Source organism: Mytilus trossulus, chromosome 1 (assembly GCF_036588685.1).
Source record: "Mytilus trossulus isolate FHL-02 chromosome 1, PNRI_Mtr1.1.1.hap1, whole genome shotgun sequence".
NCBI lineage: Eukaryota > Metazoa > Mollusca > Bivalvia > Mytilida > Mytilidae > Mytilus > Mytilus trossulus.
In genome coordinates this window covers 14,883,876-15,004,869 of record NC_086373.1, presented here as the reverse complement: position 1 = coordinate 15,004,869, position 120,994 = coordinate 14,883,876, and the positions used below count along the sequence as shown (strand labels likewise).

Here is a 120,994-nt window from a genome sequence, read left to right as displayed (position 1 = left end):
GAATACCACAAAACACCGCAACAACAAAAATATATCACAGAACTATTCAAATTACAATTATACGATTCTTATACCACAGAACATTAAAATCAACGTATAAAATTCAATCTAATAATCCAGAAATAAAGTATCACTTTACATATATATGTTACAGTGTATTTGTATAATCAGTGATTATGTTGAATCCCTGAAATTTTCAGGGATTATGTAGAATCACTGGCTAGTTTAGTGATTATGTAGAATCCCTGAAATTTTCAGAGATTATGTATAAGCACTAGAAAAAAACGTCAGGGTTTCTACATAATAACTGAAATGAAGAAATAGTTGTATTTGTAAAGAAAGTTAAAAAAAATTTAATAATTTATTCTATAAAATCACATAAAAACATCATAATAAAGTAACAAAAATTGTTACAATATATCAAAATGATAAACCCATTTCTTTAAAAAGTTAGGCACACTATATTAAAATGTTAAACACAATATATCAATATAATATGCTTCACATCTGTTTTTACCACAATATCCACATTTTAAAAATCCTTTTCCTGCACATATCGAATCAGATTTTAACAACACGCCTAAGAGAAATAAAAAGTTCAGTAAAAGCATACGAAGGTACACTCCCTCCCCCACAAAAAAAAAATGGGAATTTGCAACCTTGAACTGGTTCGAACAAGAAAGATAAAGATACCATTGTTTTGTGGTCAGGCAATATCCTTTTTTAATTATTTTTTTTAAGAATTACCATTATATTTTTTGGGTTTCCCTTTTCTCTTTTATCCTGTCGAATTAGTATGAGAATATGCGAGCTTCCTCTTAAAGTTTTGTTCTATTTGTCAATCCCAAGTTCTGCCTGTTCTTCTATACATTTAAATGCTATATAAGTTCTCACAGTTTGAATTTCTTGCAAATTGTTCTTTGAACACAAACAAAACACACAAAACAGTTGTTCCATAATCTACTTCACCATTTGCTTTACATGTATCACAAATAACATACTTGTGGATTTACAAATAGAGCATGAATATTCATTTGACGATGGCTTTTAATAAACAACCTTTAGAAGTAGTAAATAAGCAGCCTGGTGAATCGCATTCAAAGTTTGTACGATCACGGAAAATAATTGAATTAAATTGGATTAAAAAATTACAGACAGTTTACCCTCTCGGTCTAAATGATAATATCATGGGAATTGGTAATATATCTAGAACCAATTCCGTTAACATTTTGGATATAGTTTCTAAAACTGTTCGTAAAAACCGTTCTCACGGTCGTAGAACAAATCGCAATCAAAGAAAATTTCGGGCCAATCATACCAATATTTCAGACCTAATTCTATTTCAAAAAACAACGGCAGACATTATCTGTTAACAAAACTCTGTTCGTTACCGGTTAATAAGTTAAATAAAATTTTGGAGGATTGCAACACAATTTCATATAGCAGTCCTAAGTATGAAATTGTTCAAATTATTATGGCATATTGTTATTCTAAATTATTTCCCAAAATTGATCGCCCTGAAGATCATAAAAAACATTTTATCAAAATTAAGTATGTCAATAAAGGCTTTGATTTTGTAAATATTGCCGGTATATTTAACGACCATTCAGTTAAAGAACAAATTCCTGGATATTTTGACAATACTGAGCTACCTCTTATTTGTTATATTTACAAGAAATCTACCCGGAAATTTGTGTTTAATTATAGTCAATTGTGTAAAGATGTCAGTATCAGTGAAAATACACCTACTTCATGTAATTGCAGTAATTCCGAATATATTTATGGACCAATTTCCCATGTTATAACAGGAGATCTTAACATCGTTCAAGACCGAGAGTTAAAATCATTCCTCAGTAAAGGACCTAAATATCGTCCCCCGTCAATTATTAATAGCATCCACGACTCACTCCATACTTACTGTATGAAATGGATAAAACGGGAAAAAGCTGACAAAAAATCTTTGGACTCTTTTTTTAATTCAGTAATGAAGATAGTTGATATACGTATTCAACATTTTAAAGAACATTTTACTATTAACAATAACCACAATAAACCTATTTCTCGTATCAAACATAAACTAAAAGAACTAGCCAAGGAATTTGTTTTCGTCCCGGCCGATAAAGCTGCTAATAATATTATTATTGTTTGACGTAAATTTTACATTGAGGTTCTGAAAAAGGAAATCACCAAATCACCAACATTCCAACTGACTCCATTTTCAGAAAACGAAATCTGTAACAAACATAAACTTTTAGCCACCGCTTTACAAGCAGAGCCAAATACAATAAAAGTCCCAACTATGTATTGGCTTCCGAAGCTACACAAAACCCCTTACAAATATAGATTTATTTCGTCTTCAAGCCATTGTTCAACTACTAAATTGTCTATTCTTCTTACCAGCACACTTGGTACAATTAAAAACCTTATAATAAATTGTTCAAATAAGGCCTTCGAAAATAGTGGAATAAATTACTTTTGGAGTGTCAAGAACTCGTTGAAAGTACTTGATAAATTGCATGCTTATATTGGTGATTTTGAATCTGTTCAAAGTTTTGATTTTTCTACCCTGTATACCACATTGCCTCACATTCATATTAAGAAAAAATTCACACACCTAATTAAATGGGCATTCAAAAAATCAGAATATGAATATATATGTTCAAACTCTTTTAGGTCATTTTTTAGTAGCAATGAACAAACAAGCATTTTGCGCCTGTCCCAAGTCAGGAGCATCTGGCCCTTGTTAGTCTTGTATTATTTTAATTTTAGTTTCTTGTGTACAATTTGGAAATTAGTATGGCGTTCATTATCACTGAACTAGTATATATTTGTTTAGGGGCCAGCTGAAGGACGCCTCCGGGTGCGGGAATTTCTCGCTACATTGAAGACCTGTTGGTGACCTTCTGCTGTTGTTTTTTTATTAGGTCGGGTTGTTGTCTCTTTGACACATTCCCCATTTCCATTCTCAATTTTATTGCATGTAAAGCTGTCGTTATGAAGGGAAGTTTAAGATTTTAAATTTTGAAGTCTTCAACTATACCTCGAAACCTTGTGTTGGTTATATGAACTTATATCTTTTAGATCATCCGCTGTGTTTAAAAGCAAAATTATTTCATCTGGCAAGGAACATGAAAAAAACTTAAAATTATAATTTGTCTATATTAATTTTGTTTATCAAAGAAAGGACCATTTAATTATTCATAATCCCTGAAATCATATTAGGGAATTTGTAGAATAAATATTAAAATGTTCAGTGATTATGTAAAATCACTGGTCATTTTCAGCTGGGATTATATATAATTACTAATGATTTTAGTGATTCTACATATTCCCTGATAAATCAGGGATTCTACATAATCCCTGATAATACAAATTTACTGTAACATATACTGATATGACATGATGAATGACTGGATCATAACTTTTTTTTTGTAAATTACAGTCATAGTACCGACCGTGCAAGGTATGTATAGCCAGTCAAGGTCGTTAAAACTTTCATTTGCTGTTATCATCATGGCCGACACTTGGCTAACCCAGAGATAGGTCGGTTAATCTATATTGAGTATGCGGCTATATCGGCGGTGGATCTGTTAATCGGGTTGGCTAAAGTCTGTTAAGAGTAAAACTCACAATTTAATGTTGAACTCTGTTAAATATACAGATTTTTTGGCATATTATGAAAATCACATAAAAAAAAGAAAAGTGTCTGACAAAATGATATCTATCATAGAACATTTTCCACCATTAAAAAAATGCATAGCCTGCGCAATTTTAAGTAAAACGAAAAGGCGTCGCGCAAGTATTTGTTTTTATGCTTGTACGCATAGCAATATTTTAGATAAAAGGCCAAAAAAACATTTTTAGATATGATTTAAAGGACACAAAGTAGTACTTTGGTTCTAAAAAAATCAGTTGTCGTTGATAAATATTTCATAATTGTTATATAAGGTGAGTTTATATACCACATTTTAATGAATATTAGGGGAATACAGTCTGTTAATGGGTTGGATAATTTAAATCGTGTGGTTATTTAGCCACGACGATAGTCTTACTACCTTGAGTTTATATTTTCACATTGAAAAAAATGAGATGTACTTGTGACGAAAAAATTACAATATGGTGCAACAGTATCCTTATAGAAAGAGCACTTTAATTTTTTTTTTCTGCATTTCATTAAAAGGGTGTGTCACTTCAAATTAGCGTTATATGGACTGATTGGCCGCTCGAATTCGCATGAATTTATTATTTACGCCAAGTTATCAATCAGCCTTATTTTTTTGTCTGTTCAAAATCTGTAACATCGATCTATGAATCTGTCATGTGTTTCAATGCAGCTGGTTAAATTCCATGCGTTTTCTTTCGAATACTAAGGCGTTTCTACCTCAGGAATAAAATACCTTATGCCGGCGTCACACATTGGAGGATAGACCGCCATGCACCAAACGTACAGAAAAAAACTGACAAAGTCGGTATACGTTAGTTGCACGCCATAAGAACGCTTAGCAATCGTTTGAAGAGCGTTGCATAAGTTTGAGGTACGTCGAAAAACAAAGGTAAAATTGAGAAAGGAAATTGGGAATGTGTCAAAGCGACAACAACCCGACCATAGAACAAAGGCCACCAATGGGTCTTCAATGTTGAGAAAAACTCAAGCACCCGTAGGCGTCCTTCAGCTGGTCCCTTAAAAATATGTATAATAGTACAGTGATAATGGACGTCATAATAAACTAAGAATTATACACAAGAAACTAAAATTAAAAATCATATAAGACTAACAAAGGCCAGAGGCTCCTGACTTGGGACAGGCGCAAAATTGCGGAGGGGATAAACATGTTTATCATATGTTTTATAGTAGTAAATACAGTAGTTTTACATGTTTGATAAATAGCCTGCTGTTTAATCCATATCGCGCAACTTTGGTGCGCACCCTGTATCGCATACCCTTTAACACACCCTTACCCTTTATCGCATACCCTTTATCACACCTCTACTTTTTTTTTACGCAGTCAGTTTTGGTTGTTTTTTTGCTTATGATAATTTTTTCCTCAACTTTTTTTTAATGACGTCATTGTTTGGTATGTGACGTCACGAACGTCGTTTTCATGTTGTATGTGACGTTATGAACGTCAAGTTTTCACATTTTTTGGCAAACTAATTGCAACGTTAAAAAATACAAAAATAAACAAAATATTTTTAAAACAACAGCACGCAAATTGTAAGGTAACCAAGGTGCTTCGGATTAGTAATTGAGCAGTTCTTTAAGGCCTTTGAAACAAGACAAAAGTAGAACTGAAGTTAACCCAGTGCTATGGATCAGAAAACATTTCATATAATACTCTTCTGTTGAAACATATGATAAAGCGTATAATACATGGCAAAATCCGTATCACATGCCGTATCACTCTCGACCAATATCATCCTTCGGGCCTAAAGGCCCTTGGGCTGATATTGATGTCTCGGGATGATACGACATATGATACGGATTTTGCCATGTATTATTCTCTATTTATGAGATATCAACCCTCCCCCTATACCTCTAGCCACTGAAGGAAAGTAAATACGCTTGATAAACGCTACAACCCGAGGAAATTTTTATGCAGCATAAAAAACACACAGCATATCCAACATACGTTTCTTGAACGCTGGATAAACGCTTAGCTTTAGGTACGCTTCTAGTACGCCAATGAATGATTTTTAACACGCCGGAGCTATACGCTGATGTGTGACGCCGGTATTAGTTGCATTTCCTCAATGCTTTTCAACTTTGTTTTTGGCCTTTTAAACATTTTTTTCGAGCGTCACTGATGAGTTTTTCGTAGACGAAACGCGTGTCTGGCGTAAATATAAGGCGCACATATCAAATTTCAATCCTGGTATTTATGAGGAGTTTATTTCCGGTATGTATTTTCCTTTGTACCGAGTCATAATTCTCATTTTCTGCCGCCTAAGGAAATGTCTGTACCAATTAAGTTCTAAACCGTGGTTCTAAACAAGAAATAGACATAAGTTAGTTTTTTTATATAAGTGTTTGGTGCTGATTTAATGTGTAACAACAAGACAATTTTACATTCCTGTAAATCACAATAAATGTATAATATTAATTTTATTTTTCGAGTAATGATGTATTCCTATGATATCGTAAGTCATTTAGCCGACTAGCAGTCCGCAAACGTGCTTGTTTTTCTATCGAGTGACATTCAAGGTGGTGTAGAGAAAGGTTGGTGTTAAAAGGTTTGTCTATATTTGTTTACATTATAAACATATTTCAGTTCATTTGATAAAAAAAAATCAAAACATTACGAAGTTTATCTCTGATTTATGTACTCTTAACTATGTAAATGACAAATTGGTGCCATTCATATCAATGAAACAGAATCCACATGATATATGCGACCATTCTTTGATGAAATTAAAATTACTTTGATTTTACACTTTTTTAAATAATTTCTATCAATTTTCAGATTCCACTGTCTAAACTTATGTTTCATTGTTCATGTTCTGTTTCCATATATTCTAGCCACTAATCTTGAGCCTATCCCTTTATTCAGAAAACACCCAATATAGCAATTAAATTATACTAGTAATGTCATTCATAACTCTTAACAGACCAATTAACAGACCGAGTTTTATACGTCCGACCCATTAACAGACCATATTTTTATCAAAAATTGATTTATGTCACCAAAATACAGTTTTTCGTGTAGATTTTTTACATATTGATGTTAATATGGTAAACAAACATAATGCTAGTCTTTTTTCGATGTTCAAAAGATTGCATGCAAGTAAACTCAACCAACTTGTCATTTTTGTGTACATTTTGTGTGTGTAAAATGTGTATAAATTTACTGATGAGTAACTCGCCTTTTCATTTTATAGATCGTTTATTGAAGCTAGAAAAAAAAAAAGAATTACACCACTGGATTCAGTACTCCAAATCTTTTTGTCAGACATGAATAGTTTTTATGATATAAATATAATTAATAAGTTATACAATGAAAAATAATGACTTTGCACTGATTTTCACAATAGCACCTGATTAACAGACTTTAGCCAACCCGATTAACAGACCCACCGCCGATATAGCCGCATACTCAATATAGATTAACCGACCTATCTCTCGGTTAGCCGAGTGTCGGCCGTGATCATAGTATTTTTCTTTACATTTGGACACATTTGAGACATCTTATTGACCTTATTGTGTAATTTCAGATGTCATACGGCTTTGTCTTGTGCAAACAAATATGCTATTTGATCAATTTTGCTTTACTTTTTTTCTAAAATATGATATAACATATCATGGCTACTTTTTATCATGATTAATGTTTGAATAAAAATAGTAGACTTAGGCCGGTTTTATTTTATTTTTGCTTTTAACGACTTTGCCACTTTGCATCATAAGTCAGTATGTTGCAACACGTTGTTTAGCTTTTGCTGAAGAAGTAATGTTACCTTATAATGTTACTTTGTATTCGTCGTTTGTCTGTAAAAAAGATCACTACATGTACACAATTGAAAACAATATGAAGAAAAAAAAAAACACAATATAGATTTATGAAAACATACGCTGAATGAACAGAAAAAATAAACAAACAAATAAATAAGTAAAAGAAAAAAAAAACAATTGACAAAACAAATCCAGACTTACAAACCCACAAGAAAGGAGCTTTTGATTAAAACATTTAAGGCAAAAGAAGAAACAAATATAACTCAAAGATATTGTTTTGTACTTTTTTACCTTGTAAACATCAAACGAATGCTGATCCAATTCCATCATCAGGTGGGGTCCTCCTTCCTTGGCTGTTTCGGCGCTATTCCACAACAACCTCCAGATTTGCGCCGGCTCAGGTGATCAATCTGAACCTGGAACTGGATGGCCTACACGGCTCTGATGTCTCAGCTGATGTCATTGCTGTTCTTTTGTAACTGAATGCTGTTCTGTATATCTATAACTGTCCATTATCTACACAATAACTGTTCATTGTTTTATCACTTTGCACTTTTCCACACTTCGTCTCTTTTCCTCCAAATCCACTGTGATGCCACTTCTGCTTCTCTACACACTTCTGTAATCAGTTTCTTCCTCTCTGCTCCTACCACTCCCAAGGTCCTAAGTGCCCGCCACATTGACTGTCCTGCAAAGGCCCTGCATCCGACTTCTATTGCCAAACACCACGTCCTCCACCCCCGCTGTTTGCAATCCTCTACTAGCTGCTGGTATTTTGCCATCTTTCTTTCATAAGCTTCATCTATTCTGTCTTCCCATGGGACTGTCAGTTCCAGCAAGACCGCCTGCCTAGTTCCCTGTGACCAAATGACTATATCTGGTCTTAGCAATGTTGCTGCTATTTCTGCTGGGAAACTCATGCGTTGATGTATGTCTGCTGTCATCTGCCAGTCTGATGCTGTTCCAAGTATCCCTAAACCTTCTGCCTGGTTGTCTTTCTTTTCTCCAGCCCTCAAAACATTTACAAATGTGATATTCTTCTGCATCTTTCTCTTCTTTCTCCTGGTGGTATCCAACTTCGCTGCTATAGTTTTCAATACACTGTCATGCCTCCATGCATATCTTCCATCTTTCAATGCGACTATACATGCTGACAACACATGCTGTAGAGATGCTGGTTTGTCTTTGCATAAGGTGCATGTTAGGTCTTCTATCAACCCCCAGGTATAGAGGTTTGATGGGCTTGGTAAAACATCATAAACCGATCTAAGGAGAAAACACAATCTGTATCCCTCCATACTCCAAATCTCGCTCCACTGTGAAAGCCCTGCTTCTAGCTCCTTGCCAATTCAACCTGTTGTTTCATTCCTATTGCCTTAACATTCCTACTCTCTTCTTCCATCTGTCGTATTTCCTGTTGCACCAGTTCCCTTCGTCCCTTCTCATTTGCTGTATCCCACCTTGGTTTTGTTGTCATACCAAATCCCTGTCTACCAACTGCTGTTACACCAACGATGACACTGTGCTTTAGTCTGGTCTCAGCTTCCTTAACTGCTTCATCGACTTTCCATTTTCTTCCTGTCCTGATCTTTACTTTGGCTCCTCTCACTCTAGCATCTTTGCTGTCTCTCAACGTCATAACCTGTCTTGTCTTTGTAACTTTATACTCTTCTGTCAATGCCTTCATTGGTAATTGTAACTTTGTTCCTGGGCTGTACAGCCCAATGCTGCTGAAACTTTTTGGCACACCCAACCATCTTCTTAGGCATGCACTGATCTTTCTCTCTAAGGTCTCCACTTTGGACAATGGGAACTCGTAAACTAGTAATGGCCACAATATCCTTGGTAAGACCCCATGTTGATATATCCAGGCCTTATATCTCCTGGGAGCCCACTTTTGTCTATCTTCGCCAGCCATTCTACCAATTGCACTTGAACTTCACCCATGTTTATCATATCTGCTAGTGTTGCATCAAACTTTTTACCTAGGCATTTCACTGGTTTCTCTCCAACTGTTGGTATCTTTTCACCTGCTAACTCAAATGTCTCATCTTGCACTTTGCCTTTCCTCACTATCAAACTTCTAGATTTACTTGGTTTGAACTTCATTCTGGCTCACTTATTCATCCATTCCAATTCCTCTAAAGTCCATCTTCCCTCTATGACTGTTTTTGCTGTCACTGTCATATCATCCATATAAGCTCTTACTGGTGGTTGCCTGACCCCTGATGACAATTATGGTCCTCTACTTGGTTTTTCTACGGATTTTACAATTAAGTTCATTGCTGCTGCAAACAGGACTACTGATACTGTACACCCCGTTAGTATTCCAACTTCAAGTCTCTGCCAAGCTGTGGTGAAGTCTCCAGCTGTGAACCTCATTTCAATCTTGTCAAAATACTCTCGCAGCATAGTTCTGATAGTTGTTGGAACATGATACCTCTCCAATGTCAGGTCTACTAGTTTGTGAGGTATGGACCCATAAGCATTAGCTAGATCGAGCCAGAACACTGCTAAGTCACTTTTCTTCTCCCTTGCTTCTCTTAAAATCTGTGTAATAACACTGGTGTGTTCGATGCAACCAGATACTTCAGGCATGCCTCCTTTCTGGACTGCAATGTCTATATATTCGTTGCCAAGCAGGTACCTCGTCATTCTCCTTGCTAAAACTGCCAGGAATATCTTCCCCTCAATGTTCAATAGGGAGATGGTTCTAAGCTGTTCAACTTTCCTGGAGTTCTCTTCTTTTGGTATAAAACATCCTTCTGCCTTGTATCATGACTCTGTCATCTTTCTCCTTCTCCAAATTACTTTTAATAGCTTCCACAACCTTCTGATCAGTCTGGGACAGTTCTTATATACCCTATATGAAATACCATTTGGTCCTGGTGCTGACCCTGCCCTTGCCTTTCGCACTACGTCCTGCACTTCTTGGAACTTCAGGTCTGACTCATCAAACTGTTCTTTTGGCTCCTCTGGTGTTAACAGTTTCTCACATTCTTCCAGGTCTTCTCCTCGTCTCTCATCACTGTGGGTCTTACTGACATGTTCTTCCACTTCTTCCCTCGAGTTTTCCAGTTTACCAGATCCTCTCGCTCCAAATAATCGCTTCATATACTGAAATGGGTTTGCTGTAAATGTTGCTCTCTCCTTTTCCCTTTTCTTTCTATCTCTTCTATGAGTTTCTGCTCTTGTAAGTGTCTTAAGTTTCTCCCTAGTTTCCTTTCTTAACTGCTGTAATGGTAACCTTTCATTCTCATTGGCGACTTTGTACCTCTTCTTTAACCTTCTAAAGTCTCCTCTCAATTCCTTGATCTTCTTCTATCTCCGGTTACTATGGCCTTGTTTTGTTGGTTGTTTCACTTGTGGTACCACTCCAAATCTGTCCTTTTCTACGCTGTAAATAATGGACATCATTGCTGTTATCTTTCTGTCTACACTGCCTGCTTATGTTGCCTCTAAGATGTTTTCAAAATCTTCGTCAAGAGCTCTCCAAGCTGCTTTGTCTGCATTCGTTGGCCATTTGATCATCTCTTTGCGTGGCTCATTCTCTTCTCTACGGGTTGTTGGTTCTATCCTGTCTTCTCTACGGACTGTTGTTTCTATCCCGTCTTCTCTTTGGACTGTTGGTTCTATCCTCTCTATCTCTTCTGCCTCGTCAAGTTTTTCTACCTCTGTAGGCTGTTCCTCGTGCTCATCCTCACCCTGGGTCACAGGGAGGCTATCATCACTATGGTTTGCTTCCTGGATGGTCTCCTCTTCCGTCTGACCAGATGTCTCTGTGCGTTGATTGCCAGAATGGGGTTGCACACATTTCATTCTGCTTTGATGGATCTTCAAACCTCTAGAATTCTTACAGACTTAACCACAAAAACATTTACATCCGTTGTTCTGGTTCGTTGTCCTTGTCGGTTCCATAGTCGTTTCCTGATCCTGTCCTATGGGCTGTTCATCCTCCCCCGCTCTCGCACAGCCCCGAGGGTGTCTTAGTATTTATCGTTCCATAGCGTGTAAAATGGGTTCCCCTTCACAGGAGATTCACTTTGACTTGCCAAGCCTAATGCCCCGGTTACCAGTCTCTCCTGGCTGCCTCCTGTCTCTCCAGGTTGCCACTGTTCTCTTCACAGTCGTCAACCAGACTTTCCTGGTGGTCACTGGGTTTCCAGAAGTTGATTACCTTGTAAACATCAAAGGAATGCTGATTCAATTCCATCATCAGGTGGGGTCCTCCTTCCTTGGCTGTTTCGGCGCTATTCCACTATTCCACAACAACCTCAAGAGGTGCGCCGGCACAGGTGATCAATCTGAACCTGGAACTGGATAGCCTTCACGGCTCTGATGTCTCAGCTGATATCATTGCTGTTCTTTTGTACCTGAATGCTGTTCTGTATATCTATATCTGTCCATTATCTACACAATAACTGTTCATTGTTCTATCACTTTGCACTTTTCCACACTTCGTCTCTTTTCCTCCAAATCCACTGTGATGCCACTTCTGCTTCTCTACACACTTCTGTAATCAGTTTCTTCCTCTCTGCTCCTACCACTCCCAAGGTCCTAAGTGCCCGCCACATTGACTGTCCTGCAAAGGCCCTGCATCCGACTTCTATTGCCAAACACCACGCCCTCCATCCCCTCTGTTTGCAATCCTCTACTAGCTGCTGGTATTTTGACATCTTTCTTTCATAAACTTCCCCTATTCTGTCTTCCCATGGGACTGTCAGTTCCAGCAAGATCGCCTGCCTAGTTCCCTGTGACCAAATGAATATATCTGGTCTTAGCGATGTTGCTGCTATTTCTGCTGGGAAACTCATGCGTTGATGTATGTCTGCTGTCATCTGCCAGTCTGATTCTGTTCCTAGTATCCCCAAACCTTCTGCCTGGTTGTCTTTCTTTTCTCCAGCCCTCAAAACATTTACAAATGTGATATTCTTCTGCATCTTTCTCTTCTTTCTCCTGGTGGTATCCAACTTCGCTGCTATAGTTTTCAATACACTGTCATGCCTCCATGCATATCTTCCATCTTTCAATGCGACTATACATGCTGACAACACATGCTGTAGAGATGCTGGTTTGTCTTTGCATAAGGTGCATGTTAGGTCTTCTATCAACCCCCAGGTATAGAGGTTTGATGGGCTTGGTAAAACATCATAAACCGATCTAAGGAGAAAACACAATCTGTATCCCTCCATACTCCAAATCTCGCTCCACTGTGAAAGCCCTGCTTCTAGCTCCTTGCCAATTCAACCAACTACCCTGCTGTTTCATTCCTATTGCCTTAACATTCCTACTCTCTTCTTCCATCTGTCGTATTTCCTGTTGCACAAGTTCCCTCCGTCCCTTCTCATTTGCTGTATCCCACCTTGGTTTTGTTGTCATACCAAATCCCTGTCTACCAACTGCTGTTTCACCAACAATGACACTGTGCTTTAGTCTGGTCTCATCTTTCTTAACTGCTTCCTCCGCTTTCCATTTTCTTTCTGTCCTGATCTTCACTTTACAAGTTATTATCTTTTTCTCAACAAAAAATGTAAAAGAAATTACTTGTACAATTACAAAAGTGCTGACTACTGGGCTGGTAATACCCTCGGGAATTTATAACGCTACCAGCAGGGTCATCGACCCTGTGGTCGTAAATAAACTCATCATGGATACTAGGCCTAAATTTTAAATTTACGCCAGACGCGTGTTTTGTGTACAAAAGACTCATCAGTGACACTCGAATTCAATAAAGTTAAAAAGGCCAAATAAAGTAAGAAGTTGAACAGCATTGAGGACTAAAATACCGAAAAGTTTTGCCAAATAAAGCTAAGGTAAAAGTGCTGACTACTGTGCTAGTGATACCCTTGGGGAATTAAAATTCCACCAGTTTGTGACGTTTTTTTTAGCTGCTTTCAATATTATATGTTATTCAGGTCTCAGACAGGGTATATACTGTGACATTCCCGGCTTAGAGTTTATATCCCCTGAGCCGAGTCGAAGTATGTCACAGTATATACCCTTTCTGAGACCTGAATTACACATATATTACGGATTACCCCTGACTTAATGTTATTTTCTTGTACAGGTATTTGTTGACAACGCCTATATATAAGTTCAAAAACCCAACCTGATATGTTCGGCATACGTGATGTATTTTCTAATTTGCTTTGAACATAATCTTATCGGGTATGTAATAATTTATAATAACACTTTTAACATTAAATTTAAGCATTAAAGTGTAAATTGCGTGAGTTGTATCAAAAATGTATTATTGACTGAAGCACGTCATTATTTTCCCTCTGTGAGCCTCTGACCGTCTGATAGATTTTGACTACGTCACATAGTAACCGGTGTTTTAATGACGTTTTTGAGGTTCCAATTGGGGATAAAAACGTCGTATATACCCCGGCAGTTTCCTGAATATATACTGACATCTCTGTGTTGTTATCCAATCACAAACCTCGACACATTTGTAATCCGTAATATATCAATATATATATTAAAACGTCGCACGATACTGGTGTCACCTAACGTTAAACACTCAAAGACGTAAGACAAATTAAAAACGTTGGAATGCATGTTGTTCAGATGGATTTTTACAATAAATTTTAAGGATTGATTTTTTTCTTAAGAAAGGATTTTTTTCTTAGATAAAAGATGTTAAGCTTTAGTTTTATTAACAATTTTTTTTTTTTATAGATAAACTATGCACTGCAAATGCATTCATTTTTGCACTCCAGAATGTCAAGGCAAAAGGACTACGGCATATCTAGCATGGCAGTTCTGCACAAATATATGCAAGGGAATTAGCGGGAACAATTATTTCAGCTGTTTTTTTCTAGTAATTTGATTTATAGCGGATCCGACTATTATAGTCCGGAAAATACTTCAGTTCCGCGAGGAAATCTCTCTCCCAACCACTTCTTTGAGAATCGGTAGAGCTTCAAAATGAAACATTAATTTCAAAGTTTTCTTATTAAGCAACAAAACAAAATAGCCGTATTCCAAATCGTCTGTGAAAACCGCAATCATGACAATTAGACGGAACATTAGAAGCATATTTTATTAAATAACGTCAAAATCGTATGTGGGGACATTGTATCGGACATTTTAGTTTTATCTGATGTCTTGTATATTAGATTTAATTTATGGGAATTTAATATCAAAATAGAGATAAATTTTTGTTCTTTTATCCATTATAAAAAAAATATGTAGCGAATGGCACTGTATTAAATAAACATCATGAAAACACAGAAAACGTAATCCTTCGTTTAATTTGGTTTGAAGGGGACAAAATGTCGGACATTGCTAATCAACTCGAATAAAAAGAATTTGTTTTAAAATTTCCTGATTATTGCATGAGGCGAAAGTGTGATCATTGTACAAAATACTAAAGTATACGAATTATTTACCTTCGACTTGGGGATTGCTCTGGAATTCCCTGTTTGGGACAATTAAAAAAATTACGGCAACCTTTCGTGCATGGGACACATAATTTGTATCATCTTGATCCCTTTTTCTTATATTTCCGTCTTTTCGAGATAGAAAAATCGACATTACGTCATCGCCCACTTATAGATTGCTTGTTCTAGACACATTTTTATATCGTTTGGTAAAAAATATTACATGTATATGTTTTTTACGGTATTCAGAATTTCACAAAACTAAAAGTGTAACGCGGGACAAGGAAATCATATTGCAAACTAAAGGTTTTATTGAGTTTTAATTAGTGAAAATGGTCTGTTACATAAACAAAATTGCAATTATCTGAAAGAAAGAAGAGTTTAAAAGCTTTAAAATGATATACATCACTTTATAATATCACTGTTTATGTTTAAAAATTAACAAGATGAATATACAGCAACGTATCATTTTGGGGTTAAAATGTGACTTTTGATTGAAAAATGACAGAAAACAGGAACATTGGTTTAAAAGAAAATAAGGTAATCAAGTCGATAATTCAACTGATTGAAATTCGTATCAAGGCATTCTGTAGTTCAGGGACTCAGTGTGAACTCTCGTAAATCGGTGTTGTGTGGATTTTGTCATTCAAGTTGTGATAAGCGTCAATTTTGTCAAATGTGTTGACGTCTTTTTATTATATTTAGGTGTTACGGAAAGAAAAATAATCACCGCCTTTATGAATTATATTTAATTGTGTACGATAATTTACGTTTGAAGTTGGATTCATAACAAACTGGACATATATATTTTACAGTTAATTGCTATTATAAGTATTGTAATATGCATTGTGTTTAAATGCAATATCTGTATTTAGTTCTAATATAATCTTAAATCAATCCTAATTCTATCTTACTTTTGAATTATAGTTTTTCATATGTGACGTCATGCTGTTTCTGAATTTCATAAATTCTAATGTGGCGTAACGTTTGTGCCTTTTCGCCATCGTATGTGACGTCATTTTTATGATTTATTGCGTTGACGCCTGGATTGAGTCGGGTGTGTCTATTCTGTGTTGGTCTTAGCATTATGTATTCGGGTTTAGTTTCCTGTAATTAGTTAATACTTCAGTTTCATTATGTATATCTCTTTCATATTCATTTGATAAAAAATTTCTGTTTGCAATAGCATGAATTGTTCTAAATAATAAGGATGTTCTTATCCCAAGCATAAAAACAACGCCGTATTTGGCACAACCTTTTTCAAATTTTGATCTTCAGTACTGTACAACTTTGTACTTTTTTCACTTTCGATCTTTTATATCTGGGCGTCACTGGTGAGTCTTGTGTGGACAAGACGCGTTTTTTGGCGTATTCAATTTTAAACCTGATGCATAATTGTTATCTATTAATCATGTGTTTCTTTGTCTTATATGTTCTCCTATTTATTTGTATTGTAGTCCTGTCATATTATGTTGTCATTTCAATGTTATATTTATCTTTGCCATTAAAGTGCGAGGTTTGGCATGCCACACAACCAGGTTCAACCCACCATTTTTATTCCCCTTTAAAAAATGTCCTGTACCAAGTCAGGAAGATGGCCATTGTTATATTATTGTTCGTTTCTGTGTGTGTTGCATTTTAACGTTGTTTCGTTTGTTTTCTCTTATTTTTGAGATATTAAGATAAGACGTGGCACGGTACTTGTCTATCCAAAATTCATGTATTTGGTTTTGATGTTATATTTGTTATTCTCGTGGTATTTTGTCTGATGCTTGGTCCGTTTATGTGTGTGTTGCGTTTCGGTGTTGTGTCGTTGTTCTCCTCTTATATTTAATGCGTTTCCCTCGGTTTTTGTTTGTTACCCTGATTTTGTTTTTTGTCCATGGATTTATGAGTTTTGAACAGCGGTATACTACTGTTGCCTTTATTTTCAACTGAATAATGTGGTTTATTCTAATGTTGTTCTGTTACTTCACTAACCCGGTAATCGGGAGGGTTGAAAAAACGTTTTAACCAAGTCTCATTGCATATGTATCCATTCCAAGCATGGGACTGTATTCCAGGTGTTTGCCGTTACTATCATCGGTAACTTTCATCTTTTTTTTGTAGCTTAAATGAGGTCATTAATTTTCTCTGATGAATGTTCCACGATATGTATTTCACGTTGTTTTTTTTTCCAGAAGCTTACTATGCAGTAAGTGGGGTATGTTTATTGCTATTGTATAGGGACAAGTAGTGGTAAACATCATTGTCCTTTTGTCTTTTGCGTATGGTTGCTTAATTGTTAATCATATCACATCTGGTTCTTTACGCCAATCTAAGACGCGACGTATAATACCACACTGCTGTTCGTCCCGTCGGTCTTCTATTTATTCGTTTACCATTAGTCAAAACATTGCACGAAAGAGAGCAAATGCTTGATACATCCGAAAGTTGTTGTGAATATTAAAATGGTACATTGCAGACTCGAGCTAAAGACCAATACGCCAGAGAACAATGATTTACCTTTATGGAAATACATCATACGGTGTATTCTTACTGCAAATTAGAGTCACCAGATTTCAAAAGACGTTAAATGTTATTGCAAGTTTTCGAATTTTAGAAATGACGAGTTTGGCACATGATTCTTATTGTTCGCTATCTTGAGTCTGGTATTGACATACTTTAGTAGGCTAAAATCGATTATCTTAAAATTTATATTAATAATGTGAATAAGTTTAAGTAAGACATCTTTCATTTTAAAATATTCTGAATGTTTAAATCCTGGTATCTGTGATGAGTTTGTTATTGTATTTAACGAGCTCCAAATATTTAAGGATAAAAATACACGAGAAGCGTTATGATCTAAAGGGACATAATAGTAATATTATCACAATATTAGGTCAACTTTGCCTGAGAGAATTGAAACCTTTGATTACTTTAAGAATTCTAACGGAAAGCAAGTCATATCAGTAGAAAACATTTCCTACTGGGCTTATAATACACTGGGAAATAATATTCTGCCATCAGATGTTTTGAACCAGTGCTAGTAAGAAAATAACACTTTATTGATCTGGTGCATACAAAGCGCATTTAGCTTTCCAATTAAGAATTTTCCACTTCTAAGTAGCAAAATTCTAGCAGCTGTATATGGAGTATATATATCTCCAAATTGAAACGATATTCCAGGGAATGGGGCAGGCGTTTCCTATCATGATTTCCTTCACTGAGGGCTGCTGCTCATAAGAAGCCTGTTAAACCTAAAATTCCAAGTGGTGAAGAAGTTAAATTCACAGCTTAAACATTTTACGGACGGCATCGCGAGTTGGTTGACTATATAGAGTATCTGTTTCACTGATGACGGTATGTAACCATAACTCCTTAAATAAATAACTGACCCGTGTTAACAGAGAAACATATCTCTTGCACATTAAAGACACCCTTGTAGATTTCGAAAAAAGAGTAAGCTAATGCCGATACAAGGCAGCACTCGCACCTGCAAAGTGGAAAGGGATTAATATAAGTTGCAAAACTTGTTTCCCAATCCACTATAAATAAATATGTTTATACTAACCATAATTCACTCTTTCTTTCAATTTCTAAAATGTGACCTATCAAACTAGATTTATCACTGGGATTGTACTTACATTAGGAACAACATGGGTGACATAGCTTGTACAGGATCTTATCACCCTGCAGATAAACTGATACCACCCCTTTGCTTGGCGTTGTTCGTGTTGTTTCATATTTAGTTTTGTATATTGTGTTCCATTAATCTTTTATATACTATTAATTGTTATTTGGTCTTTTTTTCTATTAAGCCATGGCGATGTCAGTTTATTTTCGCCTTATAAATTTAAATGTCTCTTTTGTATATTTCATCATTATTTTACCTAATGTCGATATTATGATATCTGAATATCATCAGCGCAGTAGTTCTTAATGTGTCGATACGGACATAATTAAACTCATGATTCTTTAAAAAAATCTCCTATGATTAATTGAGAAATCTCTAAGAATTGAAGGTTGTAACTCCCTTAGACCTTATCCAATTTTGGCTATTTATATATTCCTTTTGATTATACAGCTCATAAAGTTTCTACATATTTGCATATCATTTGTGTTCGCATGTTTGGATTTTAGCGTTAATATAGTGTTTTTTTCATTAGTCTTAAAGTTTTTATATTTATAACCTTTATTGTTTAGTTCATTTTTGACATGACTCGGTATTTATACATCCCGCCATGGTTTTATTGGGCCATGGTAAGTTTTTGCATTATTGTCTATATGGTATTTTATATGGTGTCTATATTCAGTTTGTTTTTCTTTGTTAAGAAAGGTATTTGTTTAATAGTGATTGTGAGTTTAACTAAATGTTGCTGTTCACAAATTTTGACAATTTTGACAATTTTACCTATTATGTCTATTTATTTTGCTCACACATTGTAGTCATTGTAATATAATTCTGTGCAACTGCCATACAAGTGAGAGGTTTAACTAGCTTTAAAACCAAGTTTAATCCACCGTTTACAACATAATGTTACTATGCACGTACGAAGTCAAGAATATAATAGTTGTTTTCCATCAGTGATGAGTTTTTTTGTAATTTGATAAAGGATTTTTCGGTATGATTTTTGCTGAGAGTTCGGTATTTTTGCTATTTGACTTTTTTTCATATACATTTTAATTTCGCTGGTTACATAAAAGTTTTCAATATAATCTTTCTCTACGTAATTTTTTGTCCAAAGGACCAAAAACTTCAAATCCATCAATTGGAAACACAACTTTAAACTAGAATCTTATTTTTTTTTGTAAAACAATTGAAAGGTCTTTCCTGTAAAAGTGATGTTTTCGTAATATTCTTTGAACGACCTTTTGATTGATATACGACACGAAATAACCCTATCCGTCTCATGTTTGGAGGACAGGAATTCGATATTTAAAATGTCATTCATTCATATCTTTAATATCTATGTTGATTATTTCAGGGTGCAGAGAAAGGTTGTGACCCTTTAACTCAGCCAATCATATTCTGAGATCACCGGCAACCACACGTTGATTATTTATTTTTAAATTTTTTTATACAATAGGTTTGGAAAGGGAAATATTTCCATAGAATTAGAGAAAAGTATTTCTACCATACAATTAACAGATGTTCATGTTGAATTTTGTCATGGCCACTAGCTTTTCTACGCTTCAAAAGTTTAGTTATACCATCGACTTCACTTTTTTTGATAGTACCACCTGGTAAATACACGTTTTGTTCATAAAAGATTTTAATATTTTATTGTTATCAAGTTCAACCTGTAGTGTCGTGCCGTTTTCATACATTTCATCACTGTCAGGCTGGTAGAGTTTCGAAAAGTAGTCCGATAAATGCATTAGCAATGCTTTCGGGAGAGTTGCATATATTATCATCTTAGATTATTTCAGGTTAAATTTTGGACGAGATAGTTTTATTACGTTTAATAAGTTTCCAAAAAAGTCGGATATCTCATTCAGCTGCCTTATTAATGTCATCGTTAGTTTGTTGTATATATTGTTCATTTGCAGCCTGTTGTATCTTTTGGAATTCATGTTTTGATCTCTTGTATAACTTATATGAATCGTGATGTATACCTTTAGGCCGACCATCAAAAACCCAGGCTATTAGTAATGCTCGTTCCTTCTTGTGGTCAATCTTAACACCAGATGTCCAGTACGGTTTAGTTAAAGGATTAAATTCGCACTTTGGAACTGTTTTATCCGCTGCAGCATACTAAATAGTCACCATATCGTTGTATATGGTATCATATCGTTGTATATGGTATCAATATCTGCATTATCCGAGTCCATTTTCTTAATCAGAATTTGAAAGGGTTCGTTTAAAAATTGTTAATGTTCGATTTGATCTTCAGTTATTTTATGCCATAATGGTAGCTTACGAAATGAATTCAATATTTGATGAGGATTATGTTGCAACACTATCTCGGCTAAAACTGGTAAAAGATCGGATGTACTTCTAACCGATCCCTCGCTAAGTATTTCATAAGACATAAGTTGCCTATATATACTATCATTCCTAAGAATATAATAAATCATTGGTGTCTTATTAATAAATGTATAATGTAAATGTCCGTGAGAATCAGGTGCGACACAGATCACACATAACAATTCAACTACATTTTCTATTATTTTGTTTTATATTAAAGCAACATATTGGATTAGATTATATAGATAATGTATATGTTTAGGGTTTTCTTGCTGTATTACACATCGAAAGTGTAAGGATTAATATAATGAACGGCCGGCAGTAGGAGGGGGTCTTTTTTGGGGCAGTCCTGAAACCCCGAGGTTTGTTAAACGACAAGAAAAATATATTAGAATATGCATTTATAGCTGAATTTTATACCGAAAAAAATCTTATTTTCTGCAAAGATTTGCATTATATTCTACCGGCTTAAGTGGGATATTGTTTTCTGATGCGCGCATGTTTTAATACTAGTAAATCCTTCGCATCATTTGTAATGTGAAATTAAAATTACTAATTAATCTAGTCTAGATATAAACGTTAGCAATCATTATCCAGTTACAAAAGATATATCACGAAGCAAGGTACAATTGAATTGAAAAAAGTCACTTTGCGAGTAAAATATTGAATCATGCTTATGATAGGGAGAAGCTATGATTTTGTGTTGATTTTTTCCATTTCACATCACAGAGAAGAAGATATTTTTTAGCTATTTTTAACGAATTAAATGGCAATACATTTAAAATAACTTAGTCAGAATTAAATAGTATAATTCCCTCCCAAATTCCAAATCTTTTAAGTAAATGGCTGTTATTGTATAGGAATTAGAAATATTTGAACAATTAATCCTTTGATACAGTTAAAAAGTATATAAAGATGTGTTAAGGACTGACACAAACTGAGTACGAAATCATGATACATGTTTGGTAAAAATATTATTTCGAAAATTCAATGTGTGAATAAGATTTTCAAAATCCTACACATGAGTATATGGATTCATGCTTGTTTTCAAAGTATTTGAGTTTTGCATTATCAAATACATATCAAATAATATCCCTTACACACTTTATTATCTTCTGTATTGAAGCAAATTGAATTGAAAGATCTTTAAATGAAAGATCTGTCTTTCTGAGAAAAGAAATAACTATATATAAGTAGATAAAAAGAAAAGTTTCATAAAATTTTGAAATATCTCCGCCGCATGACTATCCGAAAACTGAAAAGTGTGAAAACCAATTTGATGATTGAAAGATTCATGAAGACTGAAAATAGCTTTTTAAATATGAATCTCATATCGCAAACCCCCGTCTTTTTTTTTTATCGGAATGTTATATTTGTCACTTACAAAAATTGTCAATTTCTTTGCACCTTATGAAAACTGGATAGACAATATGGAATTCAATTAGTTTTGATATGGGGAGATAACTTGTTTGCAACAATTTTTAGTTAATTTCCATTGAACTTTATGCTCCTTTTGTTTCCTTCATTCTATCATATGAATTCCTCAGTGGCTATTTTGTCAATTACTGTTCTTACGATAGGTTCGATTCTTTCATCTTCATTCCTGTTCTGGTAACCTTTGCAATATGAATCGATTGTTAGACTTGTCTCTTCCAAAGTCGATCTTTCATTTAGGGATGAACGAGGAAGTAAAATGTCTGGAATGTCTTCTATTCTATGCTGTATTTGCTGTCCGTCACACGACACTTCAGATATCTGACTGTCTGTTTCTGAAGATGAAGTATCAGAATCATCATCAGAGCTATGAGTTATAAATTCTCTGTAGGTACCGTCATTCATATCACTATCAATAGGAACGTTATGTGAAGTGTTATTGTGCTCAGACGTCTGCTCTTTGAAATGATCTATTACGATTCCGTCTAACATCGAACTTGCATCATGACTATTAAGTCTATGTAGTCTTGTAACATTAGAATCATCGGCATCGTTATATCGTAATTCACCCGACCCATCAAAACCACTGTCACCACCAAACGTTTTCTTTTTTTCCAGCAAACACTCATATTCGGTCGTATTTGTTGTCTAAAAAGTAAAACAAAAATATTATGACAAAACAAAATGAATGACAACAAATTGAAATATTACCAACCATTATAAACTTATCTCCATTATAAGATATCTCATATAATTACCTTTACAATATATCTCCCGCAACTTCTTTAATAAGATATCTTATACAGTTTTCTTTAAAAATTATGTGAAATATCTTATAAATTATAAATTTTCTCACATTTCTTATAAAATAAATGTAATATTTTATAAAGTATTTAAGATAACTGATATGAAAACATATTTATCTGATATCTTATAAACGTTATACTATATCTTTTATTCATTATAAGATATATTTAATGCTGAATAAGATATATTTTATCCTGCATAAGATATCTTTTATACTGTATAAGATATATTTGTTATATCTTATAAACCTTAGAAAAAATCTCAAAACGTATTGTACATAATTTTTTTAAGATATCTTGCAAAAATAGTGACATAGTTTATCTTATTTGAAATATGAAATATCTTGAAGTAAGAGTATTAGAAAAACTGCTTGCAATTTAAGTTTACTTTATCACATATATTGTACTGATATGTACGTTTTTGAATGACCAATAATAGCCGGAAGTCAAGTTTGGTTTTAAACCCTCGGGGCCAATGTCGATATCAGACCTCAAAATCCATATCAAGTCCCCGAGTTTAACTTCCGGTAACCTGTCAATCAAAAACTTTTTGTAAACAAGTAGTAATCCGAAACAGCTAGACAATCAGGAGAGGTTTCTCAAAGATCAAATGAAGATGCATGTAAATTCATACAAACAAATGCTTGCATTTTAAGTTTACTATATTGTCGGACAAATCAGATCAACTTAAAGAATATGTCTTAAAAATCAACACTGGTACATGATAGACTAAAGCCTTGTGTACATTTGAATGGAGTCTTTTATTTTTTGCTGGTGTGTTTTGTATATGCGACTTTTTGTGTTTATTTGGTTCTTATAACGTGACTCTGTACTTTAAAAGCTCCCGTCAGTATAATATTGTTTTATCATAATTTATATGTCATTATGATATATTTCTATTTTGAATTACAAAATACGGTGAACAGCAAACGTCAAAATTATTCAATCGCGTAATGGAATGAACTATTTGTGGATTCTTATACATTCTATATAACTTTTGAACTATTTTAAATATCGATCTATTTCTGAAATTAATTATTATATACTTTTGATTTCTTAACCCTGTATGCTAATATTGCCAATTAGAAATTAAAAAATTGTCTGTATATAGATTGAACAACAAATAAATGTGACGTATACAATTTTCTGACGTCAGACAAGCGATCAATGATTGGTTTGTAGACAGATGTTTTTGTGTTCTGTTAAATTGTTCCTTTTAAAATTGTTGCACGATGATGACTGCTGTACCCATATTTTGACTGAGGAGTTCGTGTCGTTAAGTCATTAGTTTACTTTTAGACTGCTGTTTATCTTTTCTTTGCTTTTTTTTTTAAATATTTTTTTTTGTACCATGGTGCTCTCGATTTCTTTTCGACTAATTCATGTTATTGTCCTCCGGTAAATTTCGCCTCGCTTTTTTTTGCAATAGAATATTTTTCAATCCAGTTCGGATATTTTTAGAACTTACCTTTTTAATTGACACTGTATAATCAATTCTGGTCTCTTCGTCGACCTTCTTACATTTATGTCTGAAAATATTATAAAAAGTCAGTCAACTGTTTATGAAAAAAAATCATGAATCATATTGATACATCTAGAACGTAATGAGACTTTAAAAACAAATGAATTTGTATTTCATTTGGGAATTATTCGGAATTAATGTAATGCAAGAGAAATATGAAGCTAAATTCAAACGTTCAAAAAATTGCATGTAGTGCTAATAATTGTATTTACCATATTTTCACCAAAATGTCAGTCGAGGTACGGTAAAAGGCAGTTTATGGTGTAAATCAACATACATTTACAATAATTTTACATTAAAGTCGACGTCAAATGTGACGTCATGTATTACCAAATGGCGTCTGGTCGGTTTCCAATACTATTAACTATGATTTGTGTTTATATTATCAGTATTGTTTTGATTTTGTGTAAAGCTGCTTAAAACATCATTCTTTTCTTATATGTTTATACTTTACAAATCATGATGGCTTAGTTGACATACATTTGTAGGAATGAACAACAAAGATGGCAACATAACGTCCAAAATAGTCAACTAAAAAACGGGCCTCATATTAGATATTCGGTCTACGTTGATAGTCTTGTTTCTGTCATAGTCATATTAATAAAGGACATTTGGGTCTATGACACCAATCCAAAGACAAATAACGGTAAGACGTCTATAAGGTTAAAAAACGCCATCTGTTATATCCAATATTGCTTATGTCAGATACATCAAGTATAAAGTTTAAGAGCATTGAGGTACCCATGTCTTATTTGTTGTTTGATTTCTTGTTTTATGAAATCAAGTACATGTGCGGTATATATAGTGAATACAAAATAACACACAATTCCTAGTTAAAAGTTACCTTAATAATCTCACTCCAATAGTGATTAAAATGACGAAAGCAACAACGCCAGCTACCGCTGTGCCAACTACAATTATAATGTTTTGGGAACCTGAAAAAAAACATATATCTGCAAATAAATTATCATCACAATCAATTGGTTTTGCTGAATCTAATGCATTCTGGAAAACATTTTCAATTTTTGTATTTAAAACAAACGGTTTCATTTTTTGACATTACAATGATAATTCATGTCAACGCAGACTACTAAGGAACTGATAACCTCGTCATGATTTCATACATTGACACAATCAACAAATTGCCTTCGAATTGTATGCCTCTTTAAACCAAAGGAAAATATAATTAAATGAAATCCATTATTCAGTAGTGACTTTTTTAACCCGAATTTGTAGTACTTCATCAAAGCAATGTGTCATTATCTGTGTGATAAAACATTTTGAATGCACACAAAAGTAGGGGACCAATTATTCATAACATGAACAAAAATGTATGCACAACAACAACAAAACCGCGACCGAAATTTAATAGATTCACTTCACTAGTTTATAATTCATTAATAAAGATGACCAGCACAAACTATTACCTTGAACTTCCGGAACATCATAGTAAACAGGTTCACTCCACGGACCATTGGTTTTCTCATATTTGTGTTTCGTTCCAACCTCGATTTTGTAGTGTTGTCCATTGCGCAAGTTCGACAAAACGTGAGAACTCTTATCGGTGGACGAATTTCTAATATGGTAAGGTCCTGTTTAAAGTTAAATTATATTTGTTATAGGATTTACCAATTTATTGTGACGTGTCTCTTATGAAAGTGCATTTTCAATGCTTTGATAAGATTGATTTTTGACACTATTTTCCCGATTGATTGATGATTTCCATAAAATGTGAAGTTTGAAAAAAACTACATCGTAATGATCGTTTTTGTGATAAAGCATCACATATATTTCCTCCTTTAATCTCTTTATCTGAAAATTTACTGGGTTTTGCAGTAAAAAAAAAAGCGCGCCCATATAGCCATTGATTTTTTCTTGGCACGATTTTGAAGATAATTTTTTTTTTATAAATTGATTTATTTTTATAACAAGGTTTTCGTTTTCAAGAATTTGGAAAAGCTACTTTTCGAATGTTTTGTCTGCCTAACGTACCTGGTGAAACTTATTCCAGATACGGATTACTTGTACTGAAATGTGTGTCTTGTATTTAAACTGCAGTATAATTAAAAACTTGCAATTAAACTTTACACAACATAATAGAAGGTTTACCCTTACTGTACATTTATCAATGTGATTTCTTTCTTGAAACGATTTCTATTTTTTTTAAATTAGTTTTAAAAGGGTAGAGTGTGTAGACCACAAAAGATGACACGGACAAATGAACAACAGTTACATATCGTCGCTGGTCTTCTAAAATGTTGTAAATACAAGTTTTTAAGAAAAAAATATCTCACAAACAGGCTTTCACACCACATCTTCCTATATCTATTTGAAAATTTTGGCTAAATGCATGGTTTCAAAATGTCGTATGTGAACATGAACATTTTTGTAAATAGCAGTGAAATATAAAAACTTTAATATTTCTGGATTATCTAAGAACTTAAATTATTTTCACAGAAATAAAGACATGTACAATTATTTTTCCCCAAAGCCATTCTACAACGATTTTCAAGATTTCATACAACATTTTGGAAGCAAACTTTACAAACAACTAACATTGGCAATTTTGTAATATGTCTTATTTCACACATTTTGATTGGTCTAATTGTATGCTATTTTGTAACACCAAAGATTTCCTACCGCCCATACCATTGGTGTCAAAAAGTATTTTTAGCCAAAAAAGTCATATACGACATTTTAGAAGCCCAGCGACGATTTGAACATCAAGAAGTATAAAAGATGCAATTATGGTTTTAAGTTTCGGTTAACTTTACTATGATTCCCATTGATAGCTTACGAAATTTGAACTTGCTATGTTAATTTTGAAAATTATATTCTACATAGTTGTAATCGAAATTTGTTTTTTGTTTTTTTCTCTGATATGTATTGAGTATATAACTTATGTATCCTTACCTTTACAGGCTTTTCCCATTGTTTCACAAAATCGAATTAAAAAGTATCCAATAACTCCTCCACTTTGTTGACAAGTATGCCGGTTCCACTGAACTAACACTGCATTATGGTTGTATGGTAATACTCTGTCAATTACTGGTCCAATTGGTGGTTCTGTAACAAAAACCGTTAAGTTTCTAAATCATCGCATGTTTTTATCTCTTACTGAAACTATCGCAATATACTAACATTTTGTGTTGTAAAATGCTAACACAATTAAATTATACAACTATTATATATAGTCATGTGGTGTCTTGTGAATATTTGTCTCATTGGCAATTATACCACATCTTCTTTTTTATAGTAAAAAATGAGAGTTAAAGCTGGTACGGACATTTACACATCTATAGCACTCTTGTTTTCTAGAATCGATTGGCCAATTTTGATAACATATGTCTTACCTCTGTAAAGACCTATTGATAGGTAAAATCCAAAAGAGATTTACCGGGTTTTTGACATCAATGACCTACTACACAATACTGTAGGAGAACTGACAAAAAACTGTAGGGAATAGTTATCAAAGGTATTAGGATTATAATTAAATACGCCAGACGCGCGTTTCGTCTACATATGGGAAGACTCATCAGTGATTCTCAGATCAAAATAGTTGTTAAGCCAAACAAGTACATAGTTGACGTGCATTGAGGACCCAAAATTCCTGTAATTTGCTTCTGTACACAAATTTAAAGCATTATGATACGAGAAGGCGCTAAGTTATTTTATATTGATAATACTTTCTACGTAGAAGACATACTGCTCAATATTTGTTTTTCGGTCTATATGAACACGTTGCTTATCTGTTATATAAATGATATCGTGTGTGTTCCTTGTGTCGTGACTGCCACCCCGTTCCCTTTTCACGAATGTAACCTACCGAACCTTTATTTGTGACATTTTTACCTATTGTGTCTGTTTGTTTTGTTCACGCGTCATTATCAATACTATTAAATTTGATGCGACAGTCGTACAAGTGAAAGGTTTAGCGCTATAAACCTAGGTTCAATCCACCATTTGATACATTTGAAAATGCCTGTACCAAGTCAGGAATATGACAGTTGTTGTCCATTCGTTTGATGTGTTTTGTCATTTAATTTTCCCAGTTCATTATGGACTTTCTGACTGAATTTTCCTCGGAAATCAGAAGTTTTTCTGAATTTTCTTTTTTATTGTAAAGTTGTAGGTTTTGAAAATGCAGGTTAATAGAACGCAAACACCATTCATAACGGCGACAAACAATGCATACTATAAAAAATAATCTCATTATCCTCTATTTGTAACATTATTTCTACATCTATTATTCACCATTGAACGATATAATGTTCAATCAACCTTCATAGGCAAATGTAATTTTGTAGAAGTTATGACAGTCATCTAGAGAATAAATAAACGTAACTACATACCTCCATTAATGTGATAAACACAGTCCTCGTACCAGTATATGCCACTGCTTATTAACAGTCCCTCTTTTGTTTCTGCTCCTAGAGTCAGTCCGTATATATAATCAGAATAATTCCCTTTGCCTAATGATACAACAGTAAACGTATTTATGCTTTCAATATGCAATGGGAAAATCTTGGACTCAATTGGTTCCTGTAAATACAAATAACAGATAAACAGTATAAGTATTTACATAATACGGAGAAATCATCACGAGCTTATGTGTGAAAGCTGAGAAATACACTAACAACTGGAAATGTAAATATCCACAAATCGAAAAGTTACAATTCGATCTATAATGAAGAGCAGTCATTATTTGTTTAAGGTAAGTCATAAAAGACCACAAAAAAAAAATAAGCAAATAAGACGTTTATCATAGCTTGATAGATCAACACTATAAAACGACAACAAATATGGCCTGTACAATAACCACATATTCTTGTTTTTCATCAGGCTTATAAAGGTTAAACGACTGAAATTGAAACGCCATAAGTTTTATGGTCACCATCACGAATTGGTTAAACGATTTGATACTATCTGTGACACAACCCACTAGCCACAATATATTTTGCGAATCTTAGATCTTAAGATGCCAGAATAATCTGATTTGTAAATTTACCGATTGTGTCCTCCTATACCATGTATACCAGATTGCAAAAGTTTTACTGAGTTTGGATTCGCATAACCTACGATGCATGTTTATATAGCAGCAGACATTTTTTTGTTGTTGACATTTTATCATCGGAAACAACTGTAGCATCGTATTATTTTTCATATGGATTAACACTTGCGTGTCAGATCTCAAATTATCACCATGGGTGAGTCACAAATTACATTTACGTTAAAATAAAACAATATAATTAAAGTCGCAGCTCATCTAATTAGGCTTAACTGTAACACATGTTTAAGAAACAACAAGATACAGATATTTTTTTCCAAAGCAAATATACACAAAAACTCACAAAACAAATATTGGGTAACGTTCCATGACACCACACTACAGTTACAGTGGACAATTCTTTGAACGAACTGTTATCAGTTTCAGATGATATTTTCCAAGTTAATAAGACCAAACTGTTGTTCAGCGTTTCTACCTTAAATTGTGTAGGTAAAGCTGGACCTTCGAAGTAATGATACTGATTAACACATTAAAGCATTTAGTGCAATAAAATAATTTAATTATTTCCAAAAAACAACAACATTGTAATCAACAAATAGAAATATTATACTAGCATATATTTTTGTGTAATTTTTCTGTAACTTTTGTATGTATTATGAGTTTATTTGTGCATTCTGCTTTTACTTATACAAATTTCAAAAAACTCACAAAGAATAGATTTCCAATTTCAACGACATTTTTATTCGAATCATCTTGAAAGCAACCGATGTTTATTATATATGCATCTCAACAAATATGCAGATATGTTCATATTTACATATGTTATGTTTATCATACATCTTTTATTATATACAGTTTATCTTGATCGATGTACATCAAGATTACTTGTGTAATACTATAGAGGCGTTGTAACAAAAATGACCCTTCCGCCAGGCAGTTTCATATAAAGGGTTCATACAACACTTCACATGTTAAAGAATCACTTCCTTCTTTCCTCGATTTCGACATAATTGAATTCTACTTATCGCTGAGTCAGTTTGAACTCACATATGCAACACGAAGGGAATTGGAAATGAAAATCAGGATCTTCTTACTCTTCCGGAGAACTTGCAATTTTCCTGGGTTGTTTTTGTTGGGATTCGGTTTTCTCAGTCTTAAGTTTTCGTTGCTGTGTTTTGTATATTATTGTCATTCTTTTGGTCACTTTTCGATTTGTGCTATGGTCGTGTCAGTTTGTCGTCGACTTATGCTGTTGAATATTCATTTTGTTGATTTTAACTCATTTTTTATGAAGTAACACATACTTGGCTTTCGATTTATTTGGTATGACCATTCTTGAGAATGGTAATTCGATAAGATTTATCAAATGTTCCTTTCGGTTTTACATATACAGTAAGATTGCTTGTATACTTGCTGTTTGTTGATAAACAATATCATTGTTTTTAGTGTATTCGTATACTTTGGGTTTTTTTAGGTATCTGGTCTATAAAGCATATAATATTTAAATGAATCATATCACAAAACTTCAGTAAACTTTTCACCAGTAACGTCCTGCAATGCATATTTACAGCAGGGTAGAAAACTAAATACGAATATAAGCAATATCGGTTTTAAATATCTTCCGACTATTAAAGAGCATCCTACATAATGCTACGGTTGTTTGACAATATAGATGAACCCGCAATGATTATTCTTACAATGTCATTATCAAAGTTATTTCTAAATGGAATAAATACTCACGAGAGTTATCAGGAAAAACAAAGATATGAGCATCAGGGACGTTGGGATAACCTCTTCTATTGCTCTGTGTTAGTTCTATCCGATTGGTTTGATTAGGATCAATCAAAGTGTCTAAAGATATTTTTGTGGGTGGAATTAGTATTTCCTTGTTGCTCTCTTTATCATTTAACGTTATGATTGTCACTCTATAGTTAGTTATATTCCCACATCTCTTCACGCGAGGTATAGGCTGAAATAATGTAATGCCATTTTGAAATGTAACGTTTATTAAGTAGATAACGCAATAATATAATTCAATTTTAAAATATGATTGATACGTTTATTTTGTAGATAATGCAATAGGTTTATCTGAAAGAAGTTTATCAAATTCCAAACTAGGAACAACATTTTTTTTTAATATATTTTTTTCTTCGAATTGATATTTCTGTACTTTTCTTAGTTTTTCGTACGAACTCTTGACAATGATGATATGTTACTTGAATATGCAGTTCATTTACCACTCACTTTCCAGTATATCTTTATACACGATTCGTTGACACTTGAGAAATATCCAGGATAAAATTCGGGCACTGCCTGCGGAACTAAATGATATAATAAATATTCATTATTAATATTGTACAACTTTATAATATACATATTTAAAAAAATATGATGGACATAATTTCGGAAATGGGAAATAAGAATAAAACTACAATAGTAGATTTGAAATCAATTGAGTGAGATTAATTTACTTACATTTCACAGAAGATTTCAAATCTCGTCAAAACATTTATAAGATGAAAATTCAATTTAACAAACACATAATGGTGGAGTTGCATGAGTCTTACAAGAACTGAGTCTGGTTTGTCAAAAGGGTGATGTAAGGCATATATATTGAAATATACAGAAGTAATCATACTCTAAAACCAGTTGAATTTGACAAAACCTTTTGGAATTAAGGGTCTTTTTTTCAATCTGTTTGGTCTTGAAAACTTTTTTATAATTCGAGCGATGAGACTTTCGCAGATACAAAGTGTAACTGGCGTACACAGTTTTAAGAATGATATACATGCTGAGTTTGTTTGAAGTAAGTGTATATATCTTCATTCTGTATTCGTATTATTAACGGCAATATTGAGTTGGTAATACTAAAATGCGCAAATAAAATACCGACCTTTTCATAGTGTATTTAGGTTACAGTAAATGTTTAAATCTCATTCATAGATTAAGAAGATACAAATCAAGAAAGCAAACAAACTTAAAGGAATTGCACGAATTCCAAAAGTAGCGATACCGGATACGTACTTTGTTCTATGAATGCATCACCTACCATGCGAAACGTTAATTTATTTGAACCTCATTATCCCCATACACCCTTAGTTGTATAGTATTTTAATCCTTATATTGGCTACTAACTGTCATCGTCTGTTGTAATTGTAATTGTGAAGGGATAACTCCAGAATCCAGATCGGTTCCCATTTCTTGGAATGACATCCACTATTATATCATGTTTCGTAAAGGCTGTCAAGTTGGTTAAAGTAACGCTACAGTTGGATGGCAAAGACTAAAACAAATTTTTCGACATTTGATTAATACACCTTAAAGTACTTTATTGCTGTAACTGTTTTATTTAATAGGGTCTACTTGTGATAACAGCTCATATCTGCATTTTCTTGGTTCCAGTTTTTATCCGGATGTAAATATTGGGTGACTTTACTAAACCTTGTCTGACACATTGACGTTATCGGACTGATAAAGCTTATTTTTCACATTTGAATTTAATATAAAATAGAGGCAGAAATTAATTTCATATTTAAAAAAAAAAACGCATGATGTTTGTGTTTTTCATACTTTGAAAGATTTATCAAATGCTTAACTTTTACTTGTTGTTTAACTTTTCATCGTATGTGTGTCAAATTTACGAAATTCAATTATTTTTCCGGAAAAGGCAAAATGAAACTTAATGTAACTTAATGGTAGAGTCAAATGACTAGCAAAAACAATTATTAATGTTCATTTTTTTTAATTATTATTAACTGTGCTTATTCAATAGGCGAAGGGGTATCACAAAGCCAATGTTTCAAATAGTTTACCATTGCTTGAGTAAAAAATATCCAAATAACAATTGTGCACTAACTTGCTGTTAGAAAACAAAGCTATTATAGTAAGTCAATATCTTATTTAGATTTCTTGATATAGACAACAACTAACTGTATTTGGATGGGAACTTTTTATTTTACTATACTCGCTTCAAACCAACAACCTTTTACTGTTGCAATTAGTTAAAATATTTTACGAATTGATAAGTTTGTTGGAGATGAATGCAAACTGCGATGTGGTATACTGTTTGAACCATTGCTTATGGGATACTCAAAAGCCTATTGAATACGCACAGTAAGACATTTTAACTCAACTTATTCAGCAGTACTTTCTGAATTATTCAGTAATAATGATGGCCTAGCCAGTGAGTAATTGTGCAATACGTTATATGGTTTGTTATCAAGTAAGCTACCGTTGACCCCACTGTGAGAAAATAATCGATGAAAGTATAGACACAAACAAATTCTTTTTCTTCAATGTAAATACTGACATTGTCTTATGTAATGATCCTACAAAATGCATTTTCATTGACGTTTTTAATCATTTATCAAGACTTGGTTTTAAATCATCATTCGATCATAAGTATATAAGCTCTCGCAGACTATCAAGAACAATTAATAACAATATGTTTATGTCATGTAAAATATACGAGCTGGTATTCGAACTGAAAATGACAAATACTGATTGGCGCATTTGTTTGTTAAAAGCTGGGAAAATAACAGTAATACTTCCTGATATTCAAGGGTTAATAGTTATCAAAGGTACCAGGATTATAATTTAGTACGCCAGACGCGCGTTTCGTCTACATAAGACTCATCAGTGACGCTCATATCTTAAACCTTATTTAGAATCTGTAACTCGATGAATTGAATTATTAATGATTTTACTACTAAATTGGTCTGTTGTCTGGATAGGGTTCAATGTTTTAAGTCTGTTGGAACAAGCGAAATCATTGAAATTTTGAATTGATTTCTTCGGGGTATAAAATACTAAAACTTTTGTAAGATGTTATTCATTATAAGCTAAATAATGAGAAAAGTAAGATAAATTTCAATTGAATAGCGTTAAAATCTGATAATAAATATAATTTTTGTATTTTTTACTTGCATGTTATTCTGTTTTTTTCCTTCTGTATAATACTTTTTGTTATTCTATGAATAATGTTCCTTTCTTATTGAGCAGCATTTTGTTAAAATGCCATTACAAATATTTGCCTTACCAGTGAGTAAGCAGATGTTAAAATTAAAGTGTGTGTTACCCCGAAAGCTACAGTTATATACGTGTTTTACTGAAATAGAAGCTGATTGTGTTTGTTTTCTTATTATCACTTCATGTTTTAGAGATAAGTTTTGATTTGTATTAACAACGTTTTAGCTTATTACAATGATCCGTGATAAGTTAACAAATAACACAAAAATCAACCCTTTTTATCAATTTATTATATTATCATTAAACATTATAAAAATCCTTTTTACAGAAAAGAACTATTAAAAAAATGCAATGTTACATTTTTTTCTTTCTTCTATTATTTAAATGAATCTTTAAATATTTCCTTCAATTCTGATTTCTAAAATTATGTCACATTTTACACATGTGTTTGTGACAATAAGAAAAATTAATATCAGGTGCGCCGGCTCCTTATATGCAATTCTTACGTAGTTATAAAAATGAAACATATAGTCTGAATAAGTCATATTCCATATGTATTTCCTTTCCTGAAAATAAAGTTATGGTAAAAATATTTAAGGCTACCAACGTAAAGGTGATTTTTTGCAGTAAATGCGTAATCTAAAACTGATCAAGACAGTTCGAAGTCTGTGAAAAAATAAGTTTCATACTAAGATGTAGACCATTTAGTAACACAAATCACCCTATAAACCAGTGTACATAGCAGATTACCATTAGTGACACGAATTTGTCTGTAGATGGATCTCAAGACACTGAAATAATTCAATAAGTACAAGACAGCAAGTGGATAAAGATGTCAGGCATCTAATAGCTAATTAGGGGCATCTCATAGCCTGCCTGTAAAATTTATCATACCTATATCCTTCAAAGGAATTTTTTTTTTTCTAGATCAGAATATAAATCAGTAGGCATGAACACATAAATAACAATTCAGTATGGTTGTGCCAATACTATAAGTTCTTCTTTTAACAATACATTGACTGAACAGAACAAATGAATTGTTACCTGCCATTCCTTCATAGTGTTGTTTTTGGTATATTCTGATCTGTACCGTATTCGAAACTCCATTCCTTCATACGTGGATGGACATTTCCATTCCAAATGAATTGTAGATTTTGTTCGATTTGTCTGAAGGCCTTTAATTGCTTCTGGTTTAACTATAAAGAAAAAACATAACACTACAACACTACAAAGACATAACATTGCGAAATAAAAAAAGGGAACTGTAGAGCCTAAATTTCTTTTTCTTACGTTCGTTTGTGAAAATAGTACTGAACATAAGTTTGTTATGAGCGTCACTGTTGAATCTTATGTAGACGAAACGCGCGTCTGGCGTACTTAACTATAATCCTGGTACCTTTGATAATCTTTTGATCAGTTTAGTTTCCCCTTTCAAGTGCAAGAAGCTGACTTGAACCTGTTAATGATTATTGTTAGCGATAGAAATGAAAAAATTCCCTGTCGAGGCTCCTTCAAGGACATGTGAAATCCCAATTAAATCAGTACACGGCAAATAAAGTTGTATATCGCTGTTCGAAAGTAATAAATCGATTATAAGAAAACAAATCCGGGTTACAAAGTAAAAACTATATGAGGAAAACAACAAAACAACAAAACAACAAAACACTGAAGTGGAACAAAACAAAAACGACAATGCAACATACATAACAAAATGAACATTTAGATACCAACTGACATATTCCTGACTTGATACAGGACATTTTAAGTGCCAGTCTTTGTAAGAATCAGGCAATTTAGGTAAAAATCAAAACATGATCAGAAAAAACCCACCGAGCTAATCATTCTATTTAATACTAACAATCCTCCTGAGTTAAAAATTATTAGTCTTTCGTTTGTGCGTGTCTGGTAATATCAAATAATTCGGTTAGAAAATTGGTTAGAATGATAGCAAATTACAAAGTTATCTCCCCTTATTCGTTAATTTCTAGTGCATTTCAACCAAATTGTATCTTTTATTACCAGAACAGAAAACAGAAATGAATGTTATTTTTGTGCATAACTACATATTATGAACTGAAATTAATGTCAAATTGGGTGGGTTTTTTTGGTCATGTTTTCACCACTGCCTGATTCTTAGGCAGACTGGCACTTAAGAACAAATGGTGGGTTGCACTTTGTTTTGTGGCACATCAAACCTCTAAACCTTATTAGCACATTCAATGTCAAAAGTCAACATTTCGATTAAAAATCAATGTGCATTATTTACAGATATCATAAAGTCTTGCAAGAAAGCTTTTGAATTGGTTACATGTATAAGTGCACTATATTAAAGATAACATAACATGAAAAATAATACACACATACAAAATATAAGACTCTATATATGCATCATATAGTGAAACAAATAAAAGAAAAAAGTTCATTTAAATCAAACATTAACATTAGAAAGCCAGGAAAGTGTGTATAAATAGAAACCGTGGAAGCAATAAGATTCTTTATTTGAGACATAATTTAAGCGAGGCGAAAGATACCAGAGATACATTCAAACTCATTGGTTCAGAATAATCTGACAACGACATGGCTAATAAAAAAAAGAAACATACAAACAATAGTACGCAATACACAACAACGAATACTAAAGACTAAAAAAACAAACCCCTCTTATACTGGGGGTCGATCTCAAGTGCTCCGGATCTTTCTCCATGTGTGTCACTCATCGTGTTGCTCATGTTAGTACAAACAAACCTGGTAATAAGTTTAATTCCGTAGGTAAAGATCTTGAAAAGGGCTAGGGATCGTAGTTTTCACAATAGGATCATATCCGCTATCATCTGTGATATTCAAACGCAAATTTTTCGAAGAGATCATTTCAACTTCACCATCTGGAACTCTTGGTTTGATAGCTTCTTTATGGTCAGCATTCCTCTATCATGGAAATCATAATAGGAATACAAAGCAGCGAATATGGTATCGTATAAATTGAGATATATATACTCAGTATGCAGTCGCTGCAGGAATGCTGCTACATAGAAATAGAAAGTTCCCAATTGGGAACCCGAAATAATCTCTTGTGTCATAAAGTTTTGATTAAACCCGACTCTCATTGTCAATTTTTAGATGTACGTCAATATATTAGGAAGACTTGACTGTATATGTCGTACTAAGTATCCTGTATTATGGAACGCCACGACTGCCTTATGTTAATAATCAGCATTATACGCAGTGTTCACAGTATTATATGAAGTGATCACAGCATTATATGTAGTGCTCACAACATTATATGAAGTGATCACAGCATTATATGCAGTGCTCACAGCATTATATGCAGTGTTCACAACATTATATGAAGTGCTCACAACATTATATTAAGTGCTCACAACATTATATTAAGTGCTCACAACATTATATTAAGTGCTCACAACATTATATTAAGTGTTCACAACATCATACGTTTTTTGTTGTATGATGAGATTGATGTATGATGAGATTTATGAATGATGAGATCATTCAGTAACTTCGTTTTTTAGCGGAAATTACCGAAAACATAATTGGTAAATTACGGTAAATTAATGCCCAGCAAATAAATTTTAACAGTTATTATTATATATGTGATCATTAAGGCAGTATACAATATTTAAAACGGATTGAAATAAGTAAATTAAGAAGTATGATAAATTTAACCCAAGTTTATTCCACACCATGCAGGGCATTTTAAACTTATTTTGAGGATTAGTTTCACCATATTCACAACTTAATATGTATATATATTTACTAGAACACATCCGTGATATCGCGGGTCTGTGACTGAATTAAAGAATATAACTATGCGTAAGCCTTATTTTAGTATTGATATTGTCATCTGATAAAGTCATGCCGATTATAAGATGAAGTTTTCTCTGCTTTTAACATCTTTCTGTTTGAACCCGTCGACCTGGAACTTGTCAATTTAATATTGGTATTATTGATTTTTTTTGGAAAACAAAAGTCTCTGGAAAGGAGTATTTTTTAATCAACAGTTTTGTCCTTTATGATTATGAGTTATGAATAAAATTGAATCTTTGATTCGCTGTTTTACGTCTAACAAATTGAAAACTGTGCATGCTGTACCTATACGCCTTATTTTAAGTCCAGATTTTTATTATTCGTATTGCCATCTTAGAAAGTCATACTGATTAAAGTACTACAATCGGGAACAACGTGACAATGATTGAATTAAGTAGTTTTAGCCCTGTGCTAACGACCCGTGTATATCATGTATATAGCAAAATCTTAAATACAGCGTTTCGTGGTACTCCTGTCAGAATAATGTAATAGTTAACAGGTGAATATATTATTGGTATCGATTCGACCCGGAACTTTTTAATCATTGGCAATATTAATTATGTGGAAAACAAAAGGGTCTGGAGTGATGTTATTTTTAATCAACAGCATGGTACTATATTAGTTATATATACTCTCAGATCAGTACTTTTAGTGTCTTTTTATTGTTGGGATATACAAGTACCGGCCCACATGCACGTTCACTCTATTTTCTTGTTAGATCATATGTATTTATATTTGTACCCATCTAATGAGTTAATATAAAAAAGAAGATGTGGTATGATTGCCAATGAGACAACTATCCACAAAATACCAAAATGACACAAACATTAACAACTATAGGTCACCGTACGGCCTTCAACAATGAGCAAAGCCCATACCGCATAGTCAGCTATAAAAGGCCCCGATACGACCATGTAAAACAATTCAAACGAGAAAACTAACAAGCCTTTTACAACTGATTTTCATAGTTCGTTCTTATGTTGTTCTGTTACGCCACTGTCCCAGGTTAGAGGGAGGATACCAACATCCCGCTAACATGTTAAAACCCGCCACATTTTGCATATATGTGGCCGTCCCAAGTCAGGAGGAGCCTTTATTTCAGTGGTTGTCGTTTGTTAATTAATGTGTTATATACATGTTAGTTTTTCGATCGTTTGTTTGTACATAAATTAGGAATATTTTTCGTTTATCATTTCGGGGCCTTCTATAGCTGACTATCCGGTATGGGCTTTCCTCATTGTTGAAGGTCGTACTGTGGCCGTTTAGCTGTTTAAAATTTCTGTGATGTCATTTTGTCTCTTGTGGAAAGTTGTTTCATTGGCAAGCATACCACTTTTATATATATATGTACCGTGCAAACTGACGAACAAACGTAGTAAACGTTTTATTCATCATCCCCACAAACTCAGTTTTCATAAGAGATGATAACTTTAAATGAAAATGTTAAACAGGGTCTTGAAAGGGTAAATTTTTCTATGAAAGTTTAAATTTCTATATAAGACTGCTGATCAGATTTAGAAGACAATCTTAGTACTTGCCGTGCTAAAAAGCTTGTAAAAAATGGAATAATTGACGTGAAGTTATGTTTAACACCTACAGTGAAATGCTTTAAACTGCATTTTCCATATCTGTTAAATACTTATTCATGTAAAAATGCCAAATTCTGAAAATCGATGCCAAAAATGACTCTATCATGACATATATAAGCTAGCGTAATATGGCACCTATGTGTTATAGAAAGCTGACTGTTTTATTTAAAAGGTAATTAAGCTTTTTAAAACTGAGTACGGACTATAAAGTGGCACCTTGCTAAATTTCTTCAGTAGGAAATGAACTCGAGAATATATCATACAAATTTTCCTACGATATTTCATTAAATAAACTTTTTATTATTTAACTTACATTTTGCAATTCGTATTTCTTACGACGAACAGAACTACTTCAATCATTCACCTCTCAGTTTCATCTTTTCCTTACTTATTTCAATCAGTTTTAAATATTGTATGCTACCTTATGATAACATGATTTTAATAACTTTTTAAATTTGTTTGCTGGGCATTACCGTAATTTGCCAATTATGGATTCGGTAATTTCCGCTAAAAACGAAGTTTACCGAATGATCTCATCATTCATAAATCTCATCATACATCAATCTCATCATACAACAAAAAACGTATAATGTTGTGAACACTTATTATAATGTTGTGAGCACTTGATATAATGTTGTGAGCACTTAATATAATGTTGTGAACACTGCATATAATGCTGTGAACACTGCATATAATGCTGTGAGCACTGCATATAATGCTGTGATCACTTCATATAATGTTGTGAGCACTACATATTATGCTGTGATCACTTCATATAATGCTGTGAACACTGCGTATAATGCTGATTATGAACATAAGGCAGTCGTGGCGTTCCATACTGTATCTCTAGTTCGATGGGATAGGTGCGTTTAACATAGTCACCAAATTTGGAATCATCAAGAGAGAGGAAATTATCTATATAGCGGAAAATGAAAAAAAAAAAGGATACTGCTAACCTCTGTTTTTCTTCCGTGGAATTTCGTGTATGAAGTCAGCCTCATAAGAAAAACTGAACGAGTCGGAAATCATGTTAGGATAAAAAAAAATGACTACTGGACTGATTGTATGATGCGTTTTTCCTTCATTTTTAAGGTCATTTATTGAATGTGTGGTATAAGGAATCATTTAAAACCCGATTCACTTATTTGTGATGCATTTCTTTAGTTAATTTCTTAATGTTAAGTTAGGACTATGTTTTCTTCATTCTGTTTTTTCCGAATTGAATGTCTGGCAAACAACGTTGTATTTCAAATATGCAGGTCATGATTAAACATTTGTATTCGTCACCTAGAGTCCTACTACTTTGACTTGACAATAAAATCATCACATATACCAGGAAACGCGCGTTTCGTCTACAAAAAACTTATTAGTGACGCTCGGATCCCAAAAAGTTAAAAATGCTAAATAAAGTACGAAGTTGAAGATCATTGAGGACAAAAGTTCCTAAAACTTTTGCCAAATACAGCTAAGGTAATATATTCCTGAGGTAGAAAAGCCTTAGTACTTCAAATTTCAAAATTTTGTAAACAGGTAATTTATAAATATGACCATATCAATGATAATTCATGTCACCACAGAAGTGCTGACTTCAGCGCTGGTGATACCCTTGGTGAATAAAAACTCTACCAGCAGTGGCATCGACCAAATGGTTGAAAAAATTCAATATAGAAACCAGGATTAAATTTTGTATTTACGTCAGACGCACGCGCGTTTCGTCTACGAAAGACTCATCAGTGACGCTCGAATCCCAAAAAGGTTTTAAAGGGCCAAATAAAGTACGACGCTGAAGATCATCGTGAACCAAAATTCCTAAAACTTTTGCCAAACGCAGCTAAAGTAATATATTCCAGAGGTAGAAAAGCCTTAGTATTTCAAAAATTCCAAAATTTTGTAAACAGTTACTTCGGCACTGACATAATTTAACAAACCTTTCTAAAATTGTCAGTTTATAAATTTTGAAATTACTAAGAAACTAATGTTTCACCTCCTACAGCCAAAATTGTTTTCAATTTTTTAATTTATAAATATGAACATTTTAATGATAAAACATGCTCAACTGATAGCAATTTTACTTCATTTCAATTTTTACTGCATGTCTGCATACATTGTTTATGCGTTAAAAGAGCAGATAGGAAACACTTACCAGCTTGTTTGTTGTCAAATTGAATTACTCGAGTCATTGATTTATTTAAATGAGAAATCTTCAGTGTGAAAGTCGTGTGTCCGACTTCACCAGTGAAGTCTAATTTCTGCAAACATCTGTCGCTTAGCGATACTTCGGTAAAAGATTGGAAGGAGATATAACTGTATAAAAAGAAGAACAAATATGTCATTATCTATCAGTGTAAATGTTGTTTATAGACGAGAGAAAATATATCTAACCCCTGTTCCTCTGTACCTAACAGAATATATACAGTGACTTGATAGATGAACACTGAACAAGTCTATACGTAAAGTAGATTAACTAGTGTTAAAAACCTCTTTTAAATTCATTGATACAAATTTTCTATTTGGAATTTGGCTGTGCATCAATGATTTTAGGGTCAGAGTTAAGTTCAATTGACTGCGACAATCACTCATTAATATAGTGATATATCAGAGCTCTTCATCTGGTATACAGGGTGGGAGAATCAGGAGACAAACATATTACATGTACGTAGTTTCTTAACCGTTACGGTAGTAAAGGTAAAGTAGGTTAACCTTAACAAGTTTCATATAGGGTATGCGACACATTGTTCACCAATTATCTGTGAAGCAAAATGTACAATATATGATGAATTATTCTACATTAACAATGACAAATTTTTAAAATTCCTAGAAGAAAAACTTCAACCGTGTTGAATAATAGTTTTAGATTAATAATTATCATGTGTCATGCTTTATCGTGTAGTAACGGAAGTCATTGTTTGATTCGTCGAACTTGAACATCCTTAACCCTAAGCCGGATGGTTTTGTTTGAATTACCCCTAATTGTTTCAGTTGAAACGATTTTTATTGCAAGACAGGTGGACATACGATAATAAGCGATGACAACATTTCATTCTGGCTCAATCTAATAAAAAAAAATCTTAGTATTCTCTGTCTATCATTAGATAATAAGTGAAAGAAATATCTGATCGTACAGTGGATAATGGAAAAACTAGATATTAATTGTGTAAAAAATAAATTCCATTGATTGAATTAAATATTTGTATATTAATATGGCTCTTTATCTGCTGCGCTTCCTAACATCCATGGGTTTTAAATATTAGGCTATGAGAGTTCCTCATGAAAGAGAATCTAGAAAGCGCTTCGGCCGCATGGAATTCATAAGTGTTATTTCATTTTACAGAACTGAGCCGATACCTGGAAAGACCTGCTGGAAGACCATCAGTCTCAAATGTGTCTTCAACTCAGTTTTCAGTAGTTCAATACTGACATGATTAATAAAAAATGATTAAAAAACACATCATATAAGTTCCATTTTAGACCAAGGTCGAATATAATAACCGATACAGCTGTATTCCTAAAAACGACAAAACAAAAAATCCAAATCAATCTAAGGTCAACACAATTTTTTATAACATCAAACGTTATTAAGAAACTAAGGTTTTATGCAACTTCATCAGGTAAAGTTGACCTAAGATGAATTCGGCAATTATGTGTTTTTGGGTCAGATAACTATTACCGTCGTCCTTGGCTTCTAAATATTCGACTATGAGAAGTTATAATAAAGTTAAATTCATATAATTTATAAGTGTTGTATTCATTTTATAAAAATCTAATTGTGATGTAGTTCAAACGATAAAACAATGTTTATACTAACAGAGTTACATTCCATTCCTTTCATTTAGTTATTAAAAATACTTACTTTATTTCGTAAGACACTGTTATGTTGTAACTTTCTTTGGTGTTTCTTTCATGATTGAATAATTTTTCCATGTCAAACCAGCAGGACATTTTATTCCAATTAAAAACAAAGCAAGACCAGGAAACTGAAGACAACGGATATTCTAAAAAATGAAAAAAAACAGTTTGGAGTTCAAATTGTTCAAGCGAAACACCAAAACTCAAACTTACAAAGTTATCTGACTACATCAAAATGCGTTTAATTTGATGTAAAAATGTATGAGGTTCAAGTATTTCATGTAAAACAAATACAAACAAATTATCCTAAGACCATTTGCATTGAAAATACTTTTCTATTACCATTGACCATACATTTGGTGTATTTACTGTCTTCTGATTGGTTTAAAGAATTAGCTTTATTTTCAATGTTATCAATTTTTATGGCAACACGCCTACTCTAACGTTGTGTAGGTATACGCAAACATCTGTGAACGTTGTTATTCGTATTAATATATATCTTTGAGCCTTATTTTTGATAGAAATTTATTTATAATGAATGGCAATAATTTATTTTGAATTTATTAAACCATAAAATTAATTTTTGACTCTTGATATTTATCCGCTTCGCCGATTATTGAATGTGAAGAGTCAAAAATTAATTTTATGGTTCAATAAATTCAAAATGAATAACAGTCATTTATTAAATATTAAACTTCATTAATATGGAAAAAAAAAACATTTTAGCGACTGATGCTCTTCAAACATGAAATAATTCGTTATCATATATCGAGGCTAGGAATACAAATTATTAGTGGTATTTGTTTTTCTACAGGGTTAAATTTCTGTGTTACTATTGGGATAAAGGAGAGAGAAAACAAAATATATTTGATAGTCTGTTAGTCTCAGTCAATTTGTCACTTTGTATATAAACTCATCATAGATACCAGGATAAAAGTTTTATATTTAGGCCAGACACACTTTTCGTCTTCGAAAGACTCATCAGTGAAGCTCGAATAAAAAAATATTTAAAAGGCCAAATGAAGTACGAAGTTGGAAAGCATTGAGGACCAAAATTCCTAAATTTTTTGTCAAATACAGCTAAGGTAAATAAACTCATCATAGATACCAGGACTAAATTTTGTATATACGCCAGACGCGCGTTTCGTGTACAAAAGACTCATCAGTGACGCTCGAATCCAAAAAAGTTTAAAAGGCCAAAACAAAGTACGAAGTTGGAAAGCACTGAGGACCAAAATTCCTAAAAGTTTTGCCAAATACAGCTAAGGTAATATATGCCTGAGGTAGAAAAGCCTTAGTATTTAAAAAAATAAAATTTTTGTAAACAGTTAATTTATAAATATAAACATATCAATGATAATTCATGTCAGCATAAAAGTGCTGTATATTCCTGAGGTAGAAAAGCCTTAGTATTACAAACGTTCAAAGCTTTGTTAACAATTAAGTTTTTATTATGAACATATCAACGATAACTCAAGTGATAGTACACCTAGGTAGTGTCGTTCTCATTAATATATTGAACTATAAAAAGTCTTCGACTTGATATACATTAGGCGTATACAGACTGCAGACATGTTTTGTTTCACTCCCAAATTATTTTTCTTAAAAATGTTCACAAAAGACAAAACGAATCTCCCAATAAATATGAAATAAATTGATTTATTACTATTACTTACTAGTATTTTTGTATTTGCATCCCTTCGGTATACTAAATTCATGATTTCCGCTAACTAAAGTCCAAAGATAGACAAAGTGCAGTAGTTCCACTACCTTGGTTGACAGCATGGCTTCTTTACAATTTATTTGAAGTCATTCTGCATACAAGTGTAGAATAACTACAGACTGAAAAGAATATATAACAGTGAAATCCAAAGTCTATACCCACAAGGCAAATAAAATTAATAATCTAAAGATTCAGAATAAGAATCAATTTCTCGATTGAACAATATGATTCTGTCTCCAGGTCTAAAACGTATCAAATAGTTATCAAAGGTACAAGGCTTATAATCTAATACGCCAGACGCGTGTTTCGTCTGCATAAGACTCATCAGCGACTCTCAGATAAAAACAGTTATAAAACCAAACAAGTACAAAGTTGAAGAGCGTTGAGGACCCAAATTTCAAAAAGTTTTGGCAAATTCGGCTAAGGTAATATATGCCTTGGAAACTGAAATCCACAGTATTTTGAAAATTTCACACTTTTGTAAAGAGGAAATTTATATAAATGACTATATAATTGATATTCTTGCAATTGAGAAAACCATGCTGACAAGTGCTGACTACTGGGCTGGTGATACCCTCGGCAACGAAACGTCCACCAGCAGTGGCATCGTCCTAGTTGTGTAAATAGTTATCAAAAGTACCAGGCTTATAGTTTAATATGCCAGATGCACGTTTCGTTTACATAAGACTCATCAGTGACGCTCAGATGAAAAAAAGTTATAAAGCCAAAGAAGTACAAAGCCGAAGAGCAGTGAGGACCAAAAATTCAAAAAAGTTGTGATCAATTTGTAGATTCACAGAGAACTTATTAATCCCAATTACTGCATGATCATAAAGGCCTTTCTACGAAATTCTACAAAATGCTTTTGCTTACATAGAAGCTATAAAACCAAGATATTCAAATAGTGAAGGTCAAATCATGTCTTCGTAAACGGACGACATCGCAATTGGTCGATTTAACTTCTGTTTCATAAATGGCGATGGAAGTGTTCCAATTGTTGTAACTACGATCCCGTCGTCATTTCCTCGATTGTGACCTACCGAATTGCACTTAGCTACATGAGCAACAAGAAGAGTGACAAATGTTGAGCACGCTCCGCTTGTTCTTTCAGAGCACATGAGATCATTATCTGCTGGGTTTTTTTGTGGGATTCGTGATGCTCAATCTTAAGTATCAACTATTGTGTGTCTTTTGATGGTATTTCGGGGGGTAGGGTGCCATTGTATTACCAGTTCGTTAACGACTAATGTGTTTGGATGTTCCTTTGGTTCCTTTCGCCTATCTTTTAATACCGCATTTCTGTATATAAAAAGTGACTTGATAATGTAAAAACATAGAAACTGTATTATCGTTAGAAAACAGAAGTAAAGAAAGGCAACAGTAGTATACCGCTGTTCAAAACTCATAAGCAAACGTGTTATTTACAGAAATCTTATCACACTCCTTGACTAACAATTTTGTTTGTCTAGCTATATAATTCATTTTGTCGGAGGGCTAGCTCAAAATTTAGACTCGCTTCACATTCGTTAAATATTCATGATATTGGCATCTGGTCTTTTTCTAAATATATCTATAAAGGGTATGTTGATTTTGTGTTATAGAAGAGTTCAATTTCATTCGTAGTGTATTTAATACTTGCATGAAAACTTGATAAATCAATGTTACTGATAAAGAACAAGCGTAATTTAATTGATACAGGAACCCACAGTTGATAAGTCTACAAAATGTAAAACTGTTGACTTTTGTGAAATATGACTTTCCTGACTGTTAAAATGATAGACAGTATTCTACAAAACTAATTAGAACTATTTGACTACATGTTTGTCGCAAAAATTACTATCATGTCATGTAAACAGATGAGTTGTTAAGGTTTATTATATATGGAAGTGTTTAACGACCTTGACTGGCTTTTCAGCCCTCGCACGGTCGGCTCGGTGCCGGAAGGCGTTTGTTGAGCATTAACATATTTTATGCCGTTGGTCAGGAACAGGTAGTTGAGGACGCCATATGTAGGCCGCCATCTTGGTTTTGTTGAGTTGTTTTTCTTTGTTTACTATTTTTGTTGTTATTTCTTCACTAACGGCTGCTTTCAGGGCCAGTTTGGTCAGCGTGGTAGCCCGCTAACCTCGATGGTGGAGTACTGGTAGATGAGTCTCGGACGTAGTATTATAGATGACAGGAAGCGTTATCAGAACCAAAGCCACGAGGCAGTGAATTGTAGGTCAATCACCCAACACAGGATGCAGCCCTCGGACGTTAATCGGCATAACACTTCCCATGATACAATGGTTTTGGAGTGCATGTTAACGCGGGTACACCAACTACTACGTCTAATGTACGGCTTGAATTGGTTTCTGTCAGCTAAAGTAGTAAGTCGTTGATCATCTAACTGTAATCCCTCATCGAAGATAGCGAGTACAGGGGTGTTGGCCCATCACGTCCGTTCAGCTGTAATGACTGAGACGTGACTGAATGATGGTTTGTAAGGGTTATTCATGGTATATACCGCCATCTTTGATTCTACAATCACAGTACGAATCGGTCTAGTGTTTTTTACCCAAATCTGCAAATTTGGAGACAGATTTGCAATTTAATGGTTAGACTGTTTTTTTTTATATTAAGAAAACTTGTTAATGTATTGTATTATTCAAAATATTTTAAAAAATATCAAATTTTTGGGTTTTTAAATTTATTTTTTTCAAATGAGCCATTTAAGGGGAGATAACTCTTTAAGAACAAAATTAATACTGGGCTAATAGGGAAATTTTTTATTTTGACTTGTAGCAAGAAAACAAGATCGGTGACACAATGTTTTCTTTTCATTTTCATAAAACATATTCTAAAATCTTTCAACAATTTATTTCAAAATTCTGTCTCATAATTTTTTTATGCACATTAATGTGTTTATCATGAACAAACTATCCAAATTTAGGCAATTTTCAACGACTCATAGTTTGAGAAATAGCACGGTGACACATAAGTTTTATTATATTTTTGAAAAAAGCATAGTAGAATCTTCATTTTGACAAATTATAAGAAAATTCTGACTTATGATCAACCTTAAGCTTAAGATAATAAAATAGATATAATATTCATAAATGATTACAACTGTCACTTGCTGTGTCTGTCTTAAACACGGGGTTATATCTGCGTATACACATAATAGAAAAACAAAACGTATGGGGTATCTATCCATGAAACAAAATCAGTACACGCATACATGCATATGTCCTTTTTTGTGTATATCGTATTAACCTTTCAAAAAATAAATTAACGCCAATTAAACAATCAATAAATTCATTCGAAATTTTGACTTACCATTCATAGTTGAACAAGTATTCCAAGAAAATGTTCTATTCATTATTTAGCGTACACAAGTTATGCAGTTTACAAAGAAATGCACAAAAGGAAGTTTCGTACTATCAGTTTAAAACAGAACTAACCCCAAAAAATGATTTCTTTCAAAATCAGTACTGGGTTGTCAGATTTTATCTAATTGAGTGTGTTATTGTCTATTTAATTATGGACGTGGACCGAAACATTGACCTCAATTGTTTAAAGATTGTTTACTTGTAAAGAAAAACATCTTTGCAATACAAGTATTTATTAAAACAATTATTTCTGAAGATCATAATGCACTGTTCCTTCTCTCTCGTCGTTCACCTGGAAGATTCGATCATCTCAAATATGTTTACCGATTAGTGTGCAGCATTTAAGAATTTGTATTATCATGCATGTCCTTGAAAACAAAGGCAGACTAAACAAACTAATGTATGACAACAGATCAGACGTTAACGACAATACAAATGAAATTGTTTATAACCATTTAAATCAATTTGGTCATTTAATCCTTTCTGTGCGTATTGCTTAACTCTCAGCTCGCAACACCTCTCTGTATAAAAGATGACTGCAATAGTGTATTCTCGAACTTAGACACTTGATGGTTGCAATGACTAAATTGACGATGTGAGCTGTATATCTTATCTTATATTAAATATCATTTCCTATCATATCTTATTCCTAAACCATAACTAGCGACACCAATTTTGAACTATAAAAACGTGTGAAAATATCTCAATACTTTCTTACTACTTCAAATATATACCTCCTGATTGGCAGAATACATCTATTCATGTTCACTGAACATTGTCAACAATTTTCTCTGGTTGTTGTGTAAATGTCATTAAATTAAAAAAAATAACGTGTGTCAATATAAAACAATTTAACGAAATTGTCATACAAGTGTGATGTTTGACTAGCTATAAAACCAGGTATAGTCCACCATTTTCTACACAAGTACATGTACTAAGTCAGGAATATGACAGTTGTTTTCCATTTGTTTGCTGTGTTTGAGATTTTGAATTGTCCTTGGAGTTTAGGTTTTTTTTCACTTTTTGAGGGGAGTCAGTCTATAAGTACGCCAAACAATGTGATCTTTTTTTTTGTCGTTTAAGGCTGTAAGATTGCAGATTCAAATCAGAGTTAAAACGTAATTTGTCTAAACACAATCATGCTACATCTATGTTCATAGATCTACATATTTCATAACCTTTTACCTTCCTCTTTAACTTAGTCTTTGACAAACTTGCTAGTTTATCAGTAGACAAAATCCCCAATACTAAAGTTTGTGTCAATAAATCAAAGCTTTGCCAAGAATGTCTCGTTTTAAATAGTAAATGTGTTTAACATTAAAGTATGACCAATAAAATTGAGAATGGCAATGGGGATGTATCAAAGAGACAACAACCCGACCATAGAAAAATCAACAGCAGAAGGTCACCAACAGGTCTTCAGTGAAACGACAAATTCCCGCACCCGGAGGCGTCCTTCAGATGGACCCTAAACAAATATATACTAGGTCAGTGATAATGAACGCCATACTAATTTCCAAATTGTACACAAGTAACTAAAATTAGAATAATACAAGACTAACGGGGTTAAACATGTTTATGAGATCTCAATCCTCCCCCTTTACCTCTAGCCAATGTAGAAAAGTAAACGCATAACAACACGTACATTTAGAATTCAATTCAAGAGAAGTCCGAGTCTGATGTCAGAAGATGTAACCAAAGAAAATAAACAAAATGACAATTATACATAAATAACAACAGACTACTAGCAGTTAACTGACATACCAGCTCCAGACTTCAATTAAACTGATTGAAAGATTATGATTTCATCATATGAATATCAGGCACAATCCTTCCCGTTAGGGGTTTAGTATCATACCATCATAACATATATGAGAAGAACATGACCCGTGTCATGCCAACAACTGGTTTTTGAATAAATGTGTTTAGTTCCGATGCAAAGACCCTATAAGTGAATCAATATAAACGCCAAAATTTGCAATCTTTAATCACCTGACAACAGTATCGTAACTATGCATATGCATACACAAAATAATGTTTGAGGAAGATGTGAAGCAAACACTCTGATTTAAAAAAAATCACTGAATCTTCCATTATCAAGATGATTATTTTTTCTTGACAAATCTGTTACGTTTAGAGAATGTTTGGAGAATGTCACTCGACATTCCCATGGGTACCAACTATGGTCCTCTCCAGGCCGACTGGTTCCCCGAATCATATAGTCGACTTCATACATGAAGTTTGAACAGAAGTAATAACAACTCTTTTTGACTTATATAACTGGAAATAAAGGATACGGGCAACAGTAATATATCGCTGTTCAAAAGTCATAAATCAATTGAGAGAAAAGAGAATACTAAAATCGATGGAAACACATCAACTATTACAGGAAAACAAAGAAACAACAAATGCGCAACGAAAACAAACGCCAACATACATAACAACGAAATATTTGATAACAATTGCCGGACTTGGTACATGACATTTTAAGAACAGATGGTGGGATTAACCTGGTTTTATGGCTATGTTAAAAAAAACATCGATAAAATGACTACACTACTTAACTAAAATGCATCCCAAACACATACAAGAACACTCATCACAAAGAAACGCACAAAACAAATTATATAAAATAAAGTCGACACATCATGCAAACCGCAGGACAACAACGAACATTTCAATCACCGACAGACAGCACAGGACATCACAAACCGTATCGCATTTATGTTAAGAACATGAAATCGTGAACTTCATACAATTATTTTCACAATACCAGTCCTATCAATTATCATGACAATGGCGGGATTGGAGGCTAACTGATAATTATTTTGACTTCAAACGATAAGACATAACGTATTATCCAACCGAATCCACAACATAAACATCAAAATTTATACATGAATGTTTGATGTATAAAATACAGACACGTCGTATAGGAATGCAAATTCACACCCAATATAACTGTCATATTCGGGAATATATCACGTTCGGAACTTATCAGACAGACGACATGGATGTTAAACCACAACTAAAGACGTGGTAAAAATGTCATTAGTTAGTAAGAACACAGACACATCGTATATCAACCAATTCGTGATGGTGTTTATAAAATTTACGGAGCAGAGTTGTTACTGCGGAGAATTTTAGTGTAAAATCGTCCATCTGTGTCAATATTGAGTTAAACATCGAAGTATGAAGCAGTCCTTCTTGTATCAGTAGAATCCTTACTTTCAGGTTCACTGGGATATACGAGATGAAAACGTGAGATGAAAGTACTGACAGGAATATGATTATTCGGTATTAGAACATCCTCAATATTTCTTTAAGTTGATTCAAAGAATTTCGCAAGTTGCTTTTTCTTTTTCTTTTTAGAACGGTCTGTCTGTGTGAATTATGTTTCATACGAGTGCAAAATCAATTCGGCCATAAGCGGTGCACAAGTCGTTGGAATACCGACGAAATATAAATCATCCAAACTCATCAAATAATCGATAAGAATTATTATAATTCAAAACAAGAAATTTATGTTTACGAATCAAATTTTTATAGAAAAAGCTCTGTTTAATGAGATTGTGAAGTTGATCTTTCAATTTAATATTGGAAATAGTAGTGTTAAGCGTAGAAAAATTATAGGTCTTAATACTTCTGTAAAATTACAGAGATTGTGATCCAAGATTTTGCAGTAGATCTTAAGAATTTTTGAGAAACACATCTGGTTGAATACATCTCATCACAATATTTTTTTAAGGCCACATTTTACTGTAGAAAGAAAAGTCGTCAACACTTTAGAAAAATGTTTAGTCCAACATCTTAATGATCCAGCTATATGTATCGGTCTTTTTTCGGAGTTTTGTGAGGTTTCTATATCCCGTATAATGACGATATAATTTCTTCGTTTTCTTTGATGATAAAAAAACAAATGAAACAAGGACAGATTTGTAATTTGTAAAATTGTATTCTTTTTAATTAATTATTACAAATATGTAAGATTACCAGTTGTGCTGTTTATTCCACAGGTGCTTGAGGACAGGATCCTGTATGAGCCCCATATAGTCCCTCCCCCCTTTTTTATCATTAATCTCAGATTTTTCTATATATATCACTTATTTGTACCATATATATACTAATATACCATATTTTTACTCTAAATATGCATGTTTACTATCAAGCGCTCTTAGTCGAGATTCACGTAGATAGTAAACATGCATATTTAGAGTATAAATATGGTATATTAGTATATATATGGTACAAATAAGTATGGTACAAATAAGTGATATATATATCAAAAAATCTGAGATTTATGATAAAAAAAAATAAAAAAAGGGGAGGGAGGGACTATATGGGGCTCATACAGGATCCTGTCCTCAAGCACCTGTGGTTTATTCGAAGCACTTTCAATTAGTTAGAAAATGCAAATAGTAAGATTTTCATATGAAGACAATAGTATTGGTTGCTAAATCTGCTGAAACAACGACATATTTGTAATGCAAAGAGGATAAAACATCCACAATATCTGGGTTCATGAATGGGTTACATCATACTTTCTGAATACGCTTCTGAATTCATGATCGAAAAGCTTTGACCTATTTAGACGAAGTGTCCAGTTCTGGTTCGGTTAGTTTGCAGTTTCCCAATTTTCTAGCATATTTCTCAACTGCATCCATCATTTCTAAAGCTCTTTTTTCCAGTGGATGAGCTTGGAAATTCTATATGTTGGTTCCTTGGCTAAATACTCTCTCAGTTGTTCGTTGGTTACGATGACAAGGTCCCCAGTAATACTATGATGGACTATAATTGTATTTGGACGATGCATATGAGCAATCCGGAGGTTTGGATTTCACTTCTTTGGGGTAAACGGCCTCTAGCACCCTCTAATGGTTGAAAATCTTGTATGCAATAATCTTGCTTTAAGTATGTAAAATTACAGATGTAGCTTTAACTTTGAAGTAACAAGGTAAGTTTATTTTACACGTTCCGGTGGAAAATATTCTAATATTGATAGCATTTTATCCTTTATTGGTGAATTCTATTTAAGAAAAAAAATACATTTTGAGTTGATTATGTCTCATATCACCGAACGTTTACCTTTCATTAGCAATATGTCGGATGACACTCGTGGGGCAGGATGTGCTTAAACATTCTGGAAGACCTGAGATCCTCCCCGTTTTTTTTTAGTAAGGTTCATGTTATGCAGTCTTTAGTTTTCTGTGAAGTTTTTTGTAGACTGTTGTTATCTTCTTGTCGTTTTTTTTTTGGCCTTGAAATTTTTCTGTATTTCTCCGAACTAAGATTTGCTCCTTCGCTGGTGCTCTGTGGCTGGTGGTGGCAAACAGTATCTTGGAGGAAATGGACTCAGTCTTTTTTTTCTTTATCTTGTTTTGTGTTTAACATTTCTGTGTTGATATGAATTATCATTGATGTGTTCGTAATAACTGTCAACAAAACTTTCGGAGTTTTTTAAATTCGAAAGCTTTTCCACCTCAGGAATAGATAAACTTAACTGTATTTGGCAAAACTTTAAGGAATTTTGGATCGTCCGTGTTCTTCAACTTCGTACTTTATTTTCCCTTTTAACGTTTTTAGCTCACCGGGCCCGAAGGGCCAAGTGAGCTTTTCTCATCACTTGTCGTCCGTCGTCCGTCGTCCGGCGTTAACTTTTACAAAAATCTTCTCCTCTGAAACTACTGGGCCAAATTAAACCAAACTTGGCCACAATCATCATTGATGTATCTAGTTTAACATTTGTGTTTTTGACCTAGCCAACCAACCAAGATGGCCGCCATGGCTTAAAATAGAACATAGGGGTAAAATGCAGTTTTTGGCTTATAACTCAAAAACCAAAGCATTTAGAGCAAATCTGACAGGGTGTAAAATTGTTTATCAGGTCGAAATCTATCTGCCCTGTAATTTTCAGATGAATCAGACAACCCATTGTTGGGTTGCTGCCCCTAAATTGGTAATTTTAAGGAAATTTTACTGTTTTTGGTTATTATCTTGAATATTATTATGGATGGAGATAACCTGTAAACAGCAATAATGTTCAGCAAAGTAAGATTTACAAATAAGTCAAAATGACCAAAATGGTCAATTGACCCCCTAAGAAGTTATTGTCCTATATAATCAGTTTTTAACAATTTTCATAAAATTTGTAAATTTTTACTAACATTTTCCACTGAAACTACACGGACAAGTTCATTATAGATAGAGATAATTGTAAGCAGCAAGAATGTTCAGTAAAGTAAGATGTACAAACACATCACTATCACCTAAACACAATTTTGTCATGAACTGTCTGCTTTCTTTGTTTAATTCACATATACCAAGGTGAGCGATACAGGCCTCTAGTTTTATTCTCGCACCACTGATGAGTCTTTTGTAGACGAAACGCGCGTCTGACACCTATACACAATTGCATTCCTGATACTAGTATCTATGATAAGTTTATTTGAATAACATACTATATTCTGAAAAGTAAAATAACAAAAAATACTGTACTCTGAGAAAAATCCAAAACGGAAAGTCCTTTAGCAAATGGCCAAATCAAAAGCTGAAACACATTAATCGAATGGACAACAATAGTCATATTACTGACCGGTACAGTCATTTTTCTTAATTAGAAAATGTTGGATTAAACCTGGTTTTGTAGCTAGCTAAACCTCTCACTTGTATGACAGTCACATAAAATTCCATTATATTGGCAACGATGTGTGATCAAAACAGACAGACATAATAGACCGTTGGTTTACCCGTTGTAATTGTTCTATACTGGTCATTGTGTGGCTATTTATAGCTTGCTGTTCGGTGTGAGCCAAAGCTCCGTGTTGAAGACCGTACTTAGACCTATAATAGTTTACTTTAACAAGTTTTGTCTTGGATGGAGAGTTGTCTTATTGGTACTCATACTACATCTTCTAATATCTATAATGATAGGTATATATATGTCTCAGTATCATGTTTTACTACCGTGAATGTTACAGGGATCCAACAAATCTCCGTTTTAATTTCTGTTCTATTATTCTATAGCATCAGTCTTTTGGTGGGTTTTGGAGAGTTTGTGGTACTTATATATCTTATAAATTGAGCTTTATTTGATTTGTTATCAATTGGAAGTTCGGATTATTTAATTTGAAGTTTTAGCCAAATTCGATTTCAGTGTGCTTGAACCGAACTTCAAACGATCGATGATTTTGAAATGAGGAGTACCAAAATTGCTTCCATCCGATAAAAGGGGTTCTAGCTGTCAAATTCGTGTTCCCCGATTTGACTCAAGTTATTGTATTTGATTTATAACCATGTAAAACATATCCAAGTTATAAAAAGTATAACATAAACTATTGAATAAACACAGTTTGGATAGCAAATTAATTTCAACAAAATCGTGTGATGAGTCAATCGAACTTTTACGGATTATCCATATATATATACTGTATAAACGAGTCTAAATTGAAAACTACGTTCAAACCTATGACTGCGTTGGATAAAAACCGCAATTTTTATACGTGTGCATGTCAAACAAATTTCGTTGTAGAAGGGTCTAAAAACAGCACAAACAACATTTTCCAAAAGACCAAAAGAGTGAAAAAGTATATTTAAACAAAACGCATTTGACTAACAGGTCGAACAACTGATGTTCTTTACAGCACATTTCAGTCAGTATGTAGCTAATGGTAATATCTTTTGGTTAGCTAGCTTGCTTGTTAGCTGAACCGTGAAGGTAAACTTCCCTCCTTTAATAGTAGACTAGCCCAACAGATAAAAAATCTACCTCTCTGTAGGACTAAGCTACTTTAAAAGCAGGGAAGTTTACCTGGCCTAACAATGACTTCACGGTTCAGCTAACAAGCAAGCTAACCAAAGATATTACCATTAGCTACATACTGACTGAAATGTGCTGTAACCCTGCTGACTGCCATTGGCGATTGCCAAATAAAATTGATCACAGGTTGTAACAAAATGGATCTTATTATAAATTAAATACGTCACAGAAAAAAAAAATTTGTTAACTTGTGGACAGGATGTTGTGCCACAAACATTCGGTGTCAATATTTCTTTAGTACACCATATCCGGATTTCGACAATAAATGTCTCTTCAGTGATGTTAGGGATCGAAACGGTATTTGGAAGGCCATATAAAAAGCACCCTCATTTTATTATATATACTGTATAGATAGACAATAGACAATATTTTATTGGCACAAACGCATTTACAATAAATGTAGTCCGAGATTGTAATCTCGGACTACAATAAATGGTAATGACCGAATGGATAAACAATTTGCTAGCCTATACATGGTAGTAAAATACAAACAATTATATATATATGTGAATAAACGATTAAAGGTATAATGATATAGATAATTCTTTAAAAAAATTAATGTTCCCTTCTTTCGGAAAATCTCTTCTTGGTCTATTTTTAACAAATTGTGGACTTCCTGTTATTTATTTTTAGGTATTGAGGTCAAGTGGGAATTACCTGCTGAAAGACCAATGGACATGACGAACGACTCATTCGAAACTAACATATTCTAACGCAAAAACAGATGATCGACTTCAGGTACGTTAATATGTAGATAATATATTATAGGGGAGACCGCTAAACGGATAAATGTCATAAATATGGAGACAATGTAAATATTTTTTTCTTAGTTTCTAAATCCTGACACTTGTCACATCATGACATTTCCACATGTTCCATGTCAAGACAGCTCTTTCACGATATTTTACATGTGACTAACTCTAACTCCATGGACGATATTTTGTTTCTTTAACCTCTAACATGTTTACGATTTGTTAGCATCTCGCTCGATAGCAAATTCGGCCCACATACACTCGACATAGGGTGTAGGACAACTCGCCCCATGTTGACGAACTCGACCCTTCATAACCTTTTCTAACTCTTAAACTCCCACCTTTAAGGGCATACGATACAGTTTTGATCCTGTATTTACAAGTTCATGAAAATTTGCATATAGGCTATTTTTTACCTGATTAAATCAAATATGTTATAAAAAATATACCTTCATGTGCTACTTTTTGAGTAAAATTAGGTTGAAATTTTGCATATTTGCTCGAAATTCAGATTTGTGGCGGTTATTTCTTTTTCGAAAGAAAGACATAACTTTTTTGTTATAAAAGATAAACACAAATTGTTTTTGTTAAATAATCGGTAATATCTGTATTTCATAAATATCCAAAAAAATATGCAATTTTTTATTCTGAAATAACTCATATTTATCAAATGTTCATGATTTGAGGAAAAAACGTCATTTTTTACTGCATGTTTATCAAAATTAAAAAAAATCCTCTATTTACAGTTTTATAAAATTTGGGTCACATAATCTCCCTGCAAAATGAAACAAAATGCCGTTTTGAAAAATAGGGGTCCATGAACTCGTTTTCAAATTAAATCAGTTTGAATGATAAAAATCAGTCGAAAAATGCATCTTTTCCCGATATGTCACAGTTTGACGTCGCGAAAATAACAATTACGTTAGCAACGTCATTACCTTCTCTGTAACTGTATCGTATGCCCTTAAATTATACAAAGTACAACTCTGTTGCTTTGAATTATTTTATATCACTGAAATCAAGGTCTCACTATACAAATCCTAATCTACATGAACTTAAATAAGGAGTTATAAATCAAGGTCCAGAGTTCAATTCTCACTCAGGGGTGCTAAAAATATCAGTACATCAGAAGGGCGTTTTTCACCCTCTCACACACATCTCTGGTATCCAGACCGGAGTTTAAACTAGAATGGGTACTATGGGGGCCTCGGTTGGTCAAAGTTGCTCTCAACTTTGACCTGGAGATCAATCTGTTGATATCTCTTCGGTTTGTCTGTTCCTGTTGAGCAGCCCGTTGGTTCTCTCCGAGTACTTCGGCTGCCTCCACCATAATAACAGACTCTGCCCGGTGTCCTAACACTCCCTGGTGTTGGGTGGAGATTGTCCTTGTAAATATTGAACATTGTAAATACGTTAGTGGCTCATCTTCATTAATCCAGATAGGGAGTATACACGGATTCCACTGTACCCTCGCAGCTCTCGAACGGAGGGATCTACGTACATACATGTGTATACATAAACGATTCTTTGAATTACGTATATATCCGTCAGGGGACTTACTTAAACAAGTGATTTTCTAAATCACTGATTCAAGTAACATTATTTCCATAAAGGTTGGAAGTTAGAGTTGTCTTTCTTTAATAATCACCTATTTAAGTAGTACAAATTAATCATATCACTAGAAGAAGTGATTTAGTATTAGTGTAGCTTTAAATATAGAATACTAATGGTCCAGGGACTAATTATGTTTCTAAACTTATCAGAACCAACATCTGTGTTGTCTAGGATGACCAGGTCATTTCAGGTGATGACCTTGTACTGAATCTAGGATAATGACACACAAATCACTTGTTTAAGTATCAGACCTCAATTTCCTTCCCAAAAATCACTTCTTTAAGTATCATTCTTTAATAACCCCCACTAATTTCAACACCCCTGAATAGTGAAATTTTTATCGCAAACAGTAGAATTTTATTACATGATCTGAAAGATGAAACCTTGAACTTCACAGGAAAATTACTTCTACTACTGTGAAAAATCTTTTAAGAAAGTATCAGTTCATTATGTAAAGCCATTATTATAGCATTTTTTCAACTAAATCAAAGGCATAAACCTTGCTACTTTAAAAAAGAAGCAAAATGTTCATATTTTATAATTTTACTAATTAAAAGATGTTATTTAAACCTATGTGTTGAAAATTTTGAAAAAAATACAAAATCCCAATTGGTGACAAAATTTTGAATTTGCTACTCAAATAAGTGATTTATAAATTTTTATAAATCACTTATTTCAGTAAGTCCCCTGACTGTATATTGTAAAACACAGAGAAAATTAATCATTACATCGTAACATGTACTTAGATACTATGAAATGAAAATAAATCACTATTGGTGTCACTCTTAAAACAGAAATGAAATTTGATCATAAAATTTTCAGAAAATTGCTTTTATACTGACAGACTTAAAAATCACAACACATATTGTTGAAGATTTTCTTTTACTGAATCATGATTGACCCTCTTGTAACTGCTATTCATGCCATACTTCTTTATGTAAAGAAAAATTAAATACCGGACTGACAAGAGTAGAGGTTATTGGACACACTAGAATATTGATGTGGCATGGTTTTTAAAGCAAATTGAAAACCATAAATGATTTTTTTTTATACCATACCAATACTTTAAGGAGAGGCTAAAACATTGAAGGGACATTCAAACTCATAACTCGAAATTAAAGCAACAACCCCATGACTAAAACAGACTATTACAAGGAAACAACAGTACACAGTAAACACAATAGAAAACTAAGCAACACAAATCCCCCGAAAACAGAGTGAGTTCAGGTGCCTTGGAAGGGTAAGAAGATCCTGCTACACATGTAGCACCCATAATGTTTAAATTAGTATTAGCTGGACCACAGGATTAATTCATTAAAAAATGGCATAATTCAACTTTCAAATTGCAAACTGTGTTAGGACAATGAATATGTAAACAATGGTTAATACATTTATTTTACAATAATTGCAAATATACAAAAAAAAACTTTAGTGATGCATTTTTATAGTCCCTTAGTATATTTCTTACAGTGACTTGACTGTTAGTGTTGCTATCCACCAATTGCAACTCATTCAAAATTTTTACCAAATTGCAATTTGTTTTATTAAACCAAATTGTTCAACTGGTCAGATTGACAGAATAATGAACAAATTGTTCAGTCAAAAAGTGAAAGTGCAAGGTGATAAAATAAAACATACTTACAATCATATAAGACTTTAACTCCACGTTAATGATGCTGTGACAAAATTAGTTTATCAGTTTGTATAGGTATATTATAGTCATTACCATGCTTAGGGTGAAATTGTTATTTTGAATTGCTATAAAAATGTCCAAACTAAGCTTTCATATAATATGTATAATTTTTCTTTCTAAAAGTATTCTATATTCATAAGAAACAGATATCAGTTTTAAATAAAACATCATATATTCAGGAAAATATGTGTGAAATAACAATATGCTATTGATAAGTTTCCATGGGGAGATAACCTAAAATATTATTCTTTTAAATAAAGACTTTTTGAAAGAAAAAAATATTATCTCCCCATGGAAACTTCCTACAAACATATTGCAATTTTACACATATCTTACTGAATATGAAATGTTAAAATTCACATAATGTTTCATTCTTATGAATATAAAAGACTTTTCGAAAGAAAAACTATATGAAAGCTTAGTTTGGACATTTTTACAGCAATTCAAAATAACAAGTTTTCTTTCTAGACACTGTATCATTTGGTGCTTTTTGGCTTCAAAGAGGACTTGGAAGTCAACAAAGTAGGTCTGAAAATTTTTTCCCATAGGTATATTGTGGAAAACATAAATTGTCTCCCCTAATTACCGAGAACCCATGACCTATAACAATATTCTAGAGTAAGACACAGTTACATGGAGAACCAAATTTTAGAAAATGATGTAATGAAAAAAAATATCATGATCCTAAAGTTTATACATGTCATACTGTAGGGTGCATACATTGGATATATATACATGTTTATGCACAACTTTATAATCAAAGAACAGTGTTTCTAAATTTGAAATAAGTTAGAATTATCTCCCCTTGTTTGCTTTATTTTGTATAGCCTAAATAATTCAATTGTTATGTTCGGCTGATCTACAATAACTTCAGTAACTCGTAAGTAGGAGAGATTGATTACAGGGAGGGACTGAATTATTTAGGTTACATCTGTATTGAATTCTCAAAATGGCTGTAAATAATGACAAAGTTTATGAATAAGACAGTTCTGTTTGCCATCACTGTAAGTTGTGTCCCAAAAATCTTATCTAAAATTAAAAGATAGTATTCAACAGTATATTTAAATTTGATAATCTTGAGTGAAATTCTATTTTGATCCCACTTCGATGATCTTAATTTATATACAAACTAAAGATTAGATCACACTTCAACAAATCTTGATAACCTTTCAATATTCATTTGATATTGATCTTTTAAAAAGCTCAGAGGCAAAAATATGTATATGCAATGTATTAAACCTTTCTGACATGCATATTAAGACAAAAAAAAAATGGAGGGAAAACACATAAATAAATATTAAGTAAAAAATGGCAAGTGAAGCTGGGATCATAAATCACTTCTCTTGATATTGATTGAATCAACAGGAAATCAATTAAATTAACAAATTTTATGAATTTAGTACACTTAAAAATGTACATCTTATCATCACTTTAGAGGCTTAACTTTTTGGGGATTAAAATGCAAAGTCTGGTTCAGTTCAGTTCAGTTATTGCTTTAATTTCTTTGGAATAATCAAACTAAAATTATTCAAGGTCAGAATTCAATTGCCAAATGTCAATCATACAAACAGGTACTCAGGGATCAATTCAGGCCTGTCTAAAGGAATAAAGTATTTGAAATATCAGGACTGGTGTATTAGCCTATTGGGTAATTACAGTGACCCAATTTGTATCATATGTATCTATAAAATCTTCTTTCTTCCAAGTAACAAACATTTTTACAATACCACAATGAATTTCGGTAAATAAATATAGCGGACATATTTACCATGTTTACTGGTTAAAACTATGTAATTATTTCCGAATTTTAATGCTTTGATAAAATTACTATGGGAAAATTATCAAGACTATTCTCTAAATTGAAAGTCTTAACAAAAAAGGTTATACTTATGAAAAGGTAAACACACTAGGTAAACACCCACGGAATAATTGTTTTCTATTTACATGAAGATATTTAAATGATCAAGATACAATATTTTAATAACCTAACCTCGTATAATAAAAAAAGAAGTTCATTGGAGCACAACTTAAATGAATAAGCACAAAGAAGTTTTGCATGATAGATGGCAATTATTTGATTAAAATAGGATTTCTGATTCATTACATAATTATAGTCCTCTGTGTTTAGTTCTAATCTTAAAATCAGAATTTCGTAACAATTATTTCATTCCATGAACTGGACATGCTTATAAGTGGACTATTATGCAGCTTGTAACATTAGCACACAATGTTTTAAATATTGATTCTGGATAATTTTTCTCAGGTAAATGTGTTTGGAATATCATAACTTTGTTTGTAATCGTCACCATGTTAGGTAAGTTAGGTATACATTTAAAATTTGTTTATTGAAATCAGGTTATGTTTGTACTATTTGATGGGTTTGTGACGAAAAAGTAGTTTCGTTGGTTATTTTGCCGTGATGCAACTGTAGTCTAAGTATGAGGACTTAAACTAAAGTGTGTATTCTTGTGTTTGTGCTTTGTTGTTTGGTGTCTACGTTTCACACGTCCACGGACGACAAATGCCAAGTATACTCTTTAACAGGGTTACCCTAAAAATCTCTGGTAGCGTGTTTAAGGGAATCCTGGTCACATAAATAAATAAATGGATCCTGGTGTAGTCTGAACGAAGTCTTGCAAGTTAACATAAACACAAAGTCGATTAAAAGTTCAATACTGTATTATTCAAAATCCAAACTACATGTAACAGTAATATAAATTTACAACATCTAAACTGCAGGCTCAACAATACGGTGGTAAATCATATATCGTAAGTATACACCTCTCGTACACAGAATCGTCTCCTCTCGTATATCGTATCTACAACTATTTCTCTCTTTTATACTACTCTATTATCTCAATTATAATATGGTTAAATGACTCTGAACAAAGAAATATTCTACAAGAGCTATATTACAGGAGCCCGGAGCCCGGAGCCCGGAGCCCGGAGCCCGGAGCTAAGGTCAACCAAAGCTAAGGTCAACCTAGACACCTGTATAAACTTAGCAAAAGGGCACCAGCTGATTAACATGATTGATTTGACGGTTAACAAGTACAATCTGATTGAAGGTGATAATCATAGATTGAAAGGGATTACTTTATAACAGTTAATGCGGCTAAGTAATTAATCCAATTATATCATGATCATAAAACCAAGTGATGCATGTAATAAACGAAAAACGTTACACAGCCCCCCTCTTAGCCCTGAACTTCCACTGTTCAGTTTTGGCACCTTAAAACAAATAATAAAACATTAAAAATAACTCATCTTAGTGATATCCTCACTATCACTGGAATATGGAAAAAAACCTTGGGATTCAAGATTAACTTAAAAATGAAAATTGTTCCAATTGACACCAAGCAAAAAGTAGGGTCACAGGTTCCAAATTTTCATAACGACTTTAAAATAATTTTTGAGAACAAAATTAAAATCTATGTAAAAAAACATAAGCACCTATGAAAACACATAACATAAAAAAAATATATATATATTTTCTAACAAGTGCTGACAATGATTTATTTAAGTCTACACTTTTTTTTTTATGTAGTTATAATCATTGATTAAAGGGCTCCGTGACACCATAACAATAGGTTTAGGGTCTCGTGCACCAACGTGTACCTTTAAAGGGCTCCGTGACACCATAACAATATGTTTAGGGTCTCGTGCACCAAATAAAGTTAAAATTTCTACTATAAACAAAAACAGAAAACTTCTGCATAAAACAACATGATAGTTTACACAATAAATAAAAACTGTTCATAAAGTCACTTGATTTATTCACTATCGTCTCCTGTCGTTTCATTGTGTTTTTTCCCTTTTCATTAGGCCGTCCATGCCCGGGTGACCGACACCTGGCCTCTGGTGTCGATCTCCTCTGCGTAAATCTGTCTCTCGAGAATGTTTACGGCCTCCTTCTCGGTTCCGGAAATTCTGGTGGACGATTTTTAAACATCGGAGATCTGCCTCTTTCACGCCATCTATCACGGTTATAGAATCGCACTCGGGACTCTATACCGTTATTCCGTGGGTAATTATCAGGAACATTATTTCTGTCGACATTTTCTCTCGTTCCTTCTGCTTCTTTAGTTACATGTACATCTTCATCACTATCCCAGTCTTCAACTTCAAATATCGGCCGCTGAACTGGTTTTAAATGCTTTGCGAGATCCTTTTCTCCAACTCTTAAGCATTCTTCCTGCATTGCATTAATTACCGCCTCCTGCAGGGTATTAGGTCTGGTTCGCTTGACAGCAAGTCGAAAATCCTCTGATAGTCCGCACTTGTCAAGGAACGCTTTAATAGAGTTCTCCTCTGCAATCTCAGGATTGCCCGGATACGCTCTACGGTACAAATCCTCTATGGCTTGACCAAAGTCTCTCAAAGATTCTTCCGGTTTTCTTTTTCTCAGTGTTGCCTCTGTCACATACCTTTCTTTCATCGCCGTATGTCCAAATCTCTCTCCCATCTTCCGTTTCAGGTGTTCAAAATCACTTTGAATAATTAATGGCATCCCGTATGCAAACGTCTCAGCTTGTCCTCTTAAAGTACTAAGTAGTACCCTACGTGCCTTTTCATTATTCCAAACATTTAGCTCGGATACATTCTCAAAGTATTGGATAAATTCATTCCAGACGTCATCGCTAACTCCGGAAAACGTTCTACGGAAAGGGTATTCGTTTGCTGGTCGAGTATTTCTTACACGAAAACACCTGGTTTTCGGCATATCCGTAGTTAATTCATTTGCTCGATTATGAAAATCTGGCGATTGAATTTGTTTTGTCGATGTGCCCATGTTTTCCGATTCGTACCCGGATAACTCCATTTCCGTGTTCCTTTGCCCGTTAAAAACAGGGCTTTTAGGACTAGGACAGGAGTAAGAGGGCACTTCATCTGAGTCATAGGGCGTATCGCTTTCATCCATTATGGTGTGAGCTGGAGTCCTATAAATATACTTTCTACGAATGTCATCAGGTCTTCGTCTCTTCTCGGACTATGTTTGTGGAGCGTTGTCTGTTTCCTGACCATTAAGAACGAAATTCCATATTAATTTTAGAACAATTGTGCAAATTAATAGTCCTATTATAACTATAAGTCCAGTCATAACATATTCCTGAGACTTCTGTACAACCCGGTTGTTAGGAAAATAAATCCATGCTGATGCGACGAGGCCGCTACTGAGTGTAAGCAAAATAACCCATATTTGCCAAAATTTCTTCCAACCAATTCCTCCGTCTTTTTCCGTATTGCTCCTCTCCTGGATAACTCTATAATGATTTTTTCTTGGGTAACAGTGCCCGATGTACCGGCGATACCGGACCTCTGGCATAGTCTCCGAATGAATATCATTAAGAGTGCGTCCAGTGACAGGCGAACTACCTAACCCAAAATCTGCTGGGGAAACTTGATTTCTAAAGCAATTCTGCCTTACCTGAGAGAGCGTTGGAGCCTGAGTTGATGTCATTGTTGTTCTTCTTGGTGTTTCCATTGTGTAATCTCTAGCAAGTTCGTTGAAGTCACACACAGTAAATCCCACCGCTGCCACCAATGTGACGAATAAGTAGTTTCGTTGGTTATTTTGCCGTGATGCAACTGTAGTCTAAGTATGAGGACTTAAACTAAAGTGTGTATTCTTGTGTTTGTGCTTTGTTGTTTGGTGTCTACGTTTCACACGTCCACGGACGACAAATGCCAAGTATACTCTTTAACAGGGTTACCCTAAAAATCTCTGGTAGCGTGTTTAAGGGAATCCTGGTCACATAAATAAATAAATGGATCCTGGTGTAGTCTGAACGAAGTCTTGCAAGTTAACATAAACACAAAGTCGATTAAAAGTTCAATACTGTATTATTCAAAATCCAAACTACATGTAACAGTAATATAAATTTACAACATCTAAACTGCAGGCTCAACAATACGGTGGTAAATCATATATCGTAAGTATACACCTCTCGTACACAGAATCGTCTCCTCTCGTATATCGTATCTACAACTATTTCTCTCTTTTATACTACTCTATTATCTCAATTATAATATGGTTAAATGACTCTGAACAAAGAAATATTCTACAAGAGCTATATTACAGGAGCCCGGAGCCCGGAGCCCGGAGCCCGGAGCCCGGAGCTAAGGTCAACCAAAGCTAAGGTCAACCTAGACACCTGTATAAACTTAGCAAAAGGGCACCAGCTGATTAACATGATTGATTTGACGGTTAACAAGTACAATCTGATTGAAGGTGATAATCATAGATTGAAAGGGATTACTTTATAACAGTTAATGCGGCTAAGTAATTAATCCAATTATATCATGATCATAAAACCAAGTGATGCATGTAATAAACGAAAAACGTTACAGGTTGTTTATATTGATGTACAAATTTTGTTGGTCCATAAAACGGGATCATAAAGCCAATTTAACAACATTCCAATCGATTTGATATTTTAGTCTTAGTCATGCAGTCAGTGCAGTTGTAAACCATTTCAAGATTATTGTAACAGTTAAAACTTGTTTCTTTGTTTATAGTCTAAATATTAACCTTAAAATTATTGATGGAATTACTCTTGTTAAATGTTTAAGAATTTTAAGATATTTTGACATTTTTATACATTAATAAAGAAGGACTTAGTCTTCCAAAGCATTGATTTTCCTCACATATTAAATGGATATTTATCATGTATATATACACAACGTCAATTCTATTTCATGATGTGCAGAGAATTTAAATTAGAGACAATAGTCTATACACCTCATTGCTATTTGTCCACCATTACTGGACATACATGTAACAGAAGTTCCTGTAAAATTTTGAAATCACAAAAGAAAATATTTGATGCCACAAAGGAAGAGATTGTTATATGACATCAGTAGTTCAAGTGTCACAAAATCTCAGGTCAAGTGTTGCAGATCCCAAAATAACAGTAAGGTCTAATGCTTCTCTTGGGTTTAGTTTAAACATATTTTATTTGCTGAATTAAATCATAATGAATTAGACACAAGTAAATCATTCTTATGAAGTCTTTCCCATTATCTTGGATATTTTAATACAATTTATTGTAATATTAGCAAATGTACAGACCATCAGGACACAAATATTTTCTTTCATACCACTGTCTCACCGGGGAGCGATTTCTTAGTCGACATCTTGTTTGCTGTGTTTTTATTTTCATCAGATATTAAAAAAATGATACTGTCTAATATGCTAATGTTGGATTAGACATTATTAAGTATCATTGACCAAAATAAGAGAGTGCCAAGCTGCAAGGGCATTAAGGTCATGAACCCAAGAAACAACTCTGCCCTATGAATGGAATCTAGCTGTAGGTAACCTTTTGCATTGCAAAATTAATGACCTAGCTCACTTTCAAAAACTTCCAGCCCATCTACCAGATCTTCCAAAAGGGGTTTCCAAATATAAAATAAAAAATATAAGGTTAAAGTACATGCATGTATCAATATTAAGGCAGCACACCAACAACAATACCCCACCCACGTGACCCCACCCCCTATAATTGGAATATTGTTGCATTTTTTAGGTTTCTATTACTCTACCACATTTATTTATGTGTCTTGCTTATTTGCATCAGTTAAAGTCCCCTTTTATGTCACAATGTAATTCTGAAATATTAGGGAAAACCATGTCAGTATTATGGGTATATTGGTATCTTGAAGGCTTTTCACCAGATTGGCATTACTAAACTCTTTTAGCCTTTTATTCATTACAGCTGAGTTTTGAAAATTGTATTGTAATTTTGTTTGTATTTAAAAAAAAATTTATGTATATAAGTAAGTATCTGTTTAAAGTTTATAAAAAATACTTTTCCTAAATTGATAATAAATATAATGCTCAATGTAAACAAGTTGACTTATTAGATTTACCAATTTTAAATATTTTCATTTATAATTATAAACATAATAAATATATTTGGTAAATATTTAAAATTATGTATACAAGTAAAACTTGAGTTTTCCTCAAGTTAGATTTTATGGGACTTTTTTTCTGTGTACATTTGGGACTTTTTAAAATGCTATAGATTAGAACTTAAACATTTTCTGTTGCAGTAAGTCTGATGTTCAAACTTATTTTGACTGGACTATCGGTTAAAGATGCATTTTAACCAATAACTTGTCGAAAATGTGTAATCAGTATAATAATTAGGATTATAGTTTTATTATTTTTTTGTGATTGATTGGTGTTTGATTTGTGCCTCCTTAGCATGATAGTATAATAAATATTGTCTGGTATATACTTCTTACTTGAAAATTAACTTACCTGCTTGTATAGTATTTTATCTTTTTTTTTATAGGAATGTTTAAATAGTAGTAATATAATACAAGAAGATTTTTCCTTGAAATAAGAGTACTGAGAATTGAAGAAAAGGCTTTAAAAGGTATATCCACATTTTTTTAAAGGAACTTTTAAATTCTACATTTTTAGCTCACCTGGCCCAAAGGGCCAAGTGAGCTTTTCTCATCACTTGGCGTCCGGCGTCCGGCGTTGTCCGGCGTCGTCGTCGTCCTGCGTCCGGCGTTAACTTTTACAAAAATCTTCTCCTCTGAAACTACTAGGCCAAATTTAACCAAACTTGGCCACAATCATCATTGGGGTATCTAGTTTAAAAATTGTGTCCGGTGACCCCGCCAACTAACCAAGATGGCCGCCATGGCTATAAATAGAACATAGGGGTAAAATGCAGTTTTTGGCTTATAACTCTAAAAACCAAAGCATTTAGGGCAAATCTGACTTGGGGTAATATTGTTAATCAGGTTAAGATCTATCTGCTCTGAAATTTTCAGATGAATCTGACATTCCGTTGTTAGGTTGCTGCCCCTGAATTGGTAATTTTAAGGAAATTTTGTTGTTTTTGGTTATTATCTTGAATATTATTTTAGATAGAGATAAACTGTAAATAGCAATAATGTTCAGCAAAGTAAGATCTACAAATAAGTCAAATGACCAAAATGATCAGTTGACCACTTTAGGAGTTATTGCCCTTTATAGTCAATTTTTAACCATTTTTCGTAAATTTTATATATATCTTTTACTAAAATCTTCTTCTCTGAAACTGCTGTGCCAAATTGATCCAAACTTGGCCACAATCATCTTTGGGGTTTCTTGTTTAAAAAATGTGTCCAGTGACCTGGCCATCAAACCAAGATGGCCGCCACGGCTAAAAATAGAACACAGGGGTAAAATGCAGTTTTTGGCTTATAACTCAAAAACCAAATAATTTAGAGAAAATCTGACATGAAGTAAAATTGTTAATCAGGTCAAGATCTATCTGCCATGAAATTTTCAGATGAATTGGACAACCTGTTTTTGGGTTGCGGCCCCTGAATTGGTAATTTTGAGGACATTTTGCTTTTTTTGGTTTTTATATTGAATATTATTATAGATATAGGTAAACTATAAACAGCAATAATTTTCAGCAAAGTAAGATCTACAAATAAGTCAACATGAACGAAATGGTCAATTGACCCCTGTAGGAGTTATTGACCGTTGTAGTCAATTTTCAATCTGCTTCCTTTGTTTAATATTCACATAGACCAAGGTGAGCGACACAGGCTCTTTAGAGCCTCTAGTTTTTTTAACTGACATATGATTAATTTCACCCAAAGACTAATCCTCAGCTATCATTATTTTAAAAGAAAATGTTTCCAAAATTATATCTAATATGCAATGCTATAAAGTGAGTTGATTGCATCAAAAGGGTAATGGAAAAACAATTTGAGTTTGATATTTATTATAGACAGCCATTGGGTCTTTGATACTCTTCCTTTTCAAGACAGTTATAAATAGATAATAGAAGATGTGGTAATGAGTGCCAATGAGACAACTCTCCATCCAAGTCACATTTTGTAAAGTAAACCATTATACTGGTCAAAGTACAGTCTTCAACACGTAGCCTTGGCTCACACCGAACAATATGTAAAATAGAATTACAGAAAAATGAATTATTAATATAATATGTGTGAAGATATAACAACCAAAGTATAATAAGAGGCTAGAAATAGTCCTAACATCTGCGAAATATACAATTTTGACATGTTTTTTCTTCAATTATTATCAATTTTGAAATGTATTTGAATCTTAAACAGCTGAAGATCTGCCTACTTTCAAATTTAACAAATTTAATGAAAGGTTTACCTTTTGAAATATAACCAACTGACGTCTTGTTTGAAATAGCTATTGAATTTTCTAATATATCTTTGATAAATATAATTTTAGGCCAATCTTCCATACTATGAGATATTCAGGTAAAAATAAGAAAAAGGACATTGTTTGAATACCTCATTTTTCACTGCTATTCAAAAGACTTTTTGATTTTTTCTGTATTCAACATGACCTTTGCCATTTGATAGATTTCTACTTGTGTTAAAAAATATGTTTGTATAACTTGACAAATTATCAATGCAGGTGTCTGGAAGATAATGTAAACCTTGATATAAGACTGGATTAGAGAGAAAGAAGAAGATTGGAATATCAAATGAAAAAATAGAAATTAATGGGTTAAGGTAATTATTTTTTAAAGCATTTATTTTATTTTTAATTTTAGTTTCTTGTGTATAATTTTGGAGTTTAGTATGACGTCCATTATAACTGTACTAGTACATTGTATACATATTTTTAAGGGGCCAGCTTAAGGACACAAGAGTTTCTCGCTACATTGAAGACCCATTGGTGGCCTTCGGCTGTAACATAAATCTAGCAGTAATATTTGGAAACATTTTAAGACCTTTCCCATGGATTCTTTAATAATAATAATCAGGGGGGAAAACACAAATTACAATTCTTAAAGACCTGTTTTTGTTGAATAAGTGGAAGTTTATCTCAGTGTGAATCTGGTAATTATTTTACACAATAACAAGTTAGTCATGTACATATACTCAGTTATTCAAAACAAAAAAATCTGATAGATTTAAACATTTAATGGCCTTTCGTGTGCACCTATTTTTTATGCAGATGCTTAATTTTAGGCTCTCAATAGAAACATGCTAGCTTTGAAATTTTAACCAATGTGTTGGAAATGTTTTTTTTTGTGATTTCCATGTGATAGATAGAGAACCACTTTTAAACATTTTGTGGTTGTGGGATAAAGATTCCTTTTTGAAATTAATGGAATGTTACAACCATGTTCTTTGAGGGGATATCCGTGATCACTAGTAGATTATTAACCAAATTATTTTGGAGGTAATCCCAGTAGCAAAGCATAGACTTTACCATGTCTATACAAAAAGGGGGAAGGGATATGAATTTGAGCTCAGCTGTAGTTTTCCAGGTATTGTGTGTTCCACCTGTAGCTTTTAAAGTTTGAATAAGGCTACTGTATACTAACACACATATTATTAGGTAATTCATATTCTGTGATTTAGTCCTTTATACCCTGTTATTAGTAAAAACATAGAGGGTATGTAGAATGATTGTTTTCAGTATAATGATAAAGTATATATATCTTAGGGTATATATACAACTCGTCTAAACATCAACCTAACAATGTTAAATCTGTAAATTTGCTTTTGCAAATTTTTTAGTCTTCCCTCACCGGGATTGAATCAATGCTACTGAGATATCGTGACACTAAATTGTCTGCACTGCAGCTGTCCCGCTAGACCACACGACCACCTGGGCTTCACAAAAATAAAGCTTTCAGTGGCCGTGTGTTACCTTTCCTCATCAATTTTAATCTAGCATCGTACTACAGTATATGATATATAAGGTATGGAGATGTTATTGTTACAGATCAGCAATTATCTATAGTAAAGGATCCTACAAATTAATGTAAGATACAGTCACAGAAAATAATTATATTTAAAAGTACAAATGTACGTCTGAGTCAGTGACAACTCTACAACAGATTTATCCATCGGATCACCATCAATGATGGTGATACATGACTATGAACATTATGTATATACAACTCGTCTAAACATCAACTTAACAATGTTGGAGGGTACATGTATATATATGTCAATGAGATTATCAACATGGATGGTACATAAATTGTAACACATATTTTATTATTCAACTAAAAAATATATGGTAAAATCCATATAATGAATATCTTAAAGGTATATTCAAGTACACTTTTTAAAAAAGATATAGTTTTAGGAGTGTTACTTTTGTTGATAGTTTTTCACAAAGATGAAATTTAATGGACTATAATAAAAATTGCAAGATACTTAGTTAAATGTAAAGGTATAACCTTAACAGATATTGATAAAATATTTTGTAGAAATTCAATATTCATTATATTACTGACTTAAATAATGAAATTGTCAATCGAAATAATATGCTTTTAAGGTTTGTTAAGTTTCAATTGTTCACATGTTAAAGTTAAAGTTAAAGAGGATGAAGTTTCTGTAAATAAAACTTTTGTTAAACATAATATAACCATTCTATTTTGTTTTAGATATAGTTTGACAAGAAGGAGTAAGCTATGTATACTTTGATTGGAACAGTGACTGTCCTGTTAATTCTGTGTCACAGCCTGGTGGGAATCACATTCGTAAAGTCAGATGACTGTGCTAACATCAGTGGAAGTAAGTTTATTAATTAACTATTTTACTTTTGCAAAAAAATATAACAACTCTGATATTCCTACAAACTAAAGTACTGCTACCCCAAATTGATGTTATTTTACTAAACATGCTGAATAAAAAGTCTTCACAATGTATATATATAGATATAAGAAAAATGTGGTATGAATGCCAGTGTGTCTGAAATAGAATATCTTACAAATTTTGAAAACTTCATCCAAATACTAACATTGGTACATGTATAGAAATAACAAATAGAAATAGAAAAAAATTAGAGAAGGAAACTTATCTTAAAAATTTTGCATTCATACATGTATATATATACTCTTGATGTTATTAAACCATAAGAAAATGTACCATGCTAACATATTTTTAAATATTTTTCTTGCCTATGACAAACGATGCAGTATGTAACACATATTGATGATAAGCATGATGAAGAGACCTCATTTTTGAGGTTCATGAATTCTCAAACATTTGTGGAATTCTCTACAGTACTTTGGTGTCTTCAACCAATAGAAACAAAAACTGGCTGCCATAAAATAAGGACAAAATGTGCAAGCACTAACAACAATCAAACAGTCAGATACTATGAATAGTTTGTTAATAATATTTGGGATATGGAATGATTCATTGTAAAGTGTACATATCTGTCTGGCAGGGTTCATCTTTCCTTGACCTTATTTATCAGGGTTCATTGGTCAAAGTGAGTTTTTGTAGTAGGGTCAATTTAGCTGGAGAGCAATATATAGGTCAACTATATTTGGTGTATGCTAAATGATTATAAAGTGTAAATTTTATGGCAGCAGGTTTCATCTGACCTTGAACTAATTTTTATAGATTATTGATAATGAAAAGTTTATGTAATACCTGTAGTTTGACCTTAACTCAAGACAATAATTTGGCTTAAATTGTATTTTGAACGTTTAAGCGGGCAGAACATATCAGCAAGTACTCTTGTTAGTATACTGTATGATATCAAGAAACAATATTATTACATAAATGTTTAATGATATTATTTCTATGAAACAAGACCACACATTTTTGCCATGAATACATATAATGTTGGTGAATATTAAATAAATCTAGCTATTATTATATTTTATATTGATTCAAGAAATGGATACTGTTTGCCTTTCTCACATACACTGCAAGCAATATTAACATATACTAATATATGATGGTCATTTACTAATATCAATTTCACAATTATCACTTTAATCTCCTGTTTGAATCATTATACTGCATATATAAGTTATTGTATGTAATGATAAAGGTAAGCAATCGTGACAATGTTGAATGAGTTTTGATATAGTAAAAACCTTTACATTGAAACTTAAAGAGCTGTTCACCGCTTTCCTCTTTATGCAGTTTTAGTTATTTAAAAGTTACTAAAGATATCATTATTAATGAGGTGAAATAGTTTTTTTTAAGTGAATTTACCTCAGATTAATTTACCAAAGTTTGACTTTAGCATTTTTGGCTTTATAGATATATAAGAAGATGGGGTATGAGTGCCAATGAGACATCTCTCCACCCAAGCCACAAGTTGTATAAGTAAACCAAATGAAGTATGGTTTTCAACACAGATCATTGACTCACACCAAACCAAAATATGCAATCATACCACATCTTCTTTTTTACATTTTGGTTTTGGTTGTTACAATATAGATATATAAATATAGAGGCCTGATATACCAAAACATCAAGATTCCACTGAGATGATATTATATGATTGAAATTGCTTTCATATTTGATTTATTCTCCATATGGTACTTTATCAGAATGTTGTCATATTTAGAAAAAAAGACTGAGCCAACTTACACATATCATTTACATAAATATTTCCTCAAGGTATGATTTAGGTATCATATATATCATCATAGATGCAAAAAAAAACATAGGTACTCATAAATACTATAAAACATGCCATTCACTTATCAAATTTCCAGAATATTTGTAAGTTTATGATATGCTTTTATTTAATATTTATGTAAATCATAACCTTCAAAAAGTTAAATTTTCACTGTAGAATTATTGTTTCATTGATCATGTATATAAAATGTATGACCACAAGGAGAAAGAATGCAAACATTAGTACTTTCAAAGGTTTTTGTGTATTTGAATGTTTTACATATAAAAAGGCTTAAAATAGGAATTTGGAAAAGAGATCTTGAATACTTCCAGCTTGTTAAATGACTTCTTTCTAGCTCAACTGCAAAATGATTTCTAGTGTGATGGTGTCAGTTTCATTTGATGATGTGGCGGATAGGAGTAAGGGACATTGGAATGAGGGATCACAAAGTAGGGGTCAGAGTGATGAAGGGGGAGTAAAAATTGGTACACTCTGGTAAAGAAAACCAATAGCCTGATTTACAAAACAATAATCAAAAAGCAATATGATAGACAGCAACGAACCTGGCTTCTGACTTGGAACAGATACTCTTAGAATGTGGTCAGGTTACAAAGCACTTGTGTAGCAATCAAACCCTCCACTAACATAAGTGATGTTACAAAACAACACAAAAACAAACTGTCCAGTCATGCTCAAACTACTAAAGAAGGACAATAGTCAAATAGTCAAGTCATTTATGTGAGTAGAGGAAAATTTGGGCCACAAAACAATCATATTAGATTTGAATGAACTGCAATCATGGCAAGATCACTGTCAAAAATTTGTTTGCACTAGAAAAAAACCCAGTAAATATTATTTCCCGTCTTATTATATGACATTTATTGAGGACTGAAAACAAAGGTTTAAATAGTATTGCATTACCATTATTACTGTGACTTTTCTCTGAATTTAACCTTCATTTAATGGTATACAATGTGCAGAAAACAGAAATTATTGTAAAGGCATTTCTGTCTTTGTGTTCCCTAATTAGGTTGACATCAAGCACCTTGTCCTTTCAATGAATGTTTCTAATGTTGGTTGAGGTCATACTTCACACAAAATTATAAGCAAGGAGACTAAAATATGAACTTTACAATAGTAAGGAAGAGAATAAAATACAAATGCTTTATTAATGAACAAGTTGCCCTATAGAATATCTAATATACTATCGTAAAGAAAATATCAAATCTAAAATAGGGTTAAGGTCTTAAAGTTAAGTAATCACACAAAACTATAACAGGTATGAAAAATGGGTAAAACCTGGATTGTTGAAAGGTCAAGGTTCTAAACTCAGAGATACCCAGTATTCTGATTTATATAAGAAACATCCCTTTTTTAATAAGGAATGTATTTATATCCTTCCTGTTTACCATTTTATGAGAAAGATTAAATTTAAAATTTTCTGATTATTTTATTGTTTTTTGTCTCTCTCATGCACCGTTTTAATATTGTTTTTTTGCCTACAAATATTTTTTTTTTAAGTTTTCTTTCTCTATCACAATTATAATCCTACTCAAAGAATTTTTCTAATGAAAAGGTTAACATTGACAAATAATTGTATAATATTGTATGTTAACATAAAAACTATGTGAAGAATATCATGTAGGTCAAATGTTAAATCTATAATTTATTCATCAATAAGATCTTTATGGTGTGGATAAAGGATAAACCTGGCTACACTCTTAGGAGAACAAATGTTTGCACAAGACAGTTTTTAAGTTTCAATTTTAAAAAGCATTAAAAAGGAAGAAATACACATAATGAATTTTTATATAGTTTATTTATATACATTTTGCAGCGCTAAATGTTATTTTATTTTAAATAAAATCAGATTGCAAAATTAACTATTTGGGGACAATCATATTATTTTTGAAAGAGGGGCTTAGGAGGATTAGAACATAAAATCGATGACTTTGTACAAAAAAAGGAATCATAATTAATATTTTGCAACATTAAATGCAGGGCAGTTGAGTAAACAAATGTGTACAAAATTGGGGAAAATATGTGCAGGAAAGCCTTGGAAAAATCTTAATGTGCTTATAATAGTAACAGCACTACTATACAATTCCTTGGTAACAATTTAGAATAAATGATCAATATGGAATAAATCTTCCTAGCATGGCCTCAGAATATCAAATGGTGGTACCCTTATCTTTTAGAAAGTGTGTTAGAAATTCCAAAGGGACTAATTATCTCTATTTTGAAATTTGATCTTATTATGTTAACATCATATGAAAATTAGATTCTCAAATTTCATAGAATGCAATTTACGAGATTTATAAATGGAAGCATTTTGAATGGATTAACTGATTCATTAGACAAGATTTCCCAGGTTTCAATAATTAATTGTCTCTCTTATTCACATTAATGCATACAATAAGACTGATGTGGGCACGATTGATATTCAATATCTTTTAAATAGTTAGTTATATATGGTATATCTAATCATGCACTACAATCAATTCCTTCTTCGGGCAGACTCTTTCACTCATAGAAGTTTTCTAATTTCTTCACATTTGCTTTTGTCTAGTTTTCTTAAGACACTATTTTTTTCTGGTCTATATAATTGGTACACATATTTATGAACATTTGTTTAAAAAAAGTGAAGGACTTGAATTAAGCAATTATACTAGACACACTAGTAAAAGGAGACCGTAATGCACGAGAATAATTATGTTGTCCTGTAATTTCATATCCTTGTGGTTGAATATTAAAGGTTATCTCAGTGGTAATTTACTTAACCACATTTTCATATTTTTAACCAAGATTCTAAGAAAAAGGTCAATACTAAGTTCTTGGATTTTGTGGTTCACTTAATCTATTTACTTTAATACCCCAAAAAGAATATATATTTTGTTTATCTGAATCCATTTTTATGTTTATACCTGGATATGATTTTTTCTTCAATAAAATAAAAAAACCAATCAGTTCTCTTGAATGAGATTGGATCCTTATTCAAGCACCTGTTTAACTGCTGCACTGTAGCTCTTAGGCCCTTATGACATTTTTAGCTCACCTGACCTGAAAGGTCAAGTGAGCTTTTCTCATCACTTGGCGTCCGTCGTCCGTCGTCCTGCGTCCGTCGTCCGTAAACTTTTACAAAAATCTTCTCCTCTGAAACTACTGGGCCAAATTTTACCAAACTTGGCCACAATCATCCTTGGGGCATCTAGTTTAAAAAATGTGTCCGGTGACCTGGCCATCCAACCAAGATGGCCGCCATGGCTAAAAATAGAACACAGGGGTAAAATGTATATTTTGGCTTATATCTTTGAAACCAAAACATTTAGAGCAAATCTGACAGGTTAAAATTGTTAATCAGGTCAAGATCTATCTGCCCTAGAATTTTCAGATGAATCGGACAACCTGTTGTTAGGTTATTTTAAGGAAATTTGAATTGGTTATTTTAAGGAAATTTTGCAGTTTTTGGTTATTATCTTGAATACTATTATAGATAGAGATAAACTGTAAACAGCAATAATGTTCAGCAAAGTAAAACCTACAAATAATTTAACATGACCAAAATTGTCAGTCAACGCCTTAAGGAGTTATTGCCCTTTATAGTCAATTTTTAACAAATTTTCATCAGTTTTTGTAACTTGTACAAAAATCTTCTTTTCTGAAACTACATTGCCAAATTAAAACAAACTTGACGATAATTATCATTGTGGTATATAGTTTGAAAAATGTGTCCGATGGCACGGCCTACCAAACAAAATGGCCAACATGGCTAAAATTAGAACATAGTGGTAAAATGCAGTTTTTGATTTATATCTTTAAAACTAAGACATTTAGGGCAAATCTTTCAAGATTTAAATGTCCATCAGAATAAGATCTATCTCCTCGCAAATTTTCAGATGAATCTGACAACTCGTTATTGGGTTGCTGCCCTAAAATTGGTAATTTTAAGGAAATTTTGCAGTTTTTGGTTATTATCTTGAATACTATTATAGATAGAGATAAACTGTAAACAGCAATTTTGTTCAGCAAAGTAGGATCTACAAAAAAATTAACATGATAAAAATTGTAAGAGTACCCCTTAAGGAGTTATTGCCCTTTATAGTCAATTTTGAACAAATTTTCGTCATTTTTGTAACTTGTACAAAAATCTTCTTTTCTAAAACTATGGGCCATATTAAACTAAACGTGGCCACAATCATCACTATGGTATCTATTTAAAAAAAGTGTCTAATGACCCCACCTACCAACCAAGATGACTGACATCAGTAAATACAGTAACAGGTGAGCGACACAGGCTCTTGAGAGCCTCTAGTTTGACTGTTCAGGGATGGTGCTCTTAGGTCCTTATGATATTTTATGACTGTGTACAGATGATGCTCTTAGGTCCTTATGATATTTTATGACTATGTACGGATGATGCTCTTAGAGTCTTATGATATTTTTTGACTATTTATGAGATTAATAATTAGGATCAGAAGGTCAAAGGTTAAAGGGTTTATAAGTGTCTACTAAGCCCTTCTTCACAGGAACATTTATTTAATAGACCCTAAGCAGTTAAAGTAAAGAAAGATCTATCAAAAGGCCTCAATTTACTTGTTTAATTAAAACCAAATGAACAATTTACGGTAATAATGAATGGATAGGTTAATCTATGTTAAAAAGACAGCTACCAAATAATAAGAAATTCAGAAAGATTTTAAAAAGTAGATTAGTATAGAAAAAATATTTTCAAGACATTATTTTGGTGTCCATTACAAAGTGCTTAAAAGTTTTTCCTCTTTTCTTTCCAGACCTTACTGTAATGGATGATATTAAATTCCTATTTATCGGTGAATCAGCAAATATGACTTGCACCATGATCAACAAACAGACCATTCAAAATTACTCTGTCGAAAATTTAAATATCAGAATAAATAAATGTCAAGAAATAAAGCCGCTGCATAGACAAATTGGCCAAATAAATGGGTCAAAGGAAATTTATGTTAGGGATGTTATCGAAGATTTGCCTTGTAGACTACAGCCATATTTAGATTACGTTTGCTTTTATGACGGGAAGAAAAATGACAGTTGCATTGTGGGAAGAACATTTATTTATTTTGATTGTAAGATATTTTTTTTTGCTAATGCAAATTTTATGTAGAACTGTACATTCACAAACTGTACATTTTGTGCATGTACAATATTATGGTATATGTCTTTTGTCATTTTCTATGTCATCTATAGAAAAAAAAAAATAATCAGCAACTAAAAGTAATAATTTGAGATATTATTACTCTGATGATTAGTGGCTAGTGATCACTCTTATGTGCTTAAATGACGATACATACATTGTATGCTGCTTATTATATAGGTTGTTATAGGATTAGGGGCTTGCTAGATAGTTTTAGAGTTCTTATAAATCAAAACTGTGAATTTTCTTTCTTTCTTTCCAGAACTAACTCTTACAGAGAACATTCATTTCCTTTTTATTGGTTAATCAGCAAATATGACTTGCTCCATCCAAAAACAGTCCATTCAAAATTTCTCAGCTGCTAATTTCTATGCATCAGTGAAACGATGTCGTACTAATCACCCACTTCCCCAAACTTTGATTGAGACATCAGACCTTATGGAAATGTATGTTACAGACCCAATCACGGACCTACAATGTGAAGATCAGAATCAGATAAAGTTGGAATATAAATGTGTTTATGAAACAAAGAATGGTACCAGTTGTCCCGTAGGAGAAACAGACCTTATTTATTTTGATTGTAAGAATTTTTTCTCACATATTAACCCAATATATACCTCTGTTTTATTTGACCGCAGTGGTCTGTGATAACATAATCTATGATAACATAATTTATCATTGTTTATTAAAGTCTGTCATCATATACATAAAGAAAACATTTGACCTTTAAAATCATCTATAAAACAAACATTTGGCCCCTAAAATCATCTATAAACCAAATATTTGACCCCTAAAAACATCTGTAAACCAAACATTTGACCCCTAAAATCATCTGTAAAACAAACATTTGACCTTTAAAATCATCTCTAAAACAAACATTTGACCTTTAAAATCATCTCTAAAACAACCATTTGAATAAACCAATTATTTGACCCCTAAAATCATCTGTAAACCAAACATTTGACCTTTAAAGTCATCTCTAAAACAAACATTTGACCTTTAAAATCATCTCTAAAACAAACATTTGACCCCTAAATTCATCTTTAAAACAAACATTTGGCCTCAAAATTTTTACATTAAACAATTGGCCCAAAAATCATTTATAGGGCAAACATTTTACCACAAAAATCACCTATAAAATAAACATTTGGCCCCTTAAATCATCTATAAAGCAAACATTTGACCCCAAAAGTCATCTTTAAACCAAACATTTGACCCCTAAAATCACCTGTAAAACAAATTTCTGAACCCTAAAATCATCTGTAGGTTAACCTGACCCCAATAATCATCTTCTGTCTTTTCCTTTCGAAAGTTCAATAGAGTTTATTTCTAGCCCTGCTAGAAATACTGAATCTGTATGAAAATGTGCATTTTTGTTGCAGTTGTGTTTTTTGTTAACATGTCTGCCATAAATGCATGGGCACCATATACTTGCAATCATTAGAATTGCAATTCATTCTGCTTCAGGGCATTATGACTGTTAGTGTTTCATTCCAACTATTTAAGTTTAATGGAAATTCTGCAATTTGTGTCAACAAATCAAATATTACCATTGAAGAGGAATGCACCAGTACTTATATCGGCATGCTGACTTTAATGACCTTTGAAGAGTTTTTAAGTCAACTTCTTGACCAGTTGTACTGTTTTATTTGATGAAACAAATTGGTTCAGAATTTTATTGTATTGAAATGATTTGAATAAAACACTTCACAGTCAAGTGAGTTACAGTAAAAAAGGGTTTTTGTTTGCAATACAATTAAACAAAAGTTTGATGGTATTTAAGTTTCTATTTGTTTGCTTTCCCAAAATTAAATATGAGTTATCCTTTTTTTCCAGAGTTTACTCTTATTGGTGAATCAGAGGATACTAATTTTTCCTATATTCATGAATCTGTGAATTTTACCTGCTCCATCAATACACAGACAATTCATAATTTCTCAGCTGCTAAGTTAAATATCAAAGTGAAAAAATGTGGTGTAACACAGAAGATACTTCCAGGAAGTAATATTACAAATTTTGACATGATAGAAATTTTTATAAGAGATCAAATCGAAGAGCCACTTTGTGAGGATCAAAATTGGTTAAATTATAAATGCTATTATGATGTGAACGAAGAAACCAGTTGTGAGGTTGGAGAGGGAAAATTCATTCATTTTGATTGTAAGGAATTTTAAATACTTCAAAAAAATAATCCTTTTTGCTGTGATTCTTTAATCATTAGTGTCCAAAAGAACAGGGTTCTCAAAAGGATTTGAATTTAGGTGTCCATTTTGTGATATATTCCTGTGTTGTCAAGTAGATAATATTACTGCACTGTGGTTGCAGGTTTTTGAGAGCCCTGAAGACATGTTAAAACATAATTTTATGAGTGGCTTTATAATAACAACAATTGTTTGTCTGCTGTCTGTTAACCTTGTAAAAAAAGAGATAAAGTTGCATGTTTGTTTTATTGTTAACCTTGCTTTGGCTCATGACAAACAGCCTGGTTTATTAGGAGATTGATGCTCGGATTGATGTGGAAAGATTAATAATAAATGGTGGTTTGTTTTTTCAATGGATCTCATCAATTGTAATTCTATATTCTTATGGTTAAATTGAGACCATTATTTTATCAGTCACAACTATTGTCATATTTGAAGTTATTCTTGTCCTGGAATGTTATGAATTAAGAGATAAGATTAATCTTCAAACTTTAAATGATTTATCAGTTTTACTACATTTGAAACTGTGATAAAAAATGTGTTGTGAAACAAGAAAGTCAAGTACTATAAAATCAATATGTCTTGTGCTCCCCAAAAAGTATTCAATTGTAACAAAGTACATGTACTAGTTTCAAAAAATGTTATTTAACTCGGAAATCTGATTTATTTTTGTTTGTGGGTATAAATACATATAAATGTTTGTGAAGTCAACTCAAATAACCTTTTCTGGATTATTGCCATATAATGTGAACTTCTTTGTATAGTGTGATTTTAGAAATTCCATCATTACATGTTAATAGGATAATAAATGCCCAACTATTCAAAAATATTACAATTTATTCAACCTTTTATGAAAAATCTTTGAAAATTTAATAAAGTGTGTTATTATAAGTTATTTGAGGGTCTAAATCAAAACACAATGATAAACACCAAATACAAAACATTTTCCATCTTCCTGAACAGGCATAAAATATTTGCCACTGGACATTAAGCAAGTTACAATAAATCAATATGTTTTGTAAGTAGTACTCATAGATCCTAATATTCATCGAGAGGCGAAGTGTCAAGAGTGTGCAATCAAATGAGGTTAACTTTCTCCAGGTATAGATTTTATGGGTTCAGAACTATATATAGATTTGTATGTATTAAGTCCTGGACGAAAAGTCCATTACATGTATTAGTTGGTTTTTTTTTATCAAAATTTTAATAAAACTGTTAATCTTCCAAAAGAAAAAATACTTCCAACAAACAAAAATGCACTCCATTAATTACTGCTAACATTAAAATATAATGAAACAAAATAATGTATTAACCTGCAACACAATGCATTTTATAAAGACAAACTACAAATTTGACTTGTTTATAATCCATGTCTTCTCAGTAACATAGACACATGCTTGAATTGAATTATATGGGAGTGAATAAATTAAAACCCCTCCAATAGAGATACAATTCAGGACAATAAAACACAAAACATAATACAATCAGATTATTCCAAAACAGTCCATTGTAACTCTATCGTAAACGCCCACACTCTATAAAAACCCATTACAGTTTGAAAAATAGGTGCGTTGTAGGTCTTTTAAAAGATTTACTGATGATAACATTATGTAGACTACAAAAACTTGTATCCAGCTGATAGATAGATAAACTGTTACATAGAACATAAGATTAAACCAATTTATAGCTCTAAATTCCTTATAAGTGTAGTTTTTTGCTCCTTGTTGAAGTTTATCAAGATGTTCAAAACATTATTATCATTATAGATGTTCCACTGTACCAGACTGGATAAGAATGATATTTGATCAGAGACACATTGTATAAATTCATTCCATTTTGATGAAATAAAAAGAAGTGTGTACAGATGTTATCTCTAGTTCTAATTAGATTTGATTATTCTCTGAAAACACAAGGGTAAAGATCTTGGAATTTTGCAGGAATTATTTCGTTATTTTTTCTAAATGACTTTATTAAATATTTTTGGAGCTGATCTATTTTCAATAAGTCAACTTCTGTCTAGGGGTTAAATGAACATAAGGCCGTACAGTGACCTATAGTTGTTAATGTTTGTGTCATTTTGGTCTTTTGTGGATAGTTGTCTCATTGGCAATCATACACATCTTCTTTTTTATATATGAAGTAACAATTTTTTTATCATTGGATATATAGTTTTATACATGTACTTTTTTTCCAAATTATGACGAATTAGTAAGGCCATATCATAAAATTTACATTAATATTCTGTTTGATGAAATTCCTCTCTGAAAAGAAATGTTAAAATGAAATGACTGTATTGGTGGTGTAAGTCATATCATGCTGTACTTCTCACTCTGTTGTATACCATATCTTCATATTTTTCAGTAACACTGTTGAATTGATTTATACTATATGTATTTTTAACATTATTTAAAACAAAGCGTTCAAAAAACTGTTGACATTGATTTTTGTATCATGCTTGATTTAGATCATTTATTTTTCTTTTATTATGACCTTCATTATGTAACTTTTAGTAAACTTAAAGTTATTCTCTCAAGTTTAAGATTTAAAAAAAACAGTGACGTCATTTACTGAATTTTGGGGAATATTTAGTCAAAGTTATCCTTTCTAGATATCTGTTTTGTTTTTCACACATATAAGCCTTTAAATACAGCAATGTTTGAAAAAACAAGTTTGGCATAACTATTTTTATTTTTAAACTTAATTGCACATGAATATATAAAATACATTTCTTTTAAAAGTCCCTTACTACCTTAGGGAATTGGATATATATAAAAATGTTTGTTTTGCCAAAGCATGCTTAAAGTAACGCTATAAATCACTGCTATAGTAACTGCCTGATGCACTGAACTCCTGAGAGAATAACTTTTTGTATAATATTTCATTTCCACTGATTAAGGATTAATCATTTTTTATGAATTTCTCAAATATTTTATAGCAACCATATACTTTTCTGAAGATATAACCAGAACTGATATAACATTCACAGAACCAGTTTTACTGCACCAAATACTCATTTGACAATATAAGTCCCCAAAGTGATGCTTAAGGCGAAAATCTTTGTAAAATCAAAAACACATATTTCAACATTGGAGAGCTTACAAAACAGAAAATAACCTTAAGAAAAGCAAATATAGGGACAGTTGTAAATGATTAAATTAAATCAACTTGCAATAGGAAGCAAAAAACATATAACTTTAATATATTGCAACTGTAAAGTTTTCAGCATATATGTAATAAGTGTATTTATGCATAGAGTAAATTTACATTTTATTATGTCATTTTGTAGTTCCACCTACTCCGGTGAAAAGTTTTCGCTGCCTAGCGTACAACTGGTTGAACTTGACATGCTGGTTCGACCTTGGAGTTGTGTACCGAGGATGGAACCTTCCAAGTTATACAAAGGTTAATGTAAAAGTCAAATATGGCATCTTGTAAGTAAATATAATTATCAAAGGAGGGGCTTAAGATACCAGAGGGACAGGCAAACTCCTAGATTGAAAAATAAACTGACAATACCGGGGCTAAAAAAAAAGATAAGCAATAATAGTTCACAAGACACAACATAGAAAAATAAATCCAAAGCAACACAAACCCCAGATGAAAAAATGGGTGAAAACATCTTTTGGACCCTCTCTTGACAGAACTTTCAAAGATATACCCAATCATAAAGAGACAAAATTTATGAAAAACAATGTCCAGAAAAGTAAGAAGAAATCCTATGGAAAGTACTGAAAATTCATAAACTGTTACAATGTTTGTATCCATGTGAAAAATTTGTATTTATAACTTCAGCAGTAATTTCCTTTCGCAAAACAATGGCCTCAACGTACAACACCACATAATATATTCAACAGTAATTTGGTGATCAATTATAGAAGACAATACAGTCTTACTTACAAAATATATACAAACACATAAATATCCACTATGATCATGTGAAAGATCAGGATTTTCATATGAGTTTATAGATTCCACCTCTGGAACAAGTGAGTTCCTCAGTTTTGACAGTCTAATGATACAGTAGACCACTCTGTTGCCAAGGCTCAACTGCTGCTGGTCAGATGAATTAATAGATACAGATTTTCAAGGACCACTGAACTAGTTATCAGTTTTCTTCTCATTATCTGAGTCATAGGAGTTTTGTTTTAACTATATACATGTATCACAGCAAATTTTTCGTATTTAAATTTTTGAATCATAAAAGTTTAGTTCATGTTTTCATGATTTTTGTTTCAGAGGAATGCTATCTGAAATAGAAAAGCAGTACATAGAAAGAGATGGCACTTGTTTAAAAGTCAGCATTCCAGACAAAGATTTTTATCTCTTCAAAGTGGAAATGGATATTAATATTACAAATGTGGCACGTCAAGTTTCTAACATCAGCCGATTTGAGTTTAACACCAGAACTGTTGGTAGGTAAAAACTTAAAGGCACTATATTTAATTTACAGTAACATTCACACAAAAAAAATCACTAATGACTTAGTATATATGCAGACTTGAAAAAAACTTTATTATCTATCCCTATTTTTTAACATGTATTTGATAATTAATCATTATATTTATTGTTGGACATAATCAGAGATGTAATTAAAATTTATTTGTTAGGACTGTGTCCTTGTATTTGTGATATATTTGATTGATAATTTTGTCTGGAAACTATTTTCTCAGTTTTTTATAATTGATTTGTTAAATCTATTATGTACATTGTAGTTATATTTTGTAAGTTTTCAAGCTTATCTAAATGGGCCAGATTTAAAGGGTCAGACATTGAAATTTGCTTGATTTTAGCTAGCATTAACTTCTTAGGGTTCTTGATTTTGGCCCTGGTTTTGGAATGTATCCACATAAAGGTCCAATGTATCCAAAATAAAACTTTATAAAAAAGAAGATGTGGTATGATTGCCAATGAGACAACTATCCACAAAAGACCAAAATGACACAAACATTAACAACTATAGGTCACTGTACAGCCTTCAACAATGAGAAAAGCCCATACCACATAGTAAGCTATGAAAGGCCCCAATAAGACAATGTAAAACAATTCAAAAGAGAAAACTAACGGCCTTATTTATGTAAAAAAATGAACGAAAAACAAATATGTAACACATAAACAAACGACAACTACTGAATTTACAGGCTCCTGACTTGGGACGGGCACATACAAAAATAATGTTGCGGGTTAAACATGTCAGCGGGATCCCAACCCTCCCCCTAACCTTGGACAGTGGTATAACAGTACAACATAAGAACGAACTATAAAAATCAGTTGAAAAAGGTTTAACTCATCAGATAGACAAAAAATATAAGTGGACGTGGCCGGGTAATTATACATCCCGACACAAAAAAACACAATGAACAGATCTGAGAGTACTCGAGTTATCTGACAGCTAGTTCAAAGCCACTAACAACTAATAAAAAAATCATGCCCCTAAGACTAAACAATCAATCCGTACACATCCAACATACAATGGATTTAGTGTAAAGACCAATAAAAACAATATTCAATGATCTTATTACAGTGTTGAATAGGTAACCTTTTAGACTTTTTGATTAAGTTTATTTAAAGGAGCAACAAGTTTACATGGATCATTTCTAAATTTCCGGGCACGGTTTGTTTGATTTCAACTTAAATTGAATACTACAGGGTTCTTTGATATACTATATCTAAAGGAGTAGGTCCAGTAAGGGCCGATATTGACCTCAAATTTTAGGTTGATCTAACAAAAGATTTTGGACACTTTTTAAACACTTACATGTCTATTTCGATTGATTTGATTAGTTTTTTGTGAAAGATTTTAACTGATTTAGTCTTAAAAAATGCTCAGATTCAAGCTTAAATATGAAATATCTATCAAATATGCCTTAACCTTTATGTATGGTATGTATTATCATCAAATAAAACTTACATTTCAATATTATGAATGAACACATATGCGGCCACCTTCATTTAAGACGGAAACCTTCTAAAATTAAACTAAAATGCTAAAATTGTGAAGATTTCAGTAATTCAGCATGACTAATAATGATGCTAGTACCCGATATATGTACATTGTATTGTCAAAAACAGCCTATATTTACGTAGCAGAAGCATTCTACTTTCCAATAAATAGCTAATTTAGTGAATTTAGTGTGCTTTGCTCATTGTTGAAGGCTGTATGGCAGTATGATGACCTATAGTGGTTAATTTCTGTGACATTTTGGTTTCTTGTAGAGGGTTGTCTCAGGTGCAATCATACCACATCTTTATTTATATTTACAAAATTAGAGATAAAATAAAAAGGGAAAGAAAATTACCCAAAAGAAAAAAGTTACAGGATAGAGGGATAAATTCAAATTTGTATTCTGTATATACAATGATCCAGAAAGAATGAATAAAGCTGCTAATAAATGAAAAATATATCTGTAATTGTTCATACAACTAATGGTACTATAATGATTATCTTTTTTACAGTTAAACCAGCTCCAATTGTAAACTTGAAATATGTTGAGAAAAATTCAACTGCAATCAAACTTGAATGGAACCATTCTAACTCACTGATGTCGAAGAAGTTCCAAATCCAATACAGCTCTGAATATGATACAAAGGGGAGCTGGATGGTAAGGAATCAAGTCTTGATATAGTTCTGTATTAATATGTCTCAGTTTATGTATTTTGTCGTACAGTCATTTCATGTTCCAATATGTATTCACGTTATTTAAAATTGTTTCATATAAATTGTTCATCTAACCCATTGAATAATATTAATAACATATATAAACAATGGCTAAGAAAACATAGGATATTTCAAATTTTAATCATTACAAAAAATCATTTAGTTTGTATGTTTGTATATTTTTAGCAGAAGGAATATGTTCAAATATATCCGAGATCGGTAGGCAGCATGATATATTGTTTCCAAGGATTGCACTGTAATTCCTATGTTATGTTGCTGGTTGTTTTCTTGAGTTGCTTTATTTTTGTTACCTTACACCCTATATTATGTTATTTTGGATCAGGGATTTTCAGTACCAATTTGTGATTCCTTTGTTATATAACTTAGTTATATTTATGTATGCATTGTATATTTGTATGTGGTGTTTATTTATTTCTTGAATGAACATTAAGCTTTTTGAGATGGTCTGCACCAAATAAGGCTGTAATTTTTGCTTACAGGTATCATCTGCAATTTTTTACAGTTTTATATTTATTTATGTTTCATTGACTCATTTTTCCTATATTTACCTCACAATGATACTGTAAATGCAGAAAGTTTTGCAAAGTTTTTATACGACTGATCTTTTTGGTCTTTAAAACCTACGATAGTAGAGGGGCATTATGTTTTCTGGTCTGTGCCTCTGTTTGTCCGTTCATTTGTTTCGTCCGTTCGTTGGTCTGTCTGTCCGTTTGTCCTGCTTCAGGTATAAGTTTTTGGTCAAGGTAGTTTTTGATGAAGTTAAAGTCCAATCAACTTTAAACTTAGTACACATGTTCCCCATGATATAATCTTTTTAATTTTAATGCCAAATTAAAGTATTGACCCAAATTTCACAGTCCACTGAACAAAGAAAAAGATAGTGCAAAGCTCAGGTTAAAGATTTGGTTAAAGTTTTTGGGCAAGGTATTTTTTAATGAAGTTGAAGTTCAATCAACTTGAAACTTAGTACACATATTCCCTATGATATGATCTCTCTAATTTTAATGCCAAATTAAAGTATTGACCCCAATTTTACGATCTACTGAACATGTAAAATGATAGTGTGAGTGGGGCATCTGTGTACTATGGACACATTCTTGTTATGTTGATGTTTTTGAAACAAGGTCTTGTCTTTCAAATCTTTTTGTTATTTGTTTTTTGATATTTCATTATAAAATTTTACAATTGAAATATAGTAAACTCCCCAAACGTGTCCGATTCCCCCAAACATGTCTATTGTCCCCAAAACGTGTCCATAATATTCAATATTGCCTAAACGTGTCTGATTTAATAGCCCTAAACGATAATTGTTATTTGCCCGAATGTGTCCACATTTAAATGCAAGAATTTCTCGTGCCTTTGATGGCAAATACATGTATGTCCTAAATGACATCAATAATGTTTACGACAGTTCTTTGATAGGGGACACAGTGGATGAAGTGGTAATTTTTTGTATTAATTTGTTCAATGCCGGTTGTGAATTATTATTATAACTAAACAATTAATCTTTCTTATATGAATAAACTTTTGACTGAAATTGCTTATTGTCCAGTTGCAAATATTTCATGCTCATGTAGAGTGAACATACATAATTTTAGTACAGTTGAAATTTGTGTGAACTATTTTATACTAATTAACTCCGATGATGCCTTTTATATTAATCAGAATATTGCATGGTGGGTTTCAGTCGAATTGACCTCCGTTTTTTAACAGCATAGGTATTTTTAATAAAATTTTAAGTAATGAGCATCACAAAAGACACATAAAGACAAAGAGATATAATGCCCATTGCCAAATATTTCATTCATTATTTAAACAACATCATGTTAACGATATATACTATAGATAGGTTCTATTATCATAACGGGAATTTAAGATGAGGCCTAAATTTTTTCAGTTATTTGTGATTAACACTAGTTGGGATTTTATTATGACTTCAGTAAGAAAGAACTTCAATCCCTTAAAGTTTTAAAAAAATTGTTGCCTTCCTAAATTCAACTGATGGCACATTATAAAGAGGGAAATGCTACAAAAAATTTAATGCAATGAGAAAAAGACCTAAGGTAATTTATCTTTTTTTTTTAATGAAATAGTGGAAGATCGTAAAATGAGTATACAATAATAAAAAAAACAATAACCAAATAACATACTTATTTATGATATGGATGCAAATGATGTAAAAGAAAATAATTTTGGTTGATATGGACACGTTTTGGGGGTTGGGCACGTTTGGGTGTTTATTAAAAAAATGGATAAGTTTGGGTGTTTTTACAAATGACATGCTTTGCAGTTCATTGACGTCGATGTGGACACGATTGGGGGAAAGGACACGTTTGGGGGAAAGGACACGTTTCTGAGTGTAACATATATATAAAATATATATATACATTATCATCCATGATTATCACAAAGGTGTGAAACTGGTTGGAGAAAAAGTATAGAAAATTAAAGAGCATTTTGAAATTTAATTTATATATATATATTATATATATATTGTGTCATGATCGGCAATAAGCTGGTTATTGATTTTAGTAATTATTATATTGGCAGACAGAGAAACTACTAGACAGAATACCTGCAATTGATAGATATAACTATACATTATATAAAGTAAGAACGAAGCTGTTTAATTTTGCCTTAAACTGTTCAAATATCCCAAACACCATTGTTCATAAACAAATATAGTGTTATATCAATGGCAACATGCATTTGTTCCTTCTAACAGATGCTCTTTTTATATCTGTTCTTGTTGAAATAATTATCCATGCCCTAGTCTTTGATTTGTCAGGAACAATTATAGTACAGTGAAACCTGTTTGAATAAAATCCTGCTTAAATAGAAAACCTGTATAAACAAACATTTTCTAAAGCACTTTCATTTCATATTGTATGCATTGTGAACCTCAGCTATAAAACCAAACATTTGCCAAAAGCGAACAAAATCTTAAGTCAGGAAGGGGTTCTGTTTAAACAGGTTTCAATGGAATATGTCTTCCAACAAAAGTGATACTACAGAATACTTCTTACATTTGAAACTTATATTATAAAGGAACATTTATTTCATAACAGTTACAAATAGTAATCACTTATAGATATGGAAAAAAACATTATTCCATGATAAACCTGCCCTTATTGATTTCATATCCTGAAAAACATATCCTGAACAATTCTAAACCATGTAAAATCCTGATTCACTGATCCTAATCCATACCTAGTCATGAATCATTTACCATTAAGAATAGTCATGAATCATTTACCATAAAGAAAATGCTAAATCAAGAATCACTTATCCTTAGCCATACCTAGTCATGAATCATTAACCATTAAGAACATACTAAATCCTGAATCACTGATCCTTAGCCATACCTAGTCATGAATCATTAACCATTAAGAACATACTAAATCCTGAATCACTGATCCATAACCATACCTAGTCATGAATCATTTACCATTAAGAACATACTAAATCCTGAATCACTGATCCTTAGCCATACCTAGTAATGAATCATTTACCATTAAGATTATACTAAATCCTGAATCACTGATCCTTAGCCATACCTAGTCATTAATCACCTACCATTTAAAGTCCAAATCCAGATTCAATGACCCCTGAATCACATACCATTTAATACCAAATGCAGATTCATTTATCCCTGAATCACCTATCATCTAAATACCAAATCCAGATTCAATGCTCCTTAACCTTGCTTAGTCCTGAATTACTGATCATTAACCATACCTAGTCCTGAATCACCTAACATTTAAATACTAAATCCAGATTCAATGATCCTTAACCTGGCTTAGTCCTGAATCACTGATCATTAACCATACCTAGTCCTGAATCACCTACCATTTAAATACCAAATACAGATTCACTGATCCTTAATCATGCTTAGTCCTGAATCACTGATCATTAACCATACCTAGTAATGAATCAACTTCCATCTAAATACCAAATCCAGATTCACTGATCCTTAATGGTGCTTAGTCCTGAATCACTGACCATTAACCATACCTAGTCATGAATCAACTACCATCTCAACACCAAATCCAGATTCACTGATCCTTAATCATGCTTAGTCCTGAATCACTGATCATTAACCATACCTAGTCCTGAATCACCTACCATCTAAATACCAAATCCAGATTCACTGATCCTTAATCGTGCTTAGTCCTGAGTCACTGACCATTAACCATACCTAGTCCTAAATCACCTACCATTTAAATACCAAATCCAGATTCAATGATCCTTAATCATGCTTAGTCCTGAATCACTGATCATTAACCATACCTAGTCCTGAATCACCTACCATCTAAATACCAAATCCAGATTCACTGATCCTTAATCGTGCTTAGTCCTGAATCACTGACCATTAACCATACCTAGTCCTAAATGACCTACCATTTAAATACCAAATCCAGATTCAATGATCCTTAATCATGCTTAGTCCTGAACCACTGATCATTAACCATACCTATAGTCCTTAAACACCAAATCCAGATTCACTGATCATTAGTCATGCTTAGTCCTAAATCACTGTTCCTTAGCCATACCTAGTCCTGAATCACCTACCATCTAAACACCAAATCCAGATTCACTGATCCTTAATCATGCTTAGTCCTGCATCACTGATCCTTAGCCATACCTATATTCCTGAATCACCTACCATCGATATCTAAACACCAAATCAAGATTCACTGATCCATAACCATGATTAGTCCTGAATCACTTATCATTAACCATACCTTCAGTCCTGAATCACCTACTATCTAAACACCAAATCCAGATTCATTGATCCTTAATCATTGCTTTCAATGGTCCTTACAATTCTGTTGACAGTTATGATTTTTCTACTCTGTACACTACACTTCCACACAATCTTATAAAGAAAAAGTTTTTGTATTTGATAAAATGGTCTTTCGAAAAATCTCATTGTAATTTTATTTGCTGTAACTCGTTTAAGGCCTTTTTCTGTAACGAAAAAGGAAAGTATGCTAGATACACTTACTGGAAATGTGAGGATATGATTGAAGCTTTAAACTTTCTGCTTGATAACATTTATGTACGTTTCGGCGATAAAGTGTATCGTCAGGTAGTAGGTATTCCTATGGGCACCAACTGTGCCCCTTTAATAGCAGATTTATTTCTATATTGCTATGAATCTCAGTTTATGACCAAACTCAGTAAAGACCCATCATTGTTACATTTGGTTGATACATTCAAAAATACCTACCGTTATCTGGATGATATTTTTTCGTTGAATAATCCAGAGTTCTCTAAATATACTTCAGAAATTTACCCAAACGAACTTACTTTAACTAAATCTAACATAAACAGCAGCAGTTGTCCTTTTCTAGATTTAGACATTTCAATTTCAAACGGGAAACTTCACACTAAAATTTACGACAAAAGAGACGATTTTTCATTTCCTATTGTTAATTTTCCTTTTTTAGACGGCGATGTGCCTTTGGCTCCATCATACGGTGTTTATATATCGCAACTCGTTCGGTTTGCCCGTGTGTGTTCTGATGTCATAGATTTTTACGAACGTAATCAATGCATCACTGGTAAATTGTTGTGTCAGGGATTTCGATACCATAAATTACTTAAAACTTTTACTAAATTCTTTCATAGATACAAAGATTTGATTAGTAAATTTGGCTATACCTGTAGAAAGCTTATTAAAAATGGTATTTCTCATCCTAAATTTTATGGTAATATTGTACTTAAAGCGAGGAAATCACTATGTGATCCTTGTAAACTCATCGAACCTTTAAACAAACTTATAAGTAAGGGTTATCGTACCAATATTGTAATTAGATCTCTGAATATAGTTCACATTGGCACTAATATTGATTTTGTCATTAGCAAATTAAAACATAACTAAATTTCATTTTGAGGCGAGATGTATAGGGGACACAGCCACGTTAACTTTTATTTCTATAGAAGTCGCTCTTCACTAAACTACTACCTGTCGATACATTTATTTTTGGCATTGCACAAGTCATGTCTTCTTTGACTATTAATGACGTTAAAATACTAAATCCCTGTGATGTGTTTTAGTCGATTTTAGTCTCTGATGCATGATTTTTTACTATTAATTGGTTTTGGCTTTTAACTAGCTGTCAGTAACTGCGAGTACTCTCAAATCGTATTTTCTTGTTAATTCGACCTGTTGATACTGTTTATAATGCTTTTTTGTCATTTTTAATTATATGGATCTTGGCTGTATACCAGCTTTGATTATTTGTAATATCTTCAATTTTTCACTTATTCTTACAACATTTGTATAAACTTCAAGATTATAAAAAACCGGTTTTTTTCTAAAGTGAACATTGATTGGTTAAATATTTCTCAGTGTGTTTGAATTTGTTTGATAGCCTTTTGGTCATGACTGTTTGTCTCTAATATTTAATTAACTGTGCATTTGTATTCAGATATCGCAGATCAAATTTATTCGTTCTTTGTGTAATCATACGTTTTTTGATTGAGTTAAGTCTGCTAATTGATATTTTATCGTATGTTTTTATATGTTGTGATGTTATGCTATTGTTTCAGAAAAAGGGAGAAGGTTTGGGCCCATTAAAACGTTTAATCCCGCTGCAAATGTTTGCACCTGTCCTAAGTCAGGAATCTGATGTACAGTAGTTGTCGTTTGTTTATGTAATATATACGTGTTTCTCGTTTCTCGTTTTGTTTATATAGATTAGACCGTTGGTTTTCCCGTTTGAATGGTTTTACACTAGTAATTTTGGGGCCCTTTATAGCTTGTTGTTCGGTGTGAGCCAAGGCTCCGTGTTGAAGGCCGTACTTTAACCTATAATGGTTTAATTTTTAAATTGTTATTTGGATGGAGAGTTGTCTCATTGGCACTCACACCACATCTTCCTATATCTAATTAGTCCTGAATCACTCATCATTAACCATACCTATAGTCCTTAAACACCAAATCCAGATTCACTGATCATTAGTCATGCTTAGTCCTGAACCACTGATCATTAACCATACCTATAGTCCTTAAACACCAAATCCAGATTCACTGATCATTAGTCATGCTTAGTCCTAAATCACTGTTCCTTATCCATACCTAGTCCTGAATCACCTACCATCTAAACACCAAATCCAGATTCACTGATCCTTAATCATGCTTAGTCCTGAAACACTGATCATTAACCATACCTATAGTCCTTAAACACCAAATCCAGATTCACTGATCATTAGTCATGCTTAGTCCTAAATCACTGTTCCTTAGCCATACCTAGTCCTCAATCACCTACCATCTAAACACCAAATCCAGATTCACTGATCCTTAATCATGCTTAGTCCTGCATCACTGATCCTTAGCCATACCTATATTCCTGAATCACCTACCATCGATATCTAAACACCAAATCAAGATTCACTGATCCATAACCATGATTAGTCCTGAATCACTGATCCTTAGCCAAACCTATAGTCCTGAATCACCTACCATCTAAACTCCAAATCCAGATTCACTGATCCTTAATCAAACTGGTTTTATCCCAACCCTTAAATCATATATTTATATATTGTTGGTTGCCCTAACATGTCTTCTAAAATAATTTGAATCCATAACATAAGTTTTAAATTGTTTAAGTATAAATTTTTAGAATAAAATTGATTTGAAGTCAATTTGATGCAATGGAAATTTTATTATGTTTGCACTGATTTATTGTTAGGAATTTGAACAGTTTAGTTAAAAAAAAATAACACCATTGACCAAAATGATTGTGTTACTTTGTTTGTAATATCCAGTCTAAAACCATTAATTGCCATTTGATTGATTTATACAAAGATTAAATTTATTAAAAGAATTTTTAATAGAGTGTATGTTGGCTTTTTGAATGCATGGAGGTGTCGGGAATAAATGTGACTTATTGCAATTGTGGTTGTCAACATGATATAAATTGAATTTTTATACAGGCAATTTTATGTTAGTTTATATAAAGATTAGACAGCATTAATCTTTGATGCAAGATTTAAACAAATTTGAGAAATACTTAAAGTTATGTGAAATTTGAATTTACATGAAAAGAAATTTAATTGATTTCAGCAAAATTTGCCTGTGTAACGTGTGTGCTAATATATTGATTTACCACTAAGCTTTAATTTTGTACAAGAAACACTTAAGCCAATTAGAAATAAACTTTACATGTTATAAGTGACCTGTCAAGCAAATTAGTTATTACTTAACTGTCCAGTGTAGGCTCTGATAAAATAAGAAAATTGTGTGTTTTTTCTACAAATATTTGTCAACCCTGTTTTAAAGATTTGTTGTATAAACATCAGCAGTCTGTTTGTGTTTTTATTTCAATTATGCAAATTAATAGTATCTCTTTTTTTGTTGCTTTTGAAGGGTGCAAATATATGCATATAGATTCTACCAATGTTTTGAGTATGATAACTATCCACTCTAGACAGTTAATTTTCAAATTTATAAAACAAGGCTTGTTCCCTATGATATGATCTTTCTAATTTTAATTCCAAACAAGAGTTTTGACCTAAACTTCATGGTCCATTGATCATAGAAAATGATAATACAAGTCGGGTATCAATGTTCTATGGACACATACTTGTTATTCAGTACTTTTGTTGTAATTTTTTTAAAGCTTGCTATTTTAATATATAAAACAAGAGTTGAGACCAGCGTTAACCACCAATGTAGGCTTAGAACATTTTAACTTTTTGAAGAAAAATTAAAAAAGCTTTCTAAGGAGACTAAAGCTATTAAATAACATCATAAAGCTTTAATTATGATTTAAGATCATGTAAAATCAATTTTTCATTTGTATCCTTTTGTAAGTTAGTTTTGTTGTGTTTTGACAATACATATTGTCACATTGTCAAAACACATTTTAAATCCCTTTTTTAGTGTTAGCAAACTATGTACTGGTAGGATAGCAAGGATAGTGTCACTGTACAAATCCTTGAGGAGAGTTAAAAAAAAAAACTTCTATAAAACTTCTCTGCTATCAACAATATTTTGAAAATTAAATAATGGTGGTAAAAGTTACCCTTCAATTTTACTGGTTTCTCAAAGTCTTTCCTACACAATGCATAGATTTTATCTTTTAATTAATTATACTAAATTTAGCATAATTAATTATTGTAAAAAAGCATGAAGATATGGTTCAGCTTCAGATTTTAATTATACATCTTAAAACTTGTTTTATTCTTTAAAACACATGAATGCTTTACATGTTTTAAAATGATTAATTATTAAACTAATGTAATGAAATACAGAATGATTCATAAAGGAACTGACTTTGGTGATGTTTTGAGATCAATGCTAATTAACAGGTTACTTTTAAAGAATTTTAAAAAATTCAATTATAATCATTAATGTCAATGAATTGTGTAAAAAATGGGATATGGGTACTTCTAATGCAATGATAAATATTTATATAAAGGTGAAGGAAAATAGAAAATTCTATACTCAAGCTAAAATTTATATTGTCTGCCTAAAAGTCGAATGAATATATATATATAAACGAGTCTAAATTGAAAACTATGTTCAAACCTATATATAGATAGATCTCTAAAAAATAGTGTAACGGTTTTGAAATATGTTTTTTTTTTGTTTTTTTTTTTTTCAGATAGCAGCTCCTAAAATTTACCCTCTGACTTTAACTAAGCTATTGCCATATGTGTTATACAATATAACAATTAAAGTTAGACCAATTTTTGAGAACAGGACAGAAACTGGTTTCTGGAGTGACAATGTTACAACCTCTATAAGAACTGCAGAAGATGGTAAGTTTCTGGAGTGACAATGTTACAACCTCTATAAGAACTGCAGAAGATGGTAAGTTTCTGGAGTGACAATGTTACAACCTCTATAAGAACTGCAGAAGATGGTAAGACTTTTATTTATTTTATTTATTTATTTTATTTTTTTATCAGAATAGATCAACACATATTTTCATGAACTTTTTTAAGAACTTCAATCATGCAGAGCCAGATTACGAAAGTGTCTGTGGTCCCTCCTTTTTTGGGGAAATATGATTTATCATATAGGGAATCACTGAAGCATGACAGGAGCAGGCCCTTTCTTAGGCTGTCAGTGGGCCTCCATTTATCAAAATTTCTAGATCAACCACTGTCATGTTCATGCAATCTGGACAAGGTTAGAAAATTGTGCAGTTCATGCCTCAATTGTGAAAGTTGGCAGGTATGTCAGAGGATCATTTTTAGGCAGTTAAGCTGCCTTAAGCGAGCACCCTGGATTTGTGTGCTACCCAATAAATGCTGAAATACGTGCCATTGTTATTATCTAGCTGTCTACTATATTATTTATAACTTATTGGACAGTTTTTTCATACTTTTCATTCTGGATTAAAAAAAATATGACCAAAAGTTTTGAGGTTACACATAGGAAGTAGAGCACTTTAGGAATCCTTATTTAGTTTATTATCCCCTGAGCTTTTGGCTAAGATGTCAAAGAACAAATGTATGAAATATTTAATCGCCGAAAATCTCTAAAGACAAGTAGTTAAGATTTCCCAAATTGCAAAACTTGTAGGAATATTGTTTGTCGTCAATACGTAGTCAACTACGTATATAAGTTCAACTGATCACGCTGTTGGCGGCAATTTTGAATTAGAAGACGAAATTTTCGTATCTTTTTAATTTGGAAGCAGGGGTTCAAATTAATTAGCGGTGGTCCGGGTCTGTGACCCTCCACTTTTGCCGTCAGACTTTCTACTTAATTACAAGCTACGCCCGACGGACCTTGAAAGAAAATAAAAACATAACTTTGCAAACATTTTTACCAAAGTTTCCTAAAAAAACAATCTCAAACTTATTTTCATCATTACTATTCATGACAGCGATGTTCAATTTGTTCAACCGCTAGCTTTATACAGAAAATCGCCAATAAATAATGTTTAAATCCGAGTAAAATCGTATCTCACTTTCTGTCAAAACAGACAACATTGTAAACAAAATGGCTGCCGCAAGATTACAATATCGGATCCGATTCCGGAAGCGGATAAGGGTAATCCCAGGTTTGGGGCTATCAAATAAAAAAATCCAGACAGGTGACAAAATACAGCTACGCATGGTTAATAAATATAAACACTAGAATTTAAAACCAAAATTGTTTAAAAGAAGGAAAAAGCAGAAAATATTTTGTACACCAATTTTAATGTCAAAATCCAATACAAGTGACAGCTGGAAACAGTTTATCTAACAATATATATGTTCCTGGTAACAGTATAATTTTTTTATCAGTGATAAATGTTGTTAATGCATGTTAAATGCTTTTCAAGTTAAACATATTACTGCAATTTCAAGGGGTATTTTTTTCTTCTCAATTTTGATAGGTCAGTTAAAATATTTCTTATATAAAAAAAAGATGTGGTATGATTGGCAATGAGACAACTATCCACAAGAAACCAAAATGACCAAAACTTGGTAACGGTCAAGATCCCCGCCCCTTAAACAATATATATTCATGTATGGGATAATATAACAAATCATATGAACTATAGGTGGAGTCCTGGGGCCACTCTACCCCTTTCTGTTTTAGAATTTATAACGGTCGAGATCCACAATCTTAAACAATATATATTTATGTATGGGACAATATTACAAATCAAATAAATTATAAGGGGTCCATATGGTCACTGTACACCTTCATGAGTGAGAACTTGGAAAAATTCGAGATCATCACCCCTTAAGACTAGTTAACAAATCAAATGAAATATAGGGGAAGTCCCCGTGGTCACCCTTCCCCTCATGTTTAAGAACTTTTAAACAGTTGGGATCCCCAACTCTAGATTAAAATATAGGGGGAGTCCCTGCAGTCACCTGATTGAGAAATTGGAAACAGTCGAGATCCCCACCTTTAAATTAAACCATATATATTCATGTATGAGAACTAATCAAATGAAATATAGGGAGAGTCCTTAGGGTCACCCTACCCACTTCTGTTTGATAACTAAGAAACAGATGAGATCCCCACCCCTTAACCATATATATTCATGTATTGGACAATATAACAAATCAAATGAAATATAGGGGAAGTCACTGGGGTCCCCCACTCCTCCTGTTTGAAAACTTGATAATGGTCGAGATCCCCTCCCATAAACCATATATAATCATGTATGGGACAATATAAAAAATTAAATGAAAAATAGGGGTAGTCCCTAGGGTCACCCCACACCCTCTTGTGTGTGTTTTGAGAACTTGAAAAAAGATTAAGATACCAACACCTTAACCATATTCATTCCTGTTTTTCATTTCAAAAAGATTGAATGACATACAAGGTCAATCTCATAGGCGACACATATGCATATCACTTTGCTAGACCCTAACACCTGTCATTTTATTCCAAATTTAGACATCATGGACTTGGGGTAAAGGTGGGAGTCATTTACATTTACTATGGACAGGTCAGTCAGACCTCACCATTGATCCCTGTAGACTAGTAGTAAACATTTGTCTGATTTGTGTCTCATAACTTTGTACTGTAAAACACAAACTCATTTTTCTTTCTAGGGAAGCAAGTTCATTAATACTTTTACAACCTCGTACTAAAGTCAACTTGAACTACTAACAGTCAACTAATACGAACAATTACGCTCAACTAGAAGAACTGCAATCATTGCAAATTTGTACCACTGCTGACTCATGAAAGACTCATGACCATTCGTGGTCATGTGCGTTGCTATTGAAAACCTTGATAAAATATGAATTATTTGCCTTAATGTTTAATTCATTAAATGAACATAAATGCACAATTATATATGAATGTTTTTAATGTTTGTTCTTTTAAATCTTTAAAAAAAAGTTGAAGCAACATATTGCCACAGTTATAATATAATTATGTTTGCCTTGGTTTTTGGTTAACTGCCTACAATGCTTACAGCGCTTTGATTTATATGAAGCAGATACATTTTGAAACAAATTTACTCATGCTTTTGTATGCCCCACTTAGGGGTATTATGTTTTTTTGGTCTGCATGTTTGTTCTTTTGTCCATACTGTTCTGCTTCAGGAAAAGTTTTGGTCAAGTTAGTTTTTTTGCTGAATTTGAAGTCTAATCAACTTGGAATATCAGATAAGTTCATATGTTTTTATCATCCTATTATATGATTTTTCTAATGTTTATGCCAATTTCATGGTCCAATGAAAATAGAAAAGGATTGTGTGTGGGGCATCCATGTACTTTGGACAAATTCTTGTTAATTTCAGTGGATGAATAACCTGTTATAGAAGTTTATAAAAATAGTTTGGCATATAATTACTGTTGCTAAACTATGTACCAATACATGTAGTTATATAGTATTCATAATTATTCATAAGATTGATGTATTAATGGCATCATTCTTCTTACTTGTTTACTGTTTTTTTTTAATTGTACATGTATAAAATACATTTGTTCAAATACAAAACCTATTTTTCAGTGCCTCGTGCAGTTCCAACATTATGGCCAGGCTACTTTTCACAGTCGAATGATCCAGAGAAAATTAAAATCTATTGGGAGGTATGTACTTCTTGTTTGTATATTTCTATAAACATTTTGTGTACCTAAGTATTTAGAAAATTAACATAATCCTATTTATCCCTAATTTCCAACAATTTAGCCATTTATACCTTGAAAAGTAAAATAATCAAAAAGGAAACTTAAATGACCACTAAGATAAGATCTAATAAGGGCAATAATGACAAAAATCATTCATAGGAGTTATAATAAGATTTTGTCATTTTGGCTCTTGATAATCTTGAATGCTTACAAAATACAAAAAGATGTATATATTCTGTAAACAGAAAATAGATTATATAAATTCATTTTAGCTGAAGGGGGGACAATGGCGTCCCAATTATTTTCTCTCCTACATCCCTAACCCTACTATCAGCAAAAATCAGCTAAAAGAAACTTTTCAAGCAATGATCCCAATTACCCTTGTCCGTCTGTCTCAACCAAATGCTATGAATCCTATACACAATGCTTATTACCACAAAATACAGATGAAGTTACTTGTTTGAATTTTGGTGGTGTTACTTTTCTGTTCTAGAGTTATGCCCCTCCTTAAAGTAATATGCAAGAGGGGGCATTATCTTTGTCTTATTGGACACATTCCCCATTTATTTATCCTTCTTCTTCCATTTCCCTCCCCTCTGGTTCACACCCCCTGACTTCTGCTTTCAGACCCTTATTCCAAAGTTCTGTCATCCTTGTCTCACCTCTCAAATCTATGGTTCCTAGTCTTGAACAAGTAGTATTGTTATATTTAATGTGACAATTTTGTTGATGGTATTTTTGTTTGTTTTAAAACATATAAAAAGAATACGATTACCAAATTTGACAGTGCAAAAGACTTCTATTCTCTAACCACAAACACCTTTAAAAGATAGACAAACCAACTGTCAGCATTTATACCTATATTATTATAATCTGGTGTCCTAAAGAAATGAAATGAATAAGAATGCATAGAGTATTTTTAACCTATAGAAGCAATAAGTACTAGGGTTCCCCTTAGATTTTTTTTTATATCATTCTGGTAAACATGTATTTATGAAATACAATCTTGTTCCTAAAACTATAAAATCAAATCCATAAAACTATATATCAGAAAATGATTTCAGATAGCATCACATTCTAGCAATATAGCATCACATTACAATGATTCTTAAAGGCCTTGAGATGAACACTGTACTCTTTATATTGATCACATGTTATGTTTGAGTTTCCTTTACAGCCAATTGATGATGTAAAGAAATGTGGCATTATCCAATCATACAGAATCATATTGAAGGAAATAGTTCTCTTTGGAGAGAAAGTTGAAAAGGAAGAAAATTTTACTAAAATATACAAAGATATCCCACCTGAAGCTATATCATATGAAATTCAATTGGAACCAATGAAAAAATATGAAATAAAATTAACACAGAGAACCAGTGTTGGCTATCCCACTGTAGATGATGCTCATATTTATGTTTACCCACAGTATATTCGTAAGTGCAATTTTTTTTCCATGTTACCTAGTCAATTGACTACTCTGTAAATATAAGGAAATGTAGTTATTTTGTGGTGCCAATGAGACAACTAAGCACCACAGTTCAAATGCTGTGGATATAAGCAATTACAGGTTACACAATGGCCTTCGACAATGAGGAAAACCAATACAGTGTAGTAAACAAGAAACGGTCCTGACATAAAATATGTGAAACAATTCAAGTTTTTTAGGGCCTACATTACCTAGTTTATTAAATATAGAAGCCATTGGTCACAGCTACGTTGTATTACTCTTAAGGACCAACATTATCTGATTTATTGCCACAGAATTTTAAAGCTATTGGTCATGTCAATCATTTTTCAAGGCCCTCATTACCTAGTTTAACATCTTTAGAAGCTATTGGTCACACTCAAGTAATATTATTTTTCAGTCCCTGAGGGTATCACCAGCCCAGAAGTCAGCACTTCGGTGTTGACATGGATATCAATTATGTGGTCATTTTTATACGACCGCAAATTTTGAAAAAAATTTCTTCGTATATTGCTATCACGTTGGCGTCGTCGTCTGCGTTGTCGTCGTCGTTGTCGTTGTCGTCGTCATTGTCGTCGTCGTCGTCGTCGTCCGAATACTTTTAGTTTTCGCACTCTAACTTTAGTAAAAGTGAATAGAAATCTATGAAACTTTAACACAAGGTTTATGACCATAAAAGGAAGGTTGGTATTGATTTTGGAAGTTTTGGTCCCAACATTTTAGGAATTAGGGGCCAAAAAGGGCCCAAATAAGCATTTTCTTGGTTTTCGCTCTATAACTTTAGTTTAAGTTAATAGAAATCTATGAAATTTTGACACAAGGTTTATGACCACAAAAGAAAGGTTGGGATTGATTTTGGGAGTTTTGGTTTCAACAGTTTAGGAATTAGGGGCCAAAAAAGGGCCAAAATAAGCATTATTCTTAGTTTTTGCACAATAACTTTAGTTTAAGAAAATAGAAATCAATGAAATTTAAACACAATGTTTATGTCTTCAAAAGGAAGATTGGTATTGATTTTGGGAGTTTAGGTCCCAACAGTTTAGGAATAAGGGGCCAAAAAAGGGACCCAAATAAGCATTTTTCATGGTTTTTGCACCATAACGTTAGTATAAGTAAATAGAAATCTATGAAATTTAAACACAAGGTTTATGACCATAAAAGGAAGGTTGGAATTGATTTTGGGAGTTTTGGTCCCAACAGTTTAGGAAAAAGGGGCCCAAAGGGTCCAAAATTAAACTTTGTTTGATTTCGTCAAAATTGAATAATTGGGGTTCTTTGATATGCCGAATCTAACTGTGTTTGTAGATTCTTAACTTTTGGTCATGTTTTCAAATTGGTCTACATTAAGGTCCAAAGGGTCCAAAATTAAACTTAGTTTGTTTTTGACAAAAAATGAATCGGTTGGGTTCTTTGATATGTTGAATCTAAAAATGTACTTAGATTCTTGATTATTGGCCCAGTTTTCAAGTTGGTCCAAATATGGGTCCAAAATTAAACTTTATTTGATTTCATCAAAAATTGAATAAATGGGGTTCTTTGATATGTCAAATCTAACTGTGTATGTAGATTCTTCATTTTTGGTCCCGTTTTCAAATTGGCCTACATTAAGGTCCAAAGGGTCCAACATTAAACTAAGTTTGATTTTAACAAAAATTAAATTCTTGGGCCTCTTTGATATGCTGAATCTAAACATGTACTTAGATTTTTGATTATGGGCCCAGTTTTCAAGTTGGTCCAAATCAGGATCTAAAATTATTATATTAAGTATTGTGCAATAGCAAGTCTTTTCAATTGCACAGTATTGTGCAATGGCAAGAAATATCTAATTTCACAATATTGTGAAATAGCAATTTTTTTTTAATTAGAGTTATCTTTCTTTTTCCAGAATAGTAAGCAAGAAATATCTTATTGCAAGAATTTTTTTTAATTGGAGTTATCTGTCTTTGTCCAGAATCAACTTAAATCTTTGTTATATACAATATACAATGTATATTCACTTTTTACTACCAACTGATAAATTTAAATAATCTTTACCATTCAGTGATAACAAGCAGTTTTTTTACATCTTAATATTTTATGATGTATTTAAATTAGTAGTTATTGTTGCAAACTCCATTAGAATATTTTAATTGAGATCAGTTTTGGAATTAGGGAAAAGAGGATGTGATTAAAAAATTGGGTCATTTGAAATTTCATAAATAAAAAGAAAATTTCTTAAAACATTTTTTTAAGAGGATTAATAGTCAACAGCATAGTGAATTGCTCTAAGAGAAAACAAAATTTTAAGTTTATTAGAACACATTCATTCTGTGTCAGAAACCTATGATGTGTCAACAATTTAATCACAATCCAAATTTAGAGCTGAATCCAGCTTGAATGTTGTGTCCATACTTGCCCCAACCATTCAGGGTTCAACCTCTGCGGTCGTATAAAGCTACGCCCTGCGGAGCATCTGGTTATAAATTTCCCGTTTACAAAACTTTGAATTTTGGATTTTCTTATCCAAGGCATAGATAACCTTAGCAGTATTTGGCACAACTATTTGGAATTTTGGATCTTCAATGCTCTTCAACTTTGTACTTGGCTTCATAAAATTTGATTTAAGCGTCACTGATGAGTCTTATGTAGACGAAAAGCACCTCTGGCGTACAAAATCTGAATCTATTGGTAATTTTTGAGTTGTTATTATTTTTCAGGACCCACATTACCTAGTTTAAGATCCGTAGAAGCTATCAGTCACAATCAAGTTTTATTCACATGGAGTTTAAGAACTATCAATAACAGTACTGGTGACTTTTCTAACTATAATTTGTCATGGTGCAAAAAGAATAGTACAAAGCCAGGAAATCCAGGAAATTGTAAGGTAAAAATAAAATACATATTCCATTGTGTAAAATTTTTATTGCTTAACCCTTTCCTCCATAATGATGCTCTTTGATGCCATCCCCTTCACTCCATAATGACGCCTTTTTGATGCCACCCCCTTTACTCCATAATGACGCCTTTTGACGCATGTGTTGTGCCTCAGTTAATATGTCTTACCTACGAAAAATCTGTATCAAACCCAATTAAGTTTGTATCTAATATAAAAAGGATATTCAAGAGAAGATTTGAGTGAAATTTCATTGATGAAATATTCTTTTTTGCAATGCATTGATACTTTAAACTCTGATGATTTTTTTTTATTGAAAAAATCTGATGATTTTTTTTTATTGAAAAAATCCTATGCGAATCCAGTATGTACAAAAAAAATATCAATGGAGGAAAGCATTAAAACACTCTTATGATCAACATTCTTGTGAACCAATAAATTAAGCACTCTACATTGGGTAGACAAACAATGTTTCAGCTGGTGTTGGCTTCATAATAATTTCCTGTTATAATTTATTGCAAGGAACATTAAGATAAAGTCTTTCAGTTTTTTATACAATTAATAATTCTGTCAATCTTTGAAATTATAGAATATTATAAAAATTGAACAGAATCTATTTATTATTAGGAAAATATCTGTAGACTAATTTAGAAAATGTCTTTTTGTTGAGCCTGTGACTTTTGTCGCAGAAATCTTGAGATGGGGATAATGATCAGACTGCAGTGTTAGCTAACTTCCTAAAAGATTTATATTTTAGAAGGTGGAAGACCTGGGTGCTTCAATCATACTTTGTATAGTTCAGCTATAAGACTACTTGAAAAAAAAAGTTTTGTAATGTTAAATTTTTTATTATTATAAGTAATAGGGTAACTACATTTGGTATGTGCCTACCTTGCAAGGTCCTGATGCTTGTCAGACAGTATTATCTTGACCTTGACCTCATTCCATTTCAAAATTTGGGGAAAATCAAGAGAGAAAACAGTTCTGATTTGTTAACGTTGACATTGTTTTATTGATTTTCAGGAGGCTATTAAATCAAAGTTGATTTTAGACAACAGTGCTACAAACAAAGCAACAGTTTCAATTACTGAGAATTATTTTGACTATTGGTTTGGAATATCTGTTGAAGAAACAGTAAAGAATGGTTGGTTTATCAGCAGTGGTATTACATGGTACAAACATTGTGTATATCTAAAAGGAGGAGGTTAGTATAGAAAGGGGGTGGGAATGGTCCTGATCTAGAAATTCTGGGCTTAAAAAAATCGTGAGGTCCTGAATTTAAAGAAAATAAATCCTGACATCCCGAAATTCAAAAAAAGAAATCCCGGATCCCGAAAGGATCAATTCGAAAATTCTGAGCTGAAAAACACCCCATCCTGACATCCACAAAAGGTCCTGCCCCCACTCTATAGAGAATTGAACTCTGTTTTTCTGATGGCCATCAAAATAACCTCCCTAGATCTAAGTATATCTTTCTTGCACAACTTACCTATTGTATTATTTTAGATATATTAGGATAGTTTGCAGGTCGAATGTCAAACTGTGGTCCTAGTTAAAACCTTGATGACATGATACAGACTATACTTCTTTGGCAGTTTCTTAATCTAAAGTTATCAAGATGTGGAATAAGAAGATAGTAATTAACAATACTAGAACAGCATTTCATTTCTAATTTAGATTGCAGGAGCTGCAATGATTCATCATGTTAAAACTGTTTCTAAATGAATTGTTGAATTTAACATTTTCGTGATATAAGAAAAAAAACAGTTTGTTAAATGGAATGAATATTTACTTTTTTAATATATATCAATGCTAAGATTATCCAATAAATAATATAAAAAAACCAATGAATCAGTATTTACTTTATGATATGAAATATGATCTTTTTCTATAGTTCCAAAGAAACCATTAGAGTTGGAGGTACCCACAGATACTGACCAAGAAGATGGTATTTTTATCATATGGAAACCATACACCTGTACCCAGGGTCAAGGAAAAGTTGCTTTTTATGAAGTTCGGTTTTGTACAACTGGCAGTGCAGAAGATCAATGTGAAGGTTTGTTTGGTTATTTCAGTGTTTTCACTCCTTGAGCTAATTATGTCAAAAAGTTGAAAACTTCAGGTTCAGAATACAATGTACTACACTATTATTTGAGTAATTTATACATGTTTTCATTTTTGTGATTTTAATCATCTTTTATTGATAACTGAAAAATGTGTACTGCAACACAAAGGTTCCCCATGCACTTAAGGGTTGGGTAAATTAAAATGAAAAGTGCTAGCTATTTAAAAGAGTTAAGTGATCATAATTTTTTCCCCTCATTAAGGCACATACTTCAACAAAAACATGTGGGTCTTTCATTTTCTTAACTGATTGAAGACTTTTCAAGTTTTTAACTTGAAGCCTACAATTATTTTCTGTGTTATTAAGGGGCATAACTTGGGATCCTCCTACCTTTATTGTGTTAATTCATATTCAATTTTTGATTGGTAGTTTCTAACATTTTACATAGGTAATAACTGTTCCAAGTGTGGGCCATAATATTAAGACCTCCGTCTCAAAAGTTTGATTTTTGGGTAAAGATTGAATGAAATGCAATCATAACCCTATGTTACTGACTTGATATCTAAATCTTCAAAAGGCTTATCACTACCTTTTTGATACCCAAAATATAGTGAAAGGATCTTGACATTCTATACATTCTGTCCATTAAATTTCCAGAAATATATATCAATGTAATATATGCTCAAATATTCAAGTTACTAAAAGATGTAACATCTGGCAAAAAAATTACTTAACTTTTGCAATGTGCAGGAATCTAATATCTATCCTAAAAATATAAATGATGTCATTGTAAATCATCTTTTAAAATAAACAGCTGCGCCATGAGCGCATGATACGCCCGACGTCTTGTGTGGAAGTTTTATGCAATAATCATAAATAGTTTCTGAGAAAGTTTTAAGCAATAACCATATATTGTTTTTGAGACACAGCGGGACATGTGAAACACCCCCAACCCTGTTGTTTTTTTACAAAAAACTAAATATCACTAAAATAAAATTTTGAATCAAAACCAAAAAGTATACAGATCTTTAGATTAATATAACAAAGACATGTGTAAAGTTTTAAGCCATAATCAAGAATCATTTTTGAGATACGGTTCGACATGTAAAAAAAAAACACACCCCTGTTTTAGTTACAAAGTGCCATAACTCAAAAAGTTTTAATCTTATTTTCACCAAAAAGTATACAGATCATTTGACCATCATAAGAAACAACTATGTTAAGTTTCATGAAATTTGGATAAGTCATTCTCAAGTTACGGTGCAACATGTTTACTCCGGACAGACGGACGTACGGACTGACAGACACTGGACATTTGTATACCATAATACGTCTCGTCAAAATTTTTGACGGGTGTATAAAAATGGAGTTGTCTCCCATTGTCCATAATTTGTAGTTGAATAAACTACTGTGGATTCCTTATTTTCATGGGTATCAATTTTCATGGATTGCTGAAAACTTTATTTGATTTGATTTTTGTGGTTTTGCCAATCTCTCTAGATCTTCTATTGTATATTCAGAAATTGTTGAATGCTTTATTATTGGAATTTTGAACATGACACAAATACAAGATTATTATTGCAAACACCATAATTTATGGTATTTGTTAACAGATGATTGGATTTAAAATGAAGCAGTCTACATCTAAATTGTCTCCAAAATTATAGTATGTAGTGATGGACTGGTCCAACCATTCAGCCTTCTTTCCTAGGCTTTTGTGTCTTATACTTCCCTTGAACTACTTGCTGTATAGCAAGGTTTTGTTTTGTGAGATTTGCTTCCAGTACCTATTGTTGTAATTTCAATTATCTTAAAAATATTGTATCATATACAGGCAAAGAACAGAATGAAACCGTGTCTGCCTCAGAATCATCATACACATTGCAGAATTTGATTGAAGGTCAAACTTATATAATCAACATAAGTGCCAAAATGGAAGATGGACAATATGGACCTTGGACTACGTCTAAAAAAGTCCTTTTTAAGTCCCCAAAGACTTTTGGTAAGTTTACTTTATGTTTTAAGGCAAGATTTATCACTAAAATCATGTCTTTACTTAAACGTTTGAATTAGGAAAAACAAGGCAAAGATATCTATTTCTTTGAAAGTTTGATTAAGATAAACCTTTAGAGCAAATTATGGCTTAATTCCCTTCAACTATTTATTTTGCTTCATTTCACTTGAACAAGTGTACATTTTACAAATTAAATTTTGCTATTATAAAAGAATAAATTGTGTCTCTCTTGCTTCTTCAAATATCAAAATATGTTTGTGAATTTAATGTGCGTATTGTATTGGTAAACTTTACTGTGCTTGAGGATCACCAATAAGTCATGTTTAATACCATGTGGTATTAAGATATGTAGCTTTACTGGACTGGTTTACCATGCCTGGAATTTTGTATACAGACAGTTAAAAAGAAACAATCTAGATTTTTAAATTATTTGTAAGATACTGCAAATGCTTTTTCTAGTGCTACCATGCTTGATATTATTGTCTTGCTGATTTCTGTGAAACCTCATAATCTATAATACATTGTGTTTACAGAATCAGAAACAGAGAATTTGATACTAGGAGCTGCTATTGGAGGTATTGGAGCATTTGTTATATTGGTAATAGTTGGTATAGTGTATTGTAGGTAAGTAATCATACTGTAAACAAACTTTTTTCACTAGTATTTGCACGAATTTTGCCGGTATGTAAAACTTAGATATTTCCTTATAAGCTACATCAATCAAATTCTAAAATTGCAAAAATTAGAATAGAATACATTCAACAATATAAATATATAAATTCATACAACTGATTTAAAAAAAAAAAGAAGATGTGGTATGAATGCCAATGAGACAACTCTCCAAAAGAGACCAAAATAACACAGAAGTTAATATCTAAACATCTAAATCAGCCTTCAACAATGAGCAAAGCCCACACTGCATAGTCAGCTATAAAAAGGCCTCAAACTGACAATGTAAAACAATTCAAATGAGAAAACTAACGGCATTGAAGCCAGAAATATGTTCTCTAATAGTTCACTATCTTGTATTTTCAGAATACTTTCAAAAATACAAATATACAAATCGATACAATTGACTTTTATCAAAAAGAAGATGTGGTATGAACGCCAATGAGACAACTCTCCAAAAGAGACCAAAATAACACAGAAGTTAACATATTTAGGGGACTGTACAGCCTTCAACAATGAGAAAAGCCCATACTGCATAGTCAGCTATATAAAGGCCTCGAAATGACAATGTAAAACAATTCAAATGAGAAAACTAACGGCATAGAAGCCAGAAATATGTTCTCTTATAGTTCACTATCTTGTGTTTTCAGAATACTTTCAAAAATATATACAGTCGACTCTCGTTATGTCGAAGTCAGCCGGACCAGAGAAATACTTCGAGATACACGTAGTTCGACTCAAACGAACACCAGAAGTTCGACAATCTAAGGGACACAACTCTTGCTTAGCTTGGTAAAGCTAAAATAATTCCGGGTGAATATGGCAAGGGGATCGATATTCTAGTATCAGATCGTTGTATGTGTATGTCACAGTCTTTTGTTATTAAAATTACATTATTTTTACTTATTCATTTGTTTCAATTAAAAAAAAATTATATGGGTTTTCCAAGAGAGTAATTTCCAATCGATAGATCCGTTATTCAGGTCTGTTATAGTTGACAGAATTGTTTATTCTCGGATACAAGAGATTTAAGAACATTTTGATTTCTATTCATTTTGTTTTATCTCACTCATTCTTTTCAAAAGAAAATATAGCAAGATTAAAGACGCCGTTTAGAAGTTTTAAGTTGATCATCAACGGAAGCCATATTCCTCACTTTATACACACCCAAGCTCATTAGTGTAAATCACAAATTAATTGTTTTGTAAACATTTAAATACTTTTTCATGAACATTAACAATGTATCACTAATTCTATAAAAGATAATCTTAGGTAAACACTCATGAAAATAGCATGTCATAAATCAATACAGTGGTCAGTGACCGGAAATTTAATTACACGTGTATTGTCAGATTAACTCTTCAATCAATTTAAATCCCGGAGGTCATGTTTTGACATATGTGTATAAGTGTATATACAAATCGATACAATTGACTTTTGTTAAAAAGAAGATGTGGTATGAATGCCAATGAGATAACTCTCCACAAGACACCAAAATAACACAGAAATTAACAACTATAGGTCACCATATGGCCTTCAACAATGAGCAAAGGGCATACCGCATAGTCTGCTATAAAAAGACCCCGAAATGACAATGTAAAACAATTCAAATGAGAAAACTTGAGGCCTTTTTTATGTAAAGATTTTGTGTACTTTTCAGGCGTTCTTTAAAAAAACAAGCAGAAGAAGTGATCAATCTGCCTACTATTAAAACAGTATGTATGGTTTTATTAGTTTATTTAGAACAGATATAATGCACTCAGGTCTTTCTATATCTGAATAAATTTGCAAAAGTGAAATATTAACAAGATTGGGCTTCCATTGAATGTGATTATCATTCCATGTTAGTTTGTTGTTTAGTAGTGTTTTTAGGCATTGACATGATATAAACTTATTGCAAATTCAGTATTCAATCAGCTTAAGGTTATAGTACAGCTCTGAGGAGCAAAAGAATTAAAAAAAAATCCTTAACCTGATTTTCAGGTTTATATGACTGTAAAAAAATAATAGGTGAAGAAAAAATCATATGGTGGTGCACTTGCAATTACATTTTAAAAATAGCTTTGATGATTTCCCCATATTTTGGGTTATTATTATCGGGAAAAATGTGCGCTTCTACAATTCAACTTTTTCAAACTTTCAATAAAGATGAAGGGGACAAATCTGAATAAATTTAACTTTAAAAAAATATAGGTATGTGTTTATATAAGATAGTTTTATCATATTGTGATGCTTTTCCTTGTCATGTTTGCTATGCTCTCAGTTCTGTAAATTTGTGATTTTTCTCTGTTTTAAGAACAAAATGCATATTATTTCAACTTCTTTGTTATAAATGATTGGATAAATATCTAAAAACACAAAAAGAGATATGGGATGTACATGTTTCTGGTTAAATAATTTCTGGTACAACTCACCTTTTTACCCATTTTGGTTAAAAGACTCACTAAGGGATTGGTAAAAGAATTTTAAAACTTTATTACTTAAAAATCACTCATTCAAAATACACAATTTTTTAGTTAAATTATGAAATTTGATAAATTCATTGCTATTTTCCACTTGAATCACATGTTTTGGAAACAATTCCAGAACGAGATTTCAACAAGACTGAAACGTCAGAAGAATACATCCTTTAGAAAACAACATGTATGTACACGAGGGTTTTCTCATGAAATAAAAGAAATTATCTTACTTATTAAAGTATTAAACAGTGCTTTTAATGTATTGACTTTTTATGCCCAACCTACGATAGTAGAGGGGCATTATGTTTTCTGGTCTGTGGCTCCGTTCGTTCGTTCGTCCGTCTGTCCGTCCGTTCGTTCGTTCGTCCACATGTTAAAGTTTTTGGTTAACGTTGTTTTTGATGAAGATGAAGTCCAATCAACTTGAAACTTAGTACACTTGTTGCTTATGATACAATCTTTCTAATTTTAAAGCCAAATTAGACTTTGGTCCCCAATTTCACGGTTCATGGAACATGGAAAATGATAGTGCCAGTGGGGCATCCGTGTACTTTGGACACATTCTTGTTTAATTAATCAATTTAAATGATTTTGGGTAGTAAAGGAAAAGATTCACTTTGTAGTCCCTTTGATATATATCATATATACCAACATCTTGGGAATTTTTTTTTATTTATTAGTTTAATCCTTTAACTGTGGATTCACTATTATTTGTTGGATACTAATTGTTGTGGATTTTGTGGGTACAGGGAAACCACAAATTAAGATATTCCAAAAATTACAAATTTTCGTAAGGAATGTTTGTAGACAATGCCAGAACCACGAAATTAAATAGCCACAAACATGCAAGTTTTACTCAATCCACTAAAATTGGTACCCACAAAGATAAATGAATCCACAGTAGTTGGTTTAAATGATTAATAACAAAGTTTAAATAATTATGAAACAAATCTGTTTAAGGTGGTACCCAACACTTTCACTAAAATTAATTTGTCTCGTTTAACTTTCATAAAATTTTGACAAAGTATTTACTTTGACCCTTTAAAAAAAATATAAAAATTTCAAAAATTTTGAACCAAGCGTTTTGTCAGAAAATTTACACTGGTTATATAGCAGTTTAACAAACACCAATTTTGATCATTGAGAAGCTTAAAATTCCCTTTACATTACAACGTAATTAAAACGTTTAGCTGACTTTACAGAGTTATCTCCCTGTAGTGTTAGGTACCACCTTAAGACAAAGCCTGAAAATATAGAGTGTTCATGTTGTAGTACAATGTAGCATTTAATCCTATCATAAAGTTGAAGAGGTTAGTAAAGGGGGTACACCATGTACAGCTAGACTAATACAAACAGAAAAAGTCATTGGCATGAATAACCAATTTTGTTTTTTAATTAACTTATAATTTGGGCTTATTTACCTGGTTGCACAGTGAATAATAAGCTTTAAGCAAGAACAAATGAGATTCACAAATTGCAAATACAAAACTAAACTAACTCTTTAGCTATATTGGTTAAATATGATATACAGTTAAATCAGAAATAACTGTGTATATGTATTTGTGTGATTTTTGAAGAATTACCATGAATGTGAGATTAATTATTGAGATTTCAGACAAACCTGAAACAAATGTTTCTATCAAATATATTAAAATATATATAGCAATGATTAGAAATGTTTGTGCATGCATGATGGAGGTAAGAATTGATAAAATAAAAGGTTAATTTAATGATTATTTGAAAAATAAATTTACTTGCATTGAATTATTGATAAATAAACCTTTCTGTCTTTTTTAGAAATCTGGTTTTGATAAAAGAGAAAACAATGGCAGTGGAATTGATACCCATGAATCTCTTCAGCCTTTACTACGGAATAGTAATGGTAACGACAGTGGATTAGGTGGATCAAGTACAAACGGAAACAGTATATCGCACAACAATAGTTTGGATAAAAAATATTCCAATCAAAATGGCAGCACGGGAGGGTACAACAGTAAACACAATAATCATATACATCAGAATGGAAGTGTTATTCAAACTGATGCTATAATCGAGTCTCTGGGAGTTAGTGAAAATACTAATCAATCCTTCGGAGAAACTTCATTCACCACAGGTGAAATGTCCGGTGGAAATGAAATGAACAGTGTAGACTACACAGACGTTGAGTTAATACATTCTTCAGATGAGGAATCCTCGTCTAATAATCTTCATGTGTTCCCTCAAGCAATAATTCACCCAAACATTCAGGAAAAAAATCTTTTTACTCAAGTACTAATAGATCTGATAGAGAAAACAAAGGTTTTTCAGACACAGATGAAAGAGGACAAGATTCCAGTAATATTGATTCTTATTGTGAGCAGGGGGAAACAAGTGCTATAGATTCTTATTGTCAGAAGGGGTTAAATTCTAGTACTGGTGTAACGACATGATTAATACATTGTACACCAGTCCACATTCATCATTATATTTTACCAATAATAGAATGTTATCCAAGTATGTAACAATATGAAAAATGCTCTAAAACTTGCCTGGAATATTAAAATGACAATATGTCTCCTGCCATATTTTGGCAAGAGATTTTATTTATTCCTGTCCGTCCATCTGTTTGTCTATGGTAAGAGATATTCAAGACCAAATCACTATATAGTTGTAGTAGTCATGCAGTAAATGCACTTCATATTTGATATTTTTTATCAGATTACAACTAGGGCTTTCCATACAAAACATGAACTGCCTTTTCTTTATACAATGAATTTATTAGATGGAAAATTTACAAGTACATTGGAATACATGGACATATATTGAATTGCAATAAAATTAGTAATTTAGGTTAAAAAATGAAGGAATGGTTGTTGTTTCACATCATGCGCATATATTTTACTTGTTTTAAGGGCATTTTCCATGTAAAATTATCTTATTGAAATTTTAAACAGTAATTTTAAAGGTAATTTTAATTTTTAGTTTTTAATAAAAATCATATCATAAGGCAGCTTAAAACACATGTTAAGGATGTATTCTTCTGACTTTTCAGTCTCATTCAGTCTCGTTGAAATCTCGTTCTTGAATTATTTCCAAAACATGTGATACAAGTGAAAAATATCAATGAATTTTAAAAATATTATAATCAAACATAACTCTGTGAAAAAATTGTGTATTTACAATGAATGGATTTTGAGTAATCCAGTTTTCAAATTTTATGACCAATCAAGTCAATATTTTCAGCCAAAATTTTGAGAAAATGGGTTAGAGATACAAAAAATGATTTTACAAGAATCATGTGCATCCCATATAATTTTGGTGTTTTTCAAATTTCTTAAATATGTGTTTTTTCAATCATTTATAACAAAAAAGTTGAAATAATATGCATTTTGTTCTTAAAAAATGAGAAAAATCACAAAAATACAAAATTGATAGCATGGCAAATTTTACTAAAAAAAGCGTCAAAATGTGATAAAACTTTCTTATATTAACACCTACCTATAATTTTTTTAAGTAAAATTTATTCAGATTGATCCACTTCATCTTTATAGAAAGTATGAAAAAAAGTTTAATTGTGGAACTGTGATTTTTTTCACGATAATAGTTCAAAAATAGGTAAAAATCGATGAAAAATAGGAAAATCATCAAAATTGGGCATTTTCAAAGGGCCGTAGCAAAAAAAGAAGTCCACCACCATATGATTTTTTCTTCACCAATTATTTTTTTATAGTCTTATAAATCCGAAAATCAGGTTAAGAAAAAAAGTTTAATTCTAGAAATTTTTGGCTTCTCAGAGGTGTACATCCTTAAATCTTTTATTATTTATGGATAGTTAGAATAATTAATCATCCAATCATAAATGTTTCAACTGAAAAGTTGAATTTAAATCATTTTTTGCAATTTTTGTTTGGTTTTACAGTACAATCACAGACTGCATGTGTATTATGAATCTCTTTGTTATCTTATCGCTGCATAGGAATGTTTGTTAAAAAAAACATTTATTTATGGATTTCTTTAGATTCCATAAAAATCTTAATATTACAATATTATTACAATCTCAGCAAATCACAAAGAAGGAATTACAAAATATACTAACTTGCAGTTTGCACTTCTTAGACTTTCATTTTATGTTGCAGTTGTATCTTGCTGCATCTTTTATTGAAGTAGTATTGTTTTTACTAACTGTCTATTAACTAATTAGGACTTAACATTCTTTTATATGTTTGTTAGTGATTATCTTTTGTATTAACTTATGTATGCACATTCTTGTAATTTTATAAATGTATTTATTTATTTTTTTAAAGTGAATGAGGCTATAAAAAAAGTTATCTTAGCCCATCTGGTCAGTTGATGTGTTCAATGGACAGCTTGACATTTTTATCAGACTGGTTTCTGGAAATCATCACAGAAAAAAAATACAAAAACACAAATGTATTCCTAAATTTCATATTTTTGGTAAATTTGTGATATGATGGGTTCATTTTAGAAAAGTCCATATGTTTTTTTAAATGTGAAGTAGCTTTTTTCAAATGATAGTTCTGCCATTTCCTTCATTAGTCTGGTAAAATTCCATGCATTGAATCTAAAGAATTATAATTAACTCATTCTTTTTTCCTTTATTAGCATTATCATGTGTTGAGTTGTAATCCTGTGCTTGAGTGACTACTGTATTTCAATAACTAATGTTCCAATTTTACACATAGTTACATGTTGTATTAAATAATTTTATAAATATTTGATGATAGTTATTAATAAAAATTATTTTTGTGGTGTAATAGAGGTTTTGTTTTGTAATTCAAGCTCAAATAGTACATGTAATAAGATCTGTATAGTCATCATTGTATGTCTTTCTTCTGTCGGTGACCTCTTACCATAAACTGATTTTATCTTCATTTCATCATATTAAGGATTTTACCTGTATCTCTGAAAGAATATTGCATATCTGGGTTCCTGTATTTGTTTCAAGCTTTTAACGAAAAATATTTTTAATGGAATATTCATTATTTTGTACTTTTGCACCTTTTAAACAACAAATATGTTTCTCAGTATGCATGTTATTTTTAAATTGCATGTTACTGAAGTGATTTACAATGGGATTACTTTCCAAATTTAATTCTGTAAATAGAAAATTTGTGTGACTACAATTTTTATTGTGAAATTTACTCTACAAAAATGCTTCATTGTTCATTTCAAAAAATTAACACAGAAATATTTTAACTGGCCCTTTAAAGGCCAAACCAGCTAACAGAACCAGAAAAGAAATTGAATCAACATATGTACAGTGATAGATATATTAAGATGTGGTGTCCTTCAGATCAATCTTTTTGTCCTCAATCCGAGTAATGACAGCATTTAGTTAAATGAACTGGTGTCTATACACATATAATTCATACAATTGCATTCCATTTTATTATTGATTTGTTGTTTTAGTATGTGTAATGTTTGTGAAAATTTACAATGTTTTATGATCTGACTATGTCATTGAATAAATTATACAAATATACCTCTCATAGAATTTCTTTATTGTGTTTTGGATAAAATATTGATAAAGAATATATTAGATTTATCAGCTGTATGTGTATACATGTACATTTTAGTTCAGTCATCTCAAGGATGACCTATTATTTCAAAACTTTGTAATATGACAACTAGCATATAATGCATGTTTAATCACAGCCACCGTTGTAAAAAATCAAATTTACTGAGTTATTTCAAAACAATTTCAGACAGTGCCAAAGGTCATTTTGAGATTACCATTAAAGTTTTGAAACTTTACAAACTACAAAGAATTTAAAGTCAACTTTAATTTTCACAATTGTACAACTTCTATTCCATATTATTTCATATAAAAAATAAGATGTAGTATCATTACCATTGAGACAACCATTCACTGGAGATAAAGTGAGGAGAATGTAAGCAGTTATAGGTTACTGTATGAGCTTCAATAGTTATCAAAGCCTTAAATTTAATACAGCAGACACATGTTTTCTCTACATAAGAATCATTATTGACACTTAGATAAAAATAGTGAGAAAGCCAAACAAGTATAAATAAGAAGAGTATCGAGAACCCAAAATTCCAAAACTTTTTCCCAAATACAACTATGGTAATCTAGGCCTGTGGTTAAAAATCCTTAGTATTTCGAATATTTCATACTTTTTCAACCTGTAGATTTATAAGAATGACAAAATAATTGATATTCATGTCAACACAAAAGAACTGACTACTTGGGTGGTGACACCCTCGGGGACGTGGTGTAGTGGTTAGTGCATTGGACTACTAACACAAAGGTTCCTGTTTCGATTCCCGTTTGGGATGAAAATTTCAGGAACTCAATTTTCGGCTCTCCCTTGACACCATTTGCGAGTATGGTCTTAAGGAAACGATGATAGTCCGTCGGAAGGGGACGATAAATGGCTGACCCGTGTTAAGAGAGAGCCATAGCTCTTGCACGTTAAAGACACCCTTGTAGATTTTGAAAAAGAGTAGGCTAATGCCGCTACAAGGCAGCACTCGCACCCGCAAAGTGGAAAGGGATTAATATAATCCACTCTAAATAAATATGTTTAAACTAAACCCTCGGGGACGAAACTGCCACCAGCAGTGACATAAAAAAAAATATGTTGTGCAGTGAGATATTATAGGACATGAGAATTGTTAAACAATTCATACAAGAAAACTCTATATTTTTTTTTATAAAACGATAAACATGATAATTGAGAGAAAAAAAGCGTGGTTTAAATTGTA

General features: G+C 32.3%; 2 protein-coding genes across 14 annotated transcripts; one reads left to right on the top strand and one right to left on the bottom strand.

Annotated features, from left to right (window-relative positions):
• Positions 1 to 20,210: 20,210 nt before the first annotated feature.
• Positions 20,211 to 45,608, bottom strand: LOC134716195 (uncharacterized). Its single transcript, XM_063579034.1, has 15 exons — positions 45,451 to 45,608; positions 43,779 to 43,920; positions 42,072 to 42,232; positions 35,562 to 35,713; positions 35,024 to 35,083; positions 32,685 to 32,832; positions 31,794 to 31,870; positions 31,290 to 31,518; positions 29,893 to 30,050; positions 28,894 to 29,083; positions 27,455 to 27,607; positions 25,969 to 26,133; positions 25,386 to 25,476; positions 24,488 to 24,548; positions 20,211 to 22,861 (listed from the first exon to the last, which is right to left on the bottom strand). Exons 1-15 carry the CDS (start codon positions 45,557 to 45,559, stop codon positions 22,310 to 22,312), a joined length of 2,448 nt encoding a protein of 815 aa, XP_063435104.1. The 5' UTR covers positions 45,560 to 45,608; the 3' UTR covers positions 20,211 to 22,309.
• An 11,699-nt stretch (positions 45,609 to 57,307) lies between these two features.
• LOC134716138 (uncharacterized) lies at positions 57,308 to 119,750 on the top strand. Of its 13 annotated transcripts, none has more exons than XR_010106838.1 (20): positions 57,308 to 57,422; positions 69,044 to 69,127; positions 71,155 to 71,252; positions 73,148 to 73,277; positions 79,920 to 80,231; positions 85,787 to 85,931; positions 86,737 to 86,912; positions 88,954 to 89,099; positions 89,342 to 89,374; positions 98,794 to 98,950; positions 102,606 to 102,685; positions 103,902 to 104,157; positions 106,886 to 107,052; positions 108,085 to 108,265; positions 108,956 to 109,117; positions 110,961 to 111,128; positions 111,674 to 111,764; positions 112,460 to 112,601; positions 113,470 to 113,524; positions 116,066 to 116,133. XR_010106838.1 is itself a non-coding variant. In XM_063578934.1 (19 exons), the coding sequence occupies exons 4-19, from the start codon at positions 73,175 to 73,177 to the stop codon at positions 116,645 to 116,647; spliced, it is 2,814 nt and encodes a 937-aa protein (XP_063435004.1). In that variant the 5' UTR covers positions 57,308 to 57,422; positions 69,044 to 69,127; positions 71,155 to 71,252; positions 73,148 to 73,174; the 3' UTR covers positions 116,648 to 119,750. The 13 variants fall into 13 exon arrangements, 10 of the variants coding, with proteins under 10 accessions (XP_063435004.1, XP_063435071.1, XP_063435043.1 ...); XR_010106837.1 differs by having other exon boundaries at positions 112,460 to 112,622; XR_010106836.1 differs by having other exon boundaries at positions 112,460 to 112,670; positions 116,066 to 116,122.
• Positions 119,751 to 120,994: the final 1,244 nt, after the last annotated feature.

Bases quoted from the DNA above. Each gene is read 5' to 3' on its own strand.
- LOC134716195 (XM_063579034.1), bottom strand. From the start codon at position 45,559: ATGCTGTCAACCAAGGTAGTGGAACTACTGCACTTTGTCTATCTTTGG. The intron at 27,608-28,893 runs GTATGTAGTTAC...TTTTTGTTACAG, and splicing joins TGTTTATCACATTAATGGAG to AACCACCAATTGGACCAGTA. The intron at 26,134-27,454 runs GTAAGGATACAT...AACTTTAAACAG, and splicing joins AATGGGAAAAGCCTGTAAAG to GACCTTACCATATTAGAAAT.
- LOC134716138 (XM_063578934.1), top strand. From the start codon at position 73,175: ATGTATACTTTGATTGGAACAGTGACTGTCCTGTTAATTCTGTGTCAC. The intron at 108,266-108,955 runs GTTAGTATAGAA...CTTTTTCTATAG, and splicing joins TGTATATCTAAAAGGAGGAG to TTCCAAAGAAACCATTAGAG. The intron at 111,129-111,673 runs GTAAGTTTACTT...TTGTGTTTACAG, and splicing joins TAAGTCCCCAAAGACTTTTG to AATCAGAAACAGAGAATTTG.